At 38.8% G+C, this 137,021-nt stretch overlaps 2 protein-coding genes and 2 pseudogenes across 3 annotated transcripts; 2 read left to right on the top strand and 2 right to left on the bottom strand.

The window, feature by feature from the left end:
• The first annotated feature begins 17,579 nt into the window (after positions 1–17,579).
• Dsg3 (desmoglein 3) lies at positions 17,580–47,819 on the top strand. Of its 2 annotated transcripts, none has more exons than XM_074070093.1 (16): positions 17,580–17,774; positions 25,864–25,899; positions 26,482–26,613; positions 27,404–27,559; positions 28,091–28,235; positions 28,884–29,050; positions 30,228–30,356; positions 30,603–30,788; positions 33,874–34,145; positions 34,790–34,929; positions 36,436–36,663; positions 37,964–38,221; positions 42,007–42,146; positions 42,451–42,514; positions 43,814–44,058; positions 45,279–47,819. In XM_074070093.1, exons 1-16 carry the CDS (start codon positions 17,727–17,729, stop codon positions 45,873–45,875), a joined length of 2,943 nt encoding a protein of 980 aa, XP_073926194.1. In that variant the 5' UTR covers positions 17,580–17,726; the 3' UTR covers positions 45,876–47,819. The 2 variants fall into 2 exon arrangements, with proteins under 2 accessions (XP_073926194.1, XP_020009273.1); XM_020153684.2 differs by having other exon boundaries at positions 43,811–44,058.
• A 10,578-nt stretch (positions 47,820–58,397) lies between these two features.
• Dsg2 (desmoglein 2) lies at positions 58,398–108,003 on the top strand. The gene is made up of 15 exons (XM_074070092.1): positions 58,398–58,574; positions 78,163–78,198; positions 79,372–79,506; positions 83,120–83,281; positions 83,411–83,555; positions 84,349–84,515; positions 86,511–86,648; positions 86,767–86,952; positions 91,048–91,313; positions 94,396–94,538; positions 94,793–95,020; positions 96,210–96,437; positions 100,495–100,616; positions 102,301–102,645; positions 105,281–108,003. Exons 1-15 carry the CDS (start codon positions 58,524–58,526, stop codon positions 106,304–106,306), a joined length of 3,378 nt encoding a protein of 1,125 aa, XP_073926193.1. The 5' UTR covers positions 58,398–58,523; the 3' UTR covers positions 106,307–108,003.
• Positions 97,184–98,436, bottom strand: LOC109701904 (stress-induced-phosphoprotein 1-like; annotated as a pseudogene).
• LOC141422417 (stress-induced-phosphoprotein 1 pseudogene) lies at positions 98,291–99,741 on the bottom strand (annotated as a pseudogene).
• Positions 108,004–137,021: the final 29,018 nt, after the last annotated feature.

The following is a 137,021-nucleotide window of genomic DNA, read 5'->3' as shown; positions in this document are numbered from 1 at the left end:
TTTTTCTGATGGTTGTTATCTGATTATACAGCAGCATAATCTTCATGGCATGGTTAGAATCCTTCTTTAGCAATGATTCCAAAAGCCTCCACTGACTACTTGAATATAATGGTACTTGACGACCAAGTCATTCACTTTAAAGAGAGAACTGATAACACTTTTCATCCAGCCCAATTTCATAAAATCAGGGGGAAAATGAAGTGTAGAAAGAAAATTCCTTTACACTATTCTAGTAGCGTGACCTTCTAACCTTGTCTAGTTAAAAGTTCGTGCTGTCCCCCAAGTATTCTTAGTTTTTCTGATGCCAGTCTTAGGGGACTTGTATTCTACTCAGAGGAAACAAGCTGAGAATCTATAAGAGCAAGCAATTCTCTGCCAGAACAAGAGGGAACAAACAGAACACATACCCTCCAGTGACCAGACCTCTCCCAGTTTCTTTTCTCTGTGCCTGTCTTCCTTTTGCTCTGCACCACAGGCTACTTGAAAAACAATGTCCGTTGGTCAATGTCAAGAGGAACGAGACTTTCCAGATTCCTCCCTCTATACACCTCTTCTGGAGGGCAAAAGGAGATAAAGGAGAAAAAAAAAGATGGTGGAAAATCCCACTGTCTTAAGAACTGTGGTTCCTGTGGAACAAAATGAGAAATCCTTTCTCTAAAGCTAGGGCATGTTTTGTTCACTGAATGTTTTGGAAAAGGGCTTGTCAAGCACCCTCACCTAAGACAGAAAAGCATGTGGCTTAACAGGAAAAAGACTGAGAAATGAAATCTGAAGATAAAACCACTAAGCTCCATGACAGACATACAGATTCACAGTGAAGTTGAAAGGAAAATATCCCTCATTTTATCAACTAGAAAATCTATTTGAAGTAAGGAAATGCCTTATAATAAGTTGTGAAATGGGGTAATTAGTGATTCTTAAGGTTGACTGCATAATTAGCTCTTTTCTTTCCATGCCTATGGACACACCTTGATCCAAGATTGTGTGCACTATCTCACATATCTTTATATCTCAAGCTCAGGTTGTGCCTCATACATTTTAGACACTTAATAAATGTTTGTGGAATGAATATTTATTAAGTTATCTTTTTAAACCAATTCTTAACACTGTTACAAAATCATCTCTTCTATTAGTTGTAGACTAAGGGGAAACATCTTTCTAAAAGAGAAATCATAGAGATGTTATCGACCTATAGGGAGAATTAAGTAATTCGACTTCTATCCATAAGGCATGCAATTCTCTATAACTAGATTAAGAATCGTATTCATATTTGGGTCTAATTTCTGTACAGTTCACTAAAGTCTGCTCAACTTACTTTGCTAATAGATAAGATTGGAGAATTGGATTAAATCCCTCTTTCAGACTCTTGGTCAGATCTCCAATAATGTTATGAAGTCAATTTGGTACCTAAATAGACTACCTAAACTCTTGGAATCTATTTAATAGACCATAAAAGTAAAAACATCAGAGTACATAACACAAAGTAAGAGCAAGGATTCTCTTACAAAACTTATTTCAGGTCTATGTGTGTCTATATATGTATATGTGTATACACACATATATAGATACAAAGGGAGACACAAACTATGTTTTTGATCATAGACTGTAGTTTTAAAAAGTCTAACAAAATCGCTCACTAGACTAGTCCATTATAAGTCTTGTCAGGGTCTCAAATGCTTGAATTCTCTGAATGAGTTGAAGGAAATGGAAGAGTTCTAGTACTGGGAAGCTATGCTTCCCCATGAATCCTTAGGGCAATATCACTTGGAGCAGAGCAAATACTGTGCACATGAGTGATCTTCAGTGCACTTGATATTATTCACAGCACAAAAAGGTGAGCACTGGGTGGGTCCTTTATACAGATACCTCTTCTTGGAAACTACTGGAGAAATGAGTAAATCATCATACTCCTAGAGTACAACAGATTTTTGAAAATGAACACTCCCTGAAACTCATTTACCTTGGGCTTATTGTAGCTGTTACTATCAGAGATGACTTACGCACATGGAGAAAAGGCAATAGGTTGTAAGATATCACATTTCTTCATTCTTATTGAGATTAAACCTAGAATACCCAATTTTGACTCACTTTGCTTTGATCAGCCACTTCTGGGATATGAAATAGACAACATTTTGTAGAAATTGATACATGTGCCCATTATCCAGTGCTACTTTGTCATCATAACCTGAAAACTGGAGATGGAATTGTGGCCCAGGCTCTTCCTCTCAGGAATCATGTGATAGCAGAAAAGTCCCTTCCATCTCTGGGCTTGATGGTTATCACCTTCAAAAAGTGGAGTTTCTTGGACAACACAGTCTCTGGGTAGGCAATTGTCCAGTTCTCAACTGCTTCTGTTTAAGAAGATAATCCCTATCTGATACTAAATGTTTCCTGAAAGGACAGTGACTTGAGGCATTGTAAGCATTTTGCTCCAGGAGAAATCAGTTTTGAAGGAACTTCTTTGCGATGAAACCCCAGGTATATATATAATCCCAGGATATTTGTAGTCATTTGAAAAAGTTGGGATTGAAGCTTCTGGGCAGATAAGGAAAAATTACCCCCTGAGGAAAACTTTTCTGAAAAGTCCCAGGAATTCCTTGAGATTTTGTGTTACTCCCACCACTTTCCCTGTGCGGCCCTTTGTGATGCACTGAAAGAGGGAACCTCAATTCCAGTGCTTCCATTTTTGTTGGGGGGTCGGATTCAAAGCATCCTCCCTATTCTCACCCCCTACGCACAGTAGCTTACTTTTCGTCAGGTTTTAACAGTTTAAATTAAATGACTATTAAGCAATTTAGTTAATTGATCTTTAAAGAGTGAAAAAAGTTATTTGAGGTAATTACTTTCTCAAGTGATAATAAAAAGCAAAATTTCATCTGATCCATAGATTAATACAAACTTCAGATCTACATTCTACCCAAATGTATTGAGGAAGAGGGAAAAGACAAAAGGAGAATGTAATGGGAATGGGGGGATAGTAGAAAGAGAGGAATGGATTGGGAGGGGGTGGGATGGAAGCAGCAGGAAGGAAAAGAAAAGAGGGCTACAGAGTAGGAAGCTTGGAGAGAGTGTCTGCCTCCAGAGACAGGAAGAAGGGCGTGCTCTGAAGGCCCTGAAGGCATTAGGAGACTGCACTCACCTGCCCAACCCAGCCACACCCAATAGTCTTCTCCAGCCTCACCAGGAAGCACACAGGTAAAGTACAGAGGTAAAGTACCTCTGTAAAGTACCTGTTCTAGGAAAGAAAGTCACTTCCTGGTTTGGAGTTGAATGGATTAAATAGCTGCCTGTTCTGATTCTTAATGAATTGTTCCTAATTTATACTACATTTCCATTTTTTGGGTTTCGTTTTTGTTTTTCTCAAGCTGGTCTTAATCCCAAATGCTTGACTTTTTCTGAAGACATTTCCCCTTATACCTGACTTGGCTTTCTAAATGCTAACTTAACAGAAACTTTGTCAGACACAGAAACTTTTTTTTCTTTTATTATTCATATGTGCATACAAGGCTTGGGTCATTTCTCCCCTCTGCCCCCACCCCCTCCCTTACCACCCACTCCGCTCCCTCCCTCTCCCCCTCAACCCCTCAATACCCAGCAGAAACTATTTTGCCCTTATTTCTAATTTTGTTGTAGAGAGAGTATAAGCAATAATAGGAAGGAACAAGGGTTTTTGCTGGTTGATATAAGGAAAGCTATACAGTGAGTTGACTCACATTAATTTCCTGTGCATGTGTGTTACCTTCTAGGTTAATTCTTTTTGATCTTACCTTTTCTCTAGTTCCTGGTCCCCTTTTCCTATTGGCCTCAGTTGCTTTTAAGGTATCTGCTTTAGTTTCTCTGCGGTAAGGGCAACAAATGCTAGCTAATTTTTTAGGTGTCTTACCTATCCTCACCCCTCCCTTGTGTGCTCTCGCTTTTATCATGTGCTCAAAGTCCAATACCATTGTTGTGTTTGCCCTTGATCTAATGTCCACATATGAGGGAGAACATACGATTTTTGGTCTTTTGGGCCAGGCTAACCTCACTCAGAATGATGTTCTCCAATTCCATCCATTTACCAGCAAATGATAACACTTCGTTCTTCTTCATGGCTGCATAAAATTCCATTGTGTATAGATACCACATTTTCTTAATCCATTCGTCAGTGGTGGGGCATCTTGGCTGTTTCTATAACTTGGCTATTGTGAATAGTGCCGCAGTAAACATGGGTGTGCAGGTGCCTCTGGACTAACCTGTGTCACAGTCTTTTGGGTATATCCCCAAGAGTGGTATTGCTGGATCAAATGGTAGATCAATGTCTAGCTTTTTAAGTAGCCTCCAAATTTTTTTCCAGAGTGGTTGTACTAGTCTACATCCCCACCAACAGTGTAAGAGGGTTCCTTTTTCCCCGCATCCTCGCCAACACCTGTTGGTGGTGGTGTTGCAGACACAGAAACTTGTTCCCATCCTACAGTCTAACCTAGTGTCTCTGACCTTGACCTTAAATTTCTTCTTGGGCCTCCTTGCCCTGTCCCTTTTTGTCATCCTCAGCAGCATTATTCCTACTCCATGTTTTGTTCACTTTTGATTCACTGAGTTCATTTCAGTTCAACACATACTGATTGGGTATCTGCCATGAGCAGACAAGGCACTGGGAATACAAGGAGAAACAAGGCACAGTCTCCACCCTTAGGGAGATTAAGGTGAATTGGAGAGATCAATTTAAAGCAAACATTTCAGTACAACCTTTAAGGAAGCTTCACCCAGGTGCTCTGTGCATGCAGACACAGAGCAGTACTCTGCTAGTCTGGGAAAGATGGATCCTGAATTTAGCATCAGAATAGCAGCTAGCAAACAGCTGGAGAAATACTATCAAGGGTGTGGGAGTGGATTAACCACCAGCAGTTTGCAGTCTGGTGTGACACAGGCAATAAAGAACATAAAATGCATGCCAGAAACAGCTGAAAATTATTGCACCACAATTGTGCGTTCACTCTAAAGAGCTAGAAGTTTATCATGTGTTGTTTCAGTGAGTACATGGGGCTGAGTTTGTGGAGAATAAAATGAGACAAAGGTCAGAAATTAGGCTGACCACTTTTAGTTGTGCTCCTCACAGCCCATGAGGGACTGAGACAATCCATGACCAGCTGAGCAACAGTGGAGGCAGCTGCACAGACGAGCTGCTTTGTCTCTTAGCTTTGGAAGGTCCATAGCTAGTTTAATACTAGCATATTTTAGAAATTTTGCACAGCAACAGATGAAATATTTTGGAATGCGAGTCATAGGTTAAATAGACTATCACTTCAGATCACTAGAATCTTCTTAGAGGTCTGCATTCCTGTTTTAGTTGGAAGTAATTTCAGTGTGAAGACCAAAAAAAGAAGCAAAGTGGGTCAGAAATTGCTCAGTCTTCTGATGACATGCAATATGGAGTACACAAGATACATTCTACACAGAAATGTTTGATTCAATTTTGAAAAATTTTATAGCTAATAAGGAAAATGTAGGGTACTAGAAATACTACAAAGATAGAGGAGCAAGTAAAATAAGACTGCAAGACCATAAAAGTGGTATATCTGTAGGCTAAACAACTGGCTCAGTCATTGCAACAAATTTATGTCTTTCAAAATAATAATAAAAGGTTGAGGATGTAGCTCAAATGGTAGAGCACTTGCCTAGCATTTGTGAGGCCCTCGGTTTAATTCCCAGTACTGCAAAATAGTGACAAGATAATAATAATAATATAGAAGGTCAGAAAGCAAAAGAAATTTAAGGAAAAATTGTGGTTCTAAATCAAATCCTCATTTGCACAAATCAGCTATAAAAGCCAATTTTTGGCTTATTGGAACTTTGAATAAGGACTATCAGAGAAGGTGAAAGTACATTGACAGGACTGGAGCATGGTTTGCTAGGCATGCACAGGTTCAAATGCCACTACCACTCCCCAAAAAAGTTTAGTGACACAGAAATATAGAGATCACTCACAGAAAAAAGCAAATGACAAAACAGCATGTACAATAGAGTCTTATTTTTGTTTCAAAAACAGATAAATATGTCTAGAAAAGCAAAGGGAAGGCTTTCAAGGAGGAAAGGAAATTAATACTTATTAAGTATTCTGTGCATGCATAAATATAATACTAAGCATTTTCTTTAAGTGCATTAATTCTTTTGTTCTCCCAAACACCAAAGAAGATGTCATTATTTTTCAGACTAGACATGTACTTTAAGGTATTAATAGAAGTAATCTCTAATTGAAAAATCTACCATTAAATTTATATGGAAATACAAGAGGCCACAAATAGCCAAGGCAATACTCAGTCAAAAGAACAATGCTGGAGGAGTCACAATACCCAACTTCAAACTATATTACAAAGCAATGACAATAAAAACAGCATGGCCTGGCACAAAAACAGACATGAAGACCAGTGGAACAGAATAGAGGACCCAGATATGAAGCCACACAACTATAACCAACGTGTCTTTGACAAAGGAGCAAAAAGTATATGATGGAGAAAAGACAGCCTCTTCAACAAAAACTACTGGGAAAACTGGTGAGCAGTCTGCAAAAAACTGAAACTAGATCCAAGTATATCACCCTATACCAATATTAACTCAAAATGGATCAAGGATCTTAATATCATACCACAAACTCTAAAGTTGATACAGGAAAGAGTAGGAAATACTCTGGAGTTAGTAGGTATAGATAAGAACTTTCTCAATGAAACCCCAGCAGCTCAGCAACTAAGAGAGAGCATAGATAAATGGGACTTCATAAAACTAAAAAGCTTCTGCTCAACAAAAGAAATGGTCCTAAACTGAACAAAACACCCACAGAGTGGGAGAAAATATTTGCCAGCTATGCATCAGACAAAGGACTCATAACCAGAATATATAGGGAACTTAAAAAACTAAATTGTCCCAAAACTAATGAACCAATAAAGAAATGGGCAAGTGAACTAAACAGAACTTTCTCAAAAGAAGAAATTCAAATGGCCAAAAAACACATGAAAAAATGCTCATCATCTCTAGCAATAAAGGAAATGCAAATTAAAACCACACTAAGATTCCACCTCACCCCTGTTAGAATAAGCCATCATTAGCAACACCACCAACAACAGGTGTTGGTGAGGATGTGGGGAAAAAGGAACCCTCTTACACTGTTGGTGGGAATGTAAACTAGTACAACCACTCTGGAAAAAAATTTGGAGGCTACTTAAAAATCTAAACATTGATCTACCATATGATCCAGTAATACCACTCTTGGGGATATACCCAAAAGACTGTGACACATGTTACTCCAGAGGCACCTGCACACCCATATTTATTGCAGCACTATTCACAATAGCTAAGTTATGGAAACAGCCAAGATGCCCCACTACTGACGAATGGATCAAGAAAATGTGGTATTTATACACAATGGAATTTTATGCAGCCATGAAGAAGAACAAAATGTTACCATTCACTGGTAAATGGATGGAATTGGAGAACATCATTCTGAGTGAGGTTAGCCTGGCCCAAAATACCAAAAACTGTATGTTCTCCCTCATATGTGGACATTAGATCAAGGGCAAATACAACAAGGTGATTGAACTTTGATCACAAAATAAAAGCGAGAGCACACAAGGAAGGTGTGAGGATATGTAAGACACCTAAAAAATTAGTTAGCATTTTTGCCCTCAATGCAGAGAAACTAAAGCAGATACCTTAAAAGCAACTGAGGCCAATAGGAGAAGGGGACCAGGAACTAGAGAAAAGGTTAGTTCAAGAAGAATTAACTTAGAAGGTAACACACATGCACAGGAAATTAATGTGAGTCAACTCCCTGTATAGCTGTGCTTATCTCAACTAGCAAAAACCCTTGTCCCTTCCTATTATTGCTTATACTCTTTCTACCACAAAATTAGAGATAAGGGCAAAATAGTTTCTTCTGGGTAGCGAGGGTATGGGTAGAGAAGGAGGGGGCAGGTAGTTTGGGAGGGGGTTGGGGAAGGGGAGAGAAATGACCCAAGTATTGTATGCACATATGAATAATAAAAAATAAATAAATTTTAAACAAAAGTGAAAAATAGGAAAAAAAAAAGAAGTAATCTCTAGATGGTCAGAATTTATTTTTTCTTATTTGAGTTTTCTACAAACATTTGTGCTTTTATTTTTTAAATTAAGAAGACACTTATTATTAGACATGGGTCACACGCTGAGGGGAGCACACATACATGAGGAATAAGGAAAGGTAAGAAACCCAAAACTTGAAAGTGTTTGATGTCCCCATTATAGAAGAGTTAATATAGTAACCTTAAAATGACAGAGGTCACTGTGAGAAGGTGACTGGGAAGTAGTGAAGAGGTCTGGTAGAGATGAATCAATTTGGGTTGAAATACACATGTGCATGGCAGCAATGCTAAGAATCTCTGTGTAGCTATCCTTATCTCAAAGTAGCAAAAACGCTGTCTTTCTTATTATTGCTTATGTCTTCTCTTCAATAAAATTGGAGAAGAGGACAGAATATGTTCTGCCTGGAAGAGAGGGGGTAGGGGGGAGAGGGAAGTGGGGGCAGGGAGAAGAAATGGCCCAAACAATGTATGTGCATACAAATAAATAAAAATTAAAAGAAAAGAGGACACTTCCTAATAACACATGAGTCAAAGAAGAAATCTCAAGAAAATTTTAAAATATTTTAACTAAATGAAAATGAAAACACAACTTTTCAAAATTGTGGTATGCAGAGAAAGCAGCATTCAGATGGAAATTTATAGCACTGAATGTATATATTAGACAAGGGAAAAGATCTAAAATCAGTAATCTGAGTTTTTACCTAAAAAGCTACAAAATGAAGAGCAAATTAAATTCAAAATAAGCAGACAAAGACACTACATAAAAACTATGAACCAATTTCTCTCATGAGCAGAGATGCAAAAATCTTCAGCAAAATATTAGTATATCAAATTCAACAATGTATCAAGTGAACTATATACCACAAATTTGCGGGATTTGCTACAGGTATTCAAGATCAGTGAGTACTCGAAGCTAGGGAGGGAGAAGGATGAATTGGCAGAGCATAGAGAATATTTAGGACAGTAAAAATACTTTTATAATACTGTAATAGTAGACAAATGACATTAGACATTTGTCTAAACCCACAAGAATGAACCCTAGCATAAACTATGCACTTTTGGTGATTAGATGTATCAATACATATTCATGAACTATAATAAATTTATCTGTGGGATGTTGATAATGAGGGAAGCTATATGATCATGGAGACAGGAATTATAGGAAAACTTCTGTATCATCCTCTCAATTTTGCTGTGGCCTTAAAAAACTTTTTAAAAATGAGACCCTTAATTTTTGGGGGGCCAAGGAAAGAAAAGTAAATCATTCATAGCTAAATCCTAACATATAACCAGCTTCCTCACCAGCAATCAAGCAATCTTGCAATGGAAACATGGATATCCTCTAACCCAATTCAGTTCTGACACCACCTACCTGGAGACAATCAATCCTACAGATTAAGGGCTTGTTCCCAAAGGATGGACTATACCCCGTGAGCTTATAGCTACAACAAGCACAAGATGTGTCTGTTCAATCAGCTAGCTCTCTAGACAGTCAGTCACAGGGAGCTTAATTCCTTCTCCCAAGGTTAGGAATTGGATTATTTCTTCCTCAGTTCATAAATAGGAATGAAGGGGGATAGGAAGCAAAGTCATACTTGCCAAAGCCCTCCACATAGAAATGCAAGTCCACAAGCAACAGTTATACCTAATAATTGCTTTTGGGATGACAGCATAATTAGAGTAAATGTTGGTAGCTGGTAGGCAAGACCCTTCAATGTTATTCTTATTTATTTATTTTTTTTTGTGATGCAGATTGAACCCAGGGCCTCACTCCTGGGTTTACCCCCTGCCCCAATTATTGTTTTAGTAGCATTTAGGAACATTTTTACTTCAGTATATATTTACGTAGTTAAAAACTAACCTCTCCCACCTCCAGACTAGACTACCAGTCAAGTCTGAAAAATGCATTTAATTTTTTAAAGAAACTGATACTTTCTAATAGTAATTATTTTCACATGGGGACATGATATCTTTCCATTTTCTTTAGTAATATATCATTCATTAATAATCTATGCATAAAAATCTATGCATAGAAAATCACTACCAAATATTTGACAATTTTTGGCTGAGATTCTGAATAGCTTATTTTTCTCATTTTACTTTTTAGATTCTCACAACTGATTTTTACATTTATTCAATAAAATCTACTTTAAAATTTCTAGGAAAAATCTGCAAATATGTGATAATAAATTTGAAAACACTGGAAAATGTGGATTATTTCCTAGAAATATATAGAGTATTAATATGCAGCCCTTCTCGCCAAAAGGAAAACTTTGGTAGACTAATTGAACACCAGGGCTTTGAGGTAATGAAACTTCTACCTGGAGGTAAATGGTGTAAGCTTAAAGCCCTCCCTTCAAGCAAAGAGTGATCCACCCAATTTAATATAAATTGCATCACTCCAAGCCTGAAAAAATAAAGGGCGTCTTGAGAATCTGTCAACTGACTGACTTCACACTGGAGAATGGAAGATTAAGGTTAAGCTGCCATATTGCACAAGATGAGCAATGTGCACGGATGCCGTGAAATTGGCCTTTTGTTTAACATGTCAAAAATGAAGGCTAAACTGACTCAATCACATCCTGTGTTCATGAGGGAGAACAGAGGTGGAGCTTTCTCCACACTCATCTCTCTTTAGGTGTCTCTCTTTAGGTGTATGTGGCAGCTGTGCCAGTCTTGGATGAAAGAACATAAACTCATGTTGCAAGGATTGTGTTTTGAGAAACAAACCTATAGTTCACACTAAATGAGCCCACGGGAATCTTGAAAAGTTTCAATAAAGAAAGAAAACTGAAATGATATTCAAAAAAAGTTATTATGAAATAATATAGAAAAATCTATAGGCTAACCAACATTTTTGCAGTAAGGTAGATTTTATTGACAGTTCAGATAAGTAATGGATTCTAATCCTCCATTTAGTGTCAATGAATAGAATAGTGATGATTCAAAGGAAGATCAATTAGATATAAAAAATTACAGGAAAAAAATGTTTAAGCTGAAACTTCAATGTTTTCCTAAGCATAAGGTGAATGACAAACAGACCCATACATAATTAAAGTATTATTCTGCTCCCTGAAAAATGACAGCAGCAAAATACATTGGAAATTTCTATTCTTACCAATTAATCTTTCTAGGAAGTTTTGCAGCACCTCATTAGGTTACCAATAGTAAAACACAGAGTACAACAAATTGTGTGAGTTTTACAGGTTCAACAAACTCACTAGGAACTTACTAATCACAAAAGTATCCAAGCATGATTCCTCACTTGGTTAAAAAAGACAATACTAAGTGAGTCTTTGGTAGAAAAAGGCACTGACCCTGAAGAACAAAAAGATGGCCACCTGCTTGTAGTTAGAATGAGAACCATCCCCTTTCCTCACCATCCTAGAGCTAGTGGTTCTGTACCGCAGTGATGGCTGAGATCCTTGGAGGTGGCTTCTTCTGAATGTTCCATCTCCATCCTCCTAAGATCTGCGTCTGTGGCTTCCAACAGGCAGTGTGTCCACTTCCACTGGAACCATATCTCCTGGCACATGAGTTGAGAAGCCAGTAGAATACTCTACTTGGTATTTCTTCCAATAGGTTGAATGGCAGGTTGAGATTTATTACAAGACAATAATTTTTTAAAATCTCCTTCTGGAGGAATTACCAATAATAATACTGGCATAATTTAATTATTAGAAAAACAGAAGTCAAGGATCCCATGTTGCTTAAAAATACTTGAGGACTTCTGTAAAATGTGCTGTTTATCATCAAAAGGAAGATTTAAAATGTGTAAATGAAGGAGATCACTAGAGAATGTATTGAATTAATAAGTCTTAGAGGGATGACAAAACCGCTGAATCTAAGATCCAGAATTTGCTTAGTTTTTTTTAATTGTTGTGCTAAGGGTACATTGTGGCATTTACAAAAGTACTTATAATATATCAAATATGTCATCCTTATAATATATCAAAAATATCATACTGAATTCACCCCCTCCATCATTCTCCTTTATCCCTCTCCCCCATTCCTGGAATAATTTCAGCAGGTCTCCTTTTTCCATTTACATACTGCTTAGTTTTGAATTGAAGTTTCTTTAATCAATACACTTAGAATCTCAACATATTTTAATTTCTTATAGTCTAACAAATCATTAGCATTTGAATGAATCTTCTAATAGAGCTAAAATATACTTTTCATAAAGTGCTATTTTCTCATAAAAGATGCAAAACAGAATGACCAATAATAAGCTTTATGGGAAGGATGGGGACAGCGAGGAGGGCCAGGCATTGACAGCATGTGGTGAAGAGCGGCACTATAAGCACTGTGCAGGAAACAAGCTGGGAGAGGTGATAACAAAAAATGGTGCCGGGTGTCGGGAATAGGAGAGGAAGACCCATGGGAGAAACTGGCATTAGCCATCAGGTGATGAAGGAAAGGAAGCCAACAAGTGGGGAGAGAAACTGCCTGAAGACCTGCGGCAGAAAGAGCTTAGGGTTTAGGAAGAACAAAACAAGGTGCCTTGTGAAAGGAAAGGATTGTGTGGTGTGGACAGGAAAAATAGGGAATGAATCAGGCAGTCTCCTATAAGCCATGACAGGCAGTTTTGATTCTGTTCCAAGTACACTGGAAACCATGATCTTTTTAAAAATCACACTCAGACTGCCTGATGAAGAGTGGCCTGGACAAGAGGCAAGAAAGGAACAAAGTTATAGGTCCATTGCCTCAGCTGTGTGACAGATGTTAGGAATTTTTCTAGTGAGGTAGCTCAGAGAAGGAAGAAAGGATCTACTGAGAAGTAGATCCACACTTGTCAGTTTTATCTTGAACAAATCACATAAACCAAAGGAAAGCTTTTCCTAAAAGAAATACTTTGTTGAAGTGAACATAAGGTTCATTTGGAAAATTCCTCAGTCACACTTTTTATTACCTTACAAAAATACTACCACAAAGAAACAATTACTGACTCAAGTCTGAATCAGAACAAAAAGAGGTTGGCCCTGGCTTCCAGCATAAGTAAAATGGTTTAAAAAAAAAAAGTATGTTTACCTTTCTGAAGTCTGGGCTGGAGTCAGTATATGATAAAAACTTATGCTAATCTTTTTAAAAATAATTCTAGGAATCCCAGAAGCATGATGAACCATATTTTGTACCTTCTAAAAGGAAGCAGAGTCAGCAGCTGTATTTTGATGATTATTAAAGCACAGAGTGTTCTCTACATACATAGTTATTACATTTCCTGAACTGTCTGGATACCTTCAGGTACCAATCCTAATGGGAGAGGTATATGATTTCCATTACCTTGAATAACAGAAAGAGACAGATTACCATGTTTACAGGCAATTTTAAGACAGAGTTACAAATTTCTTCATGCTTGACTTGTGAATCTAATACCTCAGCTCATGCAACCGGTGGACGTTCAAGCACAATTAAGTATCAAAAGTAGTAATACGTGACATACAAGACTTATTATATACACGTTTCCAGTGTAAACAAACAAAAGCCAGTGAAGGCTTGCCAGTGAAGCCTTGGTTTACTTACCTTTCTCTACTTGATGGACAAGGGAACCATTGTAGGTAATGAGCATTAGAAACTGGAAAACCTCTTAAGACCCCACCCATGTGAGTAAGTATTCACTCTTACTTCTTGCCATCCTGTGCCATACTATGATATGGTTTCATTTCTAGCAAAGACAGAAGGTTTCTTTAGTTTTTAAATCTGTAATGTGTTGAATCTATTTTCTAACTCTCCTGTTTTCAATAGAGCACATTAACTGGAGCACAACACGCACATGCAACAAAGCTCCCTTTTAATCACTATTATCATTACAATTCTCATTTTTATTTCAGCCTCTTGAGCAAGGGCCAGTTTCAAGTTGGGCTTCCATTGCCAAACCATTATCCAGAGAATAAAAACGTAACCATTCCACTTGAAACCACTGGAAACCCTCCCTTCTTTCCTTTTCCTGAAAACAAGCAAGAGACAGAAGATACTGCACATATGCACTCTCCAGCCAAATTCACCTCCAGACTACCTTCCTAACACCATGCAAATAGAGGCCTAACAACAGTGTGCTTTATTACCTCACTGCAGTCCCACCTTCCAAAGAAAAGGCAGTGTTGGCTTGAAACACTGTCCAAGGCACATGGGTAAAAAGGATCTGAGAGCCCTGTCTGGCCATGGCATGCAGAATGGGGTTTGTCATTGCTTCCTATAATCCTTCTTTACTGAGACTAGTAGTTGGAGCCAGCTTGCATCAGGACAAGGATGCTGTAATACTCTCCTGTCATGGGTGCCCACAACCTTTATGTACCACCCCATCAAAATGCAAAAGTGAAATACTAGTGAAATCTTTAACCTGTGTCCAGGTAAACAAGTGTAATGATAATTTCCATTTTTAAACTCAAATTAGTTAAATTTGTTAACACACCAGAATTTCAGAAAAGGTAAATCAAAACAAAGTGAAGCATATCTAAGATCTAGTCCACAATGCAACTTAATAGCCATGCCTACAAATATCATAATTCACTACTATCATTTTTAAAATAGCATTGGTCTTTAGCATCATAATAATCTGAAGAAGTGCAAGATATTAAATTATAGGAAAGAACTGAAAGTTTATTGCTTGTCTCTTTTTCCCTGCCCCAAAGTTTAGAATGTTATTCACGGAGGCTTGCTCTCTTTGCATTAAATGACTTCCTTACTTAATTAGAAAGTTAGTATCTTCCCAAGCTGGGTGTGGTGGTGCACACCTGAAATCCCAGCACCAAGGATGTGGAACTGCATAGCGAAATCCTACCTTAAAAACAAACAAACCCTATACATTCCCATTACAAAAGCAAAATCAGAAAATAAAGTTGCAATGAAAAACAAATCAAATACATTCACAATACCCTTATTTAAAAAAAAACTGATCTAGTATACTATGGTGGTCTTTTCTAATGCTTGTCCATTCTTCTGTATTTCTCCTTATTATACTATAAGAAAAACAGCATCAATAAATATGCATATACATTCAAAACTCTCCCCACTGTTAATCAAATTCAAACACTAAATTCAGAAAGGTATGCAATATTTTGGTTGCTGAATTCCACATTACATGAATCACTAATAAATCCAATAATGCTCATCCTAGCTTCTATTCACTCACATTTTCTCACTAGTCCAGTCACAGAAAAACCACTTCTCATTTTCTAAAGACTGTCCTATGCCTCAATCTTTCCATGTGGGAAAGAATTCAGTAGTCCTTCACTTCCTAATTCTTTTTTTTTTAATTTTTATTTTATTCATATGTGCATACAATGTTTGGGTCATTTCTCCCCCCTTCCCCCCAGCCCCCTACTCCCTCCCTTACCCCCCCCTTACCCCTTGCTACCCAGCAGAAACTATTTTTCCTTTATCTCTAATTTTGTTGAAGAGAAAGTATAAGCAATAATAGGAAGGACCAAGGGTTTTGCTAATTGAGATAAGGACAGCTATACAGGTAGTTGACTCACATTGATTTCCTATGCACATGTGTTACCTTCTAGGTTTATTCTTCTTGAACTAACCTTTTCTCTAGTTCCTGGTCCCCTTCTCCTATTGGCCTCAGTTGCTTTAAAGTATCTGCTTTAGTTTCTCTGAGTTGAGGGCAACAAATGCTATCTAGTTTTTGAGGTGTCTTACTTATCCTCATATCTCCCTTGTGTGCTCTCACTTTATCATGTGATCAAAGTCCAATCCCCTTGTTGTGTTTGCCCTTGATCTAATGTCCGCATATGAGGGAGAACATACAATTTTTGGTCTTTTGGGCCAAGCTAACTTCACTCAGAATGATGTTCTCCAATTCCATCCATTTACCAGCGAATGGTAACATTTCGTTCTTCTTCATGGCTGTATAAAATTCCATTGTGTATAGATACCACATTTTCTTAATCCATTCGTCAGTAGTGGGGCATATTGGCTGTTTCCATAGCTTGGCTATTGTGAATATTGCTGCAATAAACATGGGTGTGCAGGTGCCTCTGGAGTAACCTGTGTCACAGTCTTTTGAGTATATCCTCAGGAGTGGTATTGCTGGATCATATGGTAGATCAATGTTTAGATTTTTATCACTTCCTAATTCTAATCAAAAAGTTCACAGAATATGGCTTTGGGAATCTGGTAGGAACTGTAAAGTATGTCAAATTTGATTTCTGGAACTTTGCTTTCAAAGTAGAGGTAAATTTTAAAGATTCACTAATCATTTCTCTGTTAAAGGATCATATTCTATTTTACCTGTAAAGAGCAAGATAGCAAATATTCTATACAATCTGTTCAACTACTCGATTTCTACTCATCTCTACCACTGTGGCACCAAAGCAGCAGTCACAGAAAAATAGATGGACCTGACTGTTCCAGTAACATTTTCACTCACAAAAACGTCATATCAAAAAGACTTTTCTGGAAATGGATGGGGGTCATGATCACAGCTGCACAGCAATGTGAATGTCCTAACGATACTGAGCTATCCACTTAAAATGGTCACAAGCATGAAGTTTGTTTTACCATTTAAAAAATAGTAATGTTGCATATACAATGTTTTTGCAAACCCCTGGACTATGTAACCCTTTCTGTGTAGCTGCTGCTGGTATTAGAATTAATTCATGGAAACTAAAAAGCTTCTAAAACCTGAAGCACAGATAATACAAAGAAAACATTTCTCTTCTGCCAACCCCTTTGTTGAATATTATGGAACTTTCCAAGGTGACTTTAGCTCTAATCTTAAACGCAAACTGACTAAAATGGTATTACTAGTTATTCCTTCTCCCTTAATTTGGGGTGGAGCCCAAATGTTTAGGAGCTTATAAGGATGTAGCAGTGGGCAGGTCCACAGCTCTGGGGGGAAATGTCTTGGGGGAGTTAAAAGAACACAAAGATAACCTATCTTCTAAAGTTATAAATGAAAAGAAGTACCATAAGAAAGAAGTCATTTAAGTATTAGTAAAGACCTGCTCTTGTAATTCATCCTTTATGTATTTCAAATATCCAAGGTACCCTTAGAACTGATCACTTCAATTTTATTTCTAATTATTTTTATTTAAAAAACTGCACTAATAATTGCTTGGTATAATGGTATTTTTCTTTGTGTCTACAGATATGTCAATAAAATGCATTACTATTTGACATATTTTGCTTAACTTTAGTTCTACTCACACCAACTCAGGCTGAAAATAAGCTCTCTTCCACAAGTAGATTTAGGGGAATTTTGTATGTCCCGTTTTGCTTTCAAAACTCAATTGTAACCATACAAAGCTAACTAGATTCTTTTTCAGTGTGGTCAGGGCTACCTTTTGTGCTTCTGCATCATGATTAATTTATTATTCATCTGGTACCTTCCTATTCAACTCTGTCTTTAGCCTGTGAACTTTCCTTTCAGCTTCCAACAAAGGATTTCATTGCTGTAGGAACTCAGGTGTGTCTAAGTTTTTACCTGAGACAGAGTGATGCAAGTGTTTCTGGTAAGACCAATCCTGGTTTTAGGGTGGGGAGGAGCCACCCAACAGGCCACCCAGAGACTCCTGTGGTAGACAGCAGAGCCGCTGCTTCAGAAAGGACATTTGAGATATCACATGCAGTCTCCTGGGAACAGAGCAGCAGGTCACTTGGATTTGTTCACCAGGGAAACCAAAGAAAATGACTTGGCTCTTCCCCAGAACCATAGGGGCTGTGGCCATCTTAATGGTAAGTACTGTCTTTTTCTACTATTCACAAACTTTCCCTGTTTCCTTCCTTGTTAGAGATTATTTTGGATTACTGGATACCTATTATAAATTCTAAAAAGAGTACAGTGAAACTAACCTTAAGGCGAAATTGTAAAGATGTCCAATTTCCCTCCTTTTTTTTTCTTAAATGTATTTTACAAAGAAAACTAAATCAGAAAGAAGTGGATTTTAAAGTAATTGTTTGTATTTCTTTAGTTAACAAATTAAGTAATCCTCTTAGATTGTGTTTTCCACAACACCTTCATTTTCTTCAAAGTAATGTTCTATTCATTTTTCTAACATACAAACTAAAGCACATAAGACAGAGCCACTTCTATTTCCCAAGATTACATATCTCTTGTTAAACATATAGCCAAGAACTCTACATGCCTGGTCTTGATCTCTGGCATGTTTTAAAATAGTCAGAGACCATTGAATTAACATCAAAGCAATTTTGACTCTAGAGAAGATGGGAGGGGCAGTAAGGGAACAATTTTTATGAGTAAAAATAGCCACTCTTTGAGATGGGGAGAAAACACAAAATTTTATGTCATTTTTTTCAGGAAACTAATACTTCTCTTGATTGGGAAAGTTATACACAGTGTTGTACAAAAGAGAAGTAGAATCTGAAAAGCAAATCATGAGCCTCAATGTTACAGACTAGTTTATACCTAAACTGTGTTGTATTGGTGAGGAAAACATATCTTACAATGTTATTTCTGTTACATGAGGATAAGTTAGAGTTCATAAATAAATATTTAAAAATTGCTAATACTAATTCCCATGTGTCAAGGATAAACTTGGTTGGCCAGGGCATCAGTTTATTTCATTTCTTCATTTTAAAACATTGAGATAAGTGGATTTCCAGAAACCACCCTGGAAGGTAGATCTTAAGAACTTTCTAAACATTGTAGTCACCTAACATTACAATAGGCTGCTTTATGTGGTAGAATTTCTCAGCCTTCCCTCTCAGGACAATGTCCAAACAGAAAATGAGCATTGTCTCTTCCCAAGACTGTTTCTGTTATGACAGTATAACTGTTTGGGCTAGTTAGTGAATTTCTGTGACCCCAGAATATTGTAAAGAGAAATGTGAGAGTTACATAATTTCCCTACTTTCTGTATGGGAAAGTTCTGGACTGAACTGCAAGTAGCCAGATAACCTATGTTTCCATGCCAGTGACCAAGCTCAGTAATCAGGGGATATGCAAGTGGGGAGTCAGAATAATGTTATTATAAAGACATAGAATTGGGCCTCCCTGGTTTAGTAGAGCTTTGACTTATAAACCTCCTCTTATCTAGAGTAACTATGAGATCCTTATACTGAGGCTGTTTTTCATTTGCAGTATCTTTCTTACAGTTGCTTAAAGAGTGGATGGATAAATGGTTGAATGAGGCTTCTCTTAAACTATAAAACCTCCTTCAGTTCCCCTATCATGCTAGTCCTGGGGGGAAACTGTGACATTTAAAACATTTTCCTCCATTCAGGAAAACTTCACACACACATACACACACACACACACACACACACACACACGCTAATTTAGCAACCGTATAACTTCAACAAAATACTAAAATGAATGGTCTCGATCTGACCTGTCCAATATGGTAACCACTAACCACATGTGGTTAGCAACCACTTGAAGTATAGTTGGTCTGAGATGAATGCTGTTAAGTATAAAGTATACATTATGTCTTGAAATGTTAGCATAAGCAGAAGAATTTTAAAATACATTAGTAATTTTAATATTTATTACATATATTGAGATGATAGTATTTCATATACAATAGATTTAATTAAAAATATCTTAATGTTTGTGACTACCAGAAATCCATAATTCTGTTAGACAGTGATGAGCTACTATTAATGCCACTAGTAGAAGGCAGTGTCAGTCAGGAGTGAGGTAGACAAACAAATAAGGCTCTGTGGATTCAGTGAGATTTGAGATTTGATAAGTAGAGAGGGGCAGAAAGGAGACATCTTCTATTGTCAGACCAACACAAGCAATGACAGGTACAGTTATGGCATTTGCCTAGGGACAATGGACCCACCGGTTTGACTGGAATGAAAGTTTGTGTTGAAGAATCCGGGCATGAATAGGAAAGGTGATGAGGTTGAGACTGAAAAGTCAGTTCTACGAAGGCAAATGGAATCCTTTTAGAAATGGGGAGCCACCCAGAGTGCTGAAATAGTGATTGGTTGTGGGAAAAAGCAATGTCCTCAGAGCATTGTTGGGTGGGAATGCACACCTTTTATTGTTGAAGGGTGGGGCCTGAGTGTTGGAAGACGTGTCTGGAAGGTTTTGAAATATTTCCATCATCCAATGACGATACAAGGGCTGCCAGTAAGGTGGCATGTCATAGCGAAGTCACAGGCTTGAATCTATAACTGTACTGTTGACTAATTTTAGGTCTTGTAGCCTCGACTATCAAATAAGAATGATCACACCTCACCCCCTGCCTCCTTAAAATGTCCATATTAAAAATGAAGAAAGTATGCAGAGTGTTTTGAGAAATACAAAGAGCTTTGTAAGACTGATATTTATCATTTGTAATATTTTAGCAATAGTGATGACTCTTGATAACTTCTCAATAATGATCTTCCTATAACCACCAACATCAGTTGTAAGAAGTCAAAAAAGGACTTACATTTTTCTTGAGATAGAGCATATGAAATATAGTAAAACTAATTTTTGAAAATTGACAGAAAAAAATAAAAGCTATGCTTTAAATGAATAGGAAATAGTGTATTTTCAAACAGACATTTTCTAAAAGTACAGGCTTCTAGATTAATTAACTGAAGAAGAAAGGCACAGGGATTTGAAGGGGAAGGAATAGTCAGGAATACCAGCTTGTTTTTAAAAGTTGTCATAGTATCTGTTTCTTATGCTTGTCTGACCCACTTCACACAGTGCAAAATAAATATTTTTAGGAAACAATTTGTGGTTGAAAATACTTATCTTCAAAGGTTTAAACTTTTGGGAAAAATTTTTGTTTTCAAAGAAAACTATTGTTCAATGTTTTACAGTTAACAAAATTCAAAACCCATCGCTATTTGATTTTATGTTACTATACTATGCAAAAGTTTACTCATTATGAAATTAAGAGGGATGTCTGAAACTCAATAATACAGTTTTTAAGTTATTGGTACTAGAGGGAAAAAGAAGAGTTAAATTTAGATATCGAGTTGTAAGTAGAACATATTCTAAATGCAACAAAACTATATTCAACCACCTATTTTATAGAACATCTGAAAAGTAAATTTTTAGGAAAAGGATTTTATGCTAAATGAACTATCTTAACAAAAGGGGGTATACTTTCTTCATTAATGAAACAATTGCTAATAAATATAGAAAAAAATTTCTTACTAAACTTCTCTAAAAAGTTAAGACTTAAAGTCAGAATAACCTGCCAAGGGCTGCTGCCCAGCCTTGCCTGGCTTGAGAAGCAGTCAGGAAGATGTAATTATTTCTGCCAATTAGCACTCCCACTTGCTTAATCCCTGAAACTGGTTTTCATCTGTACTAGAACACTCAGTGTTCATAAGGCTTCTCATAAACCTCTTAGCCTTCAGTCCTTCTTTTCCAGTAAAGACTCAATCTGATAGCCTAAGGTAAGAGCTTGCTTTGGGAAGCTCATCACAAGAAAATTATGTCACTATATGATGAATAATTGAATCTATCTAATGCACACATTTTCTTTATAGGACTACTGAGCAGCTGGCCAGGCTGTGCATTGCTCAACTGCAGTAGGTGTATTCACATAAACAAGAGTATAAGCAGTGCCCCCTGGAGTTGTGCAAGAAGCAGCCTGCACAGCTGTACAGTGGAGCACTGTTTCTCTGGTCACAATAGAAAACATTCTTATGTGCCATGACAGTAAATAGCAATAAGAAGTCACTTCATATTAGTCAAAGTAACACTTTTATGTCATTTTGTTTTTTATTTGTTTTTGTTTGATGACAGAAACGAATAACATTTAATAAGCACTTACTGTGGGTTAGGCTCATCAACATGATTTGTATCTATTAATTTGTTCAATCCTTACAACAAATCTATAAGGTATGGTTATTATCCTTATATATAGCAGGTGAGGCAATGGAAGGATTGAGTTTTGTTCCCAGGTTATACAGTGCTGTGGGACTGGAATTGGAATTTAAATTTGCGATCCAGTATTCAGTTTTATGTTACCATACTTGACTACATCCTACACAGCATTCAAAATGAACGTTTGTGAATATCCAAGGGCATTTGTTTTTCTTAGCATCTGCATTATGAAGCATCTCTATCATGACACAAAGGTTAATATTTTTAAATTCAATTTTTGAATTACCATACACTAATAACACAGGGGATTTTATTGTGATGATTCCATATATGCATGCAGTGTTCATTGGATGTGCTCAAACTCTTCACTAGATTTCCACTCTTCCTCCACCTTCCTCCCCCCATGATGCAATTAATCCTCTACGTTAATTGAGTTTACTCTACATGTCAGTTTTTAAAAACTGAATTGCCCAAAATTAATGATTTCTAAGTAATCAAACATATATAATTAAAGATTTTGTCTTGATGAATATAGAGTTTTAGAATGTTTTATAGTCATTAAATTTTCAACTTAAAAATTTAATACAGACAGTCCTATGATGGTTCAACTCATGACTTTTCTACTTTACAATGGTAAGAAAGCATACCCATACAACCTTTCTGTTTTTCACTTTCAGTACAGAAGTCAATGAATTACATGAGTTGTTCATGCTTTATTATAAAATAGATTTTGTGTTAGATGATGTCCCCAAATGTAAGCCAATGTAAGAGTTCTAAGCACTGTAAGCTAAGCTATCATGCTCAGTAAGTTAGGTGTATTAAATGCATATCCAACTTACAATACTTTCAACTCACAATGGGATTATCAGGACATGATTCCATCATAAGTAGAGGAGTATCTGTATAGAGAAAAATCAGGAAACATAAATCACTGATTTCTTCAGAATTGTGCATTATGTAATTTATTCATCAAACATGTATTGAATGATTTCTGTGACCTGACCTGTTTACAACATTGTATCTGATCAGTTATAGGAGTAAAGCCACCAACATATGTATATGTATGTGTGTATGTATAATGACATATTATCCACAAAATTAATATATTCGAATTCATGCTTAAAGCTTGTAATTATTTCTTTGAATTACTTAATTCATTCTATGAATTTCCCAGAGAGGAGTGAGTGTGATCTATTCTTACCTTCATTCTAGAAAAGGGAAGAGTGGCCATAGCCTAATGATCTCGATCCCCACTGTAAAGTGTGGAGTTCCTAAAGAGAATCCTTGCCTAACAAAGTAAAATAGTAGGTGTTAATACAAATAGCTTTTAAAAATCTAGCCACTATATCCTCAAGTTACATTTACTGGGTATCTACCATATTTAGTAGGAATATCAATGATACAACTATTTTTACTTTTTAGCAAATAGGGCATATGATATCAAATTACTTTATTTCATGTGCTTACTTAATAATCAGATTTCCTCTTAATCTGATATTGCTAATTCCTATGTATTCCAAAGTATTTAGGCTATATCAATGCTTTAAAAATCATATAACCAAAATGCACAAGATATACTGGGCATGGCAAATGCCTACAATTCCAGCACTTGGGAGGCTGATCTTTCCATGTTGGTATTTCCAATGTTAGCTAACAAAAGGGACAATTTAGTTAATTTAAGTTGCCAGAAAACTATTTAAATATTTGTTTTCTTGATTTAGCCATTCTACAATGTATACATATTTTAAAACAATGTATTGTGTGATAAATTTATATAACTTATAAATAAGATAAATTGCTTTAAAATGATCAAAATAATTATATTAGCAAATTGACTAAAATACAGCAATTCTATAAGCATTCATGAACTAAAACACATTTTTTAGAAAATAGTATTTTAAATGATGTAAGACTGATTATATAAATATCTAAAGAAAATTACAATGTTCAGAAATGTTTCTTAGCCCATATTCTTGAAAGAAGCACACACACACACATTTTCACAATGTTTCCTAAAATTAGGGGGCATTCTTAGTGGTCTGGCTTTAAAAGACAGGAAAGAGTAAAAATTTATAATGAATAACTTAAGGGCTCTGATTCTGTGAAAAGATGGAGAAAAGCAGAAACAACTATCTACAGTGTTAATTCTCCATAGTTTTCCTTTGCTTCCCAGGAAAATAGAAACCGTGCCTAATGTCAACTTGAAGACTCATTCTCTGTGGAGCTAGTGCAAACATGATTCATATTTTCTAGATGACTCCAGTTTTCCTGTAAAGGGGAACATGCCTGGCCCAGCCCTCGCGTGTAGCTGAGTCGTTCCTCCTATGATCTGAGAAAGGAGTTGTTCAATTACCACATTGCTCTAGTCTTTTCTTCCAACTAACTCGTGATATTGCCTAACAAAGAGCAATGATGTTATAAGATCATTTTGAGACCTGTCAATAATGGTTCATAACAGACAATTTGAACACACACTCTTTAAAATAAGAGTCTCAGTTGAAATGTTTAGAATGGAAGGGTCCTGACATCCTGTTTCCCACATAATTACCCCTTTAGTTCAGACTTGTACTTGCCTACTCATTATAACCTTTGAAAATAAACAATGTAATAAACCTACATTGTTTCAGGAGTAACCATAGCCTTTGCCCAGCTGCAAATCTAAATTGACTGTCATATAACTTTCTTCCCACCACTAAGGGTTTTTTCTTCCTATTTATTTTAACCAACTTAAGTTAGAATCTAGTGTCATGTTAATGTACACTCCTTGGAGTAAGGCTGCTGGGGGGCTGTTAGCTTGAGCAAAGTGTTTGTTCTCCCATATATGCTTTCTGTAATCCATAAAATAAGGATTATAACAATAGAATCTCCTTCAGATGACTACACTAAATATTAAATAAGAATAAAGCTCTATAAATAAAACTAAAGTCACAAAATAAAGATTAGCCACTGTTATTATTCTTTCTACTTTTTTCTTTTATTTTCCTTAATCATTTTCCTACCAAACTCTCCTCAGATCACATAATCAGTGGATTAGCAAATAGTTGTTAAATACCTCCTAAGGGGGGAAAAAAACTGAGCTGGAAAGTTAACAATTCTCTTGGCAAATTCTTTATCACACAGAAAATGATAAGAAATAATAAGTCATAGAAAACCATCGTGGACTAAATTGTATGATATGGAATGTGAATAGCACAAACTCAGAATAGGAGACATCACTAAAGACAGTTTCATGGAGCTTGCTGGAACTTGAAGAATGAGTTATATTTAACTGTGTAGAGAGGAAAGGGTAATGCCTTCTGGACTAAAAAAAAAACAAGATAGAAAATGTACAGTTTAATATGATCTTGAAAATGTGAAGGTCTGAGTCTCCCTGACTTCATTTTATTCTCATTTAATTTTCTTTTATCAGTGGTATGAGAGTTCAATATTTAAACTGCAATAATAATAAAGAATAACAGGTAGCACAGCTTGCTCCACAGCAAAAAGTATGTGATTGGAATATTATATCCCCGTCTTTTATAAAACGTTCCATTCCCTCAAGACTAGTTCCATCCTATTCTCTCTGCTCTTGTACATCTAAAGAAACTGCCCCAAAATTGCAGCTAATGCAGGCTTGCCCTCATACAAGTAGGCAAAGGCTTTTAGTAAGCCCCTATGACCCCTTTTTGAAGTTTATCACAATGATACTCATTTCCCAAAGCAATGAACTCCATAGCTTCTGGAGCTGTTAACAGAATAAAAACATGTCGTTGCTACAACTGGCTGTTAAGCATAGGTTCTTTATGTCATTGAAACTTTGGAGTCAGAATAAGAACTGGAAGAACTTGTTTACTTTGAGAACAATACTCCTTTCCCAGGTAGGATTTTACACTTTCATTCCGCTTTTCCAAACCTACTTTTTTTGAACTAGGTAAATGATCAGTAAATATGATCAGTAAAATATAATACTCAGGATTATTAACTTTATGTTATTTCTTATTTGAAGAACTTGCATGTAATTTGATTCTATTTAAATGCCTACAGGTGGCCATATTTGTTCATGGAGAATTGCAACTAGAGGTAAAGTATGAAAAAGTTTTTTGTAATTAAAAAACAGCTTAGTTTTGAAAATTAAAATTAGGGGCACCCTCCCTGAGGCTCCACTCTTCCACTTTTTACCTTTCAATAAACTCTTCTACTTTACTAGCAAAAAAGAATTAAAATTATATTTATGTAGGAAAAGCAAATATTTAATGTTTACAATTATTTTATAACTTAAATGTGAAAATACATAAAATTAAAATTCTAACAATGAACCCAACAATATTTAGAAAAGAGCCATCTATAAATACTATTTTTATAATTTATCTCATGTAAAAATCAACAGGTCAAATCCTATGTGCCTAGAATAATTAGATATTGTGGAGAATAGAGAGGAAATACAGAATATCCTCAAATGCTAATATTAACAATCATATAGCTTTATAATGACTTTAGTTATTTAATGCTCCTTTCTTGACAAAGTGTCAGAGCAAATTGTGCATCAACAGCCTTAGATATCTTGAGACATAAGGAGTCCCTCAACATAGGTATCTAAAATCAATATTCAAAGCAAAAACTGCCAACAATATGCATAATAAATTGAAATTTTTTTTATATAAGACAAAAGGACAACACAGAAAAAATGAGACAGCAATGCAACAAGTCAAAAGAAGATATAAACGTGAATGGGTAAAATTTGCAAAACCCTGCAGAGAAAGAGAAGACAACTCAAAAAGAAACCCAATTGCCAAGGTAAGTCATATCAGCAAGAGCAGTTTTTAGAATGAATGCATTACATGTAAATTTAAAACAATACAGCAATTCCAATCACAAAAATGCAGACTGGGAAGTCCACAGAACAAATGAACCACCATCTCAAAAAATACAGCAGTAATATAAAAGTGAGAAATAAAAAGATGGAGGAGTAATATTTTCTAGAGTTATAAAATGGAATTAAGAGATATATTGACCAATAGTAGTGTATAAGCCTGAACAAATAGTGGATTGGCCATTTGTGAATAATTATTGAAGCGTTTGATGAGATGTATCTGGTTTATTATACAATTCTAGCTTCATACATATATTTGAAATCCCTCATTCAAAAGTTTAAAAGTTATAATAAAAAGCAACTTATTTTAATATATTTTTAATACCTACTGCATAATTCCTCACCCTTTTCCCTTTCATTTCCTCTTCTCAAAACTTAAGGAAGCATCTTTTTTTAATGAAGTAAGGAATGAACATTCTGATGTAGCCTTGTCAATAATAAATGTCCTTAAGTTTCAACATTTTACCATAACCACAGTGGTCACACTGGGCAAATATTTTAAAGTCAAAATGATTAACACATTCTGGTCCATACTGGTCCATGCTGATCAGCAGAAGTGACAACTTGACTTTATTTCATATTCCTAGTATCTAAAAAGGCAGCAAGTCAATGCCACAAAGTCAGGGTGGATCAAGTGAGCAGATGCTTTAGACTTGGAGGTGGAGGAGGCCTGAATGAAGATGGCCTTAGATTTTGGGTATTTTTTTATTGCAGATCACTTCAGATTTCCAAGCAACCCAGAAAATTACCTACCATATTTCTGGAGTGGGAATTGATCAGCCCCCTTTTGGAATCTTTGTTGTTGACCGAAACACTGGTGATATTAATATAACAGCCATAGTTGATCGGGAGGAAACCCCAAACTTCCTGGTAAGTCTGTGTCTCCAACATCAAACTACCCTTCTCCCATCCAAGTACTAACCAGGCCCGACCCTGCTTAGCTTCCGAGATCAGACGAGATCGGGCGCGTTCAGGGTGGTATGGCCGTAGACACAAACTACCCTTCTCTTTGTGCTCTATGAAGTAGGTGACTCTTCTACTGGTGAACTTGAAAGAGAGAGAAGTACATGAGTCAACCAACACCTAAAAATATTAGTCCCTCTACAAAGAGTCTCCACTGATGTTTGTGCACCTAAAGAATGAGGGTCAAAATCCAGCACACAGCCTGCTGAGGGCTCCATCTTCTCATGAGATGCACTAGTTGGGAGGAAGGCACTACTGGTCAATGGCAAGAGTGGGCAACTTGTTTCACTTTGTCTACAGGCCTTTGGAGAAGTACTTTTCTTCTTTGCACAAAAGTTCTAGACTATCTATATATGTCAGAAGAAGCTTTATTTCTATGAACTTTAATTATATGCAAACTAAGTTTGTAGAGTAATAACCTTTTTCCCTCTATTCTAGATCACATGTCGAGCTTTAAATACTCTGGGGCAAGATGTAGAGAGGCCACTTATACTAACAGTCAAAATTTTAGATGTCAACGACAATCCTCCAGTATTTTCACAAAGCATATTCCAGGGTGAAATTGAGGAAAACAGCGCTTCAAGTAAGTCTTTCACAGCACCTGCCACTTCAATTCATCTGTTTTTCAATTACAAGTATCCTTATAGTATATTATTTTATAAACTAACTTATTCTGTTAATTTTCTCATCAGCATATTTTGTTTTTTCTTTTCTAAAATCTGTAGCTGATCTAATTGTCTGTGTAATTATATTTGTAGATTATAGGCCTGTTACCTAGTTGATAGCATCTTATTCTATTGTACAAACTGCATCAGGTAGTCACAATGCTCTTGTGACTAAGAAGTATCCTTAGGTATCCTGGATTCATGAGCTGGGCATTTTTAAATGAAAAGGGATAGAGACATATTTACAGTATTTGGATCACTAGGAAAATGGGGGAAATTATAAGAATATCTATCAAGGGAAGAAATCAAAATAGAAAATGTCCTCAACCTCAACAGAGCCAAGGCTGAGGGAGACCTGGAGGGTTTTTATGGAAGGCAGCAAATTCTACCTGGTTGAAAGAGAGAGCATAAGGATATTTGAGGGGTTTTTTGTTTGTTTGTTTGTTTGTTTGTTTGTTTAACACAGAGGTAGTTTAAAGGTATTAAAAATAAGCATCCACATGAAACTGTTGCATATTAATGTCAGCCTTTATACTTTCTTTAATGACATTTTCCTGTATTCCTAGACTCACTGGTGATGATACTAAATGCCACAGATGCAGACGAACCAAACCATTTGAACTCAAAAATTGCCTTCAAAATTGTTTCTCAGGAACCTGCAGGCTTGCCCATGTTCCTCATAAGCAGAAACACTGGAGAAGTTCATACTCTGACCAGTTCTCTTGATCGAGAGGTAAAGCAAGTCACTAGGGAGCATTCAACACTAAAGGGTTTGACTCTAACAATCCCAAGAGATGTGTTTCCATTTTACCTGAGAATAAAAGGAGAAAGAAAAGGAGGCTGCCAACCTAGGGAAATTGTTTGCTTCTCATGGGTGATTCCTGGAACTTGCACAACCAACTGAACCCTACACATACTAGTGGAAGTTAACATGGAAGAATCAAAGACATTGGCCTATAGACACAAAGAATGCACTCTGATTAGTTCCTCAGATAATGGAGGAAAAGGTGGCATAAAGCTTTTTTCTTTCTTTTTGGTGGTACTGGAGTTTAAATCAGAGCCTTGCACCTGCTAGGCAGGCACTCCACCACTTAAGACCTATTCTTCAAATAGGGTCTTGGGTTTATGCCCAGGGCTAGCCTAGACCATGATCCTCTTATTTATGCTTCCCACTGTAGCTGGAATGACAGGCATGTGCCACCATGCTCAACTTTCATTAGTTGAGATGGGTTCTCACACACTTTTTTGCAGGGCTGGACTGGAACTGCGATCCTGCTGAGTGCTAGGATTACAGATGTGAGCCTTTTCTGATGTCATACTTTTTCTCTAGATTTCTGCTTTATAATTTTACCTCTGTTTCAAAACACCAAGGAATCCCCTTCCTCTCTTCCCTTGATCATTTTCCACCATCACCATTTGTCTCTGTCAGCCCTAACTTCTCAGCCTCCATATGAAGTTTACACAAATGATTTTCCCAAAAGACTAGCAGAGAAACTCTGTATGTGGGCTTCCCTCAGATCATCATTCCCCATACTCATTGCCTGTTTTTGCTCTACCTTGCCTTCAGAAGTTTACAAAAAATTGGCTTGATAGTATGGTGTGCTCTATTGTAAATTCAGAGAGTTTGTCAGACCTTTGTATTTTACCTATTATTTTCAGAGTGTCTATTTTGAATCAAAATTTGTTACACCACTGCAAAAAAAAAAGTTTACAAAATAGAAAGCCTGTTCTAGCCCTTCAAACATCCACCCCATCATCCAGCGCCCTCCACACCTCCTCTATCAAGGACAGCTAATAATACATGTGATCTATGAACAATGACATGAAGGTTTTCACCATCTTACCTATAGAAAGCAAATAGTGGCCATTCTTGGAAGAGTAATAATTTTTACTTTTTTCTCCGAATTTAGCAAGTTAGTAGCTATCGTCTGGTTGTGAGTGGTGCAGACAAAGATGGAGAAGGCCTATCAACTCAATGCGAATGTAGTATTAAAGTGAAAGACGTCAATGATAACTTTCCGGTGCTTACAGACTCTCAGGTATACCCATGGTTCCTCAGAGAATCATTTTTACATATACTCCATGTTTTGCTGATTCAGTATCTGCCTGCCTTTTGATATTTAAGTTTTATTTAAAATAAGCTTTTTGAAGATGCAAGAATTCAGAAACCACCAAGGACACAATACTTACTTTGAGGAGCAATGACTAATATCATTGAAAATTATTATAATCCTTTTGAGTAAAACCTAGCAGTGAGCCTTAAATTCTGTTTTCCTCCTTTTAAGTATTTAGCACGTATTGAGGAAAATACTTTAAATTCCGAGTTACTTCGATTTCAAGTAACAGACTGGGATGAAGAATACTCAGATAACTGGCGGGCTGTGTATTTCTTTACCTCTGGAAATGAAGGGAACTGGTTTGAAATAGAAACTGATCCCAGAACCAACGAAGGCATCTTGAAGGTGGTAAAGGTAAGCTGAGATTCCTTATTGCTAAAAGTACCTTTTATTAGCCAAAACTATCATTTCTACCAATAAACACTTCATTATAGAGAACACATAGATAGAATTTTTAGTTAAAAAATAGCCTCATTACCTAAAGATAATCTCTTTTAATATATTGCTTTCTTTCTTTCCAAGCTATCATACTTTCCATAGTCAACATGTACACCCACACTAATATACATGTGTTTATGGGCATTCATGCTTTCAGTACAAAAAAGTAAAGTATTTCTTGACCTAATCAAATTCACTATCTGCAATTGGATTAGAGTTAGGAAGAGATGAGACTACATAAAATTGTGGCTTGTGAATTTGTCAACCCATTTAAAGTACATTAGCTATAGTCATCAGAGACAGAAATCACAACTTTTCCTAGAAAATAGGAAGATATGAATAAAACCTGCAAGATAAAAGTGAATCATTGAGGAAAGACTTCCATTTGACAGGCTTCACTATGAAAGACTCCCCATCTGGAATAATGTAAGGATATTTCTGCCTGGAAATGGTACAGACAAGAAGAAAGTGCCTTCTATCTGGTGACATTCTTTGCCATAACACTTCTTTTTTATTCATTTATTCGCATGTACATACATTGTTTGGGTCATTTCTCCCCTCTGCCTCCCTCCCCACCCTCTCCCCCTTCCCCCCTCAGTTCCAGGCAGGTCCTGTTCTACCTTTATCACTAGTTTTGTTGAAGAAAAGAGACAAGCCTAATAAGGAAGACAAAGGGGTTTTGCTAGTCTTTACCATAACACTTTTGACCATATAAAAAAAGCTTCTTTGTGTGCGTGTGTGTGTGTGTGTGTGTGTGTGTGTGTGTGTGTGTGGTGGGAGGTAGATACTGGTGTTTGAACTCAGGGCTTTACACTTTCTAGACAAGCACTGTACCACTTGAGCCATAGCTCCAGCCCTTTTCCTCTGGTTATTTTGTAGACAGGGTCTTGCCTTTTGCCCAGGCTGGTCTGGACAGCCGTCCTCCTATTTTAAGCTTCACACCCTCTCTGGGATGACAAGTGCACACTACCATGCCCAACTTTTTCCATTGAGACGGGGGTCTCACAAACTTTTTTGGCCTGGAACAATCATCCTCCTGATCTCAGAGTCTCAGTTAACTTGGGATAACAGGCATTAGCCATTACAACCAGGTATTGGTTGAGATGAGTGTCTCACAAACTGTTTGCCCAGGCTGGCCTTGAACCAAAATCCTCCTGATTTCACCCTCCAAAGTAGCTAAGATTACAGGTTTGAACCACTGGCACCTGGCTTAGGAGCCTCTTTCTTAAGACCATGGAATGATATACCCATAATGTTCCCTTAATAATGGGACTGCCAGAAGATTTACAACAGTTCCTCGTTGCTCTACTTTTCAGAGAGAATGCTATAGCCATCCCACTTGCAAGAGTTTTGTATAAACTCCCAGCAATGCCTGGGAATGAGTTATTCCCTATCTTACGTATTAGTGTCATTCAGTCTCCAAAGGTTTTTATCCTTAAATTGTGGCATTTCCTCACAACATTCAGCCAGTCACCAAATTCCACCTACAAGTTACCTTTAAAGTGTCACCATCCTGTACCTTCTTACCACCTGTGCTCTGCTTGGCTTTGTTTCCTCTCTCCTAGACAACAGCCAGACCTCCTAATAGATGTCCTTACCTCTTTTCTTTACTTGACTTTATTCTCCTCGGTGTCACCAATCCACCACTACATTTTCCTTAAGAAACAATTTCTAGCATTTACTCTTCTCTTTCTAACTTTGCCTGGCTCTCCATTGGCCCTTGATCCTGGTGGCCCTGTCAAGTCAACTGCAACTCTTCCTAGACAGTGGGACGGTAGGAACTGTTGGTTCAATGGCTCTGTGGGGATGCCCTGGCAGCAGTGGGTTCTTAAAGTCTCCTAGGTGACTCTAATGTGCAGCCAGGTTGGATAACCCTTCATGATGAAGCTGGCCTTCTTCCCAAAGGTGCACAAGGCTCTTTACCACCTGCAGCCACCCCACGCCCTATCATCTGCTGCAACACTGGGCATTTGCAATTGCTTTCACCTGTGCATGGATAACTTCTCAGCTACCTTCTCAAGGTCCTTCAACATTGAGCTCAGATCTGAACCTCTCAGAAGTCTTTCCTAACTCTGCCAAGTAGATATATTCCCTTGTTTTCACACATGGGCTCTATAATATCTTTGTCTCATACCGTCATCTTCCAATTATGTGTTTATGCATCATTTTCTTTCACTTGAGTACATGAAGCCAGTCATTGCAAAGTTAAAACTCAAATTTAGATCTCTCACCTAATATATATTAAATGACAAATAGCTATAACAAAAATTAGTGTTTTTTCCTTATTTCATCACACTGCAAAAAAAAAAAAAAGATTAGTGAATGAAAAAAGTTATCCTGGGATTCCTCAGGCCTTGATCAGTTCACCTTAATAAAAGGGTCAATAGTTATCATGCAAGACCATCTGAAAATGGTTCCATGAAGACTCACTGATATGTAGAGGCCTTTTTGCCAAACACGATTTAGAAAATTTGCCTTTATAGCTAGGAATTCTATTTAAACAGAAAAAAAAATTATTGCACATTAATTCAATGAATATTCTGTGGGAAAAACCATAGCTGCTTTTAAGAGAAATACATAATGGAACTTAATTTGTTTTATCCTCACAACAACCTGGTGAGGTAAGGTTTGGTTTTAGAACTGAAAAGTTGAGGATCAGAGAAATTGAATGTTGTGCCCTGAGTCACACAGCTTTTAAACAGCAGAACCAAGGTTCAAACTACATCACCAGACTCTTCACACTGCACTGTACCTTATGGCCTAAAGAAATTATAATGATGTTTTGCTAGTCTAAAAAGGAGGTACAAAGTAAGTTGTAATGAGTTATGAATCCTAAAACTTTCTCCATCTCAACATCACAATGACTTCTGAAACTGCTTTGCTGTACAGAAATAAAAAGACACAGTCATTGCCTCTTGCATATAGTTCTCTGTCCTCTGCTGGGTTTGCCAGATTATAACTTTGTGACATCTCCTTCCTTCTCATTTTATTTTTACTCCAGGCTCTAGATTATGAACAAATACAAAGTATACAATTTAGTATTGCCGTCAGAAACAAAGCTGAATTTCACCAGTCAGTAATCTCTCAATATCAAGTGCAGTCTACCCCAGTCACAATTCAGATAATAAATGTAAAAGAAGGAATTTCATTCCATCCTACATCCAAGACATTCACTGTGCAAAAAGGCATAAGTAGTAAAAAACTGGTCAATTATGTCCTGGGAACCTATCAAGCAATAGATGAGGACACTGGCAAAGCTGCCTTGTCTGTCAGGTAAGGCTTTTTTCATAGTATCTTATTATTCCTTGGGGTAGTTTTAATCTGTAAACATTCACAACATAATGCACAGATAGTTGTGTGCCAACAGATACAAAGGTGATGAGGAAGAGGAAGTAGATAACTCAAGAAGAGACATGTAGATAAGTCTATGGAACATATACTGTGAGCAAAAATAACACATGCATAAGTCAAAGTGGAAACTTAGAGATGGTCTTTAACCTGTCAAGACAGATCAGGAAAAAGTTTACAGAATCTTCTACTTAAGTAGAAGGGTTAGAACGTCTACAAAGGATTAGACGTTCATCAGAAGACAATGTCCACATTTCAGTCAGATAAAACACGTTGCACATGAATCCAAGGAATAGGCAAAAACATATTTGCCTAAAATAAAAAGCACCATGCAAGGTAACTACTGAATACACTGGTATTTTATTTTATTATTTTATTGCATAGAGCTGAAACATAAGAATTACAAAATATGACTCACCTGTATCATGTTAACTTTCTGACACTTTTGTTAAGTGCATGCTTCAAGGTCTTATATTAAATATAAATGTTAAATGTAAAATGAGTAATTTTTATTAAATAAGTAACATTCCATATGTGAAAGAAAACTATTTTTCTCTGTTATAAAACAGATACATCATGGGTCGTAATGATGGTGGTTTGCTAATTATTGATCCAAAAACTGCTCAAATCAAATTTGTCAAAAACATTGACCGAGATTCTACTTTCATAGTTAATAGGACAATCACAGCTGAGGTTCTGGCCATAGACGGTAAGAAAAATATTTCAGTGGTTTTTATAGAAATGTTGTTACAATGAGCATTTCTTTATGAATACATGATTATGATTTGTTAATCAATAAAGATTGTTATCTTAGGGGCTTTGAGTCTCAAGTCCAAAGCAAATCTCTCTAGGAGAGAAAACTAGGAATTCAGCTTCTCGGTAGAGTTTTATCAACAGTGGATTCTGTGTGGTCCCTATGGTTTACCGTGGTTGCAGGGGGAGTTTCTTGATCCACAGAATTCCTGGGTTTCAGAGGATCAATAAAGATTTCTACAGAAAGCCACCAGAGAAGTTCACTACAGATGGATGGTCCCTTTTGTGTTACCTGTAGAGACATGTGTACTTATATCATTGAATAACATAATTTTCTCTCTTGGAATGTTTTTAAATAGTATTCATTGAGTACATATGTTTCCTCATGCATAAAACTGATTTATGCTCAACATCAAACACCAAAGAAGAGCCAAATCATGAAAAGGACCAAAAAAAAATTAACACCAAAAACATTACCACTTGGGAAAACTGCAAAAAGCACCAAGAGTAACAACAGAAATGACTCCTAATCTCACCACTGATATTTTTTAATTTTATTGTTTGGTTATCAACATTTCAAATTTTTTCTCCAATCATGTCTTGGATAATAATAATTATTATTTATTATAAATATTTTTAGCTTAAGCTTCAGAAGCAAAAGTCACATACTGATTACTAATGAAATAACAGCTTTAAATGCTATTGTTTTATGTTGATTTCATTTGTGATGGGTGAATTCATCACCTTATTGGTCTTGATTTCAAGCATATTAAATTAATAGGCAATGCTACTAAATTAAAGATACCAGCCTATTTAGTAAATTGAAGTTCACTTTTTAGAAGTTACAGAAATAGGAAGATGTCTCTTTTGTAGGTGAGAGGCTTAAAAACAGCATTTTATTTGAATATAATAAAATAGAACAAAATGGAGAACATCAACATGCAAAATAAATAGACATTTTTCTTTCAGGTTTAATTACAATTTCATTTACATATAGACTGGTTTCCACATAGCATGCATTCCTTAAAAGAGTAGAAAAAATAATAAGCCAAAAATATTTGAAAATCATTTCCAGATTTTAAGAACCAGAAAACAGGAAGATTTAATCTCATACCAAAACAAAAAATCATTTTCCAGGATTTTACATATTATATCATTTACTGTTTACACGGGATTTCCTAAAGTTTTACCTTCAGTTTTTAGTTAATCTTATAAACTCTTCTCTTTATGTAGGTAAGGCAAATGAAAATTAGTGGAGTTGAGTAAGGAAGATTTTTTTTTTTACCTCTGAGAATAACAAATATAATTTCTCATAAGAAGATACATTAACTTGGCTACAAGAAAGAAATTTAAAAGATTCTTTTTTAAGCTAGTGAGATTGAGGCAGAACATCCTGTCTCAAAAAGAGTGGGAGGAGGGTTTTTTTTTTTTTTGGTTTAACTTTTTATTGTTATTCTTACAGAAAACACGGGTAAAACTGCTACAGGCACAGTATATGTTGAAGTACCCAGTTATAATGAAAATTGTCCATCGGTTGTCCTGGAAAAAGAAGTACTCTGTAGCTCATCACCTTCTGTGGTCGTCTCAGCTAGAACCCAGGAGAGGGGTAAATACAGTGGCCCCTACACATTTTCACTGGAGGAACAGCCTCTGAAGTTGCCAGTTGTGTGGCATATCACAACACTCAATGGTGAGTAAAGGTAATTGTTTCCATAGTGAAAGTTACTGCTTCTTTATAGCTCCAGAAGAATAGAAGGACTCATTTCAGAGTAGCTACTTTCTAAAAAAAATGAAAAAATAATCTTTGCAATGTTCCTAGCCACTTCAAGTCTTATTCCCTTTCATGGATATATCCCATGGTGCCCTGTAGCCATGGGTAGCAGCCACTGCCAGTGTTACTAAAGAGATTTTGTTTTGCCTTACCTTCTGCCCTTGGGTCTTTCTGATTCTGCTTATGAGTCTTTCTGATCCTGCTTATGAGTCTAGCTCCAAACTACATGTAACATTTGGCTCCAAATGAGTTTTCCGGCTAGATAGCCAATGAGGAGACAGAAAAAATCAGAGAGGGCCTGGATGTAAAGAGAGCTTGGGTGAGGATGGGCAAGACAACAGTGTTTGGCCTGGGCAGCCAGGGCACAATGTCAAAGGGCATGGTGGGATCAAGAACGATTTAAACAACACAACAAAGTTGCAGGATCCCCTTAGCAATGGGTAGTGTAACAATGGTGAATGGAGAACAGTTGATGCTCAGCAGTCAGACAAACAACAGGCCCCTCCACTGGGAATGCCATCCAACAGGCCCTTAGTTCATAGGATGAGAACTAAGAGGAGCAGGTGAGGTATCAATGGCCAAAGCTGAACTCAGTCTTTATGAGTCAGATGTGTGAACATGGAGTTTGGGGTGGAGGATGGGGAAGACACACACCAGAGAACCACATGCAACTGAAGACTGACTGGTGCAGGAGTAGGAGAAAATGGGTAAGTCTCAGGGCTAGGGGCTTGACAGTTATACAATACCTCCTTTCATCCTCTTTATTGGGAAAGGCAGGATAAAACTGAGTCTTCATGGGGAATTATAATGGACTTGTCTGGATCTGAGAGGACAAGAAGATGTAGACAGATATACATAAATCTTGTAGCTCTCAATACTGCTCAAACCACATCAGTCCTGTTTGCAACAGCGATCTCTAAGGCAACTCTAGCTTTGTTATCAAAAATAAGTTTGTTTTTTGTTTTTTGGGTTTTTGTTTTTTTGAGGGGGTTTTGGTATGCCTTCTGTGGCTGTGCTTTCTTTGGTCTCATTCAATCCCTTCTCTCAAAAATAAGTTTTAAGAACAAAAGAAGGCTGGGAATATAACTCGGTGGTAGAGCACTTGCCTAACATGAGCAAGGTGCTGGGTTTGGTCCTCAGCACCATCATTTAAAAAAGAAAGAAAAACAAGCAAAAGACTACTGTCCTACTGTTGATTTCTGCAATTGTTTCTCTACAGATACCTCAGCCCTCCTAAATGCCCAGCAAAAGGTCTCCCCCGGAGTGTACAGAGTCTCCCTCTTGGTTGCGGACAATCAGGACAGGCAGTGTGAAACACCAGAGATCTTGACTCTGAACGTGTGTCGGTGTGATGACAGGGGAACCTGTGGATCTTCCAACCCAAGCAGAGACCCTCAGGTGATATATGAGAAGTCGTCGTGGAGGCTGGGGCCTGCTGCCATCGGTCTGCTCCTTCTTGGACTTTTGCTGTTACTGTGTAAGTATTCAAATGCATCACTCAATGACCATGGGGGTGACATCATTTACAAAGGCTTTCATACTGCCCATTCTCCTCTGTGCAATGGGGAAGACCCACCCTCTACCCATCTTACATGCAAAGCTAGGGATCATTTTGCAGAAAGAATCTGAAATGTTTAAATTGTCACTTGCTGTGGATCAAAATGAATATAGCAAAGCAAATCATGTGTGCAGACATTTAGAGCACAGTAGCACAAGAGAACCAAGAGGGAGAAAAAGAAATTATAAAGACTCTAAGTCTGCCAGTAATGTTCATGATCAAAATGAAGGCTTTGCCCATGAATGCATCACTTTCTAAGATATCTGTCCATATTCAAGTCTCGTGAGATTCTGAAATAAAGGGAGAATGCTGGGGAAATAAACTTTGGGAAGGAATATAGGATACCACAGGCTTAGAGCTCTACAAGGAGCATTAATTGAGCATTAGCTCTAGTACGTTATTGTTTAATTCAGCATTTCCTCAAAAAAGAGCTTACCACCTGAATATGTATCCCTTTTAAGACTTTCACATTAGTAAGATTAAGTTTATTGAACACATTCACACATGCATTGTTTTTCTTTTCTTTTTTTTTTTTTTTGTGGTACTGGGGTTTGTACTCAGGAACGCAAGCTTGCTAGGCAGGCACTCTACCAGCCCTGTATTGTTTTTCAATAAAAGTAAAATTTACTGAATTCAATAGACAGGTTCGGGAAAATTGTATTTGAATCAAAATCTTATAGATCAAATAGTATTTTGAATGTAAGGGGTCTCTATTTAAAGGAACTTTGTGATAAATCTTGTTAAAATAAGAGATTCTTAATCGATTCACAATCACTTCTCCAGTTCTTAGAGAATATGACCTCATATTCTCTATCGCTATACACTGTATTTTTCTCTCCTTCCCCAAACATGTTTATTATTCTAAAGATACTATGCATAATTTCAATAGTTGGAATTGGCATTCAGAGTTTCAGTTTTCAATCTCCTATTAGTCAACTTGAACAAAATGTTCAAGTTTGAAACAGAACTTGATTCTGGTTTTCATGCAGTTCACAGATGTAAACACATCTAACTGTGTGAAAATTAAACCATAATAAGGCTAGAATAGAAGTGACTACAGGGGTATTACAGAAGGCTTCACGGTATAGGGGAGCTAGTCATGTGAGCCTTGGAGAATGAGTAGGACGTAATAAGTATAAAAAAAGGGAAGGTTGGGGCTGGTGATATGGCTCAACTGGTAGAGCACCTACCCATCATGCATGAGACCCTGAGTTCAAACCCCAACGCTACCAAACAACAAGAAAAATCAGCTTTTTCAGGCTTGTGAAGCAAACAAGAGCCCTTGAGTTCAAACCCCAGTACCAACAACAACAAAAAAAGGAGGCTATTTCCAAAACGTAACAGTGTGAGACAAACAGTTAATGGGTTTTACAAATTGCATGTCCTTGGGAGGCTAAGTATGGTGAGATGAAGATGGAGGATTCATTGGGACTAATTTTGGGAAAGCTTATACATAGACACTATGGTATTGGTACTTTAAGCTGTGAGAAAGAGGAATTGCTGAAGATATTTGAATAAAGGGCTACCATGATAATAGTTATATTTCAGAAAGATAACCTGGGCAGGAGTGTGTACAATAAGTTAGAAAGAAAAGAACTGTTAAGAAGTTATTAATAGTTCTGGAGAGATAGTGGAAGCCACATAGAGAGCCAGGACACAAGATTAGAAAGGAAAAGATAAGTGTACAAAATATTACTATTATATTTTGACAAGATTTGGAGACTAATTTCTATGGTCTGAATGAGTGTGTTTCATCCTCCAAATTCATATGACAAAGCTTAATTACCAATGCAATATTGTTAAGGGATGGAGACTTTGGGGGTGATGTGGTCATGAGGGAGCCACCCTAATGGATGGAAACAATGTCCTTATAAAAGAAGTTTGAGGGAGCTTTGTGTGTCCCCTATTGCAATGTCAGGACGTGTACAAGGTGCCCTCACCAGCCACCAAATCTACTGGCACTTGGATCTTGAATGTCCAAGCTTCCAGCACTGTGAGCCATAAATTTCTATTATGTATAAATGATCCAGTCCAAGGTGTTTTTAATCACAGTAGCATGAACAGACTAAGACAGTCATAGAAAGGAAGATTGGACTAAAAGGCCAGATGACACATAGGAATATATATTTGTTAGTCACTGAATTCTGAAGTCATCAAATAAAACTGAAAATTGAGGAAGCACAGATTTGTAAGGCAGCAATAAAGTATTTGACTTTGAAATGTGCACATTTGAAGTGTATGGTATATCTCATAGGCCACTGCACATTTTGGAGTGTATCTCAAGCAACAGTCAGAGGAAACATGCTGTGTTATTCCTACAGTAAAATTTGCTTTATGCGAGTCTACCATTTGCAAAATGCTATGTTTTGCATTTTATATAGAGCTGAACATGTATTTTTCAGACTGTAGAAATACATTCAATGCTTTTGAAAAACCAAATACACATTGCACATATAATGATAGATAAGATTTTTTAAAGATTATAATGCCCATATGAAAATGCTGACTACTTAGGTTTACATTAATCAACCTTACAAATAATCTTTCCTCATATTTAATAAAGATTAACTTAATCTTTATTGAAGATGGCAAAAGAGTCTCTAGAAATAACATTTATATGACTATAAAATTAAATTTTGAAATACTGTATTCATTATACCCAACCTATTTTATATGCTAGGTCTAATTTTTCACATTATATATAAGACTGACCTAATTTACATAATGGTGTAGCTCATCCTAACAATACTAGAAATCTTGATTCCATTCACTACTGACCTTTACCTTATTAGCTCATTTAAGCCTCATGACAACCTATGATGAAAATACTAGTTATTCCTCCATTTAATGGATGAATTAACTGAGCAAACAAAGACTATAAACCATGCCCAATGTCCATATCAGATAAGTGGTGGAGCCAAAATTCAAACTCTGGATGTCTGTCCAGAGGCTGAACTCTAGACCCCTCACTAAGCTACTGATAACTGGCCAGTTCAAACAGTAGGGTTCAGGTGGCCTTGGCAGGCCACAGGGAGGCATGGGTCTTTGACAACAGAGAATAGTAAATACCTGCTTTCAAGAATGAGTATTCCTTTCTTGCTCTTTTAGGAAAAATGGCATTAATCTTTATTGTCAAGGATGTGCACAGAAAAAATGGTGGTCACAGTAGAAAGAAGACCTTGCAAGCTAGGGATTCTCAAGTCATAAGAGTGCACTGATCAACATACTTCATAATATTTAAACAACACACAAAGTCAGATTACTGAAACATAATTGCACCCACCTAAAATCTTATCCATTTACATGGAATACTCATCTGTATATTTACCTGAAAAAATATATATGGCCTCACATATGTACAAATAAATGCAAGTTATCATACAAATGTGTTAAGGAAAAGAACTGAAGAACTAAGCTACTAAACCCCTTTCTCATTTCTCAGAAAGTGCCTATTTTAAGATGATACACCTGCACATGAAACGATCTCACCTGTCTTCTTCTTCTTCAGTTTCATAACCATATGAAAATTTAGTGTGCTTCATTTGCCAAATTTTATTTTGTACAACTTAACTATGCTTTTCATTAGGAATTTTCCTTAAGGATTTAAAATATTGTATTTTCTTTGTAATGTTTCTGACAATTGGAACATCCAGCAGTTTCTAGCTGATTCAAATATTCTGATATTTGGGCTTATTTTTCTCTAGTGGCCCCTCTTCTGCTGCTGACTTGTGACTGTGGGACAGGTCCCATTGGTGGGGTGACAAGTGGTTTTATCCCAGTTCCCGATGGGTCAGAAGGAATAATTCATCAGTGGGGAATTGAAGGAGCCCAACCTGAAGACAAGGTGAGAATCTAGTTTGCAAAATACTTATTGTAATCATATAGAGAAAATTTGATTTATACTGAGATAGGAAGAGGATAAGGGGATATAAAAATTAGAAATTTCTTGACCCTCAGTGGAGAATCAATGCTATAATGCATGTGGCCTTTTAGGATTTTAGCTCTTCACAAATAAAATTCTAAAAAACCAGTTACTTCTGCAAGAGTTTGGGCTTCTTGAAATGCTGTAATTTACAAAAGGCCATATTTCACCTATATTGCTCTGAAATCTGGTTGTAAATGTATTTATTTTTTAACATGATTTGCAGGAAATCACAAATATTTGTGTGCCACCTATAACAACCAATGGAGCAGATTTTATGGAAAGTTCTGGTGAGTGAACATCAAATTTATTTTTTAATGCACTGGTGGATTTTAAATATATTCAAAAATAAGAAGTGTTCAAAATAATGTTTCTAATAATTTGCATATGTCGTACATGACAGGAGCTCCTACTACTGAAATCGGGGGGGGGACACATGGTTTAATATTTGTGTATTAGCCACTTCCACGCCATCGGCCAGGCATAAATATATTCTCAATGCCATCATTTTGAGTATCTAAAGACTAGCTATACTTTTTCCAAATTTTAATAAACTGAAGTATAGCTCTCAAGTAATTATCATTTTTAAATTAGGGAATATTTCACATCTATTGAAAAATTAAAGGGAAAATGTAACAAACATCTAGGTAGCCACCACCCAACTTTGTCTTTGTTAAAATTGGTCATATATATGCAAAAGTCCCATGTGTGCACATCCTCAATCCTGTTCACCTTCCTCCTTTACCAGGATTTACAATACCCTGTTTTGAGTTCAATTACTAATCCTTACATTTGGTCATAAGGGGACCTCGTCTCTGATGTTGTCATCCTAGTAAATTTGTTTATTTCTTCAGTTTTACCAAGTAACAATCTTATTCATATTATCTCAGTGCTACAACTACACTGTAAACTAGCAGAACAATCAAACCTGCTTACTAATAGATTTCTCTTAACTCTATACTTAGCAATAGATTGTCTTTAAGTGTATAGCCTACAAAATCTGCTTGAGATCTCTCCAAATACGCAGCTGCTTATTTCAACTTCTCTAATACTCATTTGCTTCTCCCATTACAATAACAAAGTAAAAACCATATTCAGAATTGTCTAGAAAAATAAATCATGAAAGTATAATGTATAGTTAAGAGACAAATATTCATATTTATTAAATTGGGGGGCACCAAGACACAAAATCAGCATCCATTAGTTTGCTTTGGTTTCTATACTAAGCCAATATGACTGCTTAATATAACTATTTTACAGGAGAACAAACAAGGCTTGATTAGAAGCAGCCCATGGCTGTGTACTGGATTGTCTGTTTTTACTTTTTTGCTTCTGGCTATTGTCACTGAAAATCTGTTTCCTTACTATATTTTTTATTAGTATATTTTCAGTTTTTTCACCTGCTAATGTCTCTTCCTCTGTTACTTTCACATAACACCCCCTGCAATGTTCTTACCACCTCTATTCACATAATTGTATTTTCTCCAACATACTTGCTTTATAAGACTAACTAATCAGGGACAAGCAAAGACCAGTTTTAAAAAAAAACAGCATGAGATGTTACAGAATTTTCTCCCCTTTTCTAGAAGTTTGTACAAATACATATGCTGGAGGCACAGTAGTGGAAGGAGCTTCAGGAATGGAACTGACCACAAGGCTGGGCGCAGCAAATGGATCTGGAGCTGCAGGGGGATTTGGAGCAGCCTCTGGACTTGGACCTTATTCTGTTGGGCAGTCAGGAACCATAAGAACAAGGCATTCCACGGGAGGAACCATGAAGGACTATGCTGACGGACAGATAAACATGAATTTCCTAGATTCTTATTTTTCTCAGGTAACTGAGTAACAAACCTTGGGACTTTGTTATTTCATTTACATTAGAGATTTTTTTACTTGATAAACCTCAGTTTGTGGTTCGTTTTGCTACAGTTTGTTAAAATGTAACGAAAAAAATAAGGTTCTTCTTGCCAAAATAATACAAATAACTTAAGGTGGCTGTCAAAATTGAGTCACTGACTAAAAAAAGAATGGACAGATAATAAAAAACAAGTGGGAGAATATAACAAGTGGTCTTTCATCCCCTCAACTGGAAAAAAAAAACTGAGGGCAAAATCTTCTGTTTGGGGATCAGTAATATCCTGCTTAAGAATACAGAGAAGTTTATTTTGTATTTCCTACAGCATGAAATATGTCAAAACACACGTGCATGTATTTTCCTGAGAGAGTTATAATATTCTACACATTGTCCTAGGACTCCATGTCCAAAATGTTGAAAAGCCACTGAATTATTGACCCAAAAGTAAGAGGAAAAAGGAATGAGATTAAAGATCAGTGCAGGGAGAAACAAGGTGTCAGGACATATGGAACAGAAAAGGACCCAGGGTGAAGGAACAGAGAAGGCTGTGGGAAGCCTGTTGCCCTCTTGTCTGGTGACCAAAGATTAGGGGTGGAAGAGACACATTTAGAAAGACCTCTCCTCGAGTTTTGGTATCAGCAATACTAAGTGCTGGTGTCTAACGTGTCTGAGCAGATGAGGGCTCACACTGTATTTGAGGAGAGACTGGCAAGAAACACTTAATTAGGATGAAGACGCATGGGATATTTCAAGATATAGTATGAGGCCTAGTATGACCCAGGCTTCCACAGGATATAGTCTAGGGAAAGTGCCTAGTTAGAGTGACAGCTGTCTCCGTGCACAGCTGGAGACCTCCCCCGCCACCATCCCCAGCAAAAAGATAAGCATACTCAGAGACCCTCACATTCAACCCAATAACAGCCCCATGCATCATGCACATTTGCTATGCAGACCAAAATCATATAAAATCAAGAACTAAGACATAGGCCTAGGCTAGACTCAATTTTGATGGAATGCCAACTATACATATTATTGTTGACAATTTTGAGAATAAAATGTTAATATAAAGATGACTTCTTTACTTCTATGGATTATCTAACTTGGGCATTCATAATCAAATCTTGAGTTCCATGAACAGTATTAGATCGTTCAATAGCTTTCTTAAAATTCTTTTTTTTTCACTTTCTCTCCATCTTTAGAAAGCATTTGCCTGTGCAGAGGAAGAGGATGTCCAGGAGGCGAGCGACTGCTTGCTGATCTATGATAACGAAGGCATGGATGATGACCTGGGTTCTCCTGTGGGCTCCCTGGGTTGTTGCAGTTTCATTGCTGATGACCTCGATGACAGCTACTTGGACTCACTTGGCCCCAAATTTAAAAAGCTTGCAGAGATAAGTCTCGGTATTGATGATGAAGCCAAACAAGCTCAGGCACCCTCTAAAGACAGTGGCTCTGGAATTGACCCCTGTGGTCGTTCCCTAGAAGTCCATCAGGCAGGACATGATAGGTACCAGACGTTGCCTGGTGGTCAAGGAGCTTCTGCTTTTTCCACTTCTGGATCTATGCAGCAAGCCATTGCCATTCCTGCCCCTTTGCAGCATGGTAACTATGTGGTAACGGAGACTTACTCAGCTTCTGGTTCCTTTGTGCAACCCACCACTACAGTCTTTGATCCACATCTCACACAAAATGTAATAGTGACAGAAAGGGTCATTTGTCCCCTCTCCAGTGTTCCAACGGAGCTACGCGGGTCATGTAATGTGCTCTATACAGAAGATTCTTGTTCCCATCTATGACTAGAATGAACCGAAATAACAGAATGGTCAAATCTGGGTATTTGGACCAAATTACTTAAAATAACCTAGTGAAGTTCACTGTGTTGGGCTAATTTGGCACTTATTTAAAAACTCTTGTAGCTGATCATGATTATAATTCAAATGTTCTCGTTCACACCCCCAAACTGGATGTGTCATCATTCCTAATTCTCTAATTTTTAAAAAAAGCTGTCGTAAACCTGTTCAGATTTAAAAAAAAAAAATCTGAAGATCATATTGGATGGGGAAATTTCCTAAACATTTTGAAACATCCATTTTTTCAGTGCCAAAGGAAGCTGTTTACTACTGTAAAATGCCGTGTGGTTTGGTGGATTAAGGCCTTAGAGCTGATTCTTAAGAGTCCTGATTCTTATCTCTGTTACCTCTTCTTTTACTGTTAATAATGATATAAGAATATCACTAATAATGACTTAAGAATCACAGGGATTTGCTGAAGCTTTTTGAACTTCTTGGAACAAAGGAAATGGTTGCAGTTAAGTTTTTTTTCCATCTTCTTGGTGTGGGGAGATCATAAGAACATCTTTTGCTCCAGCTAAGGGCTATGGACTTGCTACATTTGTATTCTACAAATGCTCATAGAACATTCAAGAAAGTTTAGTATGGTATAAATAATACTTTGTGTATTTTAAATACCTTGAAAGTATCTATCCAAAGAAAATACTTTATATTGAACTCCTTCCTACATACTTCTCAGTAACAAATGCTGTATTAGTCTTTAAAAATAGGTCCTTTTTTTTTTTACTGTTAGTGGGTAGAAATAACTTACATGAGATATATAGTGGAATTTATTATGTTGACAATGTCTACAGATTTTATGGTGTACAATACATAGCTTTTCTTATATACAAAAGGGGTTACGGACTAGAATAACACGTGGAGGAATTTGTGAATATGTATTATAAGTAGAATTTCAGGAAAATAGTAAGATAATTTTCAAGTTAAACAGGGATCCGGAAATGGGATTCTGTGTAAATCCTAGTTTTTAACTCTCGTTTTTAAATAAAACAGTTTTATCAATTAAATGCTTGAGTATAACAATGCTAGTGAAGGTTTAGAGTGTTTTTATGTATGTTACCCTTATGGTATACATCTCTTCAAGTCAGTTCTGGTTGGTCAAGATATTTACCCATTACCCCACAGAGACTACCTTGCCTGCTTCCTGACATCATTTGTCTTAGCTGGGTCTCTAAAAGGTCCTTATCCAGATCCTTTATTTCTAATTGTATGTAAAATACTGAGTTTTTTTTTAATTTTCTTTTTGTCACAATAAAAACCTAATGTTTTTCCAGATAGATTACAAACTAATTAAGTGCTATGTTTTAACCCAGAATTGTGGATTTTAAAGATACCCCAGGGAACACAATCCCCTCCCTGCCTGTATCCCTAGCATTCATCCAGCAGCAGAAGCAGAAGCAGCCTGAGCTTCCAAAACAAGTCTGCTGCTGCAATCAAACTTTCAGTGCTCCTAGTACTGGAGAGAGAGGAACCACAGCCTGTGCGGCAGCCCGCTGAGGGCTGCAAAGTTGCGTTGTTGTTATTGCTGCTGCCGCTTGCTTCTCCATAGAGCTTGCTCTGGAGTCTAGAGTGCACGCGTTGGCTTATGACATGTGTATGCATGAGGGTAAAATTAATAATCATAACAACCCTTATTCTAAGTGCAAAAGCATATTCAGATGCTCAAAGTGTTTTAACTTTGTTTCTTAAATCCCAACTTAAGATATGGGAATTTGGCTGTATTACTAAGATAGATGAAAAGGTCACAGTAAAGATTATATAAGAGAAAAACATGGAGGTGTTTTGAAAGTTTTTTCTTTAAGTCGATCTTTAGGATAACCTAAAACTTCATTTGCTTTGTAAAAATGGATCTAAATATTTTACCAAAAATAAAAATTGTTTTAAGCAGAAGAGTTTTAAACTGTCTTTTGACTTAATGTTTTATGCATGTTAAGCAATATGTATCAAACATAAACAGTGTAGCACTGTTATAATAAAACCATTTGGGGAAAAAATGAGTTCTTTTCTAGCCATTTCGTAAAAGCTAAACTCTCCATAATGAAGATTTTAAGAAATATAACATAAAAATGACTTACATATGAATTTTTAAATAGCACTTTCTTTTAAAATCAATACCTTTTCTGCCAGGTATACCTTTTCCTCCCAGGTAGGGAGGAGGTACCTGGGGCTTCAGGATTGCTTGGGTGGATAACTGCTGGATGACGTCACAACGGAAATGTTTGCTAACTCAATGCTTTAAACCATTTGTTGTTTATTTGGTTCATTGGAATCGTCTCCCATGCAAAAGCTGTGACAGTCTGAGATGAGCTGGAGAGAAAAATTGGGGTGAAGAAAAGATAATGCTTCCAATCTACCATGATAAAAAACTATACCATGGCATTGGTGACAGCCACCTCCTTGGTGGTGGTTTTGTATCTAAATAAATGCTGTGCCCTTATGTCTCCTAGGAGATACCATTAAATAAATTCCTTCAGAACTTCAGAATTTGCTTCTGGCTAACCCTCCTCCTTAAATCTGGACAACGATGAGGCTTGAATCTAGGATATGAGGAGAAATGACTAGAACCAAGTGAATATCAAGTGAAGAATGGTGAAAAATGGTGGATGGCTTACCTCGGATATTCTGAGCCAATTTCAGAAAAGTGAAAGCCATATAGGTAAATTCCAAAAATATTACCAACTTCTTGCATTAATAGAAAGTTCAAGGAATAAAAATGATGAAATTGATTTATATTAATTTGAGGACTTAATTTGAGGATTTGTATTGATTTGAGGATTTATTAATTTGTAAAAGAATCACATGTAATGGACTAGCTTCACTGAAGGCAGTGATGAAGAAACAAGTAAAAATTAAGGATCCATTTTCTTGACAGTTCAGTGTTTTTTCATATCCTGTACTGGGTCTTCTAAGAGGAATTCTGAGCCAGAGATTACATGGTTTAACATTTATTCAATAAGGCAGTCTGAAACCATTTTACGAAAGGGAAATAATTGGTAAGAAAATAAGACAAAAATCACTTAAATTCCAGGTGTCAGAATCCACGTTTTCCATGAAGAATGCTGAGATTTCTTCTGCTTTGCCTAGTCTAGAGCGGGCTTCTCTAGAGCGGGCTTCCTCTGCAGTCAATAAAGTCAGTTGACCATGGGAACACATGACTGAAGCTCTTCTCACATTGTGTGGCTTAATGTTCATTTTTGACTTGCACTCCTTTCAAGAGTGGAAACTACATTATTATGATATTCAAATAAATGATTATCCAATTCTTTAGTGCTCTATAATTAAGAAAGTTCTCTGTAGTCCTCTAACTTTCTTTAGATAAGGCATAAGCAAGAAGATTTGTTTAGCCAGACTTTGTTCTTAACCAAGAAGACATCCCCAACTGTAGTTAGTATCTGTGTGATCAGTTCTCAGTCTATTAAGTTCTAAAAATAGTTCCTTATCTGCATCCCCCCTTTCTCTCAGCTGTTATAAATTGTTACAAATTTTTCCTAAGAAGCTATTTCATATCTGTGAACTGATATCTAAGTTGATTTTCTAACTTGTTTATCTTCCTATACACTCTCTTGTATCCTGGGATTGTCCTCTTCTGTGTTGGTGTTTGATTATTCTTTCAAAGAAGCAAACCAACAGCGAAGGCATATGCTGCTGAGATGAAAGCAGACCTTGTACTCTGCAACTAAGGCTCTCCCAGGACCTCTTAAATAACCCAATGTGTGAGATTTCTACCTTTGCCAACTCTGCTAGAAAAACATCTCTCACTGAAGGGAGATGTTATTGAACATAGGAAATAATGAGTTGTCAGACAAAGAAAATATACTAAAGTTTGCAGAAAATCAAAACTACTGCAGGAGTTAAGAGAAAATTATTTAAATCTCACCCATCTACTAGTCTTTTAGTAATACATCCATGTTACATTTTAATGATTAACACAAAAGTTAAACTTGAAAAGATTTTTGTTCTGTTTGGTGTTTTTTATATTCTAAGTCACTGATGCAAACTTTGGAAACAAACTACTTGAGTTCAAATCCTAGCTTTACCACTTACTAGTTATGGTTTGGGGTAAGTTACTTAACCTCTCTGAACTATTATTATGAAGATAATAACCGTCTTTACTCCATAGGGTTCGTGTAAGGTTACAAGAATAAAATAATACTCAGGAAGAATTGCTTTTACTGTTTTTATTTTTATGCTTTAAATCTTCAAAATGAACTCAAAGTCAGCAGTGCTGGCATTGAAACTACAGAGCCTCAAAAATGTCTATATTATCGATCCAAAGCCTTCTTTTTATATAGAAGCTCAAACTGAGGCTAGGAAAAAACTTGTTGTTAGTGGCTGATTTAAGAACTGGTTAGGCTAGTTCTCTTTCTACTACCACAAAGGCCTCCATAACATTTTTTCCACTAATATCTTGCCTAAACCACAGGCTTGTCCTCTCCAGTCTAATGTGCACTGAAAGTTCCAATGAATATACAATGAAATAGAGATGAGTTAATTCATATCTACTTGTTAGATGTATAAATACATGGATCAGAATCCCCAAATGGCTGCAGTTTTTCAGTTGAGATCTTCCTGTAAGTCATTTGAGGCTCCACCATGGAAGGCTTGAATTACTTTACTTGTGCATGTAATTTAAGTGCAGGGGTAGTTGTGTGAATCACTGCTGCTATTGCTTCCCCTGACAACATAACATTAGGCATAGTGCAAGCCTCCTTTCCCTTAAATCTCTTATTATGTCATTTCCACAAAACAGGCAGGGCATCCAGGTGACTTTGGGGAAAAACATTTTTATTTAAATATTATTTGAAATTTTGTATGAAAAGAATGATGCTAATCAACCTAACCTCCAGTAGCCTATATATTTTAGATGTTAGTAGGATAGGGATTAGTTGCATGAAAATATGACCACACTTCAGTTCAAATTCTGTTTGACTTATGGTGTCAAGCTGCTGCCCAGGTGAAAACAAAAATATTTTGTTTGCAAAAGCATATTTAGCCAACATAAAATGATAGAACTGAAATTTATCTTTGCCTTTGCATGCTTGTTCCTTATTTCTAGCACATTATTTACTTAGTCTTCATATCCATTAATACCTAATTCCTCTAAAACTCTGACCATAGCAGTAGATAAGTTTTTTAATTGCTTGAGAAATTATTTCACATACACTATAAATCTCAAAAGGTACTTTGTTGTTCCTTGATGAGTACATGTCTTCAATACTTAGAAAATTTTTTGTCTCAGGAAACAAAGTAAAATTCCATTATCAGTGAGCAAGTTTATGAGGTGGAGCATTTAAGGAATAAATACTTTCCAGTATCCCTCAAACCACACATTTGGCATCTGTCCATGTAAGGTCACCTCTGTGTGCAGAGGCCTCAGAGCTCACATTCTGACAAATTCACTTACTGAATCCAGTCTCTAGGAAATAAAGCAAATAAAATGCTCCACACAAGCCCCATCCTTTCGTTATCCCTGAAAGCCTAGAAGCCACTCCCTACCTTCTTTTGATTTAGGGAAGGAGGTCGTTTTAGGTGACTTAGTCTTATTTCTAAAGTGAAAATCGAAGATGTGAAGAGCAATGAACCCTACCCTGTCTCACATCCATAACTTGTTCTCAAGATTACAGTTCGGAGAAACAGACCGATTCTCTCCTAATGCCAACCAGTGAAAACTCACCTTGGTACTTTGATGAACCACAGAACAACTCTTCACATGAACTTTCACATGGATTTCATTTTGTCCAACTCTAAAACTTTTCTGTAATGCTGCTTCTGCTTAGCTTGTTGAGTTGACATCAAATTTCTGACTACTATAGGTGAATGTTCTAATCTCAAAGTTAAGAGAGAAATACAATGGTAGACTTTCTTCCTTTTATGTGCACATAGGAAAATTAGTCATAAGAAGTCTTTGTTGACTGACTTAACTTTATGGTAACTGATTCTGCATGAAAGGGGTGTGACTCACTCCAAAGGTCTAATGGCACTTCCGTATCGTTTCAGTAGAAGGTGAGAGAAGCCATGAGGTCGGGAGGGGATGGGCTGGAAATCATACAGTAAATTAACAGGTAGTTGCCTAGCTAACTGACAGGCCAGCTTTCAAGGTAAATAGCAATGTTCATAACAAACATTACAATTTGCATTAAAAATCTTTAACCACAAGTGTCTTCAGACAAGCTGATAAGGGTCACTGTGATCACTAAATTATCCAGAGAAAATCTTATTTTTGGATGTTTTGAATCAAACTTTTATTTCACTGATTTGTTTAATGTCTGAACATATTTTCAATAAAATCCCTACTTGTGGGAGAACTAGAAGAGGTGATATAATTCAGTCCTCCACGAAAACTGTATGACTCAAACAAAATGTTGTAAAATAAATATTTTCTTGAAATACTATACAGTAGAGACAAAGTTTTATTCTATTGTTACAACTTTCCAATTCCCTGAGTGTGTATTGAGGGTCTAAGTTGATTAAATTACTGAGCATCATGTTATGAAGTTTTCAATTACTTTTGCTTACAAAAGTGAAGTTACTGCATAGAAATAATTGGCCATTCATAATATTGAATTCCATCTCAAGAATAACAATATTATAGTTTTAGTCAGCAGTTCATGTAACTGGGGTCTCCAAAGTAGTGGTTTCTGGTATTTTTCCTGCACCCCACATTGACAGAACACTCACAAGCTCCTACCCTCCAAAGACAAGCTCGCACTGAGGCTCCCTCCTCTTTCCCTGATGGAATCCTCCTTTCCCCACCCCGGGGAGTATCAAAATGCAAGTGAGGAACAGTATTTTGTTTTGGTTTGCAGTGTTGGGGATAGAACCCAAGGCTCTTCCACGTATTAGGCAAACACTCCATCACTGAGCTACACCCCGGCCAATTATACCTGTATTGGATAACCTCAAATGTGCTTCTCTCACTTTATCAAAATAAACTATTCACAAATTTCAGAGTTTTGTTGTTCATAAATTACTACACCAGCTGGTATTGGATGGAAAGTCTTAAAACACCACCAAAAAGCTAATGTTAAAAGTAATTTAAAACAAATAATCTCTTTAAATCCTCACTTTTCCCTTAGAATGGGACTCTTTTATTTTTGAGATTCTGCATCTCTCTCCTAAGTATTTTTAATCATTCTAGATGATTTCCAAAAGATCTTTCAACCCAATATTTTACTTTCAGGTTTGCTTCTATTTCACTTTTTTTTTTTTTTTTTTTGGCAGGGTGGAAGGAGAGGGGGAGGATAAGAATGTCATTTGTCTGCAAATGAATTAAATAGCCAAGAAACCAGAATGTTTCTGTCTTCTGAAGAATTCTTTCTGCGTCTCTCCCTAGGCTTATTAGTCACCTTGGGTCAGAGCAATGGTTTCTGTCTCACATCTTGGTAAATAAACACTGTTGTGCCTGCACGCCCTGTCATGCTGCTCACTGATGGATTCCAGTGTCTTCTTCCTCACCACTGCCAGTGCCCTTATCTTTCCAAGAATCCTCATAAACAAATCCTAGGGCAAAATCAAGTCATAGATTTATCATGGGTGGGTAAAATGAATCTTCCCAAGTCCCACACTCCTGTAATGAATGCTTGCTTTGTTCAGTGGGAAAGGGGATTTTCCATACTGCTAATAAAGGAAGAGAATTTCTAAGGAGAGGGAGAACACACAAATGTCCTCCACACCGTGCTGAAGCAGTATTAGCAGCGCCTCCCCTTGACAACATTGTGAAGTAGAGGAGTTTTGCCCACAGTGGACAAGACTTCCCCAATAGCAGCTTGTTGTACCCAATTTGGTGACAGTTATCCATATCCTTCCAGGAACATAAAGTTCTTTTTCTCTTTTACCCTTTGTCCTCATTTCACACACACACACACACACACGCATGCATGCACACACACCTTGCAAAATAACCCTGAAAGTTTATTCACTCACTCATTCATTCATGCATTCAACTAATATTTAATTAATTTCTTAAGGTGCTTCATAGCAGTTCACAGAGAAAAATCCCAGCCCTATGAAGTTTGCATTCAAGGGAATGATCGAAAGTAAATTAAGAGAATATAGTCTTTTAGAACACGATGTACCAAGAAGAAAAAGAACAGGGAAGGGAGATGAAGACCTCTGACCATGAAGGGCAGTTACAAGTTCAAAGTCATGGGTCAAGGAAACCTTCACTGAAAAGGTAACCCTTGAGGGAAAAACATTTAGAATAATTGAGTAATCTTTGTACATTTGGGGAGCAGAGACTTCTAGGGAAAAGAGACAGCAAGTGCAAAGGCTCTGAGGCAGAGCCTGTGTATTTGTGATGGCAAACTAAGATACAGATAGCAGGTAATGCATTAGTGTGCCAGCCTCCCAGTACTATGCATTGAACAGCAAGGAGTCCCTTAGTTAGTGGACTTCCTTTCTGGCATTTCTCAGTGGGAGGTAATAGCAATCTAGTAGTCATCAAGGCCTGGCTGGGGTTTCTGGGTGGTTACCTGTTTTTCCTATGTCTTGGCTCATCATTATTACATTTTGATCACATTTAAAAATTCTACTCAGATTCAAGAACAGACCATCCTGTTTTCTCCACTAAACCAAATCCTACTCTGCAATTCTTGTGTCTTCCCCCAGTTCTCCTCTACCTCACCAAGAAAGTCGACAATTTCCCTAACATGTTTAAGCTCCCGGACTTTGCGTTCAAAGCAGTGGCCCCGGCATACTGACAGACGGCGGAGTGCTGGGGAACCATGCTCTGTGAACCACCGTGACTCACAGCACTGGGGCTCCCTCACCCTGTGGGGTGTTGGCGTCTGCGGCTGTGTTCTCAGGGCTGGCTGTTTCTATCCCCAAAGTGCAGTGACTGTTCCTTAAGACTGTGCAGCTCCTCTGTGAGAGGTCAGAGGGCTTAGAGCCTGCTGCCTGCCAGAGCCACTTGTAATTGTGTTCTCATTCTGAACTACTTGCTAGACTTTTTCAATTGGGTACTGTTCTAATATCTCAAATTCAGTGTCTTTTCACGGAAAGTTTTTACTTCTGAATTTCCAGTTTGTGCCAATGTGATTCAGAGATGAAGCTGGAGCCCCAGACTCTTCACCAACAGTATCTGTGCTCTGAGGAGCTCCACCCTGGCAGGTGGTTGTCTCACCTACATTCGCTCATCCCTCAAGAATCATCAGCTCACCACACTTGTCCCAAGAAGCCCCCTCTAATCCCAGGGCCTCTAATCCCCTAATCCTCATGAGCTAGGGACTCCCTTCACCATTCACATCACATCCTGCACGTAGTTCTACCGCTGCAGTTATGTTCTTTTATAAGTTTCATTAATGTATTGTATCTGTTTTTCTTTGTTGAACAGGGGCAATCTCAATATTGAATAAGTGAATGGAACTAAATTAAAATCAGATTCTTCCTTGTATTATCCTTCTCACATTACCGGGAGATATTTCATAGTTTGTTCTGTGTCTTTGTGCCATGTATCTTTTTTTCCACGGGTTAGTGTTCAAACGCAGGGCCTTACACATGCTAGGCCAGCTCTACCACTGAGCTACACTGCCAACTCTAGAGCCATTATTAATCAAGGCCCTGTGAGTATAATTCAATATAATACAATAACCTTGTATTTTGTAACAGTCATAGATTTCTATAATTTGCTTATAATATGATGGTAGCCACATTTAGCTTTCACTTGTCATACTTAATTCTAATAACATATATATTAGAATATTCACTGGGATTAAATGGCCAACTATCAGAACTCTAGCTAAAAAAAATGTCAATTTATGAAAAGATGCTTGGTGGTAAGAAGTGCTGGGAGTGAGGACACAGTGGTAGCAAAAAAGGGTCACATTAATTTTATTACTCTTCGTAAAATCTTTCTAAAACTTTTTGTTTTAGATGATCTTAAGAGGTGATTCTAATAGCTCATCACTTGAAGATTATTTTCACCTGCACGTAGGAAGTAAAACGTTTTATAGAAAATGTTAAATATTTTAAATATATCTAGATGTTAAAGTTAATTATTTGCACAAATTTCGTTTTGAACTAATACATTTCAGAAAAGTTTGCCATAACATTCAACTAATTTAGGGTGAAAATCTGTAAGTTAAAATTTTAGCATCTTATTAACACTCCGATTAATTTTAAAGCAATATTCAGTGCTCGTTGGTAACAGTTACTTTGGTTTTGGGCAGAGAGATTTATGAAATAAATTTACTCTCATCCAAGCATAAAGAAGTCGGAGCACCAGGTGTGGTGGCATACATCTGTAATCCCAGCATTCAGGATGACCAGGAGGATTTCAAGTACATAGTGAGACCCTGTCTCAAAAAGTCAGGAGCTAGAGAACTCACTATGTGTCATTTGAGTCTCAATAAGTTCCTTCAACTTACTGAGTCATATGCTTTAGAGTTTTAAACGTGGAACTAATTCAAGAATGACATCCTACTGCATTGGACCGTGCAGGTATTGACACCTTCTCTCAGTGCCTTGGGATAAATGTGTTATAGAAGGAATACTGTCTTGAAACTGACTTTGACAGCTTCCAGGGAAAGTTGAATAATCCAACAGAAATAAAATTTGTATCAGCTATTTCTCACTCTGGAGGCTATAATTATCTTCATTACAAAACAGAAACCGCAGCCTTGGTAATAAGGCATAAACACTTGACTATAGGACACAATTGCAAAAGCACTAATTTTAGGCAGGACTGATATAAAGCTTCCAGGGATGATTTGTGAACATGTGTTGGTAAGAGCCTGCCTCCTTTAATTAGGAGTTTTCTCAGCATGAGGGGGAATAGGAATTACTACCAGGGTATGCTACCAGCCACAACCAGCTCAAGAGAAAGGAGTAGAAAGTAGAAGACATCCTTCCCTTCCGTTTAGGTATCTAACAAGTGTACTGTTATCCTCACCGAAACAGCTGCGTGAGCTGAGCAGAAACCATTTCAGCTGCTTAGTCCTTAACTAACTGCCAATCCCGCTTAAAGCACAGAGTAGAAAGTCAAGCTAGACTCTAACAAACACGGGGGAGTATTTCTCAGCCCTCGGGAAGAAAGGGAGGAATAAGGAGATGGCAACTGCACAGGAAGGTGAAAACTGGTCAGATTGGAATTGGGGAATGAAGGGTAGGAAATACTGGCAGAGAGGCACTTTTGACTGCAGAAGGAACTCTGCCATTTCAGCTAAATTTACGTATCTTTCTAGTTTCCAATCAATCCTCTAAGCTTACAGAGGCTCCTCCATTTCTTCAATGTCAAGTTAGTCTTTCTTGGACGTTTCCTAATCCAGTACTGATTTCAGTGTTTGAATGTCCATACTCAGTCTCTGCTTTTCTAAGAGCTCAATTTAACATTTTACCCTTGCAATAATATTGTTATAATTTTAACAACTATGATTTATTGAACCCTAAGAGGAAGATACTGCAGAATACTTTGAATGCATCCTGATTTAATTTGCACAACAGCAAATTAATACCCTTCGCCCCATTTAACAGATCTGGAAACTGAGGCACTGAGAGGTTTGTCCAGGTCACAGCCAGTTACTCTGGGAGAGGAATTATCAATTACTTAAGGTGCCATCTATGTAAATGAATTTGCAAATTACACAGAAGAGTATGTATTTCCCATTAGAGTTTTCTCCTGGCCTCTGTAGTCAGCAAGGGTGACTTGACATCTGGTTTTTTTGTTTGTTTTCCAGGGTTTTTTGTTTTTGTTTTGTTTTGTTTGTTTTTGTTTTTTTGTAGTGCTGAGGCTTGAACTGCCAGTTTACTGGGCAGGAGCTTAAGCCACGCCTCCAGCCTTTTTTTTTTTTTTTCTTGTCTTCAGTTCTTTTTCCAAAATTGTCTGTATCTTGTCCTGGGCTGGCCTCAGACTACTTATGACCACCCGGTTAGTGGGACAGAGCCGCACACCACCAAGCCCGGCCTATTTGTGATGATGGGGTGACAGTAACTTTTTGTCCCTGCTGGCCTCTAACCCGATCTCTGCTTCCAAGTAGCTGGGATTACAGTCTGTGCCACCACGCCCGGCTAACTCCTGTTATTTTTCTAATAACTGTTTCTTCCCGAGCAACCTTCTAGAAGTAATGACAGGGCCACAAGGAGGAGGTGAGAAGCCTTAGGGAAGTCACCACCTGCAATCTTGCTCCCGATAGCGGGCCCCACACCCCGCGGCGGTGGCCGCTGTGAGGACAAGGGTCTCCTCTCCGCGGCCCCTAAGCTCGGGGCCAGGTGGTGCGATCGCGGGCCTGATGGCAGATCTCGGCCCTCCAGAGCCAGGTTCGCCCTCGGACCGGGGCCCCGCGGGTCACCGGGAGGCCCTCTGCTCCCGGCCATTGTCGCAAGAGGGTATCGGGAAGGATATCGCCAGAGGTAGGGCCGGGAGGGGCGGGATTTGCCAACCAAGGTCCCCAGGCTGGGGACGTCACCGTCCCAGGTGCACGTGCGACGGGGCGGGCGCGGGGCCTGCGCCTCCCCCTGGGAGGAGTCCCCACCCCGCGCGGGCCGCCCCGGGCGCCCCCGGCTGCATTTTGCCCGGGCGGCCACACCTGGAGCTGGGCGGCGAGGCGGGGCCGGAGCGCAGGCCGGGGCGCGGGGAGCCGCGGGGCGCGGGGCGCGGAGATGGCGCAGGGCCCGGGCGGCCGGTGCGAGCTGCGGCTGCTGCTGGCGCTGGTGAGCGATGGCGCGGAGGGCGCGGGGCCGCGGGGCTCGCAGGACTGTGCGGACTGCGGCCGGTCGGGGTCGGGGTCGGGGGTGGACGCGTGCCACCTGGCCTGGCCCTGCGTCTCTGTCCTCCACTCGGATCCCGGTGGATCTGTGGATCCCACTCGGATCTGTGGGTGCGGCGAGCCGCGGGCCGGGGAACCCCTTTCCTGGGAGTCGGGCTTTGTTCGCCGGCTGTTCGCACCGGAAACATGGAGGTAATGGGGACCCAGCCGCGCCCTCTACCAAGTTCCTTAAAGTTCTTTAAAGTTCCTTGCGGCCTCTCTCCCAGGGTCGGAAGCCGCCCGAGCCAACCAGACACAGACCTGTGTTCTTAGAGTGCAAAACCAGCTAAAAATAGATCCACTATGAAATATAGGTTGCAAAGCTTGATTTTTTTGTTGTTGTGAAAACTGCATTGCTGTTAAAGAAAATCACTCACCTAAAGGTTTTAAAGATCACAAAGTCGGTTTTTTAAAGCAATTTCCTAGTATTGAAGAAAATAAACATATGTGATAATTTAGGACTTTTTGGGGGGGGAAGGACGGGGGTTTGAACTCAGGGCTTCACGATTGCAAAACAAGGGCTCTACACCTGAGCCACACCTGCAGTCCATTTCGCTTTGGTTATTTTGGAGATGGGGGTCTGGAGAACTGCTTGCTCAGGCTGGCCTCGAACCAGGGTCCTTATGATCTCAGCCTACCAAGTGGCTAGGATTACAGAAATGAGCCGCCAGCACCGGTTTAGAACTTTTTTATATGAAAAGGTTACAGACAATCGAAGTACAGAGCTGCCACCATCAAGTGGGGATTTCAGGGATTACCCCTTTAAAGAAAGGGCTTTTCAAGACAGGAGACAACGTTGAGATCCAAGATTGAGATTTCCTAGTCTTGGTTTCTATATCCAAGTTGAACTTTTAGCTGTTGGTTTCCCCCTTTTGTTAAAGGGATTGTTCATACTTAAGGAATGTCTCTGGTGTACAGGGGTTTGCTAAATGGTTCTGTAAAGTGACAGGTAGCCTGCTAACATAGAGACTTCACATTCAGAGAGCTAAAATGCAAAATCATACTGTTTTCTTTTGTAATGATTGAAATTAAAAATGCAAGGACATTTCACTCTACTAAAAAGTTCTAACCTTCAAAAGAGTTTTGCTGGGTCCTGGAAAAAATTCATCTTGTGATGGGAGAAGGAGAAAATATATATGCATATATATCTATATATCTTTATAGGTCTATATAGGTAGATTATTTTAAGTAAAAGAGAAAAAAAATTACTATTAAATGCAATGCAGAGATTTTAATTAACTCATCTGTAACCAACAATGGTCCACAAGTTCATTTTCAGATTATTTCATTTTCTTTGGCCTGTGTTGTTGAGGTCATGTCCATACAAGTTCATTTTGTTAGTAGAATTTTTAAGACATATTTTTGGGCTTTGTTTTGGCTTCCAGGGCAACCTACCCCCCTCATCTTGATGTTTCCTGGCTAAAGAAGAATATCAAGTTAGCCTAGCCCCTGGCTGGCCTGGACAGTTAAATATTCAGTCGCTCCATATGAGAAATTACCTTTGATCTTCAACTGGTTTAGCAAGCAGCCAATTTGTACACTCACAGAGAAATAGGTAAATAATTTAGGTATATTCTTCATTTTAGCAATCTTGTATTTTTATGTTATTGGGCAATAAGTTACCTTATTGGTGACTATAGCTGAGGCTGGGTATGGTGGCTCATACGTGTAATCCCAGATACTCAGGAGGTGGAGATCAGGAGGCCAGCTCTGGCAAAAAATAATTAGCAAAACTACTATGTCAATCAATAAGCCAGGCATGGTTGGGCATGTCTGTAATCCCAACTATGTGGGAGGCAAAAGTAGGAGGATTATGGTCCAAAGATGTCTTGGGAAAGTGTGAGACACTATCAGAAAAATATCTAAAGCAAAAAAGAGCTGAGGGCATGGCTCAAAGTGGCAGAGACCTACCAGGCAAGCTCAAGGCCCTGAGTTCAAACCCCCAGTACCACCAAAAAAAAGGTTGGGGGAGTGACTATAGCCAACTGGACAGGTGCAGAATTCTCGGACTATTCTATGTATTTTCTATAATATTTTCTGTGACATATATATTCAAATATGGGGTTTTGGTCAGATTAAGAAAAGTGGGCATTTTAGCATTTTGCTCCGTTGTGATTTAAGTTGGAAGTATTTTAAGTGTTTTGGTAAAGACCAGAAAGCAGCAGGTTCTTTATAGGAAGGAATATAAATGAGTCTAGCAGATCAGAGTTCCGTTGCAAATGACAGTACGCTAGCAAGAAGAGATTTACTTCAGGGCATTAATTTGACTGTGCAAGTGCAGGAAGGATTGAGAACAGAGTGCAGTGAGCTGTCTGTCAGCCCATGAGTAAAAGCCAGCAGACAAGTGCTCAGGGAGCCACACAACTGCTTCCACAGCCTGGAAACCACTGTGATCAAGATGCTACTGCTGCTGCCAGTTCCTGACCCATACCACACCTGCTAGGGTGCGTGACAAAGTGGAAGTCTGTCCCTTGCCCCTTTCACACGAGAACCAAAGTAAGACCACTGCAAAAAACCAACCATGTCCACATCTGTGTGTGCCAGCAAAGTCAGGCACAGAGCTTCTGCTGTGTTTCTTTCAAATCTTGTGTGAAGACTGGTAGAGCATCCCTAGTTCCCAAGTCCAAAATGCTTCAAAATGCAAAACTTTTTCAACAATCATGTTGGTGCTGAAAAAGTTAGGGATTTCAGAGCATCTTAGATTTGGGATTTTTAGATTGGTGGTGCTCAATCAGTAAAGTCATTTTATATTCATACCATGTTATATGTGTGAGATATATATAATATATGATATATTAATGTATAATATATCAGATTATATATATTTTTACCTTTTGGACTTTTTATTAGCATATAATAGTTGTATAGGGGGATATATTGTGACATTTACCTATGTGTTTATAACATATCTTAGTTAGAGCTACACTCTCCATCAGTCTCCCTCTGCCCACCTCTCCCCTTTAGAACAATTCAGTAGGTTTCATTCTTCTGTTTTCATGTGTGAATACAAAATACATCCACCATATTCACCTCACTCATCCTTCATTTTTTTAGGTGTATATTGATAGTCCAAGGGGGTTTCATCTTGACACTTCTGTCCTGTATATATCATGCCTTAATCAAATTCACCCCCCATTATTTACTCTTTCTCTGTCACCATACTTTCCCAATATTCAACATCTTACAGTGCATTGTTATGCTATATTAATACATAGATGTATTCAATATTTTTCATTTTGTAACATTCTTTCCCCTCCCACCGGTACCCACCCCCAGAAAGAAAAGACCTGTTTTACCTTCCTGTCCTTCATCTTTATTAGCATTTATAAGTTGATAGTTTAGTGTGGCTTCGCCTTTGTATTTCACATGTGTGTCTATTGTACTCTCATCAGATTAACTCCTCCATTACTTACGCTTTCTCTACCATCCTGCTCCCGTTATTCAGCCACTTACAGTGCATTGTTATACTGTCTTCACACACAGATGTGTGTTTCAGTACTACTCACTCTGTCATCCTCTTTTTCTTTCCCATGTACCCTCAAATAGGGGACTGTCGCTCTCTCTCTTTCTAGATACACACACACACACACACACACACACGCCCTTTTTTTTTTTTTTGGGGGGGGGAAAGGTCTTTCAGTTACCTACACTGGCCTCAGACCAGAATCCTCCTACCTATACCTCCTCACTGGCATGTACCATATGCTCAGCTTACTCGTTGAGATGGCGGTGGGGGGGGGGTCTCAGTAACTTTTTGCCAGGGCTGGCCTCAAGCTGTGATCCTCCCAATCTCTCCCTCCCCCGTAGCTAGCATTACATGCACGCACCACCACACCCAGCCTCAGCTATAGTCACATTTTAAAAGGACAGTCTATTATTGCCCATTTATTTCAAAACCCAAAAACCTGAATTCTGAAACACTGTGGTCCCAAGCATTTCGGATGGATTCTCATCCGTGAGGACTGAACCCAAATTTCACTGAGAATGGTGCCTGTAAAGGAGGCTGCGTGTGGCCTTTGGCTTTCCCTGCAGTACAGGGAGGCACATGAGAAAGTGACTGTTGAGTCACTTTCAGAGCTGTGCTGGGGTCACTGAGGCCAACTCCACCAAAATGGAAAAAACTTTTCTGAATAAAACCTGAGAATCTTTCCTCTTCTGCTATTATTTTTCTAGGCTCCCTCCCTTCCTGTCCTTAGACAGAACTCAGGGGGGTTTTGAGATCCAGGGAATTAGTGTATCTGTAAATGTATTAATTATATAAATATATATACATATTTCTATTAACCTCTAACTGAAATTTAGTGTATCTTTAAATTCTGGGTGTAAGGATGACTATTCAATAGTGTTACCAAGACTTGTGACTTGGCCACAATAGAATTCACAAATGTTTTCACATATATGAGTTATTTCAATATACCATTTATTCTGAATATCATTAGTAGACTGGTTTTTGTGTGTGTATGTGTGTGATACTAGGGTTTGGACTCAGGACCTCACACTTGCTGGGCAGGCACTCTACCACTTGAGTCACTCTACCAGCCCCTAGACTTTTTTTTAATTTTTAGTGTGTTGCTATAACCAGGCATGATGGGACACACCTGTAATCCCAGCGCTCCGGAGGTGAAGGCAGGGGATCATGAGTTATAGGCCAGCCTGGGCTACGTAGCAATACCCTATCTCAAGAAAAAATATTTTTAGAAAATAACAAATTATATGATATTATACTATCACTAATTATACTGAACGTATTTCAGTATAATTGGACTCATTCATAGTGCAACGTATGTTATGAATTTAAGAACACTCAGAAGGGGCTCATATGCTTTACCATGCTGCTAAGGTGGGGACCGGGAGGAGGAATTTTCTGATGGTAACCTCAGTTTTGCCTTTGACTGATTAAGCACACCCTTTAAAAATCAAATTCCATCTTAAGGATTCAAAGACAGCAAATGGTACTATGGACGGGCATATTTATTAGCGGGTTAGTTTGCTAGACCTACTGTAAGAAGAAAGTCTAGAAACTGGGTTGTTTAGAACAGAAGTTTATTGTCTCACGGTTCTACAGGCCAGAAATCCAAAGTCAAGGCGTACCCTTGAAGCTGTGGGCTTCCCTCCTTGTCCTTTCCCAGCCTTTGGTGGCCAGTCAGCAGTCTTTGTCACTCCTTCCCTTGGATATGTACCATGCCAGTCCTCCAACTTAACATGGCATTCTTCTTTTTGTCCCTTCCTCTCATCTTTCCTCTTCGTATATCTGTATCTGTGTCCAAATCTCCCACTTTTATTTATAGCACTACTTACACTGAATTTAGGCCCAATAATCTGCTCAACTTGGCTAAATCTGCCCAGACTCTGTTTCCAAATAAGGTCCCCTTCTGAAGTACTGGTGGTTAGGATTCTGACATTATCTTCTTTTAAGGTCCACAATTTAATCAATAATAAATAGGTTTCACTGTCTATAAATTACAAATAACATCAAAATCATGCTTAATGTCCTAATATGAGGATTACAGGTATGTATGATCATGGCTGGCTAATTACTAAGCATGCCTTTCCCACAGCTCCTTCCTTTGCTTCCTCAGTATTCTGGGGTACATTTCATCGCTAGGAATCCACAGCAGTTCTTACCCATTTTGCTGAGCATCACTAGGATACTGTCACATGGGCAGGAAGCGGGGGAGGAAAGCCAATACACAGCTGCAGGTGAGAGGGTGAATGCAAATGTGAAGCTGCCCAGTAGCCTGGTTGTGTGTTCCTGAGCTGCGCAGCCCTGCTATCTATGTCTAGTGTCTCATCCCTACTCAAAGGATTTCCCACAATCTAAGCTTAACCTGTCTACAGTCTGTCCTCTGAGAATAGCATCCTTCTACCCATTCACACTTAAAAAAAAATGGACATTTATTTCTCCATATGTAAGAGTCCAGACTGGCAGGGAATCTGGGTGAAGGTGAGGCTGGACTGTGAAGTTATTCAGGAACCCAAGTTTCTTCTGTACTCTGACTCTACCATCTCCTGCAGTGTTGCCCTCATCAGTGTGGGTGATGCTCTCTGGCTTCTACCCGTCTGTAGAGGGGCAAAGAGAAAGTGGAGGGGACAGTTTCCTTTTAAGCACATAATCTGCAAGATGCACACTTCACCTCTCCTCATACCCCACGGTAGAGAACCCTGTTGTTTAACTACTCCAAGCCACAGGGGAAGTTGGGAAAGTTAACTTTAACTGGATTAACCATGTGTCCAGGAAAAGAGTACCATGGATATTGGGGAGAACCTAGGAATTCTTAAGAGATAGTATGTCATCCTCCCCACATTTATTCTGCATTTTCTAAGGAGATTTAATAAATTTGTTTTATAAAAATAAATTTAAATATAAAAAGTTATGTAGAGATTTAAAACATTCATAAATCCAACAAGGATCTATAAAAGTTTCATCTTTTTTTTTTTTAGTGCTAGGGATCAAACTCAGGGATGCTAAGAATTCGCCCTCCCGCTGAACTATATATACCCTCACACACTCAGCCCTACATCCTACTTCCTGCCTGAAGCCAAAGCGTGGAGTTTTCAACGCCCCTGACTTACCCAATTCTTCTCCTTAATCCAGAGAACTAGTGGTGTAGGAATTTGTCCCCCTCACTAATCAGTGAGAGGCCTATTGAAAGGACAGCTGCTCACACTCAAACCTTTGGCCTCCTTTGCCTCCTTTCCCTGTCCACACACAGGGAATTGCCAAGGACGAGTTTCAAACCAATAAAGACTTCTGCCTCCGCCTGTCGATCTCATGGCCATTTCCCTATGCTGGTCCTCTCTCAGTCTCCCAGCTTATGACTTTAATCTTCAAACTCTTGCTTTTTATGTTGAACAATAGCACCAGAAAAATCTTTAGGAAGCACTAGTGACAGAAGGTGACAGTTACTCTGATCCTTAGAAAATATTTTCTGATGCCATCATCCTATGGTTTTTTGCTTGTCCTCACATCTCCTGTCTTTGGTCTGTGCATTTTTCTTCTATTTGCACAGATTCTGCCTTTTTTGAGCTCCCCACAAATTTTTGTAGCTGTTCCCACAGTTAAGATTTCTACCTCTATATAGTAGTATGCCCTCATTTTTTTTCCCTTCCTGCACTTTCTGTTACTTATGGTCCAAAACTATTAAATGAAAATTTCAAGTATAGAGAACTCATAAACCAGTTGGCAGTGACTCACACCTATAACCCTAGGTACCCAGGAGGCAGAGATCAGGAAGATGGAGGTTTGAAGCCCGCCCTGGTAAATAGTTTCTGAGATCCTATCTTGAAAAGACCAAACACAGAAATAGGCTGGTGGAGTGGCTCAAGTGATAGAGTACCCATGGGTGAAATCCTGAGTTCAAACCCCAGTTTGCCAAAAGAAAAAAAAAAAACGCAAGTTTTAAATAACTTCCGTTATGACATATTGTTGTAATTGTTTTATTATTAGTTCATCTTTTACTGTACCTAATTTATAAATTAAAACTGTATTATCAATATGTATATGTAGGGAAAAAAAACTTAGTACATGTAGTTCAATATTACCTGAGTTTTCAGGTATTTGCTGGTGGTCGTGGACCTCCCCGTCGTAGACAAGGGGGGCTACTGTACACTTTCTCTCCTACTAAGCTGTGACTTTATTTAGAGCAGGATCTTTCCATCACTTGTCTATAAATTAGCTAAATGACTTGGACACAGAAGTAGCTCTTTAAATGCATGAGTTAAAGTATCTTTCTGTGTTTGAAAAATTGGCATAATAACCTGAATTTCACTTGTTTAAGATAAATATTTAATGCCCAGATAGGTTGAATAGTAAAATTTTCTTTGACGTGCATGCATTCAACAATCAGTATTTGTGCTCGTGCTCTATGCCCAGTTCTCTTCAAGGTGCATGTGATCCGCCCCCTCCCCCATACACACACCAATGATCATGGGTCTTACAGTGTGGGAAGAGGAGTATAGGCAAGAGAACTTAACATTTTTTGAGCATCCTTTATTTGCCAGGCACTAGATTTGGTGAATGTTGACAGTGTAAGAAGCTGAACAGAGCACCAGGTGCCTGTCTGTTAATCGGAGGAATCATCTGACCTCCCCATCAAAGTTTTCTACAGTTGTCAGCAAATTCTAAATTTCTGGAACTAGAATATTAAGTTTATTGCAAGTTAGTTAGAATCATTCTAGAAAAAGAACAACAGAAGAAGAAGAACTATAAACAGCTGCAACCCTGGGGAAAATATTCATGTGGCTTTCTCAAGCCCTGAGTTTTCACTCTTGTCAGTTCTGCCAAGCCACTTTTATGCAGTCAATGTTGGTCAATTTCTGATGATTCTTCTTTTGCCTTCCTGTCAGACCAGCGCCATCTAATGGAGAAAAGGGACAATGGAAGGCTCTGAGTTTTCTTAAACATACCAGTGAAAAGAAAAATCTGGTTTTCTTCATTTTATTTTTTAATTTAATTTTTCGTAACACATTTGTTGCAAAAAGATGAGAACAGCCCACAATTTTCATCTGTCAAATAATGTGAAGTGTATTATACAGATTTATCTATATTTTGCCTGACTTCAAAAGTATTTGTGGCTGCTAGAGAAAATTCGCACCAATAAAAAGGCAAAACATTTCAAAATGATACCTGCTCAGGATCCATCAAACTTAAGCTAGAAGAAGCAAAATAAGCCGAGGGGACCCCTATTTAGAATAAGTAATTGTAAAGTGAAAAGTTTTCTTGTGTTAGGAAATAACTCACAGTGCCTGAATTTCCTGAGTTAGAAATCATTTTTTCACACTTCATGCTGTAATGAGAGCTCATTTTCCAGTTTGTGGATATCCTAGGCTCTTCTTCTGCCCTTCCTGTAATTTTACACACCAGCTAGCCAAAGCGTCCTATTGGTCCAGCCACATCAGCAGCACTAGGAAACTTGCTAGAAATGTAGATTCCTGGGCCCCACCCCAGACCTACTGCACCAGACGGTCCAGGGTGGGACCCAGCGATCTGTGTGGTAACAGGTGATTCTGATTGCCCTCAAGTGTGAGCACCACGTCTCCATTACATAAGTGGGAATAGGAAAGATTTAATATTAAAAAGGCTACTTTTAATTGTTAGCAACTCTGCTGTTTTTTAAAATGATTTAGGGGCTAAGGGAATTGATACTTAATAACATAATGTTTTCTGTAGCTTAATTTGTCTGTACCAAGAGGAAAATACAGGAGCTATTCATGATTACCCAAAACTTTACTGGAAATAAGGATTCATAACACAATCTGACAAGTCAAATATAACTCAGCTTTGCTCAATCCATGTTTCAAAGTTCTTTGAGTCAGCCAGGTGTGGTAGGACACATCTATAATCTCAGCATTTGGAAGGTTGAGGCAGGAGGATGGAGCGTTCAAGGCCAGCAAGGACTACATAGCAAGACGCTATCTCCAAAAAACACACGATAAAAAAATACATAAATAAAAACTATCCTCCTTCCCCTCCAAAAAAGAAGGAAAAAAATGTATAAGGGGAAGAAAGTGTAGTAGGTCAAATCCTAACATAAATCTGGTCAACATCTAGTTTATCAGATTAGTTTGCCAGAATGCTGGGTCCACCTGACTATGCTGGGTCACTAAAGTTCCTTGGGATGTGTTAGTTCTCTGACTACAGAGATCCTGCCAAAACATTTGTGGCTACAGAGCTACGAAGGACCAGATCTCCCAGTTCTGTCAATACAAACATCAAACTGTATGATCAGAAGGAAAAAAATCTGTGGTATTCCCTGCCTTTACTTTACTTCCTTCAGATTATTTCAGTCACAGTTGAAATCATTTTACCAAACAGATTCAGGGTGAGTCAAGGACCTTCAGGGCAGTGTCTGATTTGGCCTTCTGTACAGTAAAAGGGAAAAACAAACAATTTTAAAACACTTTACCTGGTCAGAAGGTTGATAAGAAAGAGACATAACCCAGGTGTTATGTAATGATCCTGAAGCCAGTCTACATCTAAAGAACAACCAGCATCTTGGGGATCGTCCCTATTTTAGATTCCAAGGTTACCTACTGACCATGCTCTTACCTTCTCCATACAGTTATTTCTGGTAGAATGGAAAGAATAAGCCATTATAAACCTCAAAGTTGAAGAAACAGGAGTTTAAACTACTTTGTGTGCCTCTACATCTCATCTGTGGGAAGACAGCTATTAGTTGAGGTGTAAAAGTTGAAAGGTTGCCTCCCCATGAAATCAGACGGCCACAGGAGAAAGCTTCAAGGTCACTGCTATGAAGCATGTAGGCATCAGAAAGAACTTCAGCCAGAAGCTGTCATCCAGGACTGAGGAGGCTTCCTGATTCTGCTTCTGAAGCTCATCAAAGTGACTTTCGAACAGGAGTCATCTCCAAAGGTGCTGACCTGGAGAACAAAGAGTACATTGATTGTGTTTTGTAGTGATATTTGACCTTCCCTTAAGCCTCTGCCAAAAAAAACAAAAGATTTTTTTTTTTAACCAGGAAAGCCAGTTTCTACATGACATACAAGATATAACAGTAGAAATTTAAAAAAAAAAATTTTTTTAAATCTTTTATAAGTTGGGGAAGCTTTTGAAGGATTCCTCTGGTTCATCTAAAAAAACACTTCTTTGGATATGGGGACTAGAAGCTTACTTTTCCTCTTCAGGCATATCGTATATGACATTTTTCTGCCACCAAGTTCCTTGTGAGAAAGTAGAGTTGCGGATTTTTGGGAGAAATCATACCGTCCAGCCACTCTTCCAGTTCTTGCAACCCTCTTACAACATCCCCACAGGAGGACACTCAAACTTACAGAGAAGTAGGCTGGGGGTGAATCTCAGTGGTGCCCCTGGGTTCCATCCTAGCACTGCAAAAAAAAAAAAACAAAAAAAAAAAGAGGAGAAAGAAAACAAAAGAAAAAGGGGACAGAGGGCAGAAGACATCAGCTTATTTGTGTACTGTGCCACCAGGTGGGAAATGTACATAGTTTCTATGGTCCTCTGGAACTCATCCATCCATCAGCCTCTAGTTATTATAGTAACTTCTAGTTAGAAAAACTTGGCCAGGCTTCCTTTGCCTTTTATAGCTGTGTTTTGTTGTGTAGGCCATCCTGTGAACTGCAGGATGTCTCTGGTCTCAACTCACTAGAGGCCTGTAGTACTCATCTCTTCTCCACACGCTGGTTTGGCAACCCCAAAGGTCTCCAGACATAACCTGGTATCCACAGTGGGGAGGGGAAAGAGAAGAACCCCCTCCAGTTGAGAACCACTTTTCTAAGTTAAAATGTGCTCTGTGAGAGAGTCCTAAGGAAACAGATCCAAATTCTTTACTTTAGAAAGGAGCAGCTTAGAGGCTGTTTCCTCAGTCAAATAAACATAGAGTTCTATAATTGGCAAAGTGTCAGTACAGTTCTCATGGATTTTGTAAAATAATTGGAGTAATATTTCAATCCATCTTGTCTTATTAAGTGTCAGAAGATAGGCTCCTACAGTAGGTGCTGTAAAAACACCATTAGTAGAGCCATATTACCTAGACCAAGACACTTTCAACCTGAAGATGTGCATTCATTTTTTAACATTTGTAGTATAGTGTACGTACAAAAAGGTGCATATGTAACAAGTATGTTGAGTCCTCCCCACTGAAAGCACCATGTCTCCACAAGCAAATCAAGAGATTTCCAGCACCCTCCCCCCAGTCCCCTTGTGCTTCCAGCATCTCACCAGTCCCATAGGTGGCCAGTGTCCTGACTTCCAACAGCATGAATCAGCTATCTCTTCTGCACTGGCAGCTTTTTGAGAAGAAACTGAAACATTCCATTAAATATGCGCCAAGATTCCTCTGCATCCCAGTTCCTTACTAAAGCCCACTGATCTAACGGCCTCGCCCCTCCACCCCACACGTTTGTATCTCCAGGCTCAGCCTCTTTTCTCATAGAACATTCACACAGAACATAAAAATATCTCTTGTCTCCTATCGCACTCCCATGCCACCCCTCCTGACCCACCCCCAGTTTATTCCTCTCCTTTTTTCCTTATCTCAGGAAGCAGTGTTTTCACTACTTAGGCCAATAATCTAAGGGTCATCTTGACTACTCTGTCCCTTGTTCAGTCCACCCACAGTTCTGTTGCCTCAGCAACACATTACACTTTGTACACTTCAGTGTAAAAATACACTAATTTTTTGCTGTGGGGAAACTGGTTTCCCTGTTTTTTCTGTCTTCCCATCATTGTCTTTGGTGATGTTACTGTCCCTGTACTGTGTGCAATTAAGTATTTTCTAGCTTGTAATAATAACAATGGTAATATTTAGAATGGAATGGTGAGCTGAGATGGAAAGCAAGAAGTTAAAGAAAGGGGGAATACAAATACACAGACAAGAAGGAGAAAACAGAACAAGGAATCAGACAAGAAAGTTTCAAAGGTGTAAACAGGGAGCTTTAGCGTACTAATCGACAGTAAGCTGAACAGACATTAGAGAGACAGAGAGAGGATTGAAAATCAAAGATAAAAAAATAAAAAATAAGTAAATGAAAGAAATATCTATATATAAGAATGAATTAAAATAAAATGGAAAATAGAAAATTTTAAAAAAAACAACCAAAAAACCTCCAAGTTTATATGCAATGTCTTAATAATTTGGATGTCCATCTCAGTCTCCAGTCCTGGAGATGGTGCCTCAGATGTTGTTCTATAGTTGTCTCATCAAAGGGGACGCATAAAGTAGAACAAAACTACACACACACACACACACACCCAAAAAAAAAAAAAAAAGCCCCACCAAGTGTCCCAAGTTCAAATGCAATACGGTTTCAGTAAGTTTTTCGGCTTGCAGGTGTAATTCGGTTGTTCTCTCATCAAAGGTAGGGAGAAAAAGAAAAAAAGCGTCTGGAGGCAGTTCTGAGAGTGGTATCTGCAACTGTGGCTTGCCTGCCTGCTGCTCTCAGCCTGTAGCTGGCGGCGTTATTTATGCAGGTCTCTGGGATGAGCTTAGCACTCACCTGGTCCCACAGGCTTTGTTTGCTCAGAGTTCTCCTGTGTGGGGGCCTCTGCTACAGGCTTTCCCCTTTGCAAGCACTGGGAAAGGTGACACTGCCCGGCGTTGTCAGGCCTGTGTTTATTTACAGGTCAAGCGGGAAGTGGGTCTTCCCTCCTCTCCTGTGGAGTTTTCCTCCCTCCTCCACTCTCACCAGCTTTCCTGCTCCTGATTACTGGGCGGTGCTGCTGCTCCTGCTGGCCACTGTGTTTGTTTACAGTTCACGTGGGAAGTGGGTCTTCCCTCCTCTCACAAGCGTCCCCGCTCCTGGTTGCTGGGCGCGCCCCGCTCCCACCAGAGCCTCTCCAGCTGCCCGAAGGATTCCCTTCCCCCAATCTTCAGCGCTCAGGGCGCCCCACCCTCTTTCCAGCGTGTCTTAACTGTTCTTATTGCTTAGTACTCAGTTTCTCTTTTTTTCCCGGGTGGAGGTCAGTCTGTCCAGGGGGCTATGCTGCTCTGGCCCAGGCTTGTCTGTAGGGGAACCGCGGTACCGCGAAGCTCACCTGGTCCGCGTCTTCCCAAGCCGTATGGGCGCCAGTGACTGGCGGCCCGGGGGCCCTCCTGGTTTCTCCGTTTAATGTGAAGTGGAGACTCTGCGCCGGCTGGAGATGTGGAGGGGTCAAAGTTATGCCTCTTCTCAGTGATTATGCCTGCAAAGTGTCTCCAGCGTCTCTCCAAGATTTCACTATAGGAGGCTTGCTTTCTGCTTCCTCCCTCTAGCTGCCATCTTGGAATCCCCCCTAAAAATACACTAAACGTACCAATTCCTACAATTGTTACTGCAATCCTCAGGATTGAAGCTGGCATAACCTATTGCCTGCACTACTGCAATGACTACCACCCGGTGTCCATACCAGGCGGTACCAGATGTTGTGTTGGTACCAGTTGCCTCATTGTGGCCTCTTCTCCATACAGCAGCCAGAATAAGCTTTATCAAACATAGTGTTTGTTTGCACTACTCCAAGCTTAAAAGCTTCCGATGGCTTCCTCTTACACTTACAATAAGAACCAAATTCTCCATGAGCAGGTACTGCCCTGTCCCCCTAATATCATCTTTGCTTATTCATCCCCTCTGGCAATACCAACCTTAACCACACTAATACCATTCCCACCAGATGGCCTGACTGTTCCTTTTGCAGGCCTCTACCTGACTTCTTCCTCCCTCCATCAAGTCACTATAGGCAGAGGCAACCCCACTGACACTGTCCCCACACTACTGAATCACTACCGTCCTTCCCCTGCTAAATTTCCTTTATAGCCCTCATCACAACTGCTTTTATCTGTCTCCCTAGCATGTAAGAATCTACTAGGGTAAGAACATCACCTTACTTAGCATATTGTAGGAGCTCAGAAAACTGAGGACACGAATAACCCCAAATTTCAGAAATAGTAACATACAAGACTTACAAGGGAAGAAATGCCATCGTTCTGTTTCTTGGCTGCCAGTCACTGCTCATGTATTGTTTAGTTTGCACAACTCCTCTGCAAAATAGGTAATTTAGTTTGCTTTCAGATGCAAGTAATGAACACCCAATTAAAACTAGGTTAAACAAAACTATTTAGTGTCACATAAGGAAAAGCCTAGGGATAGAGTGGCTCCAGATTTGAGCAATTCTGTAACTCAAAGATCTTATGGTTGCCAGGTGTAGTGGTACACATCCATAATGCCAGCAGAAGATTGTGGGAAGCAGAGGCAGGAGGATCTCAAGTTTGAAGCCAGCTAAGGGTATAGAGCAAGACCCTGTCTCAAAAAACAAACAAAAAAAGAAATTATGGTTCAGTCTGGCTGCTCTACCATTTTGTTAGTTTCCCCCTCATTGCCATATGATGACAAGGAGCATTCTATATGTCACATCCTTGACCAACCATCTCAGAGGTGCTTTAAAAAGTAGGCTGTGTGTGTGCTTCTCTTCTTAGCAGTGAGGAGAATCTTTTGCAGACTCTCCCGATACCTCATTGACCAAAATTCTCATGAATTTTTGCCTAAACCAGTCACTATCAAAGTAAGTGAAAACACCAACTTCTGTCACATACCAGTTACTACTCAGCTTCACGATTTGGGCAAGGTCTACCTGACACCTGACCAAAATGGGTTGTGTGAACACTGAATATGAGGCAATTAGCTAGACAACTGAGAATGTCTTGCCACCATAAGCATTGTTAATCTCAAGTTACAGATGAGGAAGCCAACAAAGGGTTTGGACCTAGACTTGACTTATTTCCAAAGCCATACACTTTCCACTATATGAGACTGCATCTCAGAAATAATTTAAAGCGGAGTCTTTAATAATAGTCAAAAGGTTACAAAAAAAAAAAAAAACCTAATTTCACTAACCTTCCCTGGAAATGTGCCTGAGACTGGAAAATTTTGGTAATGGTTGTGCAACACCTGGGCCTAGGCCTTAGCTTTTAAAAAGTCATTCTGCAATCTCAGAAACCAGAGCTTCCTGGAGAAATGGATGATTCCAAGGGTGGGAGAGGGGAACAGTGACGAGCCTGGAGCATCTTCCAGTGCTAGAAAGTAAGGAGGTGCTCAAAATTTAAAATTTTTTTTTAAATGGCAAAGAGGCTAAGCATGAGATGATCTAGAAGCCAAAGCTGACGCTATTTGAAGAACAAAATAATAAAATATTGGGTTATAACCCACAGGAAAAAAATATGTATGAGTCCATAGTGAAATAAGTGATTGAATAAATTAGTAAGTGGGAGAGAGGACAAATCTCTTCTGTCACAGAGTTCCAATATGTGCTACTTCTTCCTTTTTCTCTCTTCTTCAAACAATGAACAGACTTAGTGACTTACTTCCAAAGACTAGAGTAGGGAAAAAGGAAGACAGTGTCTTCACAGGGGAGAAACTTTACAGATGCTCCCTTAATCGTTGGTGTCATGTGGGTAATATGTGCCCTGATATAACGTAACCAAAAGAGCATTTCACTTCTGTGCTGTCTTTACCAAAACCATATAATCCAGGTCTAGTCATCAGGAAAAACAGCAGAAAAACTCAAATTGGAGGGTGTTCTGCAGGCTGCTAATTTGGCCAGTATTCCTCAAAACTGTCAAGGCCCATAAAAAAAAAAAAACAAAAACAAGAGATTGCTGAGAAACTGTCATAGACCAGACCACAGAGAAGACTAAGGAGGTGAAAGCAATTTGATGTGGGATCCTAGACTGAATTCTGGAACGCAAAAAGAATATTGGTAGAGTTGGGCACTGATGACTCACACCTGTAATCCTAGCTACTTAGGAGGCTGAGATAGGAAGCACTGCATTTCCAGGCCAGCCCCAGGCAAAAACGTTCACAAGATTACAACTTAAAAAAAAAAAGTGGATATGGTGATGAGTATCCAGCTATGGACAAATGTAAAATATGAGGATCACAGTCCAGGCTGGCAAAACCCTATCTCCAAAATAACCAGAGCAAAAAGGGCTAGAGGCATGGCTCAAAGCCCTGAGTTCAAACTCCAGTACCATACAATAAATAAATAAACAGGAAAAAATCGTAAGATTTAAATAAGGTCTAGAATTTAGTTGATAGTGCAACTAAAAATATTGCTCTCTTGATTTTGACGAGTATATTATAGTTATTTAAGATGCTTTCATGAAGGGAACATGGCTGTGGGAACTCTTGGTAGTAGTTTTATAAATCTATAATTATTCCTAAATTTGAATTATTACTAAATTAGAAATGTGTGCTCAATAATTATTAAAAGTAGTTGTTAGCTACAAGATGTTCATTGTCCTTTTTACTCTGCTTTTAGACATGTTCTTAATTTAAAATTCTTTAAAATATTAAAAACAAGTAAATTAATAAAATAAAATATGAGTCTCTGCCTTCAAGGTACTAGCAATCAAGTGACAAAGTTTCTTTTACTGACTGCTGGGGCAATAGCAAATAAGGCAGACTTATTGTCTATTTTATAGCTAAATAAGCAGTTGATATTCGATACCACATTCTGTGACCTTGCTGTTCAAAGTGTGATCCAAGAACCCACAGTATTGTGTCATCTAGCAGTGCAAGTGTAAGGCTGAGCTCCAGACCTACTGAACTGGACTCTCCATTTTGACAAGACCCCCTAGAAAACAAAATGCACATTAAGAAGTGCTGTTTGTAACGATGTGATTTTCTGCATTTCTGAGAAGATAACATCTAGAAAGCAATCCAATGAAAGTCAATGAAGATACGCCTATAATGAGTTTATTTTTGGCTAGAAGACTATAAAATTCTCCCTTTTACTTATATTACCTAAAATGACATAGTATTTGGTTAGAATAACAACATTTATTTGAAATGGCATACAATTATTATACCTTTTTGATAGGGCCAATAAGATTCTGAGTAAGAATAAAAGTGGCAAATACTCCATCCAACCAACCCCTCAACATGGCCTCTACCAAAGAGAACAGACTGATAGTTAGGAGGCTGGTCAAAAAAGAGAGTAAATTTTAAGAATGTTCCCCAGTGATGTGACAATGAGGAAACCTAGATGCAGGGCCTGGTCTTTCGTTTTGACAGTTGTCACCAAAGAAACATGGAAAAAAAGAACTGGATCTGATTGCTGCTTCTTGTTTTTCATGCCATGTCACCCTAGAAAATAATTAAATCTGAGAAACACAGTTTGGGCTAGAGCTTATCCCTGGCCATTGCTTGCTGGTAAACTGATATAGAATAAAATTAAAAAGAAATAATGTATCTGACTATAAAATAGAAGATAAGCTATGGTTGTTCATCTGCCCCAGAAGCTTGCCATAGAGGCTGAACATCAGTGATCTTGAGTTTCTCTTTGGAATGAAGAGGCAAGAGCATGTACAGACAAGGAAAGAGGGTGAAGGATCCATGCCAAAAACAGACCCCACAGGTCCTTCAAAAAATTGTAAAGAATGTGAAAGAGTTTGAAATTTCAGAGAAAATCCTATTTTCCATGATGATGGACATCGTGGATCCTGAGATACAGATGTGGAAAGGCAAACAAGGCAAAAAATTCAAGTCAGAGACAGATTCCATTTAATTCATACAAAGATGGAGAAGTGGCAGCAATAGAAAGAGACAACTGTTTCAGTTTGCAATTTTAGGAAGGGAGGGATATAGAGCAGTAAATTTAAGTGTTAACAGAAATAAGAAAGAGGTCAGTTTTAGGATAGGAAAGACCTAAATAGGTTTGGTTCTCCATTTGGGAAGGAAATAAACATATTTGATTAGCCAGTGGAGGAGGAGGTGAAAGATTAGAGGAAGGACCAAGGTTCTTAAGAAGATGAATGTAAGAGAACAAGTAGAAGAGTTGAAAAGAAAGCACATAGATGGTGGTTGACCTCTGAAAGGAGTCATGACAACTCTCCTCTGGGAACAGGGGAGGACACATATGATAACTGAAAATAAACGCTCATTCAGACACTTGTGAGGTTGAGTAAGAATGAGTGGGTCCAGAGATGTGGTCAACATGACTGGGGAGTTCTGAAGTTTGTGATGCCTGACACAGGGATGAAGTAACAGGAGACAATGCAAGGGGACTATATCATTTGTAGTCTAAATGAATACACTTTTGCAGATAAGTGGGATGCTAACAGATGGGATGCCTGAAAACAAGTGTCAGCCTATACTCTCCTAGGCAAGCAAAATTGGTCACCCTAGAAAGAACCTCCACCCCTGTGGAGGGAGAGTAGGAACAGCTATTAGGAGCTGCTCTAATCTGTGTGAAGGTGGCTTTCCCTAGCAGTATTGCCAGTTCAGGGTGAGAATAATAAGTTTACAGAGTCTGAGAGAATGTGAGGCAGAGATACGAGAGGGCCAAGAAAACAAAGTCTCCCTGACTGTCACTGACAACACCTTTAGAATGACTGGCAGAAGTCTGCTGGTCTGTGAAATGCAAATGTTCTCCAGTTGCACTGTCCAAATGATAGCCACTAGCCACATGTGGCTACCATATTAGAATGTGTTGGGTTAAGTCAAGCCAGGAGAAAAGTAAAGCCACCAGGAGATTAATGGATTAGAAAGAAATTGCAGCAAAATTCAGAAAGCAAGGTGGGGTTTGTGGGCAGTTTAAGAACAGTATTTAGAACAGTACTATGTAATGGTGATGTCCAAAGTAAAGAGTTGGTGCAGCTAAGGACATTGAGGAACGGAGAAGTCAAAACACAAGAAGCTGTGAGTGCGTGTGGTCCGTGGGGATGGTAATTAGTGGGAGGCCAGTCTCATACTGACAGCCTTGAAGATAGGTATGTGGGTCCCAGAGAACACGCAATGAGAACTATAGGGTGCGGGGGGAATCGGAATGTTTAAGATTACACAGAGTAGATTCTTTTGTTTGCTTTTTAAGCTACTAGTTAGTTTATGGAGGAGGCAGTGTGGACCAAGGAGAATGTAGATTCCTCCCTCTGGGCCTGGTTGTTGGGAAGGGCAAACAGGAAAATTATGATTTCTTTCTTTTTGGCATAGGATGATAGAGGTGGTTAAGCTTCTGTTTTTATGTCTCTAATTTTATTTTACAGATCTGCTTGAACCTTGGAAATGGACTTCACTTAGAGGTAAGGATGCAAGGGGACTATGTCCATCTCTGGGTCTCGGAGGCTTATTGATTTCACAGTGGACAGTTTGGCTATGTTTCACCAGATTGAAAATCCACATTGCCTTAGACCTGGCCTTTCTCACTAATAAGTATGGAGGAATATAAGACCAGAAATAGCCAACACCACATTTGATAGGAAGAAGATCTTTATCTGCATGTGAATACATGTGCAACTGTGTAGTCACAAAGCATCATTACAGACATTTATCAAGCTGTTAACAATAAATACTCTGAAGAATGAATACTTTCTGAAAAATGTAAGTTTTATATATGTACATCATAAGTTTAAATGTTATCATTTGTGATGTTATATGATTCACATTTTTAATAAATATTTTTCAAAGGAAAATCAATGACCTAGTGGTAACCTGTGTAAACATTTTGAAATAAAAAACACGTTTATACAGAGCAACAAATGAGTAAATTGATCAGATAAACTTAGTATAATTACCTAAGTCTTAAGATGCTGTCATCTATATTGAATTTTTCCTTGGATAAAATATATATTACTTATAAAACCCAAATGAGCATGTGTAGAGTAATTTTTCTTTTTTGGAGGAAGGCAGAGACATTTATTCATCCTTCTGCCTATAGAGTAATTTTTCATCTAAGGTTCTGAAATTGAGAAATGGGAAATTTAATCCTTTCCCACATCCTGTAAAAAGAAAATTCATTAACTGGTAATTGTACCAGTTTTGGGCCAAATTTATATCAGCAATTTACTTATTTTATTCTTCAGACATGTACTAATTTATTCTTGAACACTAAACCATCATAGAAAAGTGAAATCTCATTTTCACCTAGTAAGAAAAAAAATGTTGACATGGTCCTTTACTTCTAGTTTGCCTATTTGTAAGGCCACTAAATTACTCCAGCCTTTTGAATTCTTCACTCTGAGAAATCTGTCCTTACTGTGAAAAACAAACCCTGCTGCTTTACTTATTTGGAGACAATCTCTTGAATGCCTGTAGAGTTTGCTAGAATATGAACATCTCTTTAAAAATGAAGCTTGTTAAGAAATACACAACATACCTTAAAAATTTGCACTATTTTTAAAGCTTAGTAAATTATGGAATATCATACTAAAGTTTGACGATACATAATAATTTTTGGCAATATTTTATTGTTTCAGGTCTTAAATGCAAGAAGTGAAGACAAGCTGCTTGCTAAACATACTCACTTAGTGCGGCAGAAGCGGGCCTGGATCACCGCCCCTGTAGCTCTTCGGGAGGGAGAGGATTTGTCTAAAAAGAATCCAATTGCCAAGGTACCTTCTAAAGAGACACAGGAGCATAACATATGCATGACTAAACTATAGTGTGAGATGATTTTTATGTCCCTTTTAAAATCTAAGGAAAATCATAAAATGTGATGACTGATTTTTTTTTTTAATATTCAAGATGTATTTGAGCAGAAAGTGTCAACTTTAAGATCTTCTTTCCCATTCTGCAAGGTGCAGCATCATTGGCAAAAATACATCTAACTTCTGGTTTTGACTCAACTAGGAGTTAAGGGATTGGCTGTAGTTTCCACTTAGTTTACCAAAAAGTGTCACAAAACTCAAAGGAGTGTATTTTCATAGAAAGCCGTTTTCAAAGTGGAAAGAGCCAGTGTCTAAGAGGTTGGTGACTCTATGTCCTGGTTTGCCTGGAACAGCCTGGTATATGCCCATTGTCCTGGCTTAGTGATGAATGGCTCCCCTTTCACTTTCAAGGTACCCAATATTTTTATACAAATTACGTAGTTATCCTAATATTATGTATCTCACAGTGAGCATGTACAAGCCCAAACTCTTGATTTTTCTCCCTAAAGCCTCTCTCAAGTTCTACCCATTTCTATAAATGGCACTATAGTTCTATACAGTTTTTCAAGTACTCTCAGTTCTACTCCCAAAATATATTCCAAGCCACCACTTCTCTTCAGCTCCACTGCCATTCCCCTATTCAAGGTCCTTGTTCTCTCTGACTAGCATTACCTAAGAGCGCCCAGCTGGTCTCCCTGCTTTCTCTGTTGCCACACCCTCTCCCACACACAGAGTCTGTTCTCCAGAAATTAGCCAGAGTGAGCTCTTGGAAAGACAAACCAAGGAAGCTTGAGTGGCTTCCTAGTGTAATGGAAGAAATAACCTTACCCTGGTCTAGGAGAACCCATGTGATTTGTCTGTCCTCTGTTCTTATCACTTCCCAAACCCTACTCTGCTACATCCCCTGAGTTGACCAGGCTCCTTCCAGCCTCCCTCTTTTGCACTTGCTATTCCCTCTGCCTGGAATCCTCTTCACATCCCTGATTTGCTGTGTGGCACATCACCAGGCTTCTATTCAAGAACCAACTCCTCTCTGCCACCACCATTTCTCTCTGTATACTTACCCTATATCCATTGGTGTACGCATATTTGACTGCTTGACATCATGCCATATATTGCTGGCTTATGGTCGTCTGTCTCCCCTCAGTAGAGTAGAAGCTTCATGAAAGCAGGGCTCAGTCCTTAGGGCTCTCAGGCCCTGTTTATGCCCTAAACAGTCTCTCAGCAAACATTTGTGTGAATGCATACTTGTTCATATCCAAGACCTTCATCTTTCCAATTTTATAAAGGTACGCAAAGGGCTCCTTCAAGAGAAATAGCAGTTGGCCAGGTGTGGTGGCTCACACCTGCAATTCCAGCAACTTGGAAAGCAGAGATCAAAAGGATCATGGTTCCAGGCCAGCCCAGGCATAATCTCAAGACTATCTGAAAATAACTGAAAACAAAAAGAGCTGGGGATATGGCTCAAGTGCTAGAGCCTAGCAAGTGTGCCTAGCAAATGTGAAGCCATGAGTTCAACCCCCAGTACTTCCAGAGAGAGAGAGAGAGAGAGGCTGAAATTGTAGCCACAGCATAAAAGATAAAAGTTTCTGTTTCCTAACATGGTTTTTTTTTTTATAAAAGCCTTCTAAAATTCAGGTGTTTTGCTATGGTTTCACATAATAGGATGTGACAGGCAACTGAGTTTTCTGCTTTGTTTTGGCTTATTTTTTATACAATCTGTCAAGAGGTTTTCCCAAAATGTATTGATTCTTAGGGGTTTAATAAGTGTTTAGCTATTCTTACTAATGTTAATTATATAAGTGGTTAGAAGTAAAATTTACATAAAAAGCAAAAGATCTTGTTAAATTTCCTCAACTTTCCAAATTCCCTACCTAGTGGTTATATCATCAAAAGTTTAATATATTCCAGACTTGTAAAATGCATATGTATGTATGTACGCACTATGCTTATTGCATACATATGGAAATACAAAGCAACAGTTCTGCTACATCCTGCTTTTGTTTCATTTCTAACATAAGATTATATGTATACATGTAATCAGTACGTAAAGACCTAGAATATTCTTATAAATACTCTTATATATAAATACATGTACACCTAAACAATGAAGGACAAGAATGAAAAACAGCTCACACTAAAGGAAGGACACTAATGGGAGAGGGAGGGTAAAATAAGGAAGTAAAGAAGGTGATTATGGTTGATATACTTTCTACACAAAAATACATATAGAATATTTAAACCTGTTGAAATCACCATAAGAAGGGAACTCAGATAGAAAGGAGAAAAATGGAGGGGATGAACCAATTTGGGTTATAACACATGTATACATGGAAATGTCACAAGGAAATTCCCAGTATAGCTATCTCAAACAAGCAAAAAATGTCTTTTTTTTCAAAAATGAAGGACAGGAAGGTAAAACAGGCCCTTTCTAAGGGTTGGAGGGGGAGGACATAACCAAAGGTTGAAGAAGGGCAAATATGGTAGAAATACGTACTCATGTATGAAAACGGAATGATGAGATCTGTTGAAAGTATTCTAAGAAGGGAGGAGGGAAGATAAGAAGAATGATGGAGGGATGATTCTAACTATGATATGTTGTAAACACTTTTGTAAAGGTCACAATGTGTACCCCCACTACAACAACAATATGCTAATAAAAATTTTAACAGAAAAAACAAATACATGTACATATAGATATATGTATGTGTATTCATATGTACTTGGCATAAAAAGAGAGACAGATAGACAGACAAAAGCTCATGTGACTGCTCCAGAGTCCTCACTGTGCCTGAGGAGCACAGCAGAGCAGTAGCAGGTTTGAGGCCCCATCTGCTGCCTTGGTTTCTCCCAGTGCAACCCTAATACATGTTGAGAAACCTGTGTCACTAATGCTGAAGTTCCAGGACAGAGAACTGGCCAGGCAGGTAGGTGGTGATGGCTTTAGTGACGTGTGGAAGAAGAAACTGAGGAACCAAGGATAGCCACAGAGAAGATGATCAGAATAAAATTACAGAAATCCCAGCTGATTAGAAACATTGGTTTGCTGAAGCATTCCAAGCAGGGAAGATGCTCTACTTTGTCAGTCCCTCTGGAAAGTTGCCTTGTTCATACTTTTCAGATGATTGGATAGATTTATGAAGGTGACCTTTGACTCTGAAGTTTTTACTATATATGCCAAATTTAAAATCTATCCCCCACTCTAGGGGGAGGAGGGAGCATTGGGGGTGCTGTGATGAGTCTTGTCTAGCATGCAGTTCTACAAAAAATAAACAAAATATGCTTCCTCCCCCAAACTATATCTTAATTTCACTATAACCCTAAAAGATAAACAGTATTATATTCTCCATTTTATAGATAAAAGCACAGAGGCACAGGGAGGTTGAGTAACTAGCTCGTTGTCACATAAGTGGTGTGTGCTGAGACAGGATCAGAACCCAGGTTCTGATCGCATGTGTTAGCCACCTCCCTCGTATCAACATTGTGACAGCGTCAGCAGGAAATTGTCCAATAAAAATATTTGCATGTAAATTATAAATAATTTAAATTGAAGGTTCCTCTGTTATTTTTATTTTAGATACATTCTGATATTGCAGAAGAAAGAGGAATAAAAATTACCTACAAATACACTGGAAAAGGGATTACAGAGCCACCTTTTGGCATATTTGTCTTTAACAAAGATACTGGAGAATTGAACATTACTAGCATTCTTGATCGGGAAGAAACACCATATTTTTTGGTAAGAACAATTTTACTTTTGTAGTTTTTCTTTGGTGATAGTTACTATTTTTATTATTTTTTATACTATATCAATTGAATTACTCTGGTTTAAAACTAACTTTATGTATTATTTATGTCATGATTTCAGCTAACAGGTTATGCTTTGGATGTGAGAGGAAACAATGTAGAGAAACCATTAGAACTACGCATTAAAGTTCTCGATATCAATGACAATGAGCCGGTATTCACACAGGAAGTCTTTGTTGGGTCTGTTGAAGAACTGAGTGCAGCACGTAAGAGTCTATTGTTTTCTTTCTTTTTTTAATAAATGAACAACCAAAAACATTTTATCCATAGTATGCAGAGAAACACTAAACTCTATATATTAACAAAAGTTGAGTATTACCCACAGAACAAATAATAATAATAAACCTATTTCTTTAGATTCAGAGCTTTCATATCATTTCAAAGGACTTTAAACATCCTTTTTACATTCAGAAGAAACAGTAGATTGATGCAGCTGGTAAGGTCTCCATGGCAACTACTTCAAGGAAAGCAACCATAGAAGTGGGTGTGGCTGTGTGCCAATAAAACTTTATGTACAAAAACAAGTGGCTGGTTGACTCTGGAGCCATTGGGTGTGGCTGCTGGTCTATGACTTACTTTTATAAAAAGGTTTATTGACATTATTGTTCATTGCAGTCCTCTATAGAGGAGACAAAGGAGAGATTTCTCTTTAGTCCTAATAAAAAGTATAGTTGTACTTCTCTTAATTTGTTTTTATTTTGATAAACATCATCACTGTGTATCTACTCATGCATCTTTGTCTGTATTGTCTACTAGAACAAATTTGTGTTCCTCCTATAGAAATTTGAAGCACTTCACCCTAAATTCAGCATAGCCCTCATCTTGTTTTTCTTTCTATACTCATACTTACTTCCTCATTGCAGTTAAATTTTTGATCCTGGTAAGCTATGATTTTGATAAGTGCCTGAAATAATAATCCTAGAAACAGGCTGAAATTATAAATGACATAACAATAGATGTCAATGTACTGACCACAGAGACTCTTATTTCTAATGCCAGATACACTTGTGATGAAAATCACCGCAACGGATGCAGATGAGCCCAATACTATGAATTCCAAAATTTCCTACAGAATCGTGTCCCAGGAACCTGCAAACCCTCCCGTGTTCTACCTAAATAAAGATACCGGCGAAATTTATACAACCAGTATTACTTTGGACCGGGAGGTAAAGTCATGTTTTATGTTGCCTATCTTTTAAACTCACTACTATCATTTCCCGTTTCTCCACTCTTTTTCTTTCCTAATGTTCTTCTTTTGTTCTGTATTCCTCATTCATAGGATAACTCTAAGAATTATCACATAGTAGTCATTAACCAGATGTCACTGCTCAGCACTTAGAATGTGACTGGAACAAATTGAAGTGTGTTATGTGCCCATGAAGATGTGTAAAATATGAATCAGAGTTGGAAGAATTAGCATGAAAACAGAATATAAAACAGCACCTTAATTTTTTTTATGTTGAATACATATTGAAATGATATTTTGGCTATCATGGACTAATTAAAATTAGTAGCACCTGGCTGTTCTGTTTTTTAGTTTTTGATTTTCGGGGTTTTTTTTTTTTTTTTAAATGTGGCTATTAGAAAATTTTAAATTACATAAAGACAGCACTGTTCTAGCCCCTCTCCAGTTAGGATTATGCTTATTAGAGAATCCTAAGGTATGTTCCTCAGTTTGTGTTTCTCTAGTAACATGTCAGGAGTGTCCTCCTCTCCTAATATATATCAGGGAGTAGGGGACTGGTGGTGGTGGTGATGGTGTGGAGACAGGAGTTGGAAACAGGAGTCCTAGTTAGGATATAAAAATCCTTGTCAAGGAGAAAGTTATTTTAAATCCCAAACTAATGGAAAATCTAAGTAGGTATCCTAGAAAAACTGTTCTCTCAAATATTTCCTCTTTTTTTTTCAGTGCTAGGGTTTGAACTCAAGGCCTCATGCTTGTTAGGCAGGTGCTCTTACTGTTTGAGCCACTCCATCAGCCTCAATTTTTTTAATTAAAAAGGGAGATAGAAGAATTTACTATATATGTGAAAGTTTTAATAGCATACAAGAGTAAAACAGTGATCCTAAGAATTACTGTGCTGCCATTAAATCTAAGTCATTGTTCAAGTGCACTGTGTCACACTTGGGAAATTAACTCTGCTCAGCTGGGGAGGACCATAGCCAGCATTCCTAATGAGATCTTTGTAAAATTTATGAGTGTGGTTAATTGTTCCTGAAATTCTACTCCACACCTTTCAACATAAAGTTAAACTAGAAAGATATTACTTTGAGTAGTGTGGTTTTTAACAGGCTGCTGTCTCTAAAGTATGGGAAGTTGAGCTAATAATAATGGCTGTCACTTATTGGCCATTTACCATGCACCAGGTGGCTGTCCTAAACCTTTTACATGGATTAACTCCTTTAATCCACATAGAAACGCTGTGAGGCAGATCCTGTTATTATCCCCATCTTACACGTAAAGAAGCTGAGAGTCAAAGGGATTAAGTCTGTGTTCAGCACAGCTAGTAAGTGATAAAGCCAGAATTGGAGCTCAGGCAGCTGGCTCCAGTGCCTCAGCTGTCCTCTGTTCACTGAGTGGTTCTGCCCCACACAGGACTCATATGCACTGGCATTAGCAGCCGAGCTCCTTAAACTCCAAACGCCCTGAATGGAGCCATAGTAAGGGACCACATAGAAGAGAAGGGTTTGCTTCTGAGTGACATCAAAGAATGATGTCTCTAGGACATAGCCTCTGGGAATCCTGTCTCTCAACAAATTTTGCATTCACTGGCCATGTCTTCTTAGGACCAGGTTCACCTGCCTTAACCTTTAACTCAGAATGAAGTATGGGACAGGAAAAAAAAAGTGACAGCTGTCACTTCCAGTGTAGAATTAACTGCATTTTGAACAGTGCTTCTTTGTGCAGACTGTTTTAAGGAGAATTGTGTCCTAAGAATATCACCAAGGACATGTTTGAGATTTGTCAGTAACTCTCTCAGGCTTTTCTGCCCTTCTACCAAAGCCCTGACTGCAAATAAGTAGCAGCTTCATACTAATAACAACAGGTCACAAAACTTACTTATGAATAAAATATACCATGGTCAATTTCTTAGCAATAAAGTAAACCAGAACCAGAAAGATTTAGGAATGTTTCATGGATATTTTTCATTGCCCTGCAGGAACACAGCAGCTATTCCTTGACTGTAGAAGCAAGAGATGGCAATGGTCAAATAACAGATAAACCAGTAAAGCAAGCTCAAGTTCAGATTCAAATTTTGGATGTCAATGACAATATACCTGTAGTGGAACATGAAATGGTAACTTATTGTTTTAATAATAAATGTACCTATTTATTCATGTTATAATCTGAACTAAAAATATACCATTTGAGGTAACATTACATTAAAATAAAAATCATGCGCTCACATTTTGCAGTATGAAGGGACGGTTGAAGAAAATCAAGCCAATGTAGAAGTGATACGCATAAAAGTGACTGATGCAGATGAAATAGGCTCTGACAACTGGCTGGCGAATTTTACATTTGCATCAGGAAATGAAGAGGGTTACTTCCACATAGAAACCGATGCTCAAACTAACGAAGGGATTGTGACCCTTATTAAGGTAAGTCATGAGTGTTCAAACCTAGGATGGGACAAGCTGCTGTTGGAGAGAATTTGAGCCACACATTTACATATGCAACAGGCACCACCATTGTTTGGAACTGGAAACACCCCTGGTTGCCCAGTTGTGTGGGCTTGCTACCCATGAATGAAGATACCACCCCACTGGGTGAAGCTTGGGAACCTGCCTTTTGAATAGAAATTCCCTTAGGATTCTGATATAAGTATTGAGAAGGCTACATTTTGAAACAAAGTATTCTAATCTCTTCTGCTTCATTGAATCAATGAAGGAAAAAATTGAATTAAAAAGTCCTACTAAGCATATGCATATTTTTCATTTGTATCTCATAACCCCCACAGAACTCTGTGTTGTGGGGAGCGGGTACTAGGGTTAAACTCAGGGTCTCATCATTGCTAGGCAGTTACACTACACCTGAGTCGTGCTGCCAGCCATTTTTCTGTTAGCTGGTTTTTGAATAGGGTCTCTCATTTACGCCCAGGCCATCCTGGACCCTGGTCCTCCTGTTTATACGTCCCATGTAGAGAGACTGACAGGCATGTGTCATCACACCCAGCTTTTATTTGTTGAGATGGGGGGGGGTCTCACAAACTCTTTGCAGCAATCATCAGTATCTCTGCTGCCCAAGAAGCTAGGATTATAGGCATAAGCCATAACACCCAACTTCCCACAGAATTTTTTAATAGAAATTACAAGATGGAGGGCCAGGCATGATAGCTCATGCCTGTAAATCCCAGCTATGCAGGAGGCATTAAGTAGGGAGGATCAAGGTCCAAGGCAGGTCTCAGGCAAAAGCAGGAGACCCTATCTGGAAAATAACTAAAGCAAAAGGGCTAGGGGTATGACTCAAAGGATAAAGTTCCTGCCTAGCAAGCATTGGGCTTTCTGAGTTCAAACCCCAGTACTATTAAAAAAAAAAAAAAATGAATTTGTATGTAACAAAATAAGTAAAGGATGATGGTTTAATATATTTTTAAATGGTTTATGTTAGAATTGTCTTACCTGAATTTAAAATAAAATACAAATATACAGCTTTCAAAATACAGATTTATTAAGCTACACACAGGCAAAATTTGATTCCAGAAGTTCCCAAATTTTACAAAAACTTAATATATGACAGTCTAGGTAAAATCTAACAGGGAAAAGGAATAAATGTGTAACAGTAAAAAAGAATTAATTTAAAGTTTCAGGCACCACCTATTGGTACATCACTGTATGCATTTAAACTGCCTTTTTAAAAGTAGAGGAAAATTGAGTATCACCTCATGTTTAAAGGAAGACACATTTCATGATTATTGAAGAAATGGAAAATGTCATCAGAGACCAAATAAATTCATCTGCTTATATGAAAAGAAGCATAATTTTTAGTCATGAGTTACAGGTACATCTACACCAGATATTTGAGATACGAATGTCAACACAAAAGAAGAAACAGTTCCATGTTGATGGAAGTAGAGGTGCTGGGAGCATTTTCAATCTACTGTTATAGCACAAAAAAAGAGATGTAGTTATTTCTACCAAGAGGGGTATGGATGAAAAATAGTAAAATTAGTATTACCATGAAAGGAACAGAGTTAGAAAATTACAAATTTGCTGTCTCAGTTATATAAAGAATTGCTTCCAGGCTGGGCCAGTGGCTCATGCCTATCATCCTAATGACTCAGGAGGCAGAGATCAGGAGGATCGTGGTTCGAAGCCAGCCCAGGCAAATAGTTCCACAAGACCCTATCTCAAAAAACCCTTCACAAAAATAGAGCTGGTGGAGTGGCTCAAGGTGAAGCCCCTGAGTTCAAGCCCCAGTACCACAAAAAAAAAAAAAAAAAAAAGAATTGCTTCCAAATTGTAGGGGAAGGGATCAGATTCCATTGAAAAGAAGTTAGATAAAGAAGATATGCAAATGAAAAATCCTCACATGAAAAGGTGCCCAGAGTCAATAGGCATTAAGGAAAACGCAAATTAAAACTACAGGAGATATCCTTATACACCTACTGAAATGCCCAACATCAATTCCTTAGTCTCTTGAGGCTGCTATAACAAAATATCAACTGTGTAGCTCAGAAATTTAGTTCTCACAGTTTGTGAGGCTAGGAAGTCCAGGAGCAAAGTAGATTCAGTGTCTGTTGAGAGTCTATTCTGACTCCTACATGATGCCTGCTTGCTCGAGCCTCACATGGTGGAAAAGGCCAACAAGAGCCCAGAGGCCTCTTTCATAAGAGCGCTAACCATATTTGCAAGGCTCCCAAAAGCCCCATCTCTCAATACCGTCACTTTGGAGGCTCAGATTTCAGCATATGGGGACACAAACATTCAGACCATAGCCATCAAAAAGACTGACAGCACTACATTTTGACAAGAATGGAGAGAAATTGGAACCTTTATATATTGCTGGTGGGAAAACAAAATGACATAGCCAGTTTGGAAGATTTGTTTTTAAAGTTAAACATAGGTTTTCTATCCTGTTACCAGCAATTTCATTCCTGGGTATCCACTCAAGAAAAATAAAAATATATTTCTATGCAGACTTATGTACAAATGTTCATAGGCACATTATTCATAGTAGTCAAAATCTGTCAATAATCCAAAGGTCCATCCCCTGATGAGTACCTAAGTAAAATGTAGTATATCCATATAATGGAATACTGTTGAACAATAAAACAGAATGAAGTACTGATACATGCTACATGGGTGAACCTCAAAAACATGTTATGTGTAAGAAGCCAAATATAAAGTATGACATATTGTGTGATTCCATTTATGTGAAATTTCTAGAAAAGGCAAAACAGTGGAAATAGAAAGCAGATAGAGGCTGCCTAGGGCTAGGGACACAAGGAGGGGGTGGTTGCAAACAGGCTTGAAGGAACTTTTGGAATGATGGAAGGGTTCAAAATTGGACTGTAGTATTTGCAAATACTAAATATAATCACTCTGTAAACTTAAAGTGGGTGAATTGTAGTGTTTGTAAAGTATACGTCAATGCCGCTGTCAAAATAAGCATAAAGAAGATGAACAGGCATTTTTAAATAAGGTAATGGGGTAGTAAATCATATGAGAAAAATCCAGTGTTGCTAGCAAATAAACAATGAGTTTAAAATCTGTAATGCTGTTGGAAAACAGTAATAATGGAAATGATAAAGTAAGCTGATAGTGTTGTAAAAAAAAAAATTAAAAAATAAAAAAGTATTTGCCATGAGGTCAAATTGCTCCTGGTAGCAAAATTTTTTCATTCTCTCTTTTTTTTTTTCTTTTATCTTTTTGGTACTGGTGTTTGAACTCAGGGCTTCTTGCTTGCTAAGCAGGCTCTCTACAATTGAGCAACTCCGCCACCCTTTCTCCTGCTGGATATTTTCAGGATAGGGTCCCTTGAAGTATTTCCCCGGGACTGGCTTCAAACCCTGATCCTTCTGATCTCAGCCGCCCAAGTAGCTAGGATTACAGATGTGAGCCACCTGCACCCAGATTTTTTCATTCTCTTTGGGGCATTTGGTTATTTATGACAACATTATAAAACAGCTTTCATGGTCCCAGTACCTAACTCACTTTATTTCCATTCTCTTGGCCCTTGAATGGTAATGATAGTTAAATAAAATTAATAGTTCTCTGTCTTTATGTGACTATTTTTTCTCTGTTCACTTATGTTCTGTTACTAAAAGAATTGCCTACTTAAAGTTTATGTAGGTCCTAATCTCTTATTGCTTTTTATTTCTAGCATCCCTGACTATTGAGATGCATAGACCATTTTTCCTTATTTCTTCAGGAGAACACTAAGTACATTACATATGTGTACATGAGTTATAGCAAAGCCATTATGAATTTTTCTTTCCTTTCTGTAGGGTTCTGTAGGGACACCAATTTCTTCTGCCCCATTTTAAATAGGGATCACTATTGTGTTGGGATAAGGACACCACAAAAAATTGCTAGAGAAAATACCCTCATGACTGCAATTTTTTCCAAAATTTCTTTTAAATTGTTCTTGTGCCTGACGTGTTTGTTTTGATGGTGTGATGTATACTGGATGAGAAATACAATCTAGTTGCTTTCTCTATTTAAAAAAAAATCCCTTTGATTTTGTCTTTCTAGGAAGTTGATTATGAAAAAATGAAGAATCTTGACTTAAGTATTATTGTCACTAATAAAGCAGCTTTTCACAAGTCAATTGGGAATAAATATAAGCCTGTGCCCATTCCCATCAAAGTAAAGGTGCAAAATGTGAAAGAAGGTATTCATTTTAAAAGCAGCACAATTTCAGTCCGTGCTAGTGAAGGCATGGATATATCAAGCCAGAGCCAATCAATTGGAAAATTTGAAGTTCTTGATGAAGACACTGGACAACAAGCTAACGTAAAGTAAGAAATGGCTATGAATGTATTTGCTCATTTTAAATTATTTTAAATGCCTATTTTCAAAAATTGTAATGAAATCTAGGCAACCCATCCCTTCACGTGTAGTTCTCCAAAGCTCTGTGGAGTAAATTTCTCAAAGTTGTACCTTTAGCTGAGAGAGGAAGAATTTCCACCAGAATCATTTTCTCGGACACCTGTGTGTGAAAATGTGGCTGGGTTAGTTACCCATCACAGCAACAGTTCTGACTAGAAAAGGCTTAAAAGCAATAAAGAAAAGCTTTCTAAAGTCTGTCTTATTTCCCAAAAGAGTACTGGAGGGTAAGAAAATAGCAGTTTAAATTTAGCACCTGCTGGGCATGGCGGTGCATATCTGTGATGATCCCACACTTGAGGCTGAGGCAGGAAGTGTGCGTGTTTGAGGTCAAGCTGGGCTACACAATGAGACCCTGTCCCCCCCAAAAAAAGGTAGAAAATTTACACAAATTCCACTTTACTCAAGTTTGGTTAAAAACAGTTGCTTCATGGGTTTGAATATAGGAAAACTAGTTTTGTTTTCAAGTAAACTTGGAAATTAATTTTCATTTAAACATGATATTCGGTTTAGGAATTGATAAACTTTTTGTGTTTGTCTGGATCATGGTGAGCTTTACTCAGAATGAGTTTAATAAGAGCCTACAAGATGCCACACTGGATGGTATCCAATCTATAGTGACACCTTAGATTTGCACAATACTTTTTAAATTGTCAAAGTAAATTTACTTCACAGTTTTCAGAACCAAAGCTATTATTTTATGGAGTTACAGTGATTTGTGTTAGATTTACAGAATTCCTACCCACTGCCCAGACACACAGCTGAGCCCTGCTCATTGCCAGGGATGCTTGGTGGCTTGTCTGTCCTTAGGCATATGTCACCGTGTACCAATGCCTCACAAAGGAATGATTTAGAAGCATGGCCAACTGTAGCAAAATAAAAAAACATGAAGAAAGTTCTTCAACAGTCCTTTTCCTTTGAATGGAATGTATTATCATAGAATCAAATAACTTTTCTAAATAATAACAATTGCCACTGTTTTCTGTAGTATCTTGGTGATCATCTTTTTGCCCCTCTTCGTGCAAGAGCCAGCCTGTTTCTTTTGAGCTGAGTGGTCTAGTTTTAATTTCCATGGCTCTGCACCTAACAAGACAGTTGCTAACTAAATCCACAGAATTGAGAATTCTCTGAGGTTCTGGGTGATAATTTCTCAACTACCATCCACTGAGAAGCTTGTATGTTCTAATTAATTACCTACCAATAACATTGGGGCTATCCATTGAAAATCCTGCCTTTCATCAGTTTTTAAAGTTTTGACTGCTATCCTCATTAGAAGCTATGAATGTATCAAAAAATTGCACGTTTGCCTTACAGAATGATGAGCCATTCTTCCTTCTTACTCTTTAACATACAATCATAGAACTTTAGAATGAGGGAGATCTTAAAGGTCACTTCAAACCCTTTATTTCACACAAGGAATAGGAGGCACAGCTGAGCATTTACTATTTTGAAACTTTAATAAGGACAGCAAAAGAATCATTCCCTTAACTTTGTCATCATTTACTATTTGAGTGACCATTCATACATGCCAGTTGTTTATGGAGATTTGACAGAACATGTGAGCTACCATCCTACTTGAATGGTGTCTAATTTTCACAACAGAGAGCAGTTAGAAAATTCCTTAAGTGAGATCACATAAAACATTCCATTGGGAAGTATGATGCTAAGCACTAGGACCACTTTGATTATAAGTACAAATGTGGGGAACCACGGGCAGCGAGTCAGTCCTAACCTGAATATTCCTGACATGAAATTCAGAGGTACTTGTGAAAATCCAAATGGATTAGCATTTATCAGTAGAAATATTGAGAGTCATAAAAATTTAGTTCAAGTGTATAACTAGATTTTTTTTAAATACTGCCAAACATATTTTTTTTTAAATAGTGCTCTACATAAACGTTGCTATAAATTAGCCATCTTTTCTTGTAGGCCTAACAGCCATGTAATAGAAAATAAGTGATTGGCTTGACTGACTGAACCAAGATACTCATGTGCTTGGTTTATATTCATATTTTGTTAAGTTCACTGGCATACATGTCTAAAAATATAATATGAACATTCTTCCTGCTCTCACATAGCTGGCTCTTTGCACACTAACTCTTCCTTGCTTTCAGGGGTTTCTTCTGCATTGTTTTTACTTTTGGAAGAAAGTTATTCTGCTTGAAAGAAAGTTATTGTTCCTAGCAATCCACAATATCTCAAAATGTTTAGATACTTCCATTTAAGAGAATCATTCATTTACAAAGTTGGTATTTTTATTGACATCTTTTCAATAAGCAGAATAAAATGTAAGACTAGCTGTCTTTTCTCCACCTGTCTTGTTCTGTAACTAAGTTATTCTCCAAATGCTTACCCTAAATTTAAAGGAGACTAAGGCTAGGTGCAGCATCTCAAGCCTGTAATCCTGGCTATTTGGGAGGCTGAGAACAGAAGGATCATGGTTTGAGGCCTGCCCAGGCAAAAAGTTAGTTCATAAAACCCCATCTCATCCATTGGCTAGACACACTGGGGCACGCCTGTCCTCCTTTCTATATGGGGAAGCACACATAGAAGGACCACGGTGCAGGCTGACCTGGACATAAAGCTAGGCCCTATCTCAAAACTAACCAATGCAAAAGGGCTAGTAGAGTGCCTGCGAGGCCCTTAGTTCAACCCCCAGTACTGACAATCAGTCAATCAATAAATAAGCCCAAATCAAAGCTGTAGAGCAGACTCCATAGCAACTTCCCAGCCTCCTGGGTTAGTAGGTTAAGGATGACTGCCCTTGATCGTGTGTCTTAGGTACATTACAAGAAGAAGGAAGGTTGTAAGTAGTGTGATATGCAATAAAGGAGGACGTATAGGATGGTTTCAAGGAATTAAAAACATTGAAAACAAATGCCTGAAACAAGAACATAGATAATGGGATAAAAATTAAATTTGAAAGAGTTGTAGATGTTAGAGATTCTCAATTCAACAGAATTAAAACTTAATTTTATGTTTGTTTTATAACAGATACATAAAATTGGAAGATGTAGACAATTGGGTCTCTGTGGATACTGTCACATCAGAAATTAAACTTGTAAAAATTCCTGATTTTGAATCAAGATATGTCCAAAATGGTACATACACTGTAAAGGTTGTGGCTATATCAGACGGTAAGTTATTAAATGGATATTTTTCTTTGTTATATGTATTTAGTTTTTATCTTCATCATCATAAGCTTTTGTTTTGAAAGTATGTAAACATCTACCTCTCCAATGGATGAGCTTGTATATTCCAACTTATTTAGGATGGGAATTGTCCTCAGTGGTCATTGCAGTCTCCACACCAGACTCACAGAAGAATTCAGTGCATTTCTATGTCAACAATATGATCAGAATATACATATTTTTCCCTGTTTATTTCTCAGATTATCCTAGAAAAACCATCACTGGCACTGTCATTATCAATGTTGAAGACATCAATGACAACTGTCCCACTCTGGTGGACCCAGTGCAGAATGTCTGTTATGACACACCATATGTGAATGTCACTGCAAAAGACCTGGATGGAGACCCAAACAGTGGACCTTTCAGTTTCTCTATCATTGACAAACCACCTGGAATGGCAGAAAAGTGGAAAATAATACACCAAGAAAGTAAGCAAAATTGTTGGGCTACATTAAAATTCAAATACTGAACATGATATGTAAAATCTTTTTACAAATAACATTTCTTCTCACAAATTATATTTCTAATATAACTTTTTATGAGTGCATTTATTAAAATGATGTACTTAATAGCTTTTATTTGACCATGGAGAAAAGAAAAATTACCTATAATATCTAAAAGGTTACCCAGGTATTCTCCAAATAGCTCTGGAAGTAGTTTTCTCTCAAACTGAGGCAGACCAAATCTTTTTAGGTGTAACAGTAATAGCAGATAGAGTCTTGAAGTGCATCTTGTGAATTCTTGAAGTGTGATAATAATAATTCCATTTAAAATAGCATGTGCCAGGCACTCTGTATACATTATCATCCTAAACTCTTACTCTATATAATTAAATTTCCTGATTACAGGTGCAAAAACCTTGGCTTATATAGAGTTAAATAACTTGTTCACAGTTGCAAAGCTAGTCTGTAGTGGGACATGACAGAGTCTATCTGACACACAACCCCCCATGCCAATGGATGTGAGTACATAAAAAATATAAATAAATTCCTAGCAATGGAAATATATTAATACTATTTCCTTAATTTGCTTAACTATTCCTATGCTTAATTCCAAATCTTCTTAGGATTTGTGATGGCTAATCTTGATTGTCAACTTGATGGGATTGAGAAGCACCTAGGAGATTAGTAAAACTCACCTCTGGATGTGTGTGTGAGGACATTTCTAGAGATTAACTAAGAGGGGGAAGACCTGCCCTTACTGTAGGTGGCTCCATCCCACTTGGAATTAAAGAGGGAAAAGGAAAAAGCCACTAGCACCAGCATTCCTTCTCTTTCTCTGCTTTCCTAATATCGTAACATGAACAGTTCCCAGTCCACTTTTCTTCTTTGAAGTAGGGATTGCCAATTCGAACATAAGTTCCAGGCATGTGTGTAGACTACACACATTTGTTAAAATAATCATCATGAAAATAAAGTGTCCAAATCTGATCCTTAGCTACTTAAACTTCACATTCAAGGTCTGTGGATAAATTTCACTGAGCACACAGAATGAATTCAATGAGAAGTTAAAGAAGGAAAGAGAGCTGCTAACTGGAGCTAAATAAAGAACATGTCTGTGATGTAATTTCTCCCTTTCCTTGGTAATCATTTTCTCTCCTCCTGCCTCCCCTCATAGGTACCAGTGTGCTGCTGCAGCAAAGCGAGCAGAACCTTGGGAGAAGTGAAATTCAGTTCCTAATCTCAGACAATCAGGGCCTCAGTTGCCCTGAAACGCAGATCCTCAAACTCACGGTCTGTGAGTGTCTGCATGGCAGTGGCTGTGTGGAAGCCCAGCATGACTCCCACGTCGGCCTGGGACCCGCAGCGATTGCACTCATGATTTTGGCGCTTCTGCTCTTGCTGCGTAAGTCTTCAAAGCCACTTTTTAGTGTCTTCGGTAATTTGCAGTACTGGTAATTTATGACTCTGGTAATCATTGGTTTCTTTACAGTTGTTCTTTAACCTTATTAGAACATTTTTGATGGTAAACAGGGAGACCATCATTGATGATTGATAAATTCTCCAAAGCTTATTGGAGGAGTCTTTTCAGAATTTTACCTTATAGAAATGTATCATTTTCTAATGTTGGTAACTGAGGTTATACATACTTTTCAGTTACCACTTAGCATAAATCTTGCTGATATCTGCATTTGGATAAGCTTCAAGAAGACACGCTATCGTATTCCCAGTCCCTAGTTCCTAGTAGGCCCTCAGAAAACGTTTGCAACATGAATTTGGGATATGGATATGAGGTTATTTTACAAACTTGGCGTATTTCCATCCATCCTTGCTTTGCACGCTCAGGTTGTCCGAGCTCTTCCATCTCCCTGCTACCCACTGCTTGATTTACTTCTTCTAGTACCAACAGCAGTCAGAGCATCCCACCTTCTGTACAATGTACCAATGGGAAGCTGCTTTCACCTAGTCCTGCCTGCTCTGCCTGTCCTCCAACAACCACTTCCTTTCATGGAATAAAGGACCACAGCCTGGCGTCACATGGAACTCCACTCCACTTGGTCACTGAACTTGGGCAGAGCACCACCCACATGGCAGCCTGGGCTATCTCAGTGAGAGAGGAAGAGCCTATTAAGCCATTAGTAGATGTCTAACTTAATACAAGATGTTCAAAAGTTTACGATGGTCCTTTTTTTTTTTTTTTTTTTTTTTTGACCATCCCCAACTGCTTGGTTTTATGAGAGAAGGGGAATGAAATGATAATGTGAAGACAGCTGGAACCCTAGGTTGGGAAGAACACCCTCCTTTTGCCATATATTCCAACTGTACCAAGTACAAAATAACCAACTCTGAGGGAGCAACCAAGATGGTGGAGGGAGGCAGGCGAAGGAGTAAGGCCAGCTGTGAAGAGACTATGAGTGTGCTGGGGGGGCCTGAAACAGAGGCTAGACGAGTCTGTCTTCCACATAGGCATGTGTAAATATGAAAATAAGCCAGTCTTTCTCCCCTTCCCTCTGCTCTGTGCTGCTTGCTACTTGTCTTTCCACACAAGAGCAAAGGAAATTGGCCATAGGCAATTGCAATCAGACTCCCACCCATCAGCTTCTGGATCTTCCTCACGTTACGGGATTCTTTATGTGTTCACTGAGCACTGGGGGCCCTTCTGCATCTGCTTCAGAATGAGCCCCATGGCCAGGTCATTCATTCTTTATCTGCTGCACCTCAGAGTCACCCATGGCTGTCACGCTGGCTGTACGGAGTCATTATCAGTGCTGGTAAACTCCTCGTAAGCTGGAGCCCAAATCCAGCACCTCTGGTCCACATCCATGGCTCCGTGGTCCTTCGTGGCTCCTACGGCAGCTGCTTCCAGCATGTAGCCCTTGAAAGTCAGCTCTAGCTGGAAATATTCCTCGCTATCCTTGAGAACCAGCTGACACTCAGGTTTGATGCTGTAGACAGCTGGATTGCTGTACACTTCAACATCTCATGGGCTCCACTCAGTGACTTTCATGTTGTGTGTTTCATGGCATGGTGACAGTCCCCTTTCTGAGAACACTCATTTCCCTTGCTCCTCTCCTCTCAAGCCAGGTCAGGGTTGATGTCAGCCAGCCACTCTTGCTCCTTCAGGATCTTCTCTGACTGATGGCACATCTTGAACATGCTGGGATTCAGTGCTCTTCCAGAGACTTGGTGAAATGGATGACTTCCTTGGACTTTGCTTTTTTTGAAGTAGGAATTGCCAATCTGAGCATAAGCTTTGGCAGTCTGTCAATTGTCTCAATTCTTCCTCCCCAATTCGGTGGCCTTCTCACAAAGCTCCCAGTATTTCTGGTAATAGCCTTTTCAATGTATACCGCTGCTTGGTGGGTAATGTAAGTCACGTTGGTGGTGTCCAGTTCCTTGGCTCTGTGTTAACACTTCTGGGCTGTGTCAATGTCTTCTTATAAGGCATATCCTTCCCACCTCTTTTTCTTCCAGTGCCTATAACTTTTTGGGTTTTTTGTTTGTTTGGTTGTTTTTGTTTTTGTTGTGACTAGAGTTTGAACTTAGGGTTTCACACTTGCAAAGCAAGCACTCTACCACTTGAGCCACACCTCCAGTTATTTTGGAAGTGGGGGTCTTGCGAACTATTTGCACAGGCTGGCCTTGAACTTCGATCCTCCCAATCTCAGCCTCCTAAGTAGCTAAAATTACAGGCTGCTGGCTTCTTATTCTCTGGAAAAGAGTGGCTCTGGCTTGGTCTCCTTTAGGAAGAGAAGGTGGTGGGTGTTGTAGCATCTTCTTCCTCATCCATATTGCCCAGATCAACCCTAAGGAGGACACTGACAGTGGTCATGATCTGGGAACCTGGGAGCTTTGTGCCCAGGCCTCCTGGCTTGTTCCACAGCTGCTCAGTCAGTTCCCCATAGGTTTGGGATCACTGAGTAACACTGAGTGTTTGGGATCACTCTCTGACTTCTGGTATAGATTAGACATGTTGGAAGGGCTCAGGAATGTCCTGTCTGCCAGTGGGGCCTCCATAACTGTAAACCCTCTTTGAACTGAGGGTTACTCACTTCACATTTTAAATACTCCTATAGGTTCACTTGGCTTATTCAAATTAATTCAAGAACTCAGGAGCCGCTGTTCTTCACAGATAGCCCTTGCACCAGTCAGGCTTTAGGGCTCATAAGCCTTCTAGGCATAGGCTACAGAGCGATTGCTAGAGAGCACCTGGTTCTGGAGATCTAATTTAATCGCTTCAGAGTAGCACTTCAACACATCCTCAATTACTGGCACTCAGGGCCTTATTGCTCCTCTCCTTTAGCTCATTCCTCTGCTCCTGGCCTGGCCTGGAACCCCATTTACAATGTATCTTTATTCCATTAGCTGTCTTATGGGCAGTTACAAATACAAACACAATGGTGAATGACTTGTAACATTTTACCAGGTTTGGAGGCAGGTCCTGGAATTCCTTGCACCGCCTTCTCTCAGATTCCCTGGAGCCTAATATGGCACTTGGCACATGACAGACACTCGATTAATATTTACCAACCGTGTAGAAGATGCTGAATTGCCATTAGCTGACTTCAGTCTCTATAGTAACCACAGTAGCCATAGTGACTATGCTGTCATTGAGGACGCATTCAACTCGTCAAACTGCCAAGTGGGAAGAGCAGTAAAACCCAATTTGGAATGGACTGCTTGTAGATGTGGCAAATTCTTTACTGCATTGATCAGGGGTCCACCTCAGTCTTTGCTTCCTCCTAAAGGTAGAATAAAATTTAATGACAGGGCTCTGAAATTGTATTGAATTTTAGATGAAATGTTTTATATAAATGTATAATTTTAAGGGGTTTTAATGTAAAATTATTTTAGAAAATAGTACTTAGGTTAATCCGGCTAAGACTTCAGAGAATCAAGCCTTATACAAAATCCTGCTCAAAAGTAAAGTATTTCAGCAGTTTCAATGTTCTAGAATATTTGAACACATTAATTTTTATTACTCTTGAGAGTTTTTGATCTTTGTAATACATATTTTTGGGACAGTAAATTTACCAAAAAATTTTGGACAATGGTTTTTAAAAAAAATGTAATCTTTGAAATGTTTTTGCTGATTTGGATCCTATCTCATCCAGTCTGAATAGTATTCTTCTCAGTAACCACAGACAGACCCTTTGTGATGAACAAGAACTTTCAGTCTGCAAGACTCCCTCCTTCTGCCTTTAGGCTTTGGTGTAACCCAACCAAAACAAACGTGGAGAGGTTGAATAAGGGTGAAGACTATACTTAAAGTGATATGCCGGGCTGGAGGTGTGGCTCAAGCAGTAGAGCACATGCCTAGCAAGCATGAAGCCCTGAGTTCAAACCCCAGAACTGCACCAAAAAAAAAGAAAAAATGCTATGCAGATCCCAAAATGATGCAGCTTAAGTTTAGAAATACATCAGCATTGATCTTTTATGTACTTGGTTTTGCTTCTGTACAGTTGTGCCACTTTTGCTGCTGGTGTGCCATTGCGGAGAGGGTGCCAAAGGCTTCACCCCCATACCTGGCACTATAGAGATGCTGCACCCTTGGAATAATGAAGGGGCACCCCCTGAAGACAAGGTCAGTTCATTGGATATTAATGTCACTCATCTTTTCTTGTTTTAAATTAAGTGGCCTTGGGAGATACTTCTAACATTTTTCGTCCTGGTAACATTATGAAATATATATTTGGTGTTTTACCCTATTTCTCAGCATACAACTTTAAAATCTTTGAAAGCTCCAAAGTGATAGTGTTGGGGACTGAGCCCTCAACCTGTGGGATCTGACACTGCATCCAAGTAGACAGTGACAGAATGGCGTTGACTTAAAGGACACTCAGTTTGTGTCTGCTGTAGAACTGGTTAGTTAGGAGTCTGTTGACTATTGTGTGAGAGCAGAACAAAAGAGGTTTGTTTTTTTCAACAGTAGTCATTGCAGATTTCATGCACTTGCCTTTGTTAAACAAAGAGCTCAAATGACAGCGTATTTTGTGTTAATTGCCAGGTAGAGATGGTTTCAGTGCATTCTGATATTTCTGTCCTGTGCTAATGAAAATGTGTACTGTGGGTCAGGGAATGGTCCAGAGAATGGAGAAAAGGGTCAGGGAGATCTAGAGTGAATAGGAATTTGGGAGAGAAATTTTCGTCTCAGTATTAAATGGGTATTATTTCACTATCAGGAACTGCTCAATTTCCATTCCCTTTGATACATACAATTGACAGAGGTAAACCTCCAACTCCCATGACAGTTGTAAAATGGTGCAAAATCCCCTTCTAATGACTTCATAGCTATCTCCCTTGACTCTAGTGCATCTTCACCCTGGCTCTCTCATCTTCCTCTGCCAGGAGTGCCATTTCTAAGAGCAAATGATTCCCACACCAGAACTTAAAATAACAAAGGCTAAAACATAAAGGCAGACAGTTGAGTGAGGATCAACACAGTGATCTCCAACCCATGGCTCCAGGCTCCTCCTTTCTTGGTCCTCTCCGTGGATGGGTTCCATCCCCATGCTGTCCTCACGTCTATTCTCCTCACGTTCCAACTAGCAGGTGGGAGTTGACTGACTTGTTTCATGGACACATTTTCTGGTAGTTGCACATACCATTCCTATTTCATTCACACTGACTAGAACTCAGGTGGCTGTATCTAGCAGTAGCTAGCAGAGGCTTAGAAATACAGAGCGTATTTTGAATGGCCACGTGTTCAGCTAAAAATAAAGTTTTAAGTGTTCTTTAACTGTAGCAGAAGACATCAAACCCAAGAGGAAAGTTGAAATCCCTTGGTGCCAGTAAAGTAAGTAAGCTGAGACACATAGGAGTTAAAATTTCTTTCCTCCTTGGGTTATAATCAGCTATGAAGCAAGAAGATAGAATAAGACTCAAAGAGAAGTTATTCAACCCAAAATATTTTTCCTGAGTGAATTTATCAATCTTTGTCATGATTTGCTGCCATAAAGTGACTAGGATAATTCTCTTGCAAGAACATTAACATTTAATCTGATTTTTATTGTATCCTTACAGTTAATAACTACAGCTATTATGCTAATAACAAGTTGTTTGCATTTTATTTTTTTCATACCAGTCTTAAAACAAAGATAGAGGTTCTGAGTAAAAAAAATTAATTCATACCAAAAAAAATATATTTTTTTCTAATCTTCCTTTGGGAAAATAGTGCATCTCCTTAATGCCATTTAGCTCAGATCCTTATACTAGCTGTGCTGACCCTCCATCTTTCTGACTCAGTTCTCAACTGTATTTGCTCACAGGCGGTGCCATCGCTTCTGGCAGTGGATCACGGGGAGAATCTAGCAGTAAAAAATGGAGTAGGTGGCTTTATAACCAAGGAAGCCACCATGAAAGGAAGTAGTTCTGCTTCTTTTACCAAAGGGCAGCATGATTTGTCTGAAATGGATGGAAGATGGGAAGAACACAGAAGCCTCCTTACTGGTGGGACCACTCATGTTACAGGAACAACAGGAGCCTTTGCGGGCAATGAAACCATAAGGGCCACAGGAGCCACAGGGGCCACAGGAGCTTCCAGAGATATAACTGGAGCTAGAGCAGCTGCTGTTGCCATGAATGAGGAATTCTTAAGGAATTATTTCATTGATGTAAGGGTTGGTTTTTATATATGGGGAAAAACATTTTTAAGGGATATGGTTTGATTAGGTCAACCATTGCCTTGGATCTATATGGGCCTTTGAGTTTGTTTTGTTTAGGTAATGCTTATAGGCAATTGAAAAAGAGATGGAATCCATTGAAGATTCAGTGTTAATTAAACTATGCTAAGATAGCAAATAACCCCACAATCTTCTTAGCTGTCATAAAAGCTTTGTTCCCACTTATATTCATGTTTTTGTCAGTCAACTCAGCTCTACTTTACTCCACATTGTCTAAGATGCATGCTGAAGGAGCTGATTGTACCTGAGAAGCTGCAGCCCATGTGGCACAGGGAAAAGAACAATGGCAGAACCAAGCAATTTTTCTTAAAGCCTTCACCCTTTTTATGCTCTCATTTCACTGGGCAGAGCAAATCACATGACCATACTACCTATCAGTGTGTCAGAAAGTACAAGGAGCAGGCTTGATGGGGTGAGCCTAAGAGGGAGGGGCACAGAATAAAAAACAAAAGCTATTAAGTCCATTTAATGTTTTTGCTCTGAGGAGAATTCACAAAAAAAAAGATGAAGAATGTTATGGGAAAGATGACCAGACACAGTAAGGAAGCTCCTCCCTGGAATTAGGAATTAGAAGCAGGACTGAAGATAAACTTAGAGACAAAACATATTTCAGAATACATCTCATTACTAAGAGTAATTAGGGATACTTATTTCATAATATAAAGTGTATTGATTCATCTGGGGACCTACCAGTCCTAAATAAGTCAGTACCTAATAAAAGAAAGTCAAAATTGGAAGCAAAAATTTTTAGAAGTGAAAGAGAAGTACACAAATCCATAATTACACTTGGAGAACTGTTCTGTGAATAGTTCAAAAACCAAGTCAACACAAAATCAGCAAGAATATAAAAAATATAGCAACACTATCAACTGAATGCATCTGATTGACATTGATAAAACCCTCAATGCCACAAAAGCACAATATACAACTCATTCAGATACAGACTATATTCTGTGACACAAGTCTAAATAAATTTAATAGAATTGTAGTCATGCAGTATACTGGCACAATAAGAAATTAAACTAAAGATCAATAACTACACAATATATAAAATATACCCAAATATTTGTAAATTACACATTTCTAAATATCCCATGGGTAAAAGAAAAACATTAGGGCTGGATGCTGTGGCTCACAGTTCAAAACTCCAGTATTGCTAAAATAAATAAATAACAGAAGCAACCAGTTAGAACTAACTGAAAACTAAGCCATACTTTATGAAAATTTGTGGATACTACTTAAGTAATGCTTTGAGGGAAATTTATAGTAAAAATGATTAGATAAGAAGATGGGTCTCAAATCAATTGAACTAAGCTTCCATCCTAAATAGTTACAAAAAGAAAACCAAGTTAAGCCCAAAGCAAGCAGAAATAATATAATAATGGATTCTGGAGCAGAAATCAATGAAATATTAAACAACAGTTGGGAGGGGCAATAAAATCAAAAGCTATGTAAAAAGATTAATAAAATATGTAGATCTCCTAACCAATCAAATTAAGATATAAAAGGGAACGGACAAATTATCGATATCAGAAATGAAATAAAGAGCATTACTACAGACCCCATAGACATAGTAAAGATAGTTTAAAAAAGAGAAAAAAGCAAGACTGGGTGCCTTTCTTGAAAACAGGTCTCCTGTGTCCCCATAGGGTGGGCAACTCCAGTCGGAATGTTAAGCCTCTGAAGGGCATTTGAGAGGACTGACTGAGAGGAGGGGCTTACATGGAGGAAAACAACTTATTTTTGTCCTCCTTTTCTAAGTCTGCAAATTATTAGAGTGTTTGGCCCCTTTCTACCCTCCCCTGGATTAGCTCTATAGGTTAATGGTCAAGAAAAACCACTTCTTCCTTTCCTGTCTCACTGTTCAAATCTAGTACCATTTGTTTTGTGGTGTGTTTTCTTTCTCCACTCTAATCCTGCTCCAGTCATTCTTGGTTATGTGTGTATGTAACTAACTTTTTGATATGGAAACAATTTCAAAAATTAGGAGGAAATTTGTCTCCTAAATGGAAATTTTTAACTCCTGAATGCTCTTTACCTAGATTTCACCCAATTATTAACATTTTGCCCCATTTTTCCTCTCTCTTTCTCTTACACACACACATACACATTCTACATCACCGTAGTATAGTCAACAAATTTAGAAACTTAAAATTAACACAATTTATATTTCAATTTCACCAATTATCAAAATAATGTCTTCTATAGCATTTGTTCTTTTTATCCAGGATTCTATGTTCCATTTAGTTGTCAAAACACTTTATTCTCTTAACTTTCTTCCTTTTGTTTCTTTGTATATTAATTGTACAAAATTAATTGTTCATGATGACATTTTCCTACCTGCTTATAATGTACTTTGATCTTGTTCACACCGCCCCCTTTGTTCCAGGAGTTTAATGTTTTTTAAGAAAACAAGCCAGCCATGATGTAGGATGTGTCTCGGTTTGTGTTTCTCTTAGGTCTTCTTGTAATTGTCAGACTCAGGTTTTGCATTTTAAATAAGAATATAGAGCTTTATATTAATTGTATCACTAATTATGTGACTCCATGTTTGTGTTCCTTATAGAAAGTGGCCTCATACACCGAGGAGGATGACATTCACATGGCCAAAGACTGCCTTCTGGTTTATTCTCAAGAAGAAACAGAATCTTTACATGGGTCCACTGGTTGTTGCAGTTTTATTGAAGGAGAGCAAGATGACCGCTTCTTGGATGACTTGGGACTTAAATTCAAGACACTCGCTGAAGTTTGCCTGGGTCAAAAAATAGTTATGGATGTAGATAGTGAACAGAGGCAAGGCCCTGTCAAAGAAACAGGTATGAACACAGCTTCACGCTCACTCTATGAGCAAGCTATGGTTAATTCAGACAGTGCCTCCTCCTCTGGCAGCAGCTTTCAAGTTCCAGAACCTTCACGTGAAGCACATAGAGAGAGAGTAACTCAGGAAATTGTCACTGAAAGACCCATGTCTTCTAGGCAGAGTCAAAAGGTAGCACCGCCTCTTCCTGACCCAGTGGCTTCTGGCAATATCATAATGACAGAAACCTCCTATGGCACAGGCTCCACTGTGCCACCAAGCACCGTGATCCTGGGCCCTAGACAACCACAGAGCCTTGTTGTGACAGAAAGGGTGTATGCTCCAGCTTCCACCTTGGTAGACCAGCATTATGCTAATGAAGGTAACATCACGGTTACCGAAAGAGTGATCCAGCCTAATGGGGGCGTCCCAAACCCTCTGGAAGGCACCCAGCACCTGCAAGATGCACATTATGTTATGGTGAGGGAAAGAGAGAGCATCCTTGCCCCCAGCTCTGGGTTACAGCCCTCTCTGGCTACACCCCACATGGCAGTAGGACAGAATGTGGTGGTGACAGAAAGAGTGCTAACACCTGCTTCCACTCTGCAATCCAGTCACCAAATTCCCACTGAAACCTCTAGAAAGACTGGAAAGACAGTGATTTCTGGAACTGGAGTTCCTGGTGGTCCTCTGCCAACTTTTAGTCTAGAGGAGTCTGGTCCTTCTAATTCTACCATAACCACATCTTCTACCAGGGTCACCAAACATAGCACTGTGCAGCATTCTTACTCATAAACAGCAACCAGTCACAAAATCTAGATTTTAACTAGCAGGGACTGCATGTTTCCATGTACCTCAGTCACAGATAGACAAAAGGCCATACTGTCTGTGCTTCCAGATACGTATTTCAGAAATGTCCTGTGATACACTGAGGACATAGTGACGATCCTCTTTCTTAAGTGCCTTTTAGTGAGTTGTGCAAACAGTGTTCACAAAATGAAACAAAGGGTACATCTGACATCTGAGAATCCACCAGATTAACACACAGTATCCAGTTCATAGCTATCCACTGGAGCAGCCCAGGGAACAGGGTCTCTTTGCATACCAAATTACCACTTAACATTGACCTTGTATAGTCTCTACATTACCTTCTGCATCAGTAGCTCATTTTTCTAAACATTCACCAGCAGTCTAGCTACCAGTTTTGTTGTTGGTTTTCTTTAAGACTGGAACCCTTGTAATTTGTTGATTAGATTTTTAGACCACCAACATGGTAAGAGCATACATTGTGTGTCCCTGCACATGCACACATCATGTGATCTTACAAATGACATTTGTATTTTGTCTCTTAACAGTCATGAAAATTTTGGACCCTTCAAATTCAGTTGAATCATCCAGGACAAAATTCATAAATATGAGATAATTTTACTTATTATGTTAATATTCTAGGAAAAAAACTCAGGACATACTTTATTTTCTTAACAGCTACAATTCAGTGCAGCTACATTAACCAAACATATTCTCTAGTGTTGCAAGACTGATGCATGTTTCATTGCTTTATAGCAGTGTCTATTATGGGTGCCAAATAATTAATTGTGGAATTAAATTGAATTTTACAAACCTTTTTTAGACACAATTGTTAAAATAAACAAAAAACCTTATATTTCTATAATTATGCATTTCAAATTACGATTTTATTCTGCTGTCTCAAAAATCATTGGCTTGTCATGACTTAGTTCACGAATAGTAAATAGTGTATTTTTTAAAACTCAAATAGTTGGCCTCATTTTGCACAATATCTTTGCCTTGTTTTTTTAAAAAGGCTATTTGGTTATGCCATTCCTAAATAGATTGTGTTTTCTTGCTCCTAGAAATAATAATGCTTCAAAATATATATGCAGGCAGAATCAGTAAATATTTCCTCCAACAAATTTTCATAATTTTTAAAGACTTAATTTTTTGACTTTTAAGATATTTTGCTGGGGAAGTGAAACTTTAGAATTATACTTTTGTAGACTTTTTTAAAAATATTGTTTCCTTGAATTGTGTTTTCAAAAAATTTATACAATGCACCCCACTGTGTGCAAGTAACAGCAATAGTTTTAGAACTCATAAGCTGTGGCTAAGATGGAGCTCACTTTTCCATGGTCTAGAATTGTTTACGTTCTACTTAGTAGTTTTTTTGTTTTTGTTTTTTTTTTTCATTGTAGTTGTTATATTTTGCCAAATATGCAATAGAAATATCACTACTGTGTGAAAATGTAAATATGACCTATGGACCTAGAAAAACAAAATTTGGTCTTAAACTCCCTCCTTGGGCAAGCTTCAAAGCCTAATCTGTCCCTCGTTTTAGTGCAGGTACATGTTCTACAGGGTCTTCTTTGTTCCTGAAAGGGTAATTTGCATTACTTTTTACATTTGTTCCATGGGAGAGAATATTTGTATGTGTATCATCATAAAATATTTAAATAAAAAGACCGCATTTAGAGTGACTCTTTCTCCATGTCTTATTGATGTCTTATTTTCCAAGGAATATTGCTCAGTTGTTAGAGAAAGCACTTTGGATTATTCATCAGATCTGCTTACACTAGCCTAGCCAGCCTCTTTGGAAGAGCATGGTTTCTCTTCCTAAGAAAGATAGAAGACAAGAAGACCCATGTAAATTTGAATTTCAGATCAACAGTAAATAATTTTCACTGTAAGTATGTTCAGTTAAAAAAAAAAAAAATAGAGATGCTCCTTGACTTCTGACAGAGTTACATCCTAATAAGCCCATCATTAATTGAATATCTCATAGGTCAAAAGTGCATTTGAGCACCTGTCTAGTAAGTACAAGAACTGTGTTCAAACACCAGTTCTATCAAAAACAAAAATGCATTTAATACTCCTGGCCTACTCAACACCATAGAAGTTTCTAATGAATGCATAGCACTTTGTTATTTGGTACAAGCACATTTGGGATTACCGGGTGTTCCTGAAGAAATGATGTTTTTATCAACATAGAATGGTTATCTTCCTTGTCTTGTGGCTTAGAGCTTGTCAGGAAAGGGAGGTGGAGCAGGCTCTGGAATGCTGGCAGGAGGAGGAACACAGTGAGCAAGGGTTGTGTTGTGGGGTACTGGGGGGCCACTCCAGAGGTTCTTGTCTTCACTGGGGTTAGGAATAAGCTCAGGATGTGCACACAGGTAGATTTATTAGAAAAAGAAAAGGCTGCAGCTAGAGCAGTGCAGCGGAGTCCGGAAACCAGTGGCTCCCTGCTGAGGTGAAGGCTGGGGCTTTTTATGGCACTTCAACTCTGGGTTAGGGTAAGGGTTAGGTGGGTTTGTTCCCATGGTTGTGGATTCACACGCACAGACTATCTTCAATGTGCTGGTCTGTTTGCCCCATATCAGGGGGAAACAACCTTGAGAGCATCCTATCTATCAGCCTCATGGAAGATTTATGAGACCATGTATCTCTTCAGGGTGCAGGGCTCACAGTGCTCTCCATGGGGGATGGGATACTGACTTACTATGCATCTGTCCCTTAGGTTCCCAGACACAACAGTTGTCTTGCTGTGCAGATGAAGTCTCCCAGGTAATAGCCATCTGCGACCATCTCTGATACCCCGCCCCTCACCCCCATCTCTTCTTCCTATGGAAAGATCTTTCCCAGGCAGAAAGGGAGGGAGCATATCAGATATGTTCTGAAAAAAGGGCAATGGGGGATAAATAGGATCAAAGCATAACAGGTACTTAGAAACCTCTTTTGCTAAAAAGCATTGACTCCTCACTTGGGCCCATAAATTAACTAAAAGCAGAATGAAGGCCTGGCATCCCTTCTTTTTTGACTCTCCTTGTCTTAAAACTTTGGACCAGGCTCCTGCTTAACTCTGCATATAGACATGTTAATCACTCAAGAAGTGTCTGTCTAAAAGCCACTGACACCAAACCTACCTCATCCCCCTTTAAGGCTGAAGGCACAAAGATAAGAGTGACTGAGGTATTTTACTGTCAGCTTTTGCAATGTCCTGTTCCTGACCCCCAAAATGTTGCCTGAAAGTCTCTAATCATTGTCCTAAACCTGCAGTAACTATGGATTCCAGGAACAGCAGAGACTCAGAGACAGATCATCCCATGATAAGACCATTCCCAAGTAGAAACAATCATCTTACAGGAACCTGATTAGATTCCCAAGCAATAGGATTTCTGTGGCCCATCTTGCAGGACCAGAACTGAGGTAATGATCAACCAGACCACACTTGAATCAAGACTATTTAATTATGCATACCGCTTAACCCCTGCCCCAGTTCTTCAGCTGTTTAAACCTAACGCTCATGTCAGTAACCCAGAAGACAGACCTGGGATCACAGAACCCTTTTATCAGTTCTTCCCTATGTGACCACATTTATTAAATCTCCTTTCTCAGCCCTTAACCACTACTTGTCTCTTTACTTGGCATATTGGGACAGGTTGCTGAACCTAATCTGTTGGAACTCCCAAAACCCGAGTTTTTGCCCTAAAACTCCCATAACAAAAGTACATTATATGCATGTATGAAAATGTCACAATGAAACCCATTATTTTTTACAATTAATATACATCAAGAAAAAGTATATGCTGTGTTCACTATTTATTTTACTCATGTAATTGGATGTAAATATCTTTTAACAAAAAAAGGGAACAGTTTTCTACAACCATTCCTGTGTCTATAGTCTTCAGTTTCTCTTAACAAGCTAACACAGCCAGGCACCCATGGCTCATGTCTATAATCCTAGCTACTGAGGAGTCAGAGATCAGGAGGATCTCAGTTAAAGGCAGCCTGGGCAAACAGACCCTATCTGCCACTGGCAGAATGGCTCAAGTGGTAAAATGCCTGCCTAGGAAGTGTGAGGCCCTGACTTCAAACCCCAGTACCACCAAAAAAAATAATAACAATAACCTCAAAATTTGCCAAAGAAATATACTTGAGTTACTGGAACTAGTACATGAGCCTCTCTCCTGATGCCTGAGCTCTGGAGGTGGGCCATTTCTACTCCCAGCATGGTATTTTCTACAGGGAAGCTAATTCTTAGGGCCATGTTTCACTTGGGGTGGAATACTTTGATCTCCCTCAGGGGCTTTGTGGCTCAAGAAATCACATCTCTATCACAGTCTATCTTCAAATACTCTACCACCTCACGGTGGACATGAACCTTAAGTGTCCACTTGGTACATCTTGCTATTCCAGTAGATCCCTCTCTTTACACACATCTGCTAATCGAGACACTTTCAAATATTGCCTCCCATTCCTCATGGCTCTCACACTTTCTATTGTTCTGGCTCACCAGCTATAATACATTGCTGACGTGGAGATTCTGAAACCTGTATCAAGCCCATCAGTAGGTGAGAATGGCCTTCCATTTATTGTAAAACCACACCATAAGCCAAGTTGAAAACATGAGATGAGGTGTATATACCTTTGTTAAAAATCCACACATGCAAGTCAGGTGTGGTAGTGCACACCTGTAATACCAGCTGTCAGGAGGCTGAGGAAGGAGTTGTCATTTGAGCCCAACAGTTTAAGACTAGCCTTGACAATATAAGACTCTCATTTCAAAAAAAAAAAAAAAATCCAAATATGACCTAATTGCTTCCTGTATATTATTCTTGGTTTTTATTGCTACCCTCACTGACTATTAACATAATTGAAGTCAGGAATTGGGCCTATTTAATCTTTGTCCTTCTAGTATTTATTTTATTATCTATAACAAACAAGTCAACCAATAAGAGAATAGTTGTTTGAATGAAAATAATGGTGCGGGTTGATGGGACGGCTCAAGTTAGAACACTTGCCTAGCAAGCCTGAGGCCCTGAGTTTAAAAAAAAAGCCAAAAATATCAAAAAAAAAAAAAAAAAAGAAAAAAGAAAAAACCAGCCCATTTTTTCTGGATCGTGCTGTGTTGCTGAGAGCAGTTCTATGTAATTCAATCTCTCTCCTACTGTGGCCTGCAAGTGACACCAGGGTCATTTGTAAAACTCAAGTCACCACAGTAGCCTGAAATGCAGAAGACAGAGCATCAATCAGAATTGAACATCCTGGACCCCTAACCCATGGAAAGCCTCCCTACACCATGTCATTTCTCCCTACCAGTCAGCTACATGCTGCTGGTGTGAATCTGCAGAATGAACAGGTGAAGCACCTCACTCAATTCCCCTACCCACCCCCCAGGAACATAATCCAGCACAGCCCCTGGGCAGACTGAATATCCCCCCAACAAAACTGGAAAGCATAAACAGCAAAATGTAATCTCACATGGACAGCAGAGGTGGAGGTGGGCAAGGAGCCAAACTCTCAACGCCAAACTCTCAGTGAACAAACACAGGAAAAGCAACAAAGGCTGAGAGCTGGGGTGGGGCAACAAGCCACCTCCCAGAGGAGCCACGAGCACCCAGCAAAGGTGGGCATAGGCAAAAAGGCTGAGAGTGGCAAGTGGTAGATCCCGGAGCTGATCTCATGGGACAGAGGGCAGCACTCAAAACTGAATTGTACCACCTTGCTGGGGGAGGAGCTGACCAAACAGAGTTGCAGCTGAAGAAAACAACAACAGCTCTGACCACCCTGCAAGAACTGGCACACTTACCTTATCTCCCAAGTGCAACTTGCCCTCTGAACAGAAGGAACCAAATACTACCCACAAGCCAGTCACCTGGTAAGACCATATCAGAGCTCCTGGTTGTATGCCAATACCAGGATTGGACACCCAAGGAATAACTCCAAAACTTTTACAAAAAGACAACTTTTTGTACCTGGTGGGTTTTTTTGTTTTGTTTTTTGGAGGGTTTTTTGTATTGTTAACTTAATCATCACCATTTTCTTATCCCTATTCTTACCCTCTTCATTTTCCCTCCTTTTCCTGTGCTACAATCTATTGCTCTCCCTTCCAACTACCGTTTCTGCCCTTTCTCATCCACTCTCTCCCCCGTCTTCACCTCCCCCTCCTTTTCTTCTTCAACCTGTCACAACACTACCCCTCTATCCTACACTCTCACCACCCACTGACTAGCTACTGTACCAACTGTACCAACTGTACACAACCCCAGCCCCCTGCAATCCCTGACATAAGCACCCTCCACTACAACAGAAATACACCAAAATATGCACAAGAGCCACAAAACCCACCAGACCCCATGCCTTTTCCCCTACCCACCCCTTTTCCTGCCCCCTTTTTTAGTTCCACCTTTACCAATTACCCAAATTTCTATATCTAGCCTAATAACCATTACCTGCCCCCCCAACTCCCACTGTTTATAGATATTATCACCAAGCAGTTTTCTACATAATATGTAAACAACTGGTCTGGCATTGAAGCTGTGAATTTGTTACTGCTAAATTACACCTCCAGGCCAGGGACAGAAAGAACACATCAACCTAGCTAAATACCAAGTCAATCACAACACAAAAATTAAGAGAAAGAAAACAGGCAATTAAAACCACCAATTACATGTGAATAAATAAATAATATTTTTAAAAACACCAATTAGCCTATCAAGAACATAGTTGCACAGCACCAAAGAGTGATGGGAAGAAGAAGAAGGGGTAGAAACCACAGTCCTCAAAAAAAAAAAAAAAATTCCATATAGGATTCAGTGGGAAATGAAGAAAATGGATACCCAGTTCCTAACCCCAACAAAACAATGATAAATGTCACTAAGGAGCCCAGAGACATCCACAAAAAAAAAAAATCCCTCAAAGAAGAAATCACTGAGAAATTCATGGAGAAGATACCAAACATGGTTAACCAGAATGTACAAGATGCACTCAAGAAATTTCAAGACAGCAAAAATAAAGAACATGAGAAGACACAGAAACAAATAAATGAACTCAGAGATGACTTAAACAAACACCAAAGTGAAAAAACGGACACTATTAAAACAGAGATATATGAAATAAAGAAGACAACACAAAACATAAAAAAGGAGTTGAACAAAGTTATAGAAATCCTCAGAAAAAAGAATCAAACAGAAATGCTGGAAATAAAAAGTTGCTTTACTCAACAAAAAACACAGTGGTAGGCCACTCCAGCAGACTAGAGCAAGTGGAGACACAATCTCAGAGCCTGAAGATAAAACAGAAATTAAAGGGAAAAAAACAGAAGAAATCTTGAAATCTTAGTCAAGCAACACATTGACAGAAGCAAAGACAAAATCAGTTGATCATCTCAATAGATGTAGAAAAGCCTATGATTAGATTCAACATCATTTCACGATAAAAGCTCTAAGACAGCTAGGAATAGAAGGAATGCACCTCAATATTATAAAGGCTTTATATGATAAACCTACAGCCAACACCATACTTAATGGGGAAACACTGAAACCATTTCCCCTAAAGTCAGGAACAAGACAAGGATGCCCACTCTCCCCACTCCTATTCAAAATAGTTCTGAAATTCCTAGCCAGAGAAATAAGGCAAGAAGAAGAAATAAAAGGAATACAAATAGGTAAAGAAATTGCCCAGTATCCCTATTTGCAGACAACATGATCCTATACCTCAAAGACCCAAAAAACTCCACACAAAAATTCCTAGACACCATAAACAGCTTCAGCAATGTAGCAAGATACAAAATCAACTTACAAATATCAGTAGACTTTCTATACACCATCAATGACCAAATTGAGAAAGAATATAGGAAAAACAATTCCATTTACAATAGCCTCAAAATAAATCAAATACCTAGGAATAAACTTAACAAAGATGTAAATGACCTCTACAAGGAGAACTACAAACCCTTGAAGAAAGAGATGGAGGAAGACAACATAAGATGGAGAGATCTCCCGTGCTCATGGATTGGTAGAATCAACATAGTAAAAATGGCTATACTAACAAAAGCAATCTACATGTTCAATGCAATTCCCATCAAAATTCCAATGACATTCATCACAGAGACTAAAAAATCTACCCTACAGTTCATTGGGAAACACAAGAGACCGCGAATAGCCAAGGCAGTACTCAGCAAAAAGAGCAATGCTGGAGGTATCACAATACCCGACGTCAAACTATATTACAGAGCAATAGCAATAAAAACAGCATGGTACTGGCACAAAAACAGATATGAAGACCAGTGGAACAGAATAGAGGGCCTGGATATGAATCCACACAGCTATGTCCACCTTATTTTTGACAAAGGCACCAAAAACATACAATGGAGAAAAGACAGCCTCATCAACAAATGTTGCTGGAAAAAGTGGTTATCTGCCTGCAGAAAACTGAAACTAGATCTATGTTTATTACCCTGTACTAGTATTGACTCAGAGTGGATTAAGGACCTTCATATCAGACCCAAAACTCTAAAGTTAGTACAGGAAAGAGCAGGGAATACTCTGGAAGCAATAGGTTTAGGCAAGGACTTCCTTGGTAGAACTCAAGCAGCCCAGCAACTAAGAGAAAGGATGGACAAATGGGACTACATGAAATTAAAAAGCTTCTTCACAACAAAAGAAATGGTCTCTAAACTGAAGAGACCATCCACAGAGTGGGAGAAAATATTTACTCACTATACATCAGACAAATTACTGATAACCAGAATATACAGGGAGCGCAAAAAACTAAACTCCCCCAAAATCAATGAACCAATAAAGAAGTGGGCAACTGAACAAAACAGAACTTTTTCAAAGGAAGAAGTCCAAATGGACAAAAACACATGGAAAAATGTTCACCGTCCCTGGCCATAAAGGAAATGCAAATCAAAACCACACTAAGATTCCACCTCACTCCTGTTAGAATAGCCATCATCAAGAACACCACCAACAACAAGTATTGGTGAGGATGAGGGGAAAAAGGAACCCTCATACACTGCTGGTGGGAATGTAAGCTAGTACAACCACTTTGGAAAACAATATGAAGGCTTCTTAAAAAACTAACCATAGATCTGCCATATGATCCAGCAATCCCACTCCTGGGGATATTCCCAAAGGAATGCGACTCAGGTTACTCCAAGAGGCACCTGTACACCCATGTTTATTGCAGTGCTATTCACAATAGCCAAGTTATGGAAACAGCCAAGATGCCCCACTACTGACGAATGGATTAAGAAAATGTGGTATTTATACACAATGGAATTTTATTCAGCCACAAAGAGTAATAAAATTTTGTCACTCGCAAGTAAATGGATGGAACTGGAGAACATCATCTTAAGGAAAGTTAGCCAGGCTCAGAAGGCCAAAACTCACATGTTCTCCCTCATATGCAGATTGTAGACCAAAAACAAGTATAGTAATATTACTGGACATGGGTCACACACTATGGGGAAATCGCACACAGAAGGAATAGGGAAAGGGAAGGAAACCTAAAACTTGAATATGGTTGATGTGCTCACTGTAGAGGAGTGAATCTTAAACTGGCAGAGGCCACTATGGGAAGGGGACTAGGAAGTAGTGAAGAGGTCTGGTAGAGATGAACCATTGTGGGTTGTAACACACATATGCACGGAAACAACACTAGGAATCTCTCTGTATAGGTATTTTTATTTCAAACTAACAAAAATGCTATCTTTCTTATTATCGCTTATGTTTTCTCTTCAATTAAATCAGAGAACAAGAGGGCAGAACCTATTCCAACATGGGCGTGGGGGGGGTGGCCCAAACAATGTATACACATGTGAGTAAATGTAAAAATGATTTTTAAAAAATCACAAAAAGAATGGCGAGTTGAGTGGGGGAGAGAGGGCGGGATTTAACTTGTCTAGAAGAAGAAGCACTGTTGATATACTCCATCAAGACAATTGTGAATTTTGAAAATCCAACAAAATTTCCAAAGTGAACTTTTAAAAACCTGTGCATGATTCATTTAATTTTCAATATTTGATCTGTTGCATCGCAACCCCAGTTCTCATTGCAACATGTTGGATGGATGGACTCTGAGAAGGGCTGGAGGGGCTCTGACATGAAGAAGGCTATAGAGGCTTAAGTGCATAATGAGGACTAGTCACAGTGGCTCTTCTGTTTCAGAGTTTCTTTCTATGTTCTAATCACTTGGATTGTCAGAGCTTGCTGTCCTTTTCCCAGGATGTAACCCAGATGTCCAACTGTACCTCACCTTCTGTTTTCAGCTGCTTCTAAGAGAATGTTGCTTTTACAATCATTTTCCAGTTGTCATTCCCAACCCCTCCAAGGACCACTTCTACTGTTGTCCCAGTTTTATACGGACTCTGTCCCAGAGAGAGAACACTGGGTTGGGGAAGGGAAACATGACCCATGGTTGCTGAAATGAGATAAGTTGGGAAATGAGCAAAAGATAAGAACTATAAATGTTTCCAAATATATCCTGCTAGATGAGGCCAAAGTGGAGCTGGCATTGCAGTAAACGATGCATATTCTCCTAGTAATAATTCACATGATTCTCCACTTAGAGATCCTCTGGACTACAGAAACAAAAAGGAATAACAGTCATAGGGCACTTACCTAGCAAGGCTCTGGATTCAATTTCCAACACGGGGGTAGGGAGAGAATAACAATTATCTAAACCACTGAACACTCAAAAACCAAGGCCTCAGAATTAAAATGAGTGTTATATGCTCCATGGCCACAAGATGGCACTATACATGTGGAAAAAGAGGCAACGTAAATCAGCCAAACTAGGAAGAAAAAAATTACACCATTTACTAAGTTCCTGAGCAAAGACCTCATAACAGTCAATGCCTTCCTTCACTAAGTATGACCCTCCTAGACAGTGAGATGTTTTACAATTGCCTAGGAAATGAAGTAAAATAAAACCTGTACTGTACCACCATTCTTGGTGGTGAAGTACAAAATGCATTTCTGAAAATCATTCATGAACTTTTGGTTTCATTAAAAAATACTGCACTTTGAAGAAAATGACACAGACTGATTAATAAATAACATGCTCAGCCTGGTGTGGGCTATTTTCCAGAATAGATGTTAACTGCACAACTAGATTTAATTAAACAAACATTTGTTGAATTCTTACTATATGCAGAGCACTGTTTGGTGGCTTTAAAAGTAGGACTCAGTCCTTGCCTTACAGGGGTTCATGATATAATAGAAGTAGTGCTATAAATGGCTTATTCAGAAAACCAAGACAGACAGTAATAAAGAGGCCACCAAAGACAGAAAGGGGATGGGGATGTAGCTCAACCCTAGAGAGCTTGCTTAGTGGATACAAGGCCCTGTGTTCAATCCCCAACACTGATGAAAGAAAGAAAGGGAAGGAAGGAAGGAAAGAATAAAGGAAGGAAGGAAGGAAGGAAAGAAGGAAGGAAGGAAGGAGAGAGATGCCAAGGCTTACTTGGAGAGATTTGCTCTTCTGTTGATTAATTCTTCATCATTCTTCAACCCCTCCAAGTTCAAGGGAGAGGGATATGTAGGAGGTCTTCTTAGAGAGCTGAGTTTTTTATGAAGCCTGGAGATTATGTAAACAGATCAGCTACACACAAATGAGATGGGCCAGAATGTGGGGGCGTTGGGGGGGAATCACAGGCAGTGGATGGAGTGAAGGTTTGGCTGAAGAGGCACACACACAGCACTCTAGGGAAGACTTGGAACAGCAGGCTAAGGCAGTGGGGCTTAACTATGCAACAGAAATTCACAAAATGTGCCTGAGCAGGACAGTCTCGTGATCAGGTCCTGCTGGTGGTGGGAGATTCTGAAGGAGGGGGGTGGGGAAAAGTTGAAGACAACTCCAACCAATATGAACCTTAAAATATTAACATTGTTTTCTCCCCTGACTTTTATTGATTTTTCCATGTATTCTCGGTGCCTTTTTTCTTGCTGTAAAGTAAATGTTACATGTTTTGTCAACATGGTCACAGAACCAACAGAGAGACAAAATGATTCCTGCATATTTCCCCAATCAAAATTAGTAGGCAGCAGATGACAAAAGATTTTTTCTCTTCACTTACTAATTTGTTTATATGCAAGTCTGACAAAGTTAAGCAATCAAAATAGCAGTCATTTACTTAATGAATCCCATACATCTGAAAACAAAGGCTATTCCAGAAAACTATTGACATGTTTGTACCTATGACAATTTGGTGTCATTTGGTCTCTTTTATGAAATTATAGAGCACTTTGAGCCAATAACTTTGCCTTTATTCACTCTTGTATCCTCAGTACATAACATAATCGTTGCATATGGCATTTTTTTATAGTTGAAATGTACTTAAATTAAACTGAATAGTATGGAAATTGATTGAATGGTCTACCTGTGTCAACAGACAGTTTCCTCAATACCCTTTTGGGAAGATTTTTATACACGCAGGAAATCTGAAAGATTTTTCCAGTGAATATTCATATCCCTACCACCAAGATCCCATGATTAACTTTTTGGTTTTGTTTTTGTTGGAACTGGGGTTTGAACTCTGGACCTCAGATTTGCTAAGCAGGTGCTCTACCACTTGGGCCACAGCCCCTGCCCTTTTTTTGCTTTAGTTACTTTCTGGATAAGGTCGCATGTTTTGCCCAGGATCAGCCTTAGACTGTGATCCTCCTATCTATTCCTCCAGTGTAGTTGAGATGACAGGCACGTACCACCATGCCCTGCTTGTTGGTTGAGATGGGACTCTCACTAAGTTTTTGCCCAAACTGGCCTTGAACTCCTGAATTCAAGTGATACTTCTGCCTCAGCCTCCCAGGTACCAGGGTCTACAGGCTCACACCACTGTGTTGGACTTAGCATTTTATTATACTTGCATTATCACATACCTATTCAATTAACCAAGTCTCTCTCCATTCATCAATTCATACTGGTTTTCTTGATGAATTTCAAATTCTATTATAGCATAACATTAAGTACACTTCCTTCAGACATGTCAGTGTGTCATTAACTAAAGCTCAGCATTTGTTTACATGCTTTTTCCTCCTGACATAAAATTACATGCTATGAAATGCACCAATTTTAAGTACATATTTGCTAAGTTTTGAAAAATGCATTACTCCTCCCTTCCCCCAAAAAAGCCCTTTCAAGATGTAGTAATTACCACCATCTCAGGAAATACTAATGCCTCTTTCTGTTCAGGCCCAAATCCATCTTCAAAGACAATAACTTTTCTTTCTTTCTTATTATTATTTTAGCCTTGTCTCTCCTAGAACTTTCTATACATGGACTTATATAACATTACTCCGGAATAAGGCTTCCTTTGCTCGGCATAATGTTTTTGAGATTCACCTATGTTGTTTGTCTCAGTACACATTTCTTCTTACTGTCAGTATCATTTTATTCTATAACTATGTCAAAGTTCTTATCTATTCTCATTTTGATTGATACCCGGACTATTTCTGATTTTATCAAAAATAAAACTGCTCTGACAATTCTTGTTCATATTGGCCATGTGTTTTCACTTCTCTTGGGAAATACCTAAATTGGTGAGTTAGGAGGCTTTGTGTGTTCAGGTACTTCTAGAAACTCTTTCTTTGCAAAAAATTGGGCAATTCTTGTCAGGTCTTTTCTCCCTCCCTTTAGCAATTAAGAGAATTCTCTAAATTTCCCTTCAGTCGGCTCTTATCACTCAAAATTCCAGAGCATCAGAAGGGTTCCTTCTATTCCTTGTGATAACATCATACACACACTCAACCAGCAGGTAATTACACAAAAGAGGGTGCTTCATCCCAGAGTAGCCATCTATAGGTTGTCTAGGAGCCCAAAAGATAGACTGAATTAAAAGATCTGCCCACGGTGGGGTGAATGATTGATCCCGTTAAACCTTTCTTTGGGTATTTGAAATAGAGACACTAAAAAGAGGCAATTTGGGGACAGAGATATAACTCAGTGATAGAACAGTTGCCTGGCATGTGCACAGTCCTGAGTTTTACCCCTAGCACTGGGAAAAAAAAGGAAAAGAAAGAAATTATAAATAAAGAGACATTTTGCTAGACATGGAAGGAAAAAGGGAAAAAACGCATTCTTCAATTTTCTCTGTGATCAGCCAAGTTGGTAGCTAAAGAGACAGATGAGTATTCATGCTTTTTTTAAGGAATGACCTTTCTCATCCAGGAGTTTCCCTTGTAAATTAAGAGAAATAAAATTCTTATTTAATCAGGAGCATTCTAAGAGCAGATAGTAGAATCCACTATGTTGTTGCTACTGCAGGATTTAAAGTGTTAAAAATCAAAACAAAAAATAGTTTAGGGATCCACCTACTCAACTGGCAGTCAAAAGCTGGGATGAAATAAAGACAAAAATTGAAAGGAATACTGTCCCCCTTACATATGCCAGTAATGTTTGGCCATAACTATGAATCAGAGTAAGGGCAGGCTAGAGCTAGGAAAAGTTCAGGACTCATAAAAAAAATATATGATTTAATATTGTGTGTGTGTGTATAGGTTACCAGGAAAGGCTCAAATCACCCTCCCCACTTATTGATTATTGGATGGGAATCACCTGGCTCCTCCTTTCCCATAGGTTAGCATAGGTTTGAAAAGCACCTGCAGAAGAGACGCACGCTCTCTCTCTGCTTCCTGGCCTTCACCTTTATTTCCTTTCCCTAACTTTTAATGAACCCCAATTATACCCACGTGTCCTGCTGTGGATTCTTCCCTATGGAACACAAGGAAGTCTTCTGATACTAGACTGCACTGGCACCATTAACAAGAGGATTAGATAAAGAAGGTAAACTAAGCAAACTGCAGAGGAAGTAGAAGTAACATAGAAGGAAGCCAGTTCCCCAAGTGTCCTCTATCCCTCCCCCACCCTGTTGGATCCTAACCTGGCCCGATAGTGGAGGATGAAGAACATCTGCAATCAGGCGCACCCCATGATCACCCTAATGACAACCAAAAGATAATCACATTCTACAGTCTAACTTCTAGGAGTTTACTTCGGAGATCATGAAAACAAAATGTATGTAGATGGATGTTTATCGTGCAAAAATATATGCAGCAGGTTACTGATGGAGTTCATTCTAAATCCACTCTGTGCTATGTTACATGTGGGTTAATGAGGTGCTTCCAAGTTGAGAAGGAACCACTCCCAAATTTCCTTTGGTGCCTGCAAGAATGCAAAAGTACATGGACTAGATGCACCTGCCACTTCAGCTGCCATTTCTAACTTTCTGTGTCATTTACAAGGTGTATTGGCCTCTTTATCTCAAGCAAAGCAAAGGTGAAGCTCACAAGGGGATGACACACCTGAGCACACTACCAGACAAAGCCTTCAGACACAGTGGCCTTCATTGCTCACTGGTCCTCCCCTTGGTCAAAGAGAATTACATTGCAGTCAGTTTTTTTTTTTAATAAATAAATAAACCCGAACTTCCCTTTGGAGCAACAAATTTCTGAAGCACAGAGAGCATCTAACCCATGGCAATGTTGGTTATGACAACAATAATGGTATCCAATATATCCTGAGTGTTTCCTATGGACAGACATGATGCTAGGCACCTCTCATCTGACATCTGATTTTATCCTCACGACAATCCTTGTGCTAAATTCTATTATCCAACCCACCATTTTCTGGAGGGATAAGCAAAGTTAGGTAATATCTGAAGTTTATCATTTGTCTCGTGTGTTTTGCATCATCAGACATTTCTCCCTGGAGAAAGAAATGATCTCAGGAAGAAGAAAAAAAGCCAAGAAGGAGAGCACTCTAGGACCATGGAAAGCTGTTTATTGCCTGTTGTAATCTTTGGACTTGTTGGGTAAAGAGGGGCTTTTTAAAAACAATTCAAGAGTCAAAGGCATAGAAAAGGGTACCTCAAATATCAACATTTTTCATCACTACAAACAAAAGCACAAGGTAGAAATTTCCTTCACCTATGATAGGCTAATCTTTAGCTGTCACCTAGCAACCAGGTAACAAATGGAGATCACCCATGCAGAGCTGATTAACATTCCTTTTTAGCAAAAGATCAGTGTTATTACAAGGTACAGCCAACAGCTCTGAGGCTTAGATTTTTTCTTAGTCTTTTATATAGTTAACATACAAAACGAATTCACCTAGACCTTTCTTTTCACCAGGTTCAATTTTTAAGTAACCTTTTAAAAAGCAGTTAGTGGCCCTAGCATTAGGTTAAGTCTGAGACATAGCCTGTAAGGAGTCTAAGGTCTCATGGGGGAAGGAGGTATTTAAAGAAAGGATGGAAAGTACCAGTGCATTGTGTGAAATTCAAGCATACTGGTTTTGAAACTTTGCATTTTGGTGATTTGGCCATTCATGCTTATCTTAATTTTTTTCTGCATTTCAAAGTTTCATCTATTTTTATCAATAAAATTCCATTAGTTCTTAATTTCCACAGATGGGGTAGGATGGTATAGTAACAGAATGAGCATGCCATCCAGAAGCAAACTGAGACTGAAAGAAACACCCAGCTATGCTGCACCCTGGCACCTACACAGAACAGAAGCAAACCATGTAGTTCCTGTATTCAAGGTGCTATAATCTATAAAACATTAACAGTTTAAAAGGAGACTAGAAAGGCCAAAATTGGGAACAAGCACAGTAAATATATACATCATCTGGATTTTAGAAATCTAAGAGGTAAGTCTAGTGGAGGGAGCATGTTAAAGAAATATGGAAGTTCTTTATTTGTAGTACTGGGGCTTGAATTTAGGGCCTTCACCTTGAGGTACTCCACCAGCCCTATTTGTGTGAAGGGTTTTTCGAGATAGGTTTGCACAAACTATTTGCCCAGACTGGCTTCAAACTACAATCCTCCTGATCTCTGCCTCCTGAATACCTAGAATTGCAGGCATGAGCCATCAGCAACTGGCTGGAAGTTCATTTTTAACTGCTTTTCTTTACTTAGCAGCTAATGGTGAGAGGTGAGTGTGGTTAACGATGTGGTTACAATGCAGAAAGTCCCTGCTCTATGCTGAATATTTCACAATTGACCAGTAGAAGGGATGTTTTCCTCTTTAACACCTGGGGGAAACCGGGCTCAATAAAAGATTTATCTTTGACCTTTGACCCAGGATTTAATCTCAAGGGAGCAATTTACAAAGTTCACAGTTGCACAATTGTTCTGCTCCCCTAAGCTTCCTTCTGCTTTCCTCCAAACCCTAGATCTTCCAGAATGCCCTCCTTGACCTCCCTCCCAAGCACACTGACATGGTGAGAATACTTCTTTCTTCAGCTTTCCTATATACTCCATTTCTGCTCCCCATTTTTGGGGTGTACCCTTGAATCTGTCCAGCCCCTGGAACTGTTTTACCTTAGCCTCATCTATCTCTAATCCCTATATCCCAAGGTATTGTCCCATTCTCACTACTTCTGTTTGTCAACCTTCTAGGGGCTTCTAGAAAACTTTTCCTTCCTGCTGTGGATTCCCCTTATACCTGTAGAAGCTCCCTAAATGATTCCCTCACAACCTTGGCATGGAATCAGGAACTCATCAGACCTCAGAGGGGATGAGGAAATGCTGAGAGGACAGGAAGACTAGCAGAGACCTAGAGTCAGGAGATGAAACCAGAGAGGGTGGCCACCTTGTCATCGAATGCAAACATCAGGGCCTTAGAATTCAGCAAAACGCTGGGTCCCAGTTTATTGACCCAAGGAGTCATGTGGAATTAGTTAGATCTCCAGCGAGGGCACCAATGACAGGAGGCTGTACCACAGCAGGGACCAGCTTCTTGGTGGGACAGAGAGGCCTGTCCCACCAAGAAGCTGGGTAGGTTAGGTTCCCTCTGTACCTGGCGACAGTTTAGGAAAAGAGGAGAGAGGTGCAGAACAGCTTAAGGTAACCAAGAAATGACTGCCTTAAACCATAAGAGACTGTTTCCTTTGGCAAGTTTAATAGTTTCCCTATCCTCTACCCTACCCCCGCCATTGGTAAAAATAGGGCCTCCAAACATCAGTTACAGAAAATAAATGAAGATCTATTTTACCTACATATGAGTAGGTAAAATTAGTCGGGTTCTGTTCAGGGAAGTAAAGTTCTATTTCAAAACTTTCATGGAATAAGAGATTTAATACAGAGATTGAACCTGACACTGTTGGAGGAGAAGTTAGGAAAGAACTTTGGAAGGAAAAAGTGAGAGAACCAGAGTGTCTCTTGACAGTGAGAAGACCCATCAGAACTAGCTGGGGATCAGAAAAGTTGAGCACTCTGCAGCTGCAGCAGTGGATAAGGTTTTGTGTAGACAGAAAATGTCAGCAGCTGCAGGTCCTCAGCCAAGAGCTGGCTCAGGTTCTGGCCAACAATCAGAAAGGAATGTGGTCACCAAGAAGAATGGAGCAAGGACAGGCTGGGGCCTGTTAGGTATCACTCACCTGTCTACCACCAAAGCCTCCTGCAAAGGGCTCCAGGAGAAAATGGCCATCATTTCCTGCTGCCTCTCTAATCTCATGCAAGTGCTTCTTTTGGTCAATTCTAACTATGATCCACAGATGGAGGAGATTCTGGAAAACATTGTTCCTAATGTAGCCAAAGAACAACTGTACTAGAACAACCTGGCACACTGTAAATTTTGATCCTGCTACAGAATAACATCTAAAGTTATTACACACCTGTATACATAGCAGTGCCAAAAAACACATGGGAAAAATTGACTTTGAGAATGGACCTGAAATGTTTTTATTTCATAGACTCAACATTTGTCACTTCGTAGCTGGCATATGACAGATTGTTTGAGAAACAATATAATTCATGATGATACATGTTCTGTTAGTGATACCAACAGTTTCCCCAAAACCTTTGTTCTGCCTTAGCAGAGTTCTCAAACAGGTCCTGCCATCTACAATTACTTCACAATTGGCAGCAGGAACAGGAAGCAGCAGGAAACAGGAAGGAACAGGAAAAGATATACCAGCTTCCTGCTTGTCTCTCATGTAGGATTTTCAGGAATAGTTCTAAGGAGCCAAAATGTCTTCTTCACCCCTTTCAGCCCCTTGAAGTTAACTAAGACATCTGAGCAAGCCCACTCATAGCGCCATAGAAGTTTGTGAAGTCAGACTCAGTCTCCATGTTTTCCTCAGTCTGCCCACTCCTGGCTTTGCTGCCCCATATTTGGCTCTGCACTTTGGCTTCTGACTGCTGATCATCAGGCTTTAGATGTATTAATACCACTTTGGCCTTTTCCTCCTTCAGAATATGAATTCCATTTCCTTCCCTGTATAAACCTAACCCCAGGTAAACCCATACCCCAGCCCTAAGACTGCCAGGCTAGGGCTATTGTGTGACCACCAAACCTGTCCCACCTGTCCCACCCCCACTCCTGCTATCATCACGAAAAAAGATGAAAGGAGAACAACTGGGTTTTGGTCCAGAGAATTAGTATAACAAAGCTTCAGGGGATTTTTTTCTATAGAAATAACAATATATTTTCCCCCACGTAATTACTTAGAGTTTAATGTATTATACTCATATGTCACTTAACAATGGGAATGCATTCTGAGAACTGTGTCAGAAGGTGATTTCATCATTGCACAAATATCATAAGAGTGCTCTCACACAAACCTAGACAGTATAGAACAATCACTTCATGATGCGATGAAGAGACATGGTAAACACAAAACATAAGAGGCGGCTGCTAGTATAACTCAGCATAGAGTTTCTAGTGAACTTTTTTCTGCAGTACTGGAGTTTGAACTCAGGACCTTGTGCTTATCAAGCAAAACCTCTACCACTTGAGCCATACAGTAGCGTTTTTTCACTTTACTTTTTAGATAGGATCTTGTACTTTTGTCCAAGACAAACCTCAGATCATAATTCTCACATCTCCTACTCCCACTAGCTGAGATTACAGGCATGAATCACCACATTGGGCCCATCATCATTTTTTATAAATAAAAGGAGTACAGAGTAAAATAATAATAAAATTTATAATATAGTAAATACATAAACTAGTAACATAGTCACACAGTAACATAGTATCAAGTATTATGTACTGTATATAACATATATGCCATACTTTTATACAACTGGCAGCACAGTTTTGTTTATACCAGTATCACCACAAACACATGGATATGTACTATGGTATCATGACAGCTATGATGTCACTAGGCAATAAGAATTTTCAGCTCCATTATCTGATGAGATCACCATCATATATGTGACCTGGCATTGGCTGAGACTAAGGTATATGAGCATGACTATATACCAAAGTGAAGAAGTTTGAAAAGCATATGGTACCAAGAAGAAACCAATGCCCGGAGAAGGAACAATAACAAATTTTTTACCATCTTAGACCATGTTAACTCTGGTCACAAAATTGCTTCCACTGATGTCATCTACAGTAATTGTTGCACCAGTACTGATGCCTGGCAATGGATGATGCATTTGACAAATAATTTTATCCTACTGTGTGCTCGATGCTGCCATGATCAATACAGAGAATGCAATTAGATTTGCCTAATGTGAAGCCATCTGCTTCACAGCTAAACCCTATTCTCAGTCATTATTAAAAAATAAATTTTAAAATGTATTAAATTTGTAAATTTATAAATTTATTAAATTAAAATATTTTCAATAATATTTATGAGGCATATTTAAGGCATGCAATTGGTCTTGAGTCTGCACATAATTGTGCTTCACCATAAAAAGTAAGGAGGACCGGACCTCTTCTTTGGCTTCAACTCTGACACCCTGTCCACATTCTTCTGACAGCCTCATTTAGACTGAGGAGGACAAGGTCTGGTCATCGGTACTTTCCCATTTCCTGCACCCACTCTTGTTCCTGCTGTAGAGCTTAGCCTCTACAGATAGGTCTGTCCTGGCTTTCGATTCCGCTTCTCAGCTACAGGGCTGAATATTCAGCTGCTCTATGTGCTACAACTTCCCCAAAGCCCATCTTCTGCCTACAGCCCTCATCACCACTCATCACTCCATCTCTAATTGGGTCCCTTTATATAGGTGTTTCTAAGTGTTAAACTGCACCTACACATCCAGGTTTGTAATATAGATGGTACATTTTCACACATGATTTGTTAAAGTCTGTGTGCCATGCATAACACTAGAAAAAAAAATGACTGTCTCATTTATGTTTACCTTTACTGAACCACAGTTCCACCCTTTACTTCCAATATTAGCAAATGAAGAAAGGGGTATTTTGATTCTTCACCAAAGAAAATCATTCCCAAAGGGCCCCAGGACCATATTTTATTTTCACTTTAAGTTAACTAAGATTATGGAAAATAATCATGAAAGGAAAACCCAATGGGTTGAAACAAAATGGACTGCTATTGCTAATATGGCTGTCCAGGGGAGTTCTTTCTAGCAGGAATCTTTTTTTTTAACTGAAGCAAATAAAAGTTAAATGTTAGGAGAAGAAACAGCTGCGTAAAAAACAGGAGCAAATAGAAAAAACTGAGAATCTGATCAGTCTCAACTCTCAAGTAAAAGAAGGGCAGGTAGGGGTGACACAAAACAATGACTGACACATGGCGATTATTTCCACAGCTCTACTTCCTTAATAGTGAGAGGCAAGCCTTAAACATTCAGGAATTTCCCTTCTGGTCATTATGTGGATTACATCCATGTGCCCTTCCCCTCTCTTGAGACTAGTGAACTAAAAACTGTCAGTCTTTTTTTTTATTCATATGTACATACAATCTTTGGGTCATTTCTCCCCCTTCCCCTCACCCCCCAAAGCTGTTAGTCTTTCCAGACAGTTCTCACCTGAGAACTCTGGAGAAACTTTGCTGGTGAGAAATTATCCTTTCCTGAGCCAGTGTGAAGAGAAGGAATGATGGATTTAAAGTCCCTAAGAAATTTTCTCATGGCCAAAGTGCCATCAGTGTCCTTACAATGTTCCAAGTCCTGCATGGGAGAAATTACACTGGGACAAGGCCCCCAGTAACTGATTGCTCTGAAAGTGATGTGATCCCCTAAGGCTAGGCTTGGGGACAGACGAAGCTATTGTGTAATCTTGAGCCCTGAAATTTACCAAGCCCATTTATATGATGTGGATTATTCCTCTGTAAATGAGGGAGCACCTGTTCAAGGAAAGAAGGAAGCTCCGTATGTGGTAGATGAAGCAAACCAGATGAAAATAAATAAGTGTAATTGGAGAAATTATTCTTAAAGCTGGACCAGTCATTCTAGCTGCCAGTCAAAAACTATTTCTTCCGCGAAAAAACCTGCACACAGGTTTATTCCATTTGACATAGTTGTTGCCACAACTTGGATGAAACAAAATATCCTCCAATAAGTGAACAAATAAATAAATTGTGGTGCATCCGTACAATGGAATACTACCCAGCTATAAAAACAAACCAGCTATCAAGCCATGAAAAGACACAGGGAAACCATAAATGCATACTACTAAATGTAAGAGGCCAATCTGGAAAGAGTACATACTGTGTAATTCCAACTATATGATATTCTGGAAAAGGCAAAACTAGGGAGATAATTAAAAAAAAAGAAAAAGGCAGCAGTTTCCAGGGGGTAGGAGAGAAAGGAAGAGAAGAATGATGGTACAAATAGGTGGAGCACAGGTGATTTTTAGGACAGTGAAACTATTCTGCCTGATACCATAATAATGAACACAGGTCACCATTCATTTGTCAAAACCCCACAGACCACAATGGACCCTAAGGTAAAATATGGACGCTAGTTAATAATATATCAATATTGGCTCATTAATAACAAATGTACTATACCAACACCAGGTATTAATAATAAGAGAAGTGTGACATAGGGGAATTGAAAGGACATATGGGTCAAAAGGGACAAATGATTTATCAGAGATAAAGAACAAGGCCTGGTACAATGAGAGCCAACACACTGGAAAAGGGTATTCAGATGCAAGTCTGTGTAACAATAGCCCATGTTCCTACAGGAGACTACCTTGTTTTCCAGCTGGGGCAGGGGAAGGCATGGAAACACTGGGAACAACTTAACAATTGGCTGCTTAAAGAGATTTTCTCTGCCAGAACAAAGCCTAATGAATTCTGCTAATGAATGAGAGAAACCCAGAGATAAACAGAGATACAAACAACCAAAAGGGTACATAGCCACAAGGGCAGCCCAGCAAGATGGTATGAGTGAATAATCTCTTCTATTTTGAGGATTGTTTTCTAAGAGACTCTCAGCAGGATTTCCTGCTGATCATCAGTTCCTGCCCCAGAGCTGAGAGGAAGTCATGATGAAAGACCAGTTTTCAGGAGTGCTAGCAGAAAGACACATTTCTTCCTGTGTCTTCATCATTTCCCTTACATTCACTGGCTTTCACTCACCTAGGTTGGCCTCCTGCAGGATTCATAAGACTTAAAATTGCAACCCTTATACATTCAAGTCTAGATTATCCTTCTTAAAAGGAATCAAATATTTTGAAATCCCCAGATAATCCCCAACCTTATTTGCACCATTCTTAACCACAGGTTTTCCAGAAAGTCTACTCCCTAGACTGAAAGGACAAATGAAATAAAATTAATGGCTTTGAATGTCAAATCTCAGCCAAGAATCCAACCAAAATGGTATACCAGCACCCCAAATTCATTCTCCTTCCCCTTTAGCTCCAGATGGTCTGGAACCCATTCCTCTTCAGACAGTCATGGGTCTGTGCATGCATCCCTAGGAGGAAGCAAGGGGGACCCTTCCAGGCTAGAGGAGTTAGGAGCAACAGCAGCAGGCACAGCATAGACCCCACCCTGAAACCAACCAGCCTGGCTGCCTCAGGGGTTTGGGTCCTAATCTCTGATTCTGCTCTAAAAACTGCTCAGTCAGTACCCAGTACAATAACTGTAAGACAAAACTAGAAAGTGTCTAATAGAAAGAGTCAGAGTGGGTTTCCAGAACAACAGCGCCCAGGGGCTTAAGAACTGGGCCTGGGGACTGTAGGCCCTGGATGGGTCCAGAAGGCACAGGATCTGTTTTCCCGACTAAAGCAGGAGTGCATTGCATCTGACTCAATATGCTCACTTGTGAAAGTGTCACCTGCTCTCTGCTACTCCCCATCCTCTGCTCGAGATAGTAGCAAGCCACAAAAGAGAGACAACAGCTAACAGGATAGATGGCGGAGGGGTCTGGGGGGATGCAAGAGAGGAGGAGGAGAGGGAGAAGAGGGAGAGAGGAAGCAAAGTGGAAAACAGGTTCTCAAAAGGCAGAGTATGAAAACTTCAGTGATAAAATTCCCATCTTCTGTCTCCTATTGTCATTTATGTCATTTCAGTTTACTCTAGGCCTTACTAAAAAACTCTCCTCCACAAAATCTTCAATGCCTCAACCAAACATTGACATGTTTCCCAAGAGAATTGAACAACTTCTGTCTGAATCACCAAATGATTTATTACATGCTTCAGGTTTCAAGCATATAAATCCTGTTACTGACACCTACCTCTTTCAACAGGTTTCAGTTGCTTAAGAACAAGCTTCTCTTGCAGCCAAGACCTCGTACTAAGCTTCACCCTCAAGATGATATTTGACTCACTGATTGAACTCCCCCCCCCCCCCCCGAACATGCTTTCCTAGATGGAGGGAGTGGTAGCAGAACCCTCAAAGCTTCCCCACTCAGGACCGAGGAACAAAGTGCTCTTGTTCACCATCTTTGGGCCTCTTGTGTTGGAGGGGACACATGGGTACAGCAAAGAGCCTTCCATTCCTTGGCCCAAGCATTTCAGGTGATCTGAAGGTGCTATTCATCCAGAAATTGGGTCACTGTTTTTCAAGCACACACACATATACCCTTGTTTTATAAAACAGACACAAAATCATATCAAGACATTACTTTTTATTAACTTCTTGTCATAGATTTGTTTTTTAAATGGATAGACCGCAGAAGCTCAGGTCTCAGAACTTTTTCATATTAACAAAGAATTTCATCATATTAGAAAAGGCTGGAACCACTAAGATGCATCCCAAATGCTGGTGTCCACTCCGTTCACACAGTCAGGCGACATGATGCTAGCTGCAGCCCAGAGTCCAGGCTCCCCACTTATAGACATACAGTCATTAAGCCTGACAACACGATCGCGCGCGCGCGCGCGCGCACACACACACACACACACACACACACACATTCTGAATTCACAGAATTCAATGCTTAGGGCAATGTTTAAATGGTACTGATGCAACTGTCACCCTCAAGCAATTTGCTGGGAGCTGCAATTACACACAACTGAGAAATATGATTTAAATATGATTTATTTCAATTTACAGTAACTGAGACCCAGGTCATAGTCTTCTCTTTTTCTAGTGAATGCTGCATGGCTGGCAGTTGGTGGGAACCAAGATTCATCAAATTTCACAGCACTAACAGACACTCTGAAGCCAAGCATGATGGTGCACACCTGTCATCTCAGCACTGTGGAGGCTGAGACAGAAGGATTCTGAGTTCCAGGCCAGCTAGGGCTCCATAGCAAGACCCTGTCTTTAAAAAAAAAAACAAGAAACAGACACTATGAAACTCCTCTCCCTCCATCTCCTTGGCCCAATTTATTATCTTTATTTTTACAAACTATCCAGGGTATAGCCATCCCAGCATAGTGGGTCCCACTGAAATAAATGGGGACGTCATTTGAATGCCATAATATTTCCTTGAATTTCTATATGCTTCATAAACCAAGAGGCAACTACCAAGCTAACTAAAAATACTCAGATTCTAATGGACCTACGCATTCTACTCGAATATCCTACTTTAATACATTCATGGCAAAGGTAATATAGATCTTAAGTAATGATATGATAAAGTAATTGCTATCCAAAAAGTATGAGACCTGGAACTAGACAATCATGGGATTTTAACTTTCTGTAGAGTATCCCCACAGAGCCAAAGATTAAATCAAAATAAAGACAAGTCAGGCCTGGTAGCATTCACTTGTAATCCTAGCACTTGGGAGAACCATTAATTAATTAATGAGTAAGTTAGTAGTTAAGTAATCAATTAATTTAAAAATTAAATAAAGGTAGATCTGCCAACCTCCAGATCCACCTCTAATTGCCTGAACTAATATTTACAAATTACTATGGACCATAAGCTATGCTATGCTTCTTACTCATTATTACATCCAGTCTCCCCTAACAGGCAGAGGCAATTCTTGTCACTATTTAACAGAGGACACTAAGCCTCATAAATTGTATAAGAAATCCCATGTAAAACAACTAGTACATGACAAACTTGGAGTCAAACCAAGATTTTCTGAAAAGCCAAAGTTTGTGCATTTTCTACCATGCTATGTTGCCTCTGAAGTAAAATGTGATTTCTTTGCTTAGCAGCCTCACTTATAGCCAGGGGGGACATGGACAGATTTGGGTTATGGCCACAGTAGAAGAAAGTGAAGAGATGTTTGGGACACTTAAAAAAAAAAGTGGCACCAATCATTCAAACTATCCCTTCATACAGGAGTTCCAGCAGAGTTTGTAAATCAGTGTTTGCTCAAATGACCCTGCCCAGACATGTTCCACTTACTCATGTATATAACATTCTTTAAAAAAAAAAAAAAGCACCATAAGTCACCATATGTAGCTAAAGTATGGATTTATTAGCTCTATCTATCACTCTTGAGGTCTCCATATAGAGACAAGGTCAATGAAGAACTCTAGAGGATGGGCACAATGCAAGATGAAAGCTGGCTCCAGCCCCCCACCCCACCCACAGGAACAAGGTAAGAGACTGCAGATACTATGGGCTAACTGCACCTGTGCTATTAAGTAAACCATGAATCCAAATCAGCCAGCAAGAGCACTAATCCTTATGATGACTTTGGAGCAGTTCTCAGAACAGCAGGGAAAAGGCCAAGTGGGGCTACACATGAATCAAAGTTTGGATAAATTTAATTTTGCTTTTATGCAAACATTTGTCCTAACTGAGGAATTATAGTGTTGGCATGAATATGTACTCAAAGAATAGAAGTAAAATTGTGTTCCAAAAGAACTGTACTGACTACACAAGCAGCTAATGACATGTTCTACTTCTCTGGAAGAATCAGCACTCATTTTCAGAGTGACCTTGTATTTTAAACTCTTCAAATTGAGAGCACAATGACCAAGCAGCTCTACTGAATTCCTAAGTAACTAAAACATGGTAGCACCAAGCCACTATCTGGGTAATTCTTTGGCCTGTTGAAATCTGGGTTGATCATTGTTTGAGCACCAGTTTCCTAAACTACTAATATCTGCAAATAATTCTTTTGTTACAGATTAAAGAAATTCTGACTCACAAGAACCCACAGGTCATGAATCATTTGTTTTGCCTCTCTCAACTCAGAATTTTGGCACCTGGATTTTGGTAAGAAGGTCCCTATTTGCTTCAGATACCTATCCAAATGCATTTGTTTCTGAGCAAACTTGAAGACAAGCAAAGGTAGCTATGTATTTGGTCACTAATCAGCCTGTTCTTCTTAATGTGCCTAGCCTTCCTTGAAGCTCTGTCCTGCTAACTAACCGTGGGAACTTGCCATTGTTTTTTTTAGAGGTGTTCATAGAACCATAGAACAACGTAAATACAATTTGAAATCAACTGACCCAGAAATGTTATCTTCTAGAGGAAAAAACTCAAGTCCAGAAAGATTAAGGGACTAAGCCAAGGTAGCAAAGGTTTTAAAGAAATCAGACTCTGGATTCCATGGTCTAGTCTCACAGCTGAGCATTAGTTGCATCTAAGATAATAGTTTTCAAACTTCAGCATCAGAATTACCTGGAGTGTTTATTATACTACATGTTACTGGGCTTCATCCCCAGGAGTTCCAGATTCAGTGTATATGGGTGGAGCCCTAGAATTTATGTTTCTAGCAAGTCCCAGAGAATAACAATACCCTTAGTTTGGGGCCCACACTTGGTAAACCACTAATATAGGATATGTGATTAAGAAAAAAAGAAATTACTCATCTGAACCCCAAAACAAAGGATTCATAATAAAGAAGTGTTTCAGTTTCCAAACCCTTCCTGGGCTCATTAAGTTAGGTGGCTTCGTCTTCTCACTTGCACATTTCAGAGATAATTAAATGTCAGGGGAAAAGGATTCTGCCCATTTCACTGAACCATAATAAAGGAGCTTCAAATTAGAGGCTGGAATCAAAGATAAAGAAATGAATCCTTAGGCAAATATAGAAGCCCGTGCATAATCACTACGATGACAATCGGAAGTGGCTGTGGGCCAGCAGGCAGGAAAATAAGGGCACAGCAGCCAGCAGTGGAATGATGAGCCTTGGGACTCAGAATCAGTCTGGCTCTGTCTGGCGTGTGCAGTTGAGAACATAGGGAAATGGCTGTTCGATTGTTGAGAGCTATGATCAGGAATGCCAAACGTCCAGCACAGAGGGCAATGCAAGTGTTAGTTCACTGAGAGAAAAAGCAAAATCTAGCTGCAACTAGATTTTCATTTATTGGATCATTGAGTAAGCATTCATAGGTCATTTCCTCTGTGCTAGGCCCTGCATTAGGGAGTGGAGATGCAAAAAGTAAGGAGGGTGGTCTCTGCTCTCAAGGCACCAACATGTTAAGAAAGAGAAATTGTGACACATACAATTCTGATCAAATGGCACAACTGTTTAAGGTACAAAGCACACAGAGGAGAAAATTAACTTCTGCCTGTGGAAAACCTTTGCCCCAGGCTTCTCTTGTTTTATCACTGACTAAATGTTGGTTTATCCCAGAGTTCTATCTTTTTACTGTTACAATTTATTGGTGAGGAGCTGGGGATGTCATTCAGCAGTGGACCACTTGGCAAGTATGCACAAGGCCCCAGTGTCAAAAAAAAAAAAAAAAAAAAAACTGGAATCCAATTTACATTCTGAAGCCCTTGAATGTCCATCTGCTGCTTGGTTCCCAACTTCCATCTCCCAAGCTATCATTTCCAGCTGCCATCTCAACCTCAACCTCAACATTTCCAAAACTAGATTCATTTCTCTTGTATTTCTACCTACTACTAAACATCCTCCCAAGCTAAGTACATAGCTCAGGTCATCTTTGGCTCTTCCCTCTGATGTCAGTAGAGTCTCTTATTTCTATGTCCTTAACTGTCTCTCTCATTTGGCCTTTTCTCTCTCTGACCACCTCCTTCTCAACACTTTGCTGATGTTTGCTCTGGCATGCAGTTATCAGTGTGAAGGAATAATGGATAAGGAAGGTAAAAGGGCACAGGGGTGACCTGCCCAAAGATCTGCCCAAGGTTCAACTGATGTTTGAAGGACCACAGCAGTAAACAAACATGGAGCAGAAGCAAGTCATGGCCACTTTTGAATGTCAAGCAAAGGGCATTGGTCTTTATTTGGCTGACCATGGGGAGTGAGAAAAAGCTTTTAAAGGGAGCTATGATGTAATCAGAGGTACGCATTAAGAAGATTAATATGGCAATCTCTTTCAGAAAAGATTATATGGAAAATAGATTAGCAGTAAGAAGATCAGTTAGAACATAATTGCCAAAGGCTATATGATTAGCAATGAAGATTTGAACTCACCTGACAGCTATGGAAACAGAAAGCACAAAGTGGGGAAATATTTTTTAAATTAATTTTTAAAGTATGATCTGAAATAAGGGAGACTTCAAGCCTAATTCCTGAGGTTCTAGCCCTGGCAGCCATAGGGACAGAGATTCCACTTAGATGAAGAATGATGGGGCAAGAGGAGAAGTTGAGGGGATGGAAAAATGCAGAGTTCCAGTTTAGCAATGATGAACTTGGAGCACTTTTGCTGTGACAAAAGTGGAGGGAGATACATAGAACAAGTCAGGGTAGGAGAGAACACAGTTGGATACCTCTACACAGAGGTGACAGAGTAGCTCTGCGAGTAAATGATCAAGGTGGGAGACTGATTACTTTGATGATGAGTTGGTAATAAGAATAACAACACCCTTGAAGTGGAAAAGTCCTGAAGAGGAAGGAGCATCAAAACCAGACTGCCCTCACTGCTAAGCAGGAGACAGTAAGGAGACATAAGTGGCAAGGCAGACCAGCCTTTAGTAGTGACGGACATGAAAGAGCAGTGATGGACATGAAAGGCTGTAGAAAGACTGAGAGGGAGTCTCAGTAACACTTTGGAGTCACATCAATTGATTTTCAGGCATAGAAGAAGGGAAGAAGTAGGGAGAAGGAAGGGAAAAAGTACACTAAAGAGTAGATAATGGATAATCTTAGAAAAAGACAAATTAGAATCAAGGTCAAAGTAGTTATAGGGGGATAACCTGGAAAAAAATAAAAAATTATCTTCTGAATGGAAGGAACAGCAGAAGGAGGGCTGTTCAGAAAGAGGCTGCAAAAGAAATGAAGGTTAAACATTTAACCCAAGTCTTTAAGAATAAGTAGGAAATGCCATGGGCAGTCAATTAAGTATGGAGATAGGTACACAAACTGCCAAGCTGCAATGAGGTTACACAAGAATTAAATGAATTTTTTAAGGGAAGCATCAAGATTTTGTCACTTTTTCCCTCAAGCAAGGTAGAACGTTAGCTTCTTCCACAGATACTCTCCAATCAGATAGTGGGGGGGACACCCAGGATGGGGAAGATGAAGAACACCAGGCATCTAGGTGCATAGTGAGAGAAAAGCTGAAATACCTGACCATAGGACACAGGCAGGGAGGGAAGGCAAGCAAGTCGCAAATCTCAACCAGAAGTGATAAGAGCTGCCTAGTGTGGTGACAGATCAGGACACTAGCACCACTGAAGACAGCTCAAAAAATCTTGCAAATTACATTCCAATTAAGATGGAGATGTGTAGAGAGTGTGCT

This window comes from Castor canadensis, chromosome 4 (assembly GCF_047511655.1).
Source record: "Castor canadensis chromosome 4, mCasCan1.hap1v2, whole genome shotgun sequence".
Lineage (NCBI taxonomy): Eukaryota > Metazoa > Chordata > Mammalia > Rodentia > Castoridae > Castor > Castor canadensis.
The sequence above is the reverse complement of the archived record's forward strand: the minus strand, read 5'-3'. Positions and strand labels throughout refer to the sequence as shown.

Coding starts and splice junctions, on each gene's coding strand:
- Dsg2 (XM_074070092.1), top strand. CDS start 58,524: ATGGCGCAGGGCCCGGGCGGCCGGTGCGAGCTGCGGCTGCTGCTGGCG. Junction 58,575..78,162: donor TGCGGCTGCTGCTGGCGCTG/GTGAGCGATGGC, acceptor TTTATTTTACAG/ATCTGCTTGAACCTTGGAAA. Junction 100,617..102,300: donor GGGCACCCCCTGAAGACAAG/GTCAGTTCATTG, acceptor ATTTGCTCACAG/GCGGTGCCATCGCTTCTGGC.
- Dsg3 (XM_020153684.2), top strand. CDS start 17,727: ATGACTTGGCTCTTCCCCAGAACCATAGGGGCTGTGGCCATCTTAATG. Junction 27,560..28,090: donor AGGAAACCCCAAACTTCCTG/GTAAGTCTGTGT, acceptor CCTCTATTCTAG/ATCACATGTCGAGCTTTAAA. Junction 36,664..37,963: donor GCATATCACAACACTCAATG/GTGAGTAAAGGT, acceptor GTTTCTCTACAG/ATACCTCAGCCCTCCTAAAT.